This window comes from Marmota flaviventris, chromosome 11, assembly GCF_047511675.1.
Source record: "Marmota flaviventris isolate mMarFla1 chromosome 11, mMarFla1.hap1, whole genome shotgun sequence".
Lineage (NCBI taxonomy): Eukaryota > Metazoa > Chordata > Mammalia > Rodentia > Sciuridae > Marmota > Marmota flaviventris.
In genome coordinates this window covers 69,987,493-70,131,671 of record NC_092508.1, presented here as the reverse complement: position 1 = coordinate 70,131,671, position 144,179 = coordinate 69,987,493, and the positions used below count along the sequence as shown (strand labels likewise).

Sequence of the window (144,179 nt, the reverse complement as noted above, 5' to 3'; positions counted from 1 at the left end):
CCCCAACTTTCACAGTGAAAGTGAATTATAATGTTATTTATTACCTAAATACTCAAGGAAGGTCATTAGCAGTGTTGCTCAGCCTTGACTATCTACTGGAATCACCTGGAAAACTCTCAAAAATCCCAAACCTGATCCTGCATCCCCATTACCTTTTCCATATAAGGTATCCTCCAAAAACTCATATGATAACTGCACCAATGTTCAGCAGTAAAATTATTAGATGATTAATGGTGTAACCTAATTAGTGTGTATTAATACATTTTGACGAATTAATCATTTAAATGGACTACTGGGTGGTAACAGTAGCAGGTAGGGCATGGCTGGAGGAAGTAGGTGGGGTGGGGTATGCCCTTGGGGATTATATTTTATCCCTAGCTCTTTGCTCTCTTTCTGCTTTCTGACTGCCATGAGCTGAGCAGCTTTCCTTCACCATGCCCTTCCACCATGATGTTCTGCCTCACTCAGACCCAGAGCAATGGAGTTAACCAACCATGGACTGAACCTCTGAAACTGTGAACCCAAAATAAATTTTTCCTCCTGTAAGTTGATCTTGTCATGTATTTTTGCCACAGCAATGAACAGCTGACTGACTCAATTCCAAAACAATTGACTGACACAATTCCTAAACAATTAAATCAGTGTTTCTAAGAGTAGGAATCAAGCATTGGCTATTTTTAATGCTCCCCAGGAGATAACAATATATAGCCAAGGCTGAGGCCCACAGTACAAAATTTAACCCAGGTAAGTATAAAATTTAACTCAGGTAATTATACATTTCAGTTTAATGTGCTTATTTGACCTACACAGAATCAGAAATTATGGAAATCATTATTAACATTACTCCCTCTGGGGCAACCCATCTCTTTTGCCTCTTACCTTCTTCACGGGCTATCAGTTCTAGTGTTTGTCACATTGCAACCTGAATCCTCAGTTCCCTGCTTGGGAGTTCTGAGGTTACCCCAGGGGTTGTGAAACATCTCATGGCATCTTTTATCTTTATTTCAGCTTACTGCCAAAACACTTAGAATTCCTGAGAGAGCCCTGAGCTATCACCTTCCCCTGAGACACTAAAGTCAGCTAAGGTAGATAGATGTAAATGGACATGAATTTTCTGAGTTCTTTTACTTCCTAGGACATGGCAGCATCAAGGAATGACATGGGTTAGGAGTCAACAAGGGAGACCCTCCAGATCCTCCTCGATCTTCATCTCCTTGCCTCCCCCATTCTTTGATATGAACAATTAACCTTTCTCTACGTAACACATAGAAAATATATATCATATATATAGTGTCATTAAAATACAGTTTCAAAATGCTAGAATGAGTCCCTTGGCAAAAAGGCAAGCACCCACGCGAATCTTCCATCACCTACACTTTCTCCTTGGGTGCACATAGGTATCACAGTATAACATATTGCATACTTGAATTATCCTGTTAGAATTTTCCTTATGAACAATTTATAAGTATTCACCATTATTCTTCCCAACTGGCCTCCCAAATTCAAAGCCAGGAAAAAAAAAATGTTGTGGGTTATTTTTGACTTCAAATGACTACAGCTACACCTACACATATAGAAAGCAGACAAATGTTGCTTGTGTGCTGCAGTTGTGATGAGCATATTGATACAATGATTGTCAAACAAAATTTCTGCGTGCAATCTTAGACCACATCAAACAAAATTTCTGCGTGCAATTTTAGACCACAGACTCCCAAATGTGAACATATATAACTACCTTTGTTCCCACTGAGTTTTGACAAAGCAGGTAGTTAAAAACCATGCTTCACTCCTGTCTCTCTGTATATCTGACAATGGGAATCTTAGCAAAACAGTTTTGCTTTAAGAACAACTTTAGATTCCTCAGTCACTGAGCCCAGATTTGTAATTGAAACTGAGCAGCTCTCTATTTCTGTCTGGGTTTTCTTTTATCCTGTTAACAGGCTGAAGTTGCTGCAATTTGGGTCTCCTTGCTTTATCCCTTAATTCTAGACACTGCACATACCCTGAATCTTCAAGAAATAGAAGACCAAGTTAGTCCAGTTTCTGACAATGTGTCCATTGTGCCTGTGTGTTAAATGTCATTATTTCTGGGACCGCCTGTGCTTCCATGATTATGACTTGATAAAATTACAGCTCAGTTCAGATCTCAACATGGAAAGAAGTTTGCAGGGTTTGTTTACAAGTAAAGCTGCCATATGCTCCTCTAAGAAAAAATATGCTAATTACCAAGGAAGAAATGAGACTCAAAATCATGGAATTTTTTGTAGACCTACTAAGTAAAAAAGCAAGATGCTTTCTGTCCAATGGAATAAAAGTCGTCAATCTATGCCTTGTGTGTTTATGTCCAGCTGAGTCTTCACAGAAAAAGCTGAAGAGCAAGAAAAGCTCTTTCTAGTAGTGATATGTTAGGTAGATTGACATATTTCATGTTTTAAATACAAATCCTTATTTTGGGTCCTTGTTTAGATCATATAACAAGATATTAAATGTTTAAAGCTGCATCCAATAACAACCTGAACTGAGTAATTACAATCGTCCAAGTCAAAGTAGGTTTTTCTCCTGTATGCTGCTTGAACGTGCTGATCTTCTCTGAGGTCTCATCTTCATACTGGCACTTGTTGATGCAGGAAAAAGTTCAGTCAATCGTTTGTCTTCAAAATAACTGCTAGTGTTTGAACTCAATTCTTCGGGGCTTTTTCTTTCCTCCAGCTGGTTTGTGATTATAGATAAAGCTTTGTTTAAGAAAAGAAAAAAAAAGCAGAAGAAATCATACAGCTTTTTCACCCAACAACACATTGGCAGGAAATACTGGCACGATGAGCTATGCCTTAAAGCATAGTTTTCCTATCAAGACACCTTTTTTTCTCCCTGATGTATGCACTACCCAAAGCTCTCCTCTCTTCACACACAGGCAACCACATGGAACCTCCTCAAGATGAAAACTCCAGCAATATGTTGAATTAACCCATTCATACCTTGATGTCCCACAAGCTGGGGTGTGTGCTGGCAGTCTGTAACAAGGACCAGCCCTCTACAGCATTGTCAAGTAGAACAGGCAAGCAGGTTTGCCTCCATTTTGCTAACAGAACTCAAAGAAAAGGCTAGCCTTCAGCAAATGACCACTTAGTGAGGAAACATTTCCAGGGGTTCTCTGTGCTTTCTTGTGCCTGTTACCTAATATCATAAGCAGACACTTATGATATTATGTTAGCCACAAGGATTTCCAGAAGACAAAGAGTTCTTCCCACCTTCTTAGGTCTCATTATTTTATCCACAGAGGAGTCAGGAGAATGCATAACTTTGGAACCACTTAGACTCATGTTTAAATCATATTAGTTGTTCATGCAGCTAAGCCTCAGCTATCTTCAAAATGGAGGTGATCATTTTGTAACAGCAACATGATTATTTGGGGGCCATTTTCTCCCCCATTTATTCTCCTCTATCCAGAAAGAGGACATAGCACCCATCAAACTCTTTCTCTCCAAAAGACAGTGGGTTTTGAAAGGAACAAACATTGTTCTCACGCTGGCAAATCCAACATGAACACCATGTCTCCTGCACTGAAATGTTTTTGTTGGCTCAGTGACCCAGCAAGAAGTAAAGCACAGAAATAGATAACTGTGGCAAAGGGAGACTTGGTTTTATGTGGGAATAGAGTAGAAATGTAAGGGCTGTCATAAGATCACTCCATCAATGTCTTCTTAAATTAGGATGGAGAACCCACAGTTCTGGTCTACTTTAATTTTACAGGGTCTTTACTCTACCTGGATTATGAGATCACCAAACTTCAGGTACACATCTGTTTGCTGATCAGATAATAAAGCAAAAGTGATCTTAAACACGTCTGATTTACCATCCTTGATGATTCTCAATTCTGAATGGATTTTGTAATCAAAAATTATTCTCCATGAATCTCTCTATCCCAGTAGCTAATAGTGTGTCCCTATAATTGACTCTTTCATGGATAAACAATGTGATATAAATAAGTTCAGAGGAGGTCTGATACTCATTACAATGTAAATTGTATTTATATGTGCTTTTTTTTTACCACTGTATTCCCTGTGCATACCGCAGCACTTGGCACACAGTGAATGTACAATAAATATTTTTTAATAAACTGATTAATGGCTGGATGAACAAAACAGTCTCTATGTCTTAGTCCATTTGGGCTTCTATAACAAAATACCATATACAGAGTGATTTTATAAGCAATAGGTATTTCTTTCTTTCTTTCTTTTTTTTTTTTTTTTTTTTTTGGTACTGGGGATTTGAATTCAGGGGCATCCAACCACTGAGCCACATCCCCTGCTCTATTTTGTATTTTATTTAGAGACAGGGTCTCACTGAGTTGCTTATCACCTCACTTTTGTTGAGGCTGGCTTTGAACTAATGATCCTCCTGCTTCAGCCTCCCAAAATGTTGGGATTACACGAATGAGCCACAGCGCCTGGCGGCAATAGATATTTCTTTTCCCACAGTTCTATAAACCAGGAAGTCCAAGATCAAGACACCAACAAATCCAACATCTGGTGTGGCCCCATTCCTCATAGACAATGGTTTTTTACTGTGTCCTCACATGGAGAAAGATCAGGGAAGCTCTTTTGGGCCCCTTTATAAGGACAATAATCCCATTATGAGAGCAAAGCCCTTGTGACCTAATAACCAACCTGCTAGGGTCCCCTCATCTTAAAACTATCACAGTGGAGTTAGGTTGCAATATAAGAATTTTGTAAGAATACAAACCTTCAGATCATAGCATGGGTTTCTCTTTTAATCTTGGGTAGGGTGAATATTGGTAGCCTCGAGATCAGAGTCTAAGAAAAAAATGCTGAATATCTATAGGTTCAAATATCTTCTTTTCAGTTTAATATCCAAAATGATATAAAATTTCCTCTAAAGTATATATACCTACCCTATGACCAAAAAAAAATCCATTTCTAGATATTTACCTAAGAGAAAATAAAATAGGCGTCTACAAAAAGACATGTGGGAATGCTCATGACCATTTTTGTGCAGAAGTGTTCATAGTAATTTTATTTAAAATAACTAGAAAACAGAAATAAGCCAAATGTGCATCTGTAGATGAAGCGATAAACATCACGTGTCATATTCATACAAAAGAATATTACTCAGCAATAAAAGGGAGTGTACTTCTGGAACAGTGCACTATGCACTCTGGCTTCTTTGGCTTAACATAATGACTTGAGATCTATCCGAGGACTATACCGTTCATTTTCAACCATTCACATACATCATTGTGCACACCTCTTTCCAAATCCATGTTCAATGACATCACATGACGTCACATTGGTCATGTGAAATTGCAGGAATGTTTAGACCATGAAAATTGGCCAAAAAAAAAATCTTCATAAGCCAGGGCTTAATTTTTTTAAAGAATGAAAAACCCTAATATTTTATTTCCATTTTTTGTAAGTTAAAAAGAAAAAGATACAGAAGCCCTGAGAGCTTGCACTTGCTCATATTCTAATGTTTACTCATCTGAGCCATCACTGAAACTGCTGCATCTTTCCTGGAGTCCTGGGGGCACTCCTTAGGGGCCTTTTGCATAGTGGACTTCATAGTCTTCATGAATTCTCAAAGTGCCCGGTTTGAGACCACAGTGCTCCTAACAACAACTAAAGACTTAAAGGCACAGAAGCCTCTGACACTATTTCCTAGTTATGTGAGTCAGTCCCTTCACAAGCAGCTTTTGTGTTTTGCCTCTAGCAGTGGAAACTTCTTGCTAGTGGAGGAAATCACCTTCCCACCCCTCACTTCCCCCACTACTTTGCTTTGTCTGCTTTCACTTCAATATATTTTCTTTTTTTTCTTTTCCTTATTTCTAAGTTTTTTCAATGTGTGAAGTCAACCAAATCACATTATAAAGACCTGTAAAAATCATCAAAAATTACAAACAATGTTTTATAATTGTCAAAGTCTTGCTCAGTAACTTTATAAAAAGTTTATAACGCAAAAGAATTGGCTGAATCAAGTATGATTTTTATCAGAAACAGAGATTTGAACATTTTTCAAAATAGTAAAGTATGAATTAATAAAACTTCAAATTCCAATAATGATAAAATCTATAAAAATGGATTTTTATTATTCATTCTTTTATATATATATACATGACAGTAGAGTGTATTTTGACATGTTATATGTACATGGTGTATAACTTATCCTAGATAGAATCCCATTCTTGTGATTGTACATAGAAAAAGCAGTCATGAAATGCATTTGGAAAAGCAAGAGGCCCAGAATAGCTAAAGCAATTCTTAGCAAGGAAAGTGAAGTAGGAGGCATCGCAATGCCAGACTCAAATTATACTACCAAGCTATGGTAACAAAAACAACATGGTATTGGCACAAAAAGAGACATGAACACCAATGGAAAAAAAATAGAAAACACAGAGACAAACTCACATGCATATAGTTATTTCATAGTAGACAAAGGCACCATATACATATATTGGAGAAAAGATAGTCTCTTCAACAAATGATGCTGGGAAAACTGGAAATCCATATGTAGTAGGATGAAATTTAACCCCTAAATCTTAACCTGAACAAAACTTGACTCAAAGTAGATCAAGGACCTAGGCATTTGACCAGACACCCTGTGCCTACAAGAAGAAAAAATAGGTCCAAATCTCCATCATGTTGGCATAGGAACCAAACAAAACTCCTAAAACGCAAGAATTAAAATTAAGAATCAATAAACGGGATGAATTCAAACTAAAAAGCTTCTTCACAGCAAAAGAAACTATCAATAACTTGAAAAGAGAGCCTACAGGATGGGAGAAAATCTTTACCATCTACACTTCAGATAGAGCATTGATCTCCAGGATATACAAAGAACTCAAAAAACTTTGCACCAAAAAAACAAATATCCCAATCAATAATTGTGCAAAGAAACTGAACAAGCACTTCACAGAAGAAAAAAATGTGATCAGTTAACAAATACATGAAAAACATTCAACATCTCTAGCAATTAGAGAAATGCAAATTAAAACTATACTGAGATTCCATCTCACTCCAGTCAGAATGGCAGTTAACAAGAATACAAGAAACAATAAATGTTAGAAAGGAAAATGTTCACTCATACATTGCTGGTGGGACTGCAAATTGCTGCAAGCACTCTGGAAACAGTATGGAGATTCCTCAGAAAACTTGGAATGGAACCACCATTTGACCCAGTTATCCTACTCCTCGGTATATACCCAAAGGACTTAAAATCATCATACTGTAGTGACACAGTCACATCAATGTTTACAGCAGCTCAAGTCACTGAACTTCACAAAAGCTAAGCTATGGAAACAACTTAAGTGAAATGAGCCAGTCCCCAAAAACCAAAGGCTGAATGTTCTCTCTGAAATGTGGATGCTAACCCACAACAAAGGAGGATAGGGAGTGGAAAAATAGAAGTTCATTGGATTTGACAAAAGAGAGTGAAGGGAAGGGAGGGGGGATGAGAAGAGGAAAGATAGTAGAATGAATCAGACACGACTTTCCTGTGTTCATATATGAGTATACAACCAGTGAAACTCCACATCGTGTATAATCACTTTTGATATCTTTTCACCCGGGTTCCCAGATTCTTGCTTCCATAACCTCAACCTGGACCCAAACTCTAGTCCCTGAACTTGATACTTTACCCTTGATGTTAACTCCAACTGTTATCCTTGGACTTGACTCATACCGGGCATGCACCTGTGGAGAGAGCATTCTTTTTCTCTCGAATAATTCATCTTAGTCATATAATGAAGACACAGTACAACTTCCTGCACTATTGATCTAAATAATAAGAAAAACTTCCACTTGTGTAATCCCTGTGGCATTATTGCTATTAATGATTGGTAGTTAAGTATAAATTTACAACTTATATAATACTATATTATCTCCTTTAACCCTCATAGCAACCGCAAGAAATAAGTGTTATTATTATTCTCCCACAGGTGAGGAAAACTAGTCTGAAGAAAGGCTGGATCACAGAATCATTCAACTAGCAGGATGTGGAGCTGTCAGTGAGGCACTCACCCTGGTTCTATTTACTAGGCAGCTGATCTTGAAGAATGTATGACTGTTTCAACTTTGCAAAAAAATATGAAATGGCTTCAATGAAAGGTAACCTGTATGGTAGCTTCAACCTCATGACCTTGAAACATCGCCAAGGCTTCAAAACACCTAAATAATTAAGATCATCTGATGACAGATAATACATATTGCTGTGACAGTTCCAGAAATTTATTAAAGTGGACTTGGAGGAAGGGGGAGGTTGTTGTTTTAACTATTTTGCTATAAAATAATGTATATTTGTTACTTTTAAATAAATACAGAATTCTTCTACTTTAGTTCACTCTCCAAGTACCCTTCCAGAAAGTGTGTTTGCAATATATGTAACCAAGGGTGCAGAATCACTGGCCATACCTGCTGAAATACATCTGCTAGGTTTTCCCTTCCTTATTGCCAATATCCCTCTGGACAGCAACAACTCTGTACTATATTTCTAGGAGGAGAAAAAATCACATGGGCAAACAGAAGAGGCTGGACAAAATATCAGGTCAAAGCTAAGGGTTGGCTTCTGTTGAACTAGCCACAAACCATGTGCAGGCAACATTCAATGTTAAGATCCTCGCCATACTGAGAGTACAGAAATAGCCACATGGCTTCTCAATATAGGCAATGGGCAATATTCTCTATACAACAAGAAGTGGTCTGCACTGGCTGGGCTTCTGGGGCTCCATACTACCTGACAATATCTGCTATCTTAAAATGGCAACTCTCCTACTCTTCATAAGATTCCTCCAACCTATTTCAAAGTCCTTTTCCACACACTCCTCTTCCACTTTTACTAGCCTTCAGCTGTTCTTGTACATTGCCTAGTTTCCTATTTATGTTTTACTTATTGATTTGTAAATACCCTTTTATAAAGAAATTATTTGTCACATTTGTTGAAGTCATTTTTTCCTAGCATTTGCTTCTTAACTTTTTAAACTTCTGTTCTATACAGAAGTTTTACTTCATTACTAGTCATATGTATAACTCTTTTATGATTTCTAGATTTTGTGTCATGCTTAGAAAAGCATTCCCTCCTCTAAGATTTTTTTTAAATTGCCCATGTTTTTGTTGAGTGATTTTTACTATTTCATTTTTAAATCAAGTTTTGATTTGTCCAAATTTATTTCATCTATAGAGGAAGTTATTAATACAACTTTGTATTTATTAAATGGCTAGTCAGAACCTCAAAATATTTGCTAAATAGTAGGCATTTACTCCTCTGACTTGAAATGCTAAATATTAAATTTCTTATACACTTAGTCTACTTCTGGACTCTTGTTTCTATTTCATTGGTTTGTGTAGTTTCAAAAATTCTTAATCAAAATAACCTTTTAATTTATTTTTAATGTGGTTGTTCTCCATTATTACTCTTCTGATTCACAATTAGATTTTTCTGCACACTTACCCTGTGTATCATCTTGTATGATGTTTGACCTCAGGAATGCAGCAATATAGAATATGAGAGACTAATGTCTGCCAATATGGTTTCTGTAGAATAGTAGGACTGGCATTCAGAATTGAACCTGGCTGATTATACATTCACTACTTCCAGCATAGATATAACTGTTCCTTCAATTATTAGTAAGCAAGGCAACCATAAAGAAGTTAGGTCTTGGCTGAACTACATGTAGAGGAAAGTCTGAGTATATTGCTTCTGCCACTAGGATGCTGGTGGATAGCATATGTGGACATGAGAAGGAACAGTCAACGGAAACTACATTTGCCACTGAAGAAACACAGTATTAAGAGAAACTATATTTCTGTTCTTATTTCCAGGAAAAGAAACCAAAATTATGTCCTTGCTTCCTATAGCAAAGAATAAAGTAGATGAGCTACTTTATCCATAGGATACTATGGATTCAGAATAGTAAAAACTACGGATGTGAAGAAGTTGATTTGCATACTACAATGTAGATCTGGTGTACGTTCCCTAGGACTTGGAACTATGCTAGAAAGTTATTTCCTTTCTTTCTATGAATAGCATTTACAGTAATTGGAATAGGACAGTCTCACTAGCCAAAACTTTTTAAAAAATAAAGATATAAAATTTGATTTTTTGTATAGTCAGAAAATCCTTTTATGAAATTCATGTCAAAGTAATCCTTCAAATTTTAATCTAAAATAGAAGAAACAATTTCAGAGTAGGGGAATGGCATATCTGTGTAATGGAGTTCAGAAGACCTTCCCCAGGATACTGATTTCATGCAAAACTGAAACCTTCAGTAACTAGTGTTGTTATAAGCTACCAGACCTAGGGCACCTTTCCCTGCACTGAGCTAAGTTTTACTTAGGTTTTCTTATGACAGTGAAACAGAAGGTACTAACCAAATGATTCTATTATGCCTTTATTCCCTAATAAAGACAATGCTAAATAGCATTCCAATAACACCTCACAACATCTAGGCCTCTGTTGAAGATGGAATACAGACCATCTAGAATTCTCTCCCAGACTGCCTCTCATTTAAGGAATGGTTACCAAGGAAGAATTTGCTCTCAGGCTATATAGCCAAACTTTAAGGTGGCACGTAGGTAATTGCTTCAAATGGAGAAATATTCTATTCCCTTTTGTCACCTAAAGCAGAAATCAGGAGCTTGCAGAGGTCTGAAGTTATTTAAGCCAAGATGCATGGTGATATCTAATTTCAAATTTCTTAGTTTATTCAATACACTGAAAATCAAGTACTTCTCTATTCTGTCACAGAATCATTAGAGAGTAAACAAGCATAATTTCTTGATAATGAGCAACTTTTCATGATCCTTATGCAAGCATTCCATGATCCCTTCCCTTCCTGCCATATGTATAATTAATCTTTTGGGAAGAGACTCACAGATCCTTTCCTAGTACTTCACAGTTGTGGTCACAGTTTATTAACCCCCAAATATGTCAAGAGTCTTTAAAATATACATGCCCCATGATGTAGTAATTCCACTTTCAGCATTTAATCTAAAGTACAAAATAGTAATTCAAAGTAAAATAAATTTAAATATTTGTGTATTTAAATTTGAATATATGTATATATTTCATATGTATGATTTCATATCTATTTCTATATCAGAAATTTAATATTTTTTTAGTTGTAGTTGGACACAATACCTTTATTTTATTTATTCTTTTTTTTTTTTAATGTGGTGCTAACGATCAAACCCAGGGCTTCGCACATGCTAGGCGAGTGTTCTACCACTGAACCACAACCTCAGTCCCCTAGAGAAATTTTATAATAAAATTTAAAAGAGCAAAAATTTCTAATAAGTAATACTTATCCATGTGACAATTATACAACTCTTGAAAGATCATGTATTCCAAGAACAGGTAATGATATAGGGATATGTCCCAAAATGAATATATAGAGTATTTGTTAAAATATTTACAGAGTATTTTAAATTTATAAAATAGTAATATAAAATTCGAATTTCTCCAAGTCCCATCAGCTTATTTGTAAGGAAGGCACTATATCCAAGGGATCTCTGGACTTCTGAATCACAAATGTAGGATTCCTTCTGCTAAAGTTTGGATTCTCCAAGATGGCAAATGGGTAATCCAAGATAAAAAGTACAACAGGACAAAGATTGGGGTAGGTGTTTGTGCCATTTATTGATCAGCCTGGACCTCCTATTCCCTCCTAACAATCAGTCCCTGTGAGTGGAAAGGAAAAGGAAGAATAGGTCAAGGACAATCACTTTACAGAAAATGACCAGAAATTGTACATGTGACTTCTTCTCATGTCTCATTGGTGAAAATTTTGTCATGTGGTCACACCTAGCCACAATGGAATCTGGGAAATGTAGTTTTTAATTGAGTCATTGTGTGTCCCGGAAGAAAAGCAGAATCAATTTTGGGAACAAGTCGTTTGCAATAACCCATATATACAGATTTTTATAAATACAGAAAGGAAATACACAAATGTTCTTAGTGGCCATTTCTTAAGTTAGTACGGTTTTGGAAGACTTCTTCTCTTTATACCTTCTGAATTTAAACTTTCTTGCAATGGCTATTCCTTTGCAGTACAATAGTTGGAAACATATTAATTTAAAGGAAAGAAAACTAGAAATTTATATGCAGTTGTCTTTGGAAGATAAAACATTTTTTCTTTGACTTTCCCATGTTTTTTTGAATTTTTTTATAATTTATTTGAAATTTTAGAAAGTAGTTCACCAAATGTCTTAGTTCCTGCAGGGGCAGGTAGAAATATTGTTATGGCCTATATTTGGGATTCACACATGGTCACAATTACAGGGTACTTCTGTCATAGCCCTCTGTTTTCTTTGTTTTAAAATAGAAAGTAAGCCTGTTTATATGTGACTCTCAGGAAGATGATGAACAACAAAATTCTTCAACCTGCCCCCCAAAGCAACCATTTTAAGTAACTCATCTGTTCAATTCTAGAATGGAAGCTATATTCAACTGCTAACTAGTTCTCTTGAGAGTAACTCATAACACTCCCCATCTAAGTAACAGTTCCTCACCTCCCTGCTCAGCTACCTCTTGGAACATGGCTGTCCTTTCCTCCATCCTTACACTAGCCTATGTTATATTCAAGCAGGGTTTATCTCACTAAAGTGAGTCTACCTGCCTATCCAACCAGGCTTCAAGGAAATGCAAGGTGTTATCTTTGAGGGAAATGCAAGGTGTTATCTTTCCAAGGACACTTACATTTCAGTGGGATAGTTTAGAAGATCTTAAGAAATTAATTCTTAATGGTTAAAACATAAGGACTGAAAGAGTAAGAAACAAAAATATCTTGGAAGAAATAGGACTCTCCCAGTAACACTTAAAGCCTATCTTAAATATGACACGTCACTCATAAGGAAAGCTGTGTTTAGAAGATGTACAACAGGAAGGAATTAGTAGGCACCAATAGCCTGGAAATGTTACAGAACTGTAAAATGTTTTTCCTGTCTTTCACTCTTCCTGTCTGTCCATTCATCAATCTTTCTAACCTTGGAATACTCAGTACCTGAACATCACACTGAAGGTAAATATTGTAAAAGATGAGAAATAAAAACATTTATTATTTACTAGTATTGATAAGCATAAAAATTCCACTCTTACTTTTTCAAGGTACCAGTGATGTGGCTTAGTCTATACTGTGGCCTCTCACCTTGTGATTCCCACTAAATGACTCAATTGAAATGGGGTGTTCATTTATTTATTTAAGTACATTTTTCAAAGTACTGAATAAAAGATAGTGACATTCTGGGTGACTAGTGGCCACCTTCATGAAAAATGGTCCATGTTGACTCTTCTCACTGACCTCCAACATGATGGGAAACAAGGAAATGAGGAGAGAGATTGACAGAAAAAAAAAAAGTACAGGTTTATTTTACTCCTTATCTTACATTAAGATTCCAAAATGGCTTCTTTCTTTCTTATATACTCCAAATCTTTCCAAAGTATGTATAGTGCTTTACATTCAGTAATTTACTTTCTCATTCAATTGTTCTGATACTGCGGTTCTTTTAGATTTCACAATAGTCTAATTGCTTCATCATCTGTCCAGGCACGGTCCTTTGTTCCTTTAGTTTTCCTTCTTCCTCCCCTGAGAAACAGAGAGTGTGTTGCTTCCTGGCAGCTGTTCGGAATTTCTCACTGTGAAGATTGAAACAAAGAATTGGCTAGGTCTGATATATCTCTCAGTCAAATTACCATTGGATTTTATATTTATAACTACTGTTTCACTTATGATATAAAAGAGGAAACTTTGTTTCCCTTCTTCCAGTTTCCATTTTTCTAACCTACCACTATCACAAAACACAACAGACAATCAAGACATAGGCACATCATTTACTAATTTTAAAAAACAGAAAGAAGAGGAACAGGAGGAGGTGATACTTTTCTAAAATATCCAGTATCTCAGAGTTTTATAAAATAATCCAAAAATTATCACTGTCATTGTAGACATAGCTTTTTTTCTAATCCTCAATCTCATATAAAATCCCTAGATGCCTAGACCTTTTTGGCATTCTGAAGTAGTAATTATTGTAATGCTTGTCTCTATACCATTAAGCTCCCTTTAAAATGTTGGACTAAGTAACAAGGCTTAAAGTCATCATCATCTAGAAAATGCTTAAAGTCTATTTTTATTGGTGCATCAAAATTATACTTAATAGTTGGATTCATTATGCCATATTTACACCTGCACATAACATAATTTGATCAATCTCATTTCTAACATAAGTTGACATACCAGGTCACTGCCAATTTTTTACTAACTTGGAAACTTTTCCTTTTTCAAATGGGTCTTCTAGAAGAGAATGTCACATCTAAAATAACATATTTGATGATAAGTAAAGCCCACTTGCACTGCCTACCAAGGAGAATAGCCCCTACAAGCTACAAAATAGGAGAGAATTAAGTAAGGAACAAGGCAAGCTCCTGTCTAAAATAGAAGACATCGTTGCTATTTGTGCTATTATTGGGAGGAAGAGAATTCTAGATATAAATTTTACAAATATGCTAAATGATAATAAATTATTAATCAAGGATGAGAGGGTTTTTTTCCCCCTATGAATCAAGAATACAGAACATGTAGAGGAAATTCAGTTGCTACTGCCATCTGGAAGGCAAACTAAGGAGGTCAAAGACATCTAAGACCTAGAGAAATGTAGATGAGTTGATAGGATGAATAGCTGCTCCTTTTTCAAAAGCTGCTTTCTTAACAACTAGCAATGCTAGACTTTTTATTGGATGCTTTATTGATTATTGTTTATAGCAGCATATGATGAAAGGATATAAATGTGCAGACAGGTTTTGAACAGCGAATTGCAGGGGAAATGTCAAATTTTAAAAATAAATCTAAACAGAGAATAATAAATGAGATAAGTCATTTTGACATTCAAAATTAATTCCGCAGTATAAAAATCACATGAAATTCACATTTGCCTCCATGTAACAAATGCTGCCCAGATTTGCATAGCCCCAATATAATAAGATTAAGAACATTTTATCATTGTTTATTCTTTGTGATCAATTGTTTATCCCGTGTTAAACAAATATTGTGGGAAGAATAGATTGGAACAGGCTTCAAAACTATTCCTTGGATGCTCATCAACAGAAACACAGAGAGACAGCCGAGCTCAGAACTTGGACAGATAAAATCCAACAGGAAAACCAAAAGAAACTGACTAGAATTTTAAATCTTCAACAATGAATAGAGTCATGGGATTACTGGTATAAATGCAAACCTGATGCTGCAGAAAATAACTTTGAATTTTTGTTTCCAAAAAATAAATATATCAACTTGTCTTTCCAAGGAGATCCTTAATGATACATGTGCCAGGGTAATGTATGCATGTATATATATAATGTGTGTATTTTATATATAGTCTTTTTTGAAAAAAGCAGTAGGAAAAAAAAGCATGAAGAACATATAACATATGGCACTCTCCATCGCCTCAGCTGGTGTTTGCCATTTCCTGCTTGTAACTTTCTTAATTTTACATCTTCCCCTCAATTTCAATATACCAGACATTTAAATCAGATTTGCAAGTTGGCCTTCCCATTTCTTCACTTGCTGCCCCTGCTTCTATTAATCTTTCTGTTATCATAAGGTCTATTTAATTTAAAAAAGAACTAATAATTGCAATGCCTCTGCTGTCTTCATGAATAATAAATACTGGGCTCATTGTAATGTGGCTGTCAGGGTAAGATGCACAGATGCAAGAGGCAATAAAATAAAAAACAACTCTAATATTTTAATCAAATTTTATTGGACTGATAAATGTTATATTAGTGAGAGTAGAAATCAGTGAGTGCTATAGAAGCTGCCTATGAAACCAAAAATAAAACTTATTTTGATTTTCTTAAGCATTGCTCTCCAATTTGGGCCTCAGTTTTCTTAACTTCTAGACCTGACCAAAGATAGGCTACCTAATGAAGCAGTTCTCTTTAGGAAAGTCAGGAAAACAAAACTTCTTTAACACTCAGGCAAATGGGTTGAATATCTTCCTCACAACAACTCACTAGAATTCCAGAGCCTCAGTATCCTCTTCATGGCTAAAAAAAATCTTCCTCACCAACTCCATAAGTGAAAGCCACTCCAGAGATTCTAAAATAAATAGCTCCTTGTTCACAGTAACTGGGAAATGTCAGTAACTCAGGGTTATCCCCATTCCAAGCCTCTTAGTACAGTCCTAAGAATGCTGCAGTCCTAAATGTTCTTCAGCAACTAGCCCCTGCGCCTCCAGAAGTACTCCAAGAAGTATTCCTGATATATGCAGAGTAACTCAAGCAAAACAGTACTCTGGTAGCAATACCTAAGAGTAGACAATATCAGTTAAGGAATGGACATGTCCAGGTAGAGTTCAATGTTGACCTTTCAGATGTTAAGGTGTACATGAGGGATCCTGAGCTAATTTCCTAAAAGTATAAGTACATAAGCAGGAATCTGATCACATTTTCTCTGCACCACTAATATTGCTAACAGAGAGCAGGAACTTCACATTATCTTAAATTTCCTACCACATGATAGCAGACTCACTCCAGAATCCCAAGGTAACCTCCTCACAAGGTAATGATCAGAAACAGAGAAGTATGATCTATTCCTTTCCTTGCCTTCCAGCCAACAACCTAAAATGGAAAATCCCATTTTAATTTTCATTTCATAGCCATGAAAATTACTAGTCCCTATTGCTAATCCATATTTCCTCCCTATAATATAGCATAAACATACTTCATTGGTTTTAGAAATTAAAACTCTCTCTGATGATTATAAATACCAGTTTAAATTTTTTTAAAAAAATGTACTCATATAAAAGAGCAGTCATTACCTTATGTCAATGTAAAATTAATTTCTCTACAAAAAAAAAAAGTCAAAAAATTCAAAATTAAAACATCTCAGAATCTCACATTGATCAGAGTTCCAAAACTAGAGGTGTCAGAATGAAATTTTGTCAAGAGAATCTTTGAATCTGTGAGAAATCATGTCTAAATAATGCTAAATATAAGAATTTACATTAACAAATAAAATGGGCAAAAGGATAAAAATTACATAGTGAAGGAAGACCAAAACTTACCCTGTCTTCACACAAAATTTAACATTCCCATTTTTTGTCCTCATGCCTCACTCTAGCTAGAAAATTCAGGCCTAAGGCCTGAGGCAATTAGGTATCACCATCTGCAAATCACACAGAAAATGATTGAAAATGTAGTATCAAAAGACTGACAAGGAGGAAACTCTCATGATGAGAATTTACAGAATTCAAGAAAGGGGGAAAAAAAAAACAGTGAAGCCAGATGTCAAAATATGTATTTAGTGACTCATAAAATTTCATTGCCCTAAAATGAAAAAAAAGGAATACCACAGTTAGGCAACATTTTCAGCAGATGCCCCTAAAATACTTCTAACTTTAAAATAGTTCTTCAAATTTTCTTGAAGTACTTTATCTTCCTTTCATATTTCTCGTTTTATTAACATTTTCTTACCACTGTCCCACAGGATTAGGAGTGGATTCAAGAAGAGAAGAAATCAAGATACACTGAATGTCAAATTTACTTGTTCCCTGCTTAGCCTTACCTACTCACACGTGCTCCAGATATGTAATCGGATGGAATAAGCTGAGGGATAAAACCAGAGAAGGAAATGGATCCCTTTTCATCATATTTCTCTCCTCCCTCTTTGTGAAAGGCAATTTACGAGACACATTTCTTACATTTAATGTTTTAACATTGTTGTATAAACCTTAAAAAGAAAATAGCACTGTGTATTTCACACTGGAGAAGCTGAAGAAAACTTAAGCATAAGAAAATTCCCCCTTCCTCCAGCCCCGGCCAACCTCCCTGAAAGACTTATTATACTCCTGTAAAAGTGGAGACCAAGGCCAGATTAGTCCACAGATACTGCTGTTAAATTAAGTGCCTTTCAAGAGCCACAATCTCCACCACTACCTACTATATTCCACAGGTCACATCACACATTCTACCTTGCCTATTAGCCCCTGTGTGTATTTCAGATACTGGCCCCGCCAGTGAAGACCTATCTTCATATTGTCTCATATAAACTCAGCATTAGGGGAAGTCTTTAAGTACATCTTCTAGAACAATCATTCATCACATAATTCGATTCTCTAACACATTATACACATCAGAAATATCAAAAGAACTATTTCTTAATACATTAAGAAATAGATGCCTGAGTTTCATCCCTTACCTACTGAATTAAAATATCCTAGGAATGGGTGGGGGTCTAAACATCTCTTCAGGTAAACCTGATGAGCATGAGCATGGAGAAATACAAATTATTCATTATCATGTCTAATAAGGAAGAACTCACAACAGGTTCTTTTTTTTTTTTTTTTTTTTTCCTAACAACGTAAGGAAGTTCTTTCCTCAGGCAAATCTTAGTGCTCAGACTAGAGATAGAGAAGAGTTACCTGCCTCTCAGCCCTGGGGTAGTTTGACAGTATATCAAAGAGCCTTGTCAAAACTCAGAGGGTTTGTTATAGAAACTAGTCTTCACTTCTTCCTCTTCCCGCCATATGCTTCATTCCCTGCTGGCTTGATGCTGAGAAAATTTTCTATCTCTATGCCCATGTGAAAGCTAAAGCTACCCATTCAGGTGTTGCAGCTGTCATCAACAATATCCTGGTGATGGGACGAAATAGACTTTGCTTCTGAAACTATGAAAAGAAAGCCAGTGTGCAGAAATGACACATTATGAAATGATGAAGTACAACATCTGGCTCAGAAGTGAGTCATCCAGGTGCCATTAACAAGACAAACAGGAAGCTTCTTTATTAAACAGCAAAGTTAAATTTCCAGGCTATTTTGGACTTTCTCTCTACAGGCCTATAAATCAGTTCAGTAAAAATAATGGATTTGACTAGATATTTGACCAAATTAGCTGAAATGACTGGTCATTATAACAAAGCAGAAATACATCCACACATCGTCCATAGAAATTTAATCAACATGGATTTTAAAATACATCATTATTATACCGAGTCAACATTGTATGACACTTTACACCTTTCAAAGCATTCACTCACAAATAATCTCATTGAAATGTTAATGAATTCATGTATCAGGTAATAATAAACCCATATGATAGATGAAGAAACAGAGACTCCTGTCATGTGACTTATGCAAATTTACTCAATTAGAATCAGAGCCTGCACAGATTCCCAGGTTCTCCAAGTCTAAGGCCAAGACTCAAGTTCTAAGGATCTTCAATCTTTAGATTCTTAATTTACAAGAGGAAGCTGCGGGGGAAGGGCGAGGCTTCACCAAAATAAACGGTGATTCTGAAAAGCATGTGACTGAACAGGAAGAATGCAGGAAAGAAAGCAAATATGAGAAATATCTAGCCCTGGCTAACAAAGAGAGAAGCCTGTCAGTCTTCAAATTGAGTCTTAAGGTACATAAACATCTACAAATGATTCCTAGGCCCATCAGGAGCCAGCTGTCAAGGTCCCAAATTCAGGGCAGAGAACAGAAGAATGAGATTGTGCAGCACTTGCTGCAGCCACGGGAAGAGATGAGACACATTTCTCTGTTAGGTAGATACTTTGAGAAATACTGAGGCTTGGGAACACTGTGGGAAAGAACACATGGAGTGTAGCCACATGGGTTTTCTGTACCTCAGCAATTGTGATGCTTCCTGACAGTCAGTCACAATAGTGGATTGAACTAAAGTTCAAAACAGATACTTAACTCAGCAAAGAAATCACTTCAAAAACATAGTACACAATGTGTTGTTTGAGTCTGCCATATTTTGTTCAGTCATAGTAAATTGAGGGAGAATGTCCCTTAAATACTAAAAAGATTAAAAATCCCTGTAAGATTAAACCCCTGGATCATACAACTCTGCTATGGAATTGTTAGCAGACTGTAAATCTCTTTGGGGTTCAAACTACATAATTTCTTTTTAGTCATAGATTTTACTAGTTTTTAAAGTTGATTTTAAGGATGGGAGAACTTTCTCAAAATGTTACGTATCTCTATACTAATATTTTAATATGATACATACTAAATATTTTAAATATATATATATATATATATATATATATATATATATATATATACATACACACACACACACACACACACACTATACGTATACACACACTTTAGGAAAAGCCAACTTAGTTATATACATATGTATTCCAGTTTAAGGGAAAGATAATGTATTAAGATTCAAAATAATTAAATCAATAATTAGGAGTGATTATTTACCTTAGCAAATATTTATTAAGTACCTATCTTATACAGAAACTATATAAAATATAAGGATGCAAAGATGAGTACAGTTTGGTTACTGATTATCAGAAATGCTTATGACAGAGTTTTTCAGATCTGAGTTTTTCAGATTTTGGAATATTTGCATAGACTTTACTGGCTGAGCTTCCCCCCAATCTGAAAATCTGAAGTCCAAAAATTCCCCAAAATCTGAAACTTTCTGAGAGTTATATGGGTACTCAAAAATTTTCAGATTTTGGAAAATTTCAGATTTCAGATTTTCAGATGCTCAACCTATAACATAGGGCCCTTCTCTCAAGGGGTTTACTATGAGAGGAGAAGGAATTAAGGGGGGGGAAATGGTACTCTGGGCATGGTGGAGACACAAATCAGTTGTCAAAGTTTGAGTGATAAGCAACCTTATATACTTCCACTAGGAATCTGGACTTTATATTATAGGCAAGGAGAATGATTGAAAAGTTCTAAACAATTAATAATTATGAAAATCATATTTTATAAACAGCATTCTAGCAATAGAGAACAATATAGCTGAAAGGATGAACACCAAACATGAAAAAACCAAATGGAAGACTATAGATGAGAAAGTTCTGGAAACCACTTTCACAACAGTGTGAATATACTTAACACTATTGAACTCTACATGCAAAAAGTAATCAAGACAATAAAGAGAAAAAGAATGAAAGGCAAAAAATCAGAAAAATGTACTCACTTCTCTCTTACCCTCTTAGGATTAAATTTCAATGTGCTTTGTTGTAGCAACACCCACACTGAATGAGGAGAATAGGATCCCAAAGCAGGAGGTTGTCTTCTGGTCAGTCTGCAAATCTCTCAGAACCTCCACAGTGTCATGGAGCATCATCCAACATGGCACCTGAGTGTTAGAGAAGAAATAACCAATGAGGATCATGACCAAATAGGTCCAGGAAAGCATCCTGTTCCCTAAGAAGCATGGGACTAGAGTGGTCACAGAAAATAGTTCAGAGTATTAGCTCTCTCAATCTGAAAGGTTCATCAATAGTGTGGGTATGGTGACTTCCTCAGCAAACGACCACAAAGAAATTCATAAGCCAGGGACCACAGTCGGAACTCAGATTTGTCTCACTGCAACTATCAAGTTGAGGGTCAAGTCAGCAAAGAACAATGATCCACAAGAGTTCACAGGGCCAAGGACACTTCTGTAGCTCATTCAGCAAGAACCTAGAGTACAGTACAAAGCAGACATCCCTCTACAATTGCCAAAAGGATAACTAACCTCTCCTCTCAACTAGATGCCATCTTGAGAAGGAGAGGGAAAGGAATATATTGAGAAGAGGAAATGAGAGTCAAAGCCAGGTTTTGTAATGCCTAAATCTTGCAGTTTTAGCAGTCCTCTTTAAGAAAAAGGATGCAAAATAAACATAGAAATTGCTGTGAATTCTTCCAAGCCTTAAAAGGGGCCTAGGCAAGAGAGGGGCCCAGAAGCTTCTCATCAGTCCACTGACAGAAAGAGACCCTGAAAAATTGAATCATTACTGAAAAAAGACTGTTTTGAACAGTAGAAATGAAGCTATGTGGTATTGGCAAAGCCAGTGCATTCTGCCATCAGTGAGAATGAGGTCTCAAGAGTACACTGGAATCAGTTGTAGAAAATAAAGTGAAAATATGAGACTGAGTGTATAAATTTCTACCACCTGCTACATTTTCTACATTCAGGGATGTAAGAGTCACTTTGCAAGTTGCACAAAAAGGAATGAACTGCTGGGAGTCATATTTGAGTTCTGTTGCTATATGAATTTAACCCAATGCATGCCCATAACAATGAGAGAGGAAAACCACTTGAAAGTAACATATGTGAAGATGGTTAAGATCACCAGATATCCAGCTTCCTGTGAATATTTTTCATTTTTCCTGGAATTACTGTATATGTATACTGAGCTGAAAGCTACTCTATGGTAGTGGGTTCTCAGAAAGGACATGAGGTCCTCTCTTTTCCAACTACATAGCTGTGTGAAGCTGGATTTTTAAAAATATACACTTCAACCAAAACAACATTTCACAACAGATTGAATGCAGGAGCAGACATGCGAATCCAGCTGTCTTCTATTAAAGCCAGACATTAAAGAGATTTTCCAAAATAAATGTAAAACAATGCCACTCTCCTCACTAATTATTTTGTTTAAAAGTATATTTATATATGAATCTATAAGATATATAATTATATTGCTAAGCTAATCTAATAAGTTAAATATGTTTATATTTCTCTAATTTCTAATATGGCAAATATTAATAGAACCAACATAAATCACAGATTTTGGGAGATCCTCAACAATTGTTAAGAACATATCCTGCTACCAAAGTCTGAGACTGATGCTTACAAGAACTTAAATGTGTGTTATATAGCAAGCTTTATTCCAAAGGAATTGGTAACAAAATACTATCCTTTTACAGCATATGGGACACAGAAGAGATTAAGGAGCACATAAATAGCACAGATATCATATTAATAGTGGCTTTACACCTCAGCTTCAAGATAATTCTCTCAAAAATCTTCCTTGAGGGTTGGGATTGTGGCTCAGCGGTAGAACGCTAGCCTCGCATGGGCAGGGCCTGGGTTCGATCCTCAGCACCACATAAAAATAAAGGTATTGTGTTGTGTCCATCTACACCTAAAAATAAATAAATATATAATTTTTTAAACTTCCTTGATCACTTCATCCAAAGGGGGGGGGGGTCTGTTTCTCTTTCTTTCCCATTCCCTCCTTCCATGCTTTTTCCTCCTACTTCCTTCAGGCACTTTTTTAAAAAGCTTTAGGGCTGGGGATATATGTAGCTAGTACTAGAGCAGCACTTGCCTAGCACATGTGAGGCCCTGGGTTCAAGCCCCAGTAACAAACACACACACACACACACACACACACACACACACACTCACAGAGTCTTATTTCTTTTGTTTCTATATGTTTATTTTCTGTATTTGCTATCCCTTTGTTGCCAAAGACCAGAAAGTCTTGTTAAGTACTCTGTCCCTAGAACTTAGACAAAGACCTCACATATAGTAGAAGCTTAATTAATATCTGTTGATTAAATGAACTAAATAAGTATATTAAATACTTGCTTCCAGAGCTGTAAAATGAGCAAAACTGAGAAATCTAGAGAATCGGTTTTTTTTAAAATGCATTTGACCTTCTTTTCTGACCTACTAAACATTTCTTAAATATTAAAGGAGCCTCAGTTCTCACTGTGGTTTTTCTTGTGAAGTACCATGGTCTTGCCCACAGCCAAATCTACCTCGACCTGCACTGAGAGTATTTTCCATCAGTGGAAGGTGATGCCCAGCTCCAGACTTGAGGGAAACTCACTGGAGTGCATCAAAAATCTCACAGAATATAGGTTGCATGTTTGCCTCCAACCACACTTAACTGCTGCTTTTTGTCTAAATTTGTTCCAATAATAGTAGCTTAGCTCTGATTCAACCAGAATATCAGAAAGTTCCACTCCTAAATGTATACATACACACACAGGTGAGCACACATACATACATGCATTACATATACACACACATATATGTGACTGACCCTGACAATTATAAACAAATATTTGCATCAAAAGGATATATATGTGCTAGAGATAGACCTTTAAGTATTTTCACCAAAGCAAAGGATAATTTAATGCATTTACAAAGAACTTAGATTACATATGTGATCATCATTCCCTTGAGCAAGATGATCTGATCTTTGCTCATAAGATCAGGGACAATGCTTTTTAAGTCATTAAATTATATCTGGGACTATTTCCCCCTAGATCTGAACAATATAGCTATTGCAAAAGTGTCCCATGCTTAACATTACTTAATGCACGTCCCTAAGCCATACTGACTAGGAGTATGACCTTGCTTAAATTACTGAACCCTGGGCCAAGGTGTTGTTCTTTGTGAAGTATAGATAATAACAGTTATCCCAGTCACTTACTCTAAAAGGATGTTGTAAAGACAGATGAGATTAGTGACAGCAGAGCTCTTTGTTTGAAAGGTGCTATTTAAATCTCAAATGCTATTATTAGGGCTCTCTGCAATTTTTCAGCTAATGGATTATGCAACAGATGGTACCTAGAAGAGGTTTAATATTATTGATATCTCCTTTGGTTTTTTTCTTCTTCCCACCTCTCTTATTTATTATTTATTAAAATTTTATCTCCCATCTACATAACAACAAAAAACAGAAGGCTTCTGTGTTTGGGCTGAATTTGCCAAGATTACCTTATCCCAACAGTTTAAAATAAATTTTTCCCTCTATGCATTTGTAAATGCACAAGGTCTTAACTATTGGAATAACTGACACAGTTGAATTAAGCAGTTACAAGTGTGCTAGGATTTCATATAGGTGAGGAGATAGATTGTAAGTTAATTTAATTTAAAAACATTCTGTTTCAGAATTGGCAAGGGTGTGGAGAAAAGGGATCCCCTAAATACTGATGATGGGAATGTAAATTAGTACAGCCATCACAGAAAAAGCATGCAGGTTCTTCAAAATATTAAAAATAGAACTACCATATGATCCAACAATCCCATTTCTGGGTGTATACCCAAAGGAAATGAAGTCAATATATTAAAGAGACCTCAGTACTCCTGTGTTTATTACAAGCATTATTCACAATAGTCAAGATATGCAATCAACCAAAGTGTGCTTAGATCAAGAAAATGTGAAATATTTCACAATGAAATATTCACCAGTCACAAAAGAATGAAATCTTGTCATTTGTGATATTGATGAATCTGGAGGTCATTATGCTGAATAAAATAAGATACGTATAGAAAGACTAATACCCCAATTATCCCATTCCATGTTGAATCTAAAGTTGATCCCATGGAAGTAGAAAATAGATGGAGGTTACCAGAGGCTGGTATAGTTGGGAGAGGAGAAGGAGTAAATACTGATCAAAGGTTATATAATTACAGTTAGATACAAGGAAGAAGTTCAAGAACTACAATATACAGTATAATGTATACATTGTGCTCTTGAAAAATAGAGTGTTCTCACTGCAAAAATAACCATGTGAAGTAAACATTTGTTAATGAACTAGGTTTAAGTATTCCACAATGTATATGTTCTTCAAAATATCATGTTTTACATGATAAATACATATAATTTTATCTGTCAGTTAAAAATAAATAAATGTTCTTTTTGATGTTTGATGTTTATGCAGTAAAAATGGGACAAAATTGGGGCTGGGGATTGGGGCTCAGAGGTGGGACGCTTGCCTACAATGTGTGAGGCACTGGGTTTGATGCTCAGGACCAAAATATAAATAAATAAAGGTATGTGTCCATCTACAACTAAAAATTTTTTTAAATGGGACACAATTGTAAGTGCTACTCATACACAAATATTTATCTGGGATGTCCAACACAAACCCTAGAGACAAAACTAGAAAAATAGTAGTACCAGATATATATACCAGTCATTTATAGTCCATTGATAAAAGGAGATCAGGAAGGCCAAAAATGGGTGCACTGGCCAGCAGGAGACAGAAGAGTTTGGAGGTTTTAGATAGGGCAGGTGGAGATATTACTGCAGGGATAATTTTTTTTAAAAGGAAAGATCTGATTCACAGACCTAATATAATCTCAATCCCATACCCAGCATCCTTCACCATCAGCTTACTTTCTGCTTGCAATCACCTCTAGCCAAACCAATTCCATTCTGAGGGTGATTTACTCTTCCTTTTAGTGTATGTTATTTCTATAGTTAACCCACTGCAATGATACAGCTCAACAATAAAGAATACATGTAAGATTGGAGAGGAAAATGCCTCGGAAGACACTTTACTTGGCTCCAATTTGGTTTAACCCAGTCGTGTAGAAAAGGATGCTGCTTCTGAAGCAAGCATCCAATGAGCAGGCTGCTGCTGGGCAGAATATGAGGGAAAAGAACAGGTTGTGCCTGTTTATTGCTGCTTGGTGTTGTTCCCAAATAAATGGATGCTAATTGAGAGGGAGTGTGGCTTCATATTTTATGACACCCTGGGTATATGCTAGGAAGTCTCAGGAGAGGTGATTTAAATTAAAGCTAATGTTAAACTCTGCTTAATTAGCATTGCTGTAGAGGATTTCACTTTTCCCTGTTAAGGGAAGAATGTGCTATGTTACAGTTTTCCTGTTGTAAAATACTAAACTATATGATAGAGGTGAAGAAGCAATTTGGGAACTGAATGACTTGCTGGCAAGGGAGAACCAGACAGGATGGCATTTTACTAATTAAGATGAGTGGTGAACTAACCAGATGGGAGAAATATAGAGTGGAACAATGAAAAGAAATCTTCAGAATGACACCATTATTTTGGAAACTATTATAAATCAGCTGGGGTTGGGGACCTATAAGCAATTTCCATAAAAATGAGTTGGTGGCTCCTGAGCAAAAAGTATTAAAGATGTTGCATGCAAAAGCCACTGAACTCCATATAATTGATCTGTACCTGATGGAAGTATAAAAGTATAGCAAAGATGGGAGTAGACTCTACATTTACCAAATACTGCCAATCAGCACACCAAATACTTTAATATTGACTTCCCTTAATCTTAAAATCTGACAATGGCTTTTGCTTTGTTCCCATTTACACATTAACAGTGTAGCCTTTATGCATTATATCAAGTTTCTTCTTTGAATGCCAGGGCAAGAAGCGCCATGTTGGCTGCCAGGCACCCAATCTGTTGGTGACTGCATCTCCAGTGAACTTGGAAGCACAAGATTAATTGTTTATAGACTGGACACAAGACACTAATGTCTGGCCATTGCATAAAGTACAACCAGGCCAGAGGAGCTTCCACTGAAAAATGCAGCAACAAATTTAGCAGAGAAAGAAATTCAAACTTGTGATTATCCTACACATGGTTCGCTAAGTGAACTGAACTCCTCAGAGTCTCAGGAGAAAAACTCTGAGGTTGACCAATATTCAACTGCCTACATCTGCCATAGAGGACTACTGTCATCTCAGAATAAAGAGATGGTTATTCAGCTCCCTGATGCAAGTCAAAACACACTCACATCTCCTACTCACAAGGAGCCAGCATAAAATGGGTACTGAGCTGGGAGAACAGGTGTGTTTGTGCTTGGAGAAAGCAGCTAGGGATATGAAAATGACTTAGCAGCTGGTGAAAAAGAAGATTGAAGTTGTGCCAGGCAAAGGGTATTTTTTCTGTAATTATGCAAAAGCTTTAATTTCATTGATCATGTTGTTCTCTTCTTTCTCCATATAAACAATATAAGAGATATGTACCATCCCTTTGGAGAAGTTAAAATCATTGCCAGAGATGCTTATTAAAAGGATGAGGGTCAAGAAACACCCTTCAGTAGATGACCTTGCTGTTTTCTGAGGATCTGTGAACCATGGAAAGCTTAATTAGAAAAATAAATAAATAAAATATGTAATAAAATGAAATGTAGTCATAAGAGCTGGGGGAAAAAAGTCAATAGAAAGAGTAAACTCAGAAAACAAGACCCAGAAAATCTGAAGGAAAAAAAATATATGTGTGTGTGTGTATGCATATATGTATGCATATATATACACACACATATATATGCACTTTTATTCAATTATTGGAATTCATTCATTTGCTCATTTAATAAAAATTTATCTAGTATGTACTTTGTACCAGACACTAAGCTATATACTCTTAAAAGTTAAAAGTTCTGCCTTCTGCAATGGCTCATGATCTAGGGGTGAAAATAAATTTTTCACCCTAACTCAGTTGAGGTGTGGTTGGGGCAGCTGCTCAGAAAGAACTTCATCCTAACAGAGGAGGGTTAGTCTGTCCTTTCATTTGGGGGAAAAGTTTAATTTTCTATGTTGAGTCGTAGTAGAATTCTTCTGAAGATATGTAAAAAACTTGGTAGATGGTTTGCATTGAGGGGCAAGGACCTTGGTCACTCATGTATGACCAAGTGACCACAAAAGTCTGTGTCTCCCCATTGGATTGCTTTGGAATTTTGCAATAACATGTTTCCAAGATACACTCACCAAATAAAGTGAATAGCAGAAAATAATAAAATCAGAAAACACCCCAACATTCACACAAAATAGAACAACTACTTGAAATGTGCTAATGACTTCACTGTCTTTAGCCTCAGTTCTCTCCCATTCGGGGAAATGTGTGCCAAGCAACCAAGGAGCTGAGGCTACCTTGTGACTCCACAGCTTGTGGTTGTGAACCAACATTACACATCTCTCTACACTGTCAAAAACTGTATCGGCAGTCCTCAGAGCTGGAAACAGCAGTCACAGAATGAGGTTCCATGTCTCTCTGTTTGACTTATAAAATGTCAATCATTGTGTGGTCTCAAATACATTGACTTGCTCACTGTTTGGTAACATTGCAATGACAATGTGTTTTAAATATATGCTGGAAGGACAATTTAAACACTTGACAGCAGTGAGAGTCAAGACAGACCATATTTTCTTTTCTGAATCTAGTATGCAAGAGAATCTGCACATACTGCCAGAGTTTTATTGTCATTTACATAGTCTTTGAATGGAAAAGTGTTGGTTAAGCAGGCATTTTGTTGGTTGCTTTTACCTTGAGAGTCTGACATAGGGAATAGGTTACTAGCTGAATAGAACAAAGAAGGTCAGAGCCCTAAATATTTCCTATTTGTTTTGCTCATTCTCTGTGCGCTACTTTTTTCCTTTAACTCCACACAAACTACTCTCTTGGAACTGGTATCCTTAAAATGGTCCATGTAGCACTCTAAAATTGGTCACCCATTTCTATTAGGGAGCAGGATCCAAAGAGAACATAAAGATGGATGAGATATAAAAATACAGTATAATAGAATAATTTATTTAAATGTTAAATTATGCTTTCCTCTCAAATTATTTTCCCTTTTCAGCTCCTTTCCAGAAAAAAAAAAATCCAAATGCTTTAAACTCCTCTGCTCCAGGGTATTCCTTCCTGACTTTTTTTTTTTTTTTCAAAAAATTGTGAGACCCTTGAAAATATTGTGCTACAGGGATGATGAAGAAGAAATTAGCCTTGCAGTGAAAGAGGGCTCCCAGTAATCTGAAAACAGTGGGTATCTTGAGAACTTCACTTACCTCCCTGGGGTAGCTCCTCAGTTAAAAAGTCCATGGCCAAGATTATCATGGAAGCATCAGGGTTGGCTACTTCAAGGGGACCACACTGTCTTAGACAAAGGCACACCAGAAAGGACCATAATGGACCACACTGGCTCTGCCCTCATTTCCTGAGAAAGTTGAAATCTCTATAAGGAAAACAGTGAAGACAAAGTCAGAGAATCACCACCTCAGTGACTTGCAGAGAATAAAGTAATAAGACATTTGTTATTCACACAAGTTTATGATTCCAAATTTACAGTTTCAAATACAAAGCAGATTAACCATATTCATTAGCAGGTAACTCAAGAAGATATCTTTTTCTCCCAGAAAATATGTGGTTTCTCTTATTTCTTCTTTGGCTGTACTTTATAGGCCAAGTACCATAAATTTACAGTCAGAAGACCCAGAATATACTGAGTATTATTGGTTGTCAAGAACTAAAAAGATGGGATCCAACATGGCGGCCGGCAAGGAAGCAGCACTTTCAGTATCTCCACATTAACCGGATCAGAAACACCCATTAAAACAGCTACATTCTACCTACTGAGGAACTTCTAGCAAAATTCCGCTGAAAGGAGACCTGCCAGGAATTAGTAAGTTATATTAGAGGTGACAGTTGGCCCCAGACAAGTGAATCTTGGCCGGCCACGCGGGCGCAGAGGTCCAATCCCGCAGCCACCGCCCAACCGGCTCTGCAAGCGGCCCCCGGCGGCCCGGGGCAGCGAGAAGGGTCCCCCGCCTGGCCCAGCAGACGGGCCCCGCCATCCCGGCTCTCCTGGCGGCCCCGCTCGCTCTGTGATCGGCCACCCCGCCCGCCCGGCTCTTAGCCACGAGGCCGCTGCCTACCAGGTTCTACAAGCGGCCCCCGGCAGCCGGCGCGGCGAGAAGGGTCCCCGCCTGGCCTGGCAAACGGCCTGCGCCCTCCTGGCTCTGCTAACGGCCCCGCCCACCCGGCAAACGGCCCCCCGCCCTCCGGGCTCTGCTGGCGCCCCGCCGGCGGCCAGCACCGGCCCGGCTCTGCAGGCGGCCCCCAGCGGCCCCGCGCGGCAAGAAGGGTCCCCGCCCGGCAGACAGCCTGTGCCCTCCCAGCTCTGCTAACGGCCCCGCCCCCACTGCGAACGGCCCCGCCCACCCGGCAAACGGCTCCCCCCCACCCCAGACGACGTGAAGGGAATCTAACCAAGCCTTTATGAAATAGCGAACTGGGAACTAAAACCAGAGATTGTTTCAGACCAGAGACAAGCCAGTTCCACCCCCCCCTTCGGACACTCCAGCAAGGAGGCAGGGGCCCGCCATAGCAGAGAGGGGAAGTCACCAAAGTTTGGCCAAAGAGATTCCTTCCCAGCGGAATCTACTTTAGCAGGTGTGTGACTCCCACCAGCATCAGATACAAACAACCGGGAAACTTCAAAATCTCTCCGTGGGCGTGACCGTAAGGGCCAAAGGACTCTCGACCCCCAACTCCCAATACTGCCAGTGACGTGGGCGTGACTGTAGGGGCGGAGGGAAGCAGAGAAGACTCCCCACCCCCAACTCCCCCAACCGCCAACTGAGAGGGCGTGACGGTAGGGGCGGAGGGAAACAGAGGACACTCCAGACCCCCAACTCCTCCTACCGCCAGCGGAGTGGTCGTGATTGTAGGGGCTGAGGGAAGCAGAGGGGATCCTCGACCCCCAACTCCCATTACCACCAGTGGCGACACCAATGGTCTTAGCCGCCAGACTCCGAAGGTGTGCCCACCAAAGGGGTCCGGAAAAATTAAACTATTGACTCCCAGAACACAGCTCCACAGCACTGGGGCTTAGATGAATGACAGAGAGAGTGCTCAGTCGTTAGGGAAATAGAGCACCCAGAGGGGCTGAAAGTGTAACCAAATCCTTGGAGAACCGCCTCCGGTGCACAGGACCTGGCTGGCTGGCAGGAGGAAGGGGAGGAGGGGCCATAGAAGTGAAACGGCTCTGGACCAACAGGATTGAGAGACTCCCAGGAGCCGCCTTACAGGGATTGCTGTTGACACATTGAGGGCAAATCTCAGCCCGGAGGGCACAGCTTTGCCTACAGGAAGAGAAGAAAACGGATCTCTAAGACCTAATTTTATTCCTTATTTTATTTTATTTTTTCTCTCCCTTTTTCCCTCTTTCTCTCCCCTTCCAAGTTTTATTGTTCTTTCCATTCTCCTCTAGGCTATCTAACTCCCCCTCCTTCTTTCTTTTCAAGAGCACATTCCTTCCCCTTCCCCCCAACTTTCATCCCAAGCATTACATCCTCCATTTCGTGTAACTGTCTAAATGCAAACAGGTGAATGTTTCGAGGCCGTCTATAGTGCTCCTAAATACCTAGCTACTACCAACACCCTGATCCAATTGACGGTTAGCATCCCCCTTCAGTAGAGCAATCTTCTAAAGTAGCCAAGACATACTAACCCTTATAATTTCATAGCACCTAACCTAAAGTCCTAAGAACAAAAAACAAATCACTATATGCATACAAAATCTGGAAGCCCTTTATAAATTGAATGAATCAGCTCTAAAGTACAATAAAGCCCAACATCTATAGGCATAATCTCCCACCACAAAGGAGAGACAACAGATATAAACAAAGCCAAAACAAATGTATAAGAGAAAGCAGTTACAAAGCAGTCAAACAGAGCTGGAAAGTAACGTGAACAACATGAAAAAACCAGGGAAAAAAGGAGTACAGATAATGCAGGACAACTTAAATCTACAGGAGGACCTAGAAGCATCAGAAATATGGACAGGAAAAGAAATCAAGGCATACCTAACTCAGATGGAACGGAATTTTAGAGAAGACATGAGACAGCAAATCCAAGAATTGAAAGTATATTTCGAAAACCAACTAAACAAACAAATTCAAACTGCAAAGAACAAGCTTTACCAGGAGATAGAGATCTTAAAAAACAACCAAACAGTGATTTTAGAAATGCAAGAAACCATAAACCAGATTAAAAATGCTAACGAGAATATTACAAATAGACTAGATCAAGTAGAAGTCAGAACATCAGATAATGAAGACAAAGTTTATCAACTTGAAAAGAATATAGTCAATACTGAAAAGATGCTTAAATCTCATGAGCAATCTATCCAAGAGATATGGGATCTCATCAAAAAACCAAATTTGAGAGTCATTGGGATAGAAGAAGGCACAGAGATTCAAGCCAAAGGAATGGACAACCTATTGAATGAAATAATCCTAGAAAACTTCCCAGAGATGAAAGATGGAATGGATTGCCAAATCCTGGAAGCCTACAGGACCCCAAACATCCAAAACTGTAATAGGCCAACTCCAAGACATATAATTATGAAGATAGCCAACATACAGAACAAGGAGAGAATATTAAAAGCTATGAGGGAAAGGAGGCAGATTACATTCAGGGGTAAACCAATTAGGTTAACGGCTGATTTTTCATCACAGACTTTGAAAGCGAGAAGATCCTGGAACAATGTATTTCAAACGCTGAAAAATAATGGATTCCAACCAAGAATACTGTATCCAGCAAAATTAAGCTTCAGATTTGACAATGAAATTAAAATCTTTCACGATAAACAAAAGCTAAAAGATTTCGCAGCCAGAAAACCAGCACTGCAAAGCATTTTGGGCAAAATTCTACAAGAAGAGGAATGGAAAAACAGTGCCCAAAACCAACAGCGGGAGGTATCTCAGTAAAGGGGGAGGAAAACAACCAAAAAGTAAAAACTAGCCAAACTAAAATAAATAAATAAATAAACATGACTGGAAGTACAAATCATATTTCAATTGTAACCTTAAATGTTAATGGACTAAACTCACCAATCAAGAGACACAGGCTGGTAACCTGGATCAAAAAAACAAATCCAACAATATGCTGCCTTCAGGAGACTCATATGATAGGAAAAGACATACACAGGCTGAAGGTGAAAGGTTGGGAAAAATCATACCACTCACATGGCCCTCGGAAGCAAGCAGGAGTGGCCATACTCATATCGAATAAAATCAACTTCAAACCTAAGTTAATCAAAAGGGATAAAGAAGGACACTATATCCTGTTAAAAGGAACTATTCACCAACAAGACATAACAATTATCAATTTATATGCACCAAATAATGGTGCAGCAATGTTCATAAAACAAACTCTCCTCAAGTTCAAGAGTCAAATTGACCACAACACAATAATTATGGGTGACTTCAACACACCGCTCTCGCCATTAGACAGATCCTCCAGACAAAAGCTGAATAAAGAAACTATAGAACTCAATGACACAATCAATAACCTAGACTTAACCGACATATATAGAATATATCAACCATCATCAAGTGGATACACGTTCTTCTCAGCAGCACATGGATCTTACTCAAAGATAGATCATATATTATGCCATAGGGCAACTCTTAGTAAATATAAAGGAGTGGAGATAATACCATGCACCATATCTGATCATAATGGAATGAAACTGGAAATCAATGAAAAAAGAAGGAAGGAAAAATCCTGCATCACATGGAAAATAAACAATATGTTACTGAATGATCAATGGGTTACAGAAGACATAAAGGAGGAAATCAAAAAATTCTTAGAGATAAACGACAATTCAGACACAACATACCGGAATCTATGGGACACAATGAAAGCAGTTTTAAGAGGGAAATTCATTTCCTGGAGTTCATTCCTCAAAAAAAGAAAAAACCAACAAATAAATGAACTCACACTACATCTCAAAACCCTAGAAAAGGAAGAGCAAAACAACAGCAAATATAGCAGAAGACAAGAAATAATTAAAATCAGAGCGGAAATCAACGAAATTGAAACAAAAAAAACCATTGAAAAAATTGATAAAACTAAAAGTTGGTTCTTTGAAAAAATAAATAAGATCGACAGACCCTTAGCCATGCTAACGAAGAGAAGAAGAGAGAAAACTCAAATCACCAACATACGGGATGAAAAAGGCAATATCACAACAGACACTACAGAAATACAGAAGATAATTAGAAAGTATTTTGAAACCCTATATTCTAATAAAATAGAAGACAGTGAAGACATCGATAAATTTCTTAAGTCATATGAGCTGCCCAGATTGAGTCAGGAAGACACACACAATTTAAACAGACCAATAACAAAGGAAGAAATAGAAGAAGCCATCAAAAGACTACCAACCAAGAAAAGCCCTGGACCAGATGGGTATACAGCGGAGTTTTACAAAACCTTCAAAGAAGAATTAATACCAATACTTTTCAAGCTATTTCAAGAAATAGAAAAAGAAGGAGCTCTTCCAAATTCATTCTATGAGGCCAACATCACCCTGATCCCGAAACCAGACAAAGACACTTCAAAGAAAGAAAACTACAGACCAATATCTCTAATGAACATAGATGCAAAAATTCTCAATAAAATCCTGGTGAATCGAATACAAAAGCATATCAAAAAAATTGTGCACCATGATCAAGTAGGATTCATACCTGGGATGCAAGATTGGTTCAATATACGGAAATCAATAAATATTATTCACCACATCAATAGACTTAAAGATAAGAACCATATGATCGTCTCGATAGATGCAGAAAAAGCATTCGACAAAGTACAGCATCCTTTTATGTTCAAAACACTAGAAAAACTGGGGATAACAGGAACTTACCTCAATATTGTAAAAGCAATCTATGCTAAGCCTCAGGCTAGCATCATTCTAAATGGAGAAAAACTGAAGGCATTCCCGCTAAAATCTGGAACAAGACAGGGATGCCCTCTCTCACCACTTCTATTTAATTTAGTCCTTGAAATACTAGCCAGAGCAATTAGACAGACAAAAGAAATGAAAGGCATAAAAATAGGACAAGAAGAACTTAAAATATCACTATTTGCGGACGATATGATCCTATACTTAGAAGACCCAAAAGGGTCTACAAAGAAACTACTAGAACTAATAAATGAATTCAGCAAAGTGGCAGGATATAAAATCAACACGCATAAATCAAAGGCATTCCTGTATATCAGTAACAAAACTTCTGAAATGGAAATGAGGAAAACCACCCCATACACAATATCCTCAAAAAAAATAAAATACTTGGGAATCAACCTAACAAAAGAGGTGAAAGATTTATACAATGAAAACTACAGAACCCTAAAGAGAGAGATAGAAGAAGATCTTAGAAGATGGAAAAATGTACCCTGTTCATGGATAGGCAGAACCAACATCATCAAAATGGCGATATTACCCAAAGTTCTCTACAGGTTCAACGCAATGCCAATCAAAATCCCAACGGCATTTCTGGTAGAAATAGATAAAGCTATCATGAAATTCATATGGAAAAACAAAAGACCCAGAATAGCAAAAGCAATTCTAAGCAGGAAGTGTGAATCGGGAGGTATAGCGATACCAGATTTCAAACTGTAGTACAGAGCAACAGTAACAAAAACAGCATGGTACTGGTACCAAAACAGGCAGGTGGACCAATGGTACAGAACAGAGGACACAGAGACCAATACACAAAATTACAACTTTCTTATATTTGATAAAGGAGCTAAAAGCATGCAATGGAGAAAGGATAGCATCTTCAACAAATGGTGCTGGGAAAACTGGAAATCCGTATGCAACAAAATGAAGCTGAACCCCTTTCTCTTGCCATGCACAAAAGTTAATTCAAAATGGATCAAGGAGCTAGATATCAAACCAGAGACTCTGCACGTGATAGAAGAAAAAGTTGGCTCCGATCTACACATTGTGGGGTCGGGCTCCAAATTCCTTAATAGGACGCCCATAGCACAAAAGTTAATAACTAGAATCAACAAATGGGACTTACTCAAACTAAAAAGTTTTTTCTCAGCAAGAGAAACAATAAGAGAGGTAAATAGGGAACCTACATCCTGGGAACAAATCTTTACTCCTCACACTTCAGATAGAGCCCTAATATCCAGAATATACAAAGAACTCAAAAAATTAAACAACAAGATAACAAACAACCCTATCAACAAATGGGCCAAGGACCTGAACAGACACTTCTCAGAGGAGGACATACAATCTATCAATAAGTACATGAAAAAATGCTCACCATCTCTAGCAGTCAGAGAAATGCAAATCAAAACCACCCTAAGATACCATCTCACTCCAGTAAGATTGGCAGCCATTATGAAGTCAAGCAACAATAAGTGCTGGCGAGGATGTGGGGAAAAGGGTACACTTGTACATTGCTGGTGGAACTGCAAACTGGTGCGGCCAATATGGAAAGCAGTATGGAGATTCCTAGGAAAGCTGGGAATGGAACCACCATTTGACCCAGCTATCGCCCTTCTCGGTCTATTCCCTGAGGACCTTAAAAGAGCATACTATAGGGATACTGCCACATCAATGATCATGGCAGCACAATTCACAATAGCTAGACTTTGGAATCAACCCAGATGCCCTTCAATAGATGAATGGATTAAAAAACTGTGGCATTTATACACAATGGAGTATTACGCAGCACTAAAAAATGACAAAATCATGGATTTTGCAGGGAAATGGATGCCATTAGGGCAGATTATGCTAAGTGAAGCTAGCCAATCCTTAAAAAACAAATACCAAATGTCTTCTTTGATATAAAGAGAGCAACTAAGATCAGAACAGGGAAGAAGAGCATGAGGAAAAGATTAACATTAAACAGAGACGAGTGGGGGGAGAGAAAGGGAGAGAGAAGGGAAACTATGGAAATGGAAGGAGACCCTCATTGTTACACAAAATTACATATAAGAGTTTGTGAGGGGAAAGGGGAAAAAAAAAAAACAAGGGAGAGAATTAAACAACAGCAGATGGGGTAGAGAGGGAAGATGAGAGGGAAGGGGAGGGGGGATAGTAGGGGATAGGAAAGGTAGCAGAATACAACAGTCATTAATATGGTATTATGTAAAAATGTGGATGTGTAACCGATGTGATTCTGCAACTTTTATTTGGGGTAAAAAATAGGAGTTCATAACCCACTTGAATCAAATGTATGGAAGATGATATGTCATGAGCTTTGTAATGTTTTGAACAACCAATTAAAAAAAAAAGAACTAAAAAGACTATGATATTATACCTTGTTGATGAACTAGCAATTTAGCATGGTACATTTTCATGGACACTGGCTGATGATATGAGATTCTTGGGTCAAAGACAAGGGACTTTATAACTGATGGCACAGCAAGCAGCATGAATAGCATACTTTTTGTCAGTTCTCCCTTGTCCTCAAGTCCCACAGAGGCAATACAGATGGGCCCACAAAGATGCTGCATGTGCAATGGAGGAAAGGGACCCTGAACTTAGGGAACTGGAATATTTTATATTGGACAGAAAGTATGCTTGTCCTTTGTTCCAGAGAGAGTCACTATCTCTTCTGCCCCATTTTCTGTAAATACCTCTTTGATATTTGCAAATCAAAAAAGGAAGGTTTTAATTTCTGTCCCAAAACATGCAGAATTATGATAGAGACATAAAAATTATCTTTCAGCAGTGCTAAGTCTGCTGTAACACTTAAAAGGCTAAAAAAGCTTGACATCAACCCCTCAACAATTCCATAAAAGAGTTCAATTAGCTAAAGTGGGACTATAAGCAAAGAACTCCACTTTTCAGTGCTTCTCTTTCTGTGATTATAAAATGGGATGATATCTGCCCACTCATTGCTTATTTTGAGAAATAAAGGAAAAGAACAGTTTGACAAATGCTTTGAGTTTCATGATGGACACTCTAAAATAGGAGAATACCATATACAAACATACTGGGTTCTAATCACACATTTATTCTCTGATGCCTTTGGGGGAAGTGTGATAAACATACAGATATTTTATTCTGATAAAGTAGAAATACTGATTTTTTTAAATGCTGAATGAGAGTTTAAACCATTAGTTTCATCAAATTATAAATCTGACTAGATATGTTAAACACTCTTGTTTTTATTGAAGCTACTTTTTAGATTTCTTTAGAAATCAAATAGGTTTGCTGTTTTCTTATCATATAACTTCATGGCTAGAAAATAATACTGGTGTGGACCCTGAGTCCTGCTTATATCATCTTCCCCACACTCCTTGCCATCCCACACACATAGATGGCAGCCCCCCCATCCTTTCTGTCTTTACTTGCATTCAGGTAAAACTTTGGAGGCAACTTGTGCAGTTGTGTGAGTCTTGTTTCTATAAAGCTTAAAGTCTAGTTTGACTTTATGTCCAAGCTCACCAGGCAGCAGAGAGGAAGTCAAGGCTGAAAGAATGAAGAGAGCTCATAGCTCTCAGATAGAAGACCGAAATTAGCAATTTTGCTAAAAGATATCCCTAAATTTTTCTGAAACATAATTATCTCCATGTGCTCTATAAACTCCTACATGAGACTGCCTAGGTCTATGCCCCAGGTCAAGTTAATCAGAACATCTGAAAATAGAGACTAGAAATATACATTTTAACAAGCGTTATAAGAGATCCCGATAGCCACTAAGGATTGAGAACCTCTCCCTTAAAATTTAATCACCAATAGAATTTTAGTAATTATGTTCATCTTACAAATTGTAGAATACAAGACAAAAGCATGAGCCATTAATTGAAAGGCAGGGCAAAAGTATTTTTTAAATAAAATAGAATGATTTCCAAAGACCAAGTATAGATAATGATATATATATATATATAGATAGTCTTATTTCCTTTATTAAAAGATAAAAACTCTAGCTGGGCATGGTGGTGCTAGCTTGTATTCCTAGTGATTCAGGAGACTGAGTGAGACAGGAGGATCACAAGTTCAAAGCCAGCCTCAACAACTTGGTGAGGCCCTAAGCAACTTAGCGAGAACCTGTCTCAAAATAAAACTTATTTAAAAAACCTGGGGTTGTAGGTCAGTGGTTGAGCACCCCTGGGTTCAATCTGGTATGTATAAATAAATAAATAAATGGTAAAGAATCAAAAAGGATTAAATATCCAACAATAGGAAAATAGTTAACTAAAGTATGTAGTATAGTCACTCAAAGGAATATTTTGCAGTTGTTATAAGTAATATTTACAGAAACTATTGAAAATATAAAAGACACGTGAGAAAAACAAAAATGTAGAGCACAAAATTGCAGGTACATAATTGCAACTGAATATATTTTGTATTGGGGGAAAACTAATAAAGAAAATATTGGAGTTATAAGATTATAGGTGAATACCCTCCCCATCCCTCACCTTTTTTTCAAAAACATATTTAATGTTGTATTTCTCTACACTTTAAGCTAAAGAAATAGACTTTTACAGAGCTTGGGAGTCCTAGCTGCAGCCTCTGCCTGACAATCCACTAAGTAGATTAACAACACTATTTTGTAAGCATCATGAAACAAGAGAATATGTGAAGATAACGAATTCTGTTAACTTTGTTTCCTGATCGAGTATAGATTTCACATTAATATGTTAAGATCTTTTCATTTCTCATGGCCTCATATTCAGTCACTTTTCAAGATTTCTTAACACACTTCTCAGACCAAAGATCACCATCTTTCCTTTTCCTTCCCCTACTGTCCTCCAATACATGCATCTGCCATTCACTTTCCCCAGGGCTGCACTTTCACTCTTTGAAAACCCACAGGTCATCTGGCCAAACCTTAGAATTCACAATAAATTTTGCTCTGCAGTGCAAAAGTCTCTGGTTAACCTATCAAAATTGGACATAGATTTGTTGTAGTTGTTGCTCTACTTAGGGTTTCACATTAGAAAGAGAGAACTTTTTACTTCTACTTATAAGTTGCAACATCCAATAGAGAGACTCTTAAGATGAAAGTGTATTTCATCTTATTTCACCTTTATTTTATAAGCAGTACTGTGCCTTGTGTCCGGAGTGCCACGAACCGTTGTTCATGAGGTGTGCTACACAAAACACTGAGTTGTGGCCAACATTCAGCTGGAAATTTGCTTACTATATCTGTTCCTTTGTTGATGTAACACCTGGAAGGGATATAGATTCCCTTATTGGGAGAAAAAAGTCTACTATTAGTTTGTCTATTTTTAAAGTTCTTGATTATAAGATATTCCCCCCATCAAAAATGCCTGCTCAGAAAATGCATCAATATAACAGATGATCTGTGAATCTGTAATTGGTTCTTTTATGTGTGTGTGTGTGTGTGTGTGTGTGCATATGTGTGTGCATGCTTTTTTGACTATACTGGGAAGCAAAGGAACTGGACCAGACCCTGCCAAGACTTCTAGTAGTACTTAGTTTTTTCAGTGCAAATAGACTCCTGAACAGAGTATGGCTTGTATTTCCCCATTCAAGGGTCACATCTTCAACTTCAGTAACCCTCCTACCCAAGCACAATTCTGGGGAAGCCCGGCAATAATGTTATTGGTGTCTCTTGAAATGGCATATCTGCTTCAGGATGTTAAGTAAAAGATATAAGTTGACACTATGTAGCTACAAAAAGTCATTTTTTAATGAGCTTTAAACTTCAGAGCTAATGTATACCAGAACCTAACACAATACCTAGAACATTTGTGTATCTAATGAATCACAAACATTATTATTGTCATAATTATTGTTTCAGGTAAACTCTGAATAAAGAGCAAATCGATGAATCTCACTATGATGTATAATTACAATGCACCAATGAAAGAAAAGGATAGGTGAAAAAAAAGAAGTCGACAATTATGGTGACACAATTTTGCAGTCATTTATTTCAATACATCTGAAAGGAAAATGATTATGGGACTAAAGGAGCAAATTATAAAATAAACACATATTCTGCCACTGTGGAACAAGAGAAAAAATTTTCTCATCAACAGGGCCTTGCAGTGGAATGTGATGGATATCATTATTCAAAGTACATGTATGAAGACTCAAATTGGGTGTCAACATACTTTATATATAAACAGAGATATGAAAAATTGTGGTATATATGTGTAATAAGAATTGTAATGCCAAAAAAAGTACATATAGAAAGGCATGAATTGGCGTGAACATACTCTATATACAAAGATAGGAAAATTGCGCTCTATATGTGTAATAAGAATTGTAATGCATTCTGCTGTCATGTATTTAAAAAAAAATAAAATCAATAAAACAAAACAAAACAAAAAACAGGGCCCTGATCACTCCCAACACTTTCTAGCCAACTTTCATCTTTCTGAGTCCCTAAGTTATGGATGATCTTGCTTTTTCTCAGATTTTTTTCTTTTGGGCTCTAATTGGATGAAGTATCACCAGTAGCAATATTGAGACTGGGGCAAAGGACATGTAGCAGATTATCCAAGAAAAGGAAATGGGTAGATAGCACTTCCCCATCAACAGGTTGCTAAGATTACTAACATCTCTCGGGGAGGGGAAGGATCATACTTTCCAACACAAGTGATTCCCCACCACCACCATTCTTTCCTGCCTTTTGGGCATTTCTGCAGGGAAGAAAGTAAATGCGGGGTCTATAAAAATGCAAGTCACCCATACTCCCAGGGACACCAACTCTGGGTCCCTGGCAGCAATTTCTCTCTCTCTCTCTCTCTCTCTCTCTCTCTCTCTCTCTCTCTCTCTCTCTCTCTCTCTCATCTCTATCTATCTATCTCTTCTGTTTTTTAAATAAAATTTGCTTTCTACTCTTGCCTTGGCTTTTCTTGGGTATTTACTCTTCTAGGGTGGTGGGAGCAACAAAGATCCAATCCTGATTCCTGATTTTCAAGACTGGTAACAATGTCACCAAACCCTTCTTGAGATTCTGCTCTATTGACGGGACTTTGTTCAGCACTGGCTATAGAGAATTGGTCCTAATTTGTGTGTGTGTCAAGAACTGTGAGAAGATAGAGACCACCACTACAGCCACAGAGAGCTATGAAAGAAATAGATGAAGGCAAATGATTTTAATGAATAGGAAGAATCCCTCTAAGAGTGGATAATACTCAAGTGTTTTTTAGTGACAATGGATGATACCCAAGGAATTCCAGGTAGTCCAAAAGAAATAATAAAACATATTCTTCTCTTACTTATATGAACATTATTTACACAGAAAAGGACTTGTTATATATGACAGCAAGAAAATGCCCACAGGTGATCAATTGCAGTACTACAGGATACTGTAAGCACCACAGAGATCTGGAGATTGGAGCACTCTTCAGGCTGTTTGACAGGCAGCAGAGAAAAAAGTAGAGACTTTGAAGAAAACTTGGGTTTAATCCTGCTTCTTAACACATTAGCTGTGCAACTCTGGGTAATTTGATAAATTTCTCTGAGTGTTATCTACAAAATGGAAAACCAACCACAAAATTTCTCAGGTTGACATAAATTGATATAGGAAAAAAAAAAGAGGAAATAAGTCAAACATTAAAAGAGGTGGAGGTGGGGAGAGCCCCAAGTAATGCACTAAGCTTCAGACTAGTTACAAAACTGTATTTTCCACTTTTCTTACCCTTACCCAGATTAACCAATGCTCACACCATGCTCAGTATTGAAACCATGGCTTGTGACTATCACATGTCCACACAGCTGTCCCAGATTCCCACAAGACTGCTTCCATTACTGAATCCACCTTGGGAATCCTTTCAACATCTTTAATCACTGCTATTTCATAGAATTTCTCATATTTAGTACTTTCTCTAGTTCACATCCAGCCAAACTATAACTTTTGTTTTAATTATTCAATACTTAGTGTCCAGTTCATGGAACCACTGTCAAAAAGTTTTCCCTTGAGCCTGGCCTTAGTGATTAAAGCAGTTTGAATACACCAAATCACAGGGAAGAGGAAGCCCAGAATAAACCATTGAGAATGATCTGTTTTATTCAGTCCCATCAATAATTCAGAAATATAGAGTCTCAGGAATTCATGACAGTAACTATTGAGGATTAAGCCTAAACTAACCTCTAAGTCAAAGGGGTGAGAAGATTCCTCTTCTCACTCATCATTAAGGTTCATAGCTGACTCCCCTATAACAGGAGACAGATTTACAAGGGGAAAATATACAAATTTCTTTAATAAAAGATTTATTAACACAGGAGCCTTCTTAAATAAAGACCTGGGGAAGTCTGTGTCTTTTTATGGACAGTCATGCTGAAATATGTTAGAGAACAAAGAATCTAATCTAAAGGCAATCAACTGGAGGTGGGGGTACTCAGCAATGCTTGTATGTTCAGATTTTTCTTGGCCTTTTTGTCTGATATTCTTTCCCTTTAGGTATAAGGCAGGACACCTGTCCCATGAGTGTTTTCTGACCTAATTTCAGGGAAGATGGGTCAGAGAATCCTTTTATGATCAGCTCTTAGAGGAAGAAGGCAGGAGAAAGTTAGCATGATAGTTAATATTGCCTGGATTGGGAGATACCTAGAAATTTGGTAAAGAACATTTCCGGGTGTGTCTGTAAGGGTGTTTCCAGAGATATTTAGCATATGAGTCAGCAAACTGAGTGATGAAGACCCGCCCAGAATGTGGGCAGCAGCATCCAACAGTCTGGGAGCCTGGATTGAACAAAAGGTGAAAGAAGGGGAAGCTCACTCATTCACATTTGCTCAACCCTTCTCAAGCAGGTACATTTGTTTGTTGTTGCTACCCTTTGTCTTTCGACATCAGACTCTAGATTCTTCAACCTCTGAACATTGACTTGTACCGCAACTCTCAGGGAATGGGAGTGGTTCAGCTTTGGACTGGGCTGCATCATTAATTTTTCTTTTTCATTCTTTCTCATTTTCCTGAGGCTTTCAGTTTCTTCAAATAAACTTTACAGATTTCCCCGGCTCCACATATGGACAGCCATTATGGTTGAATTATATGATCAGTCTCTGATCATATAATGCAATCAAATAAATCCCCTCTTATGATCATATATACTTCTATTCTTCTAAGGAAGCCTGACTAATACAATCAGCAAGTGACCTTCCTACTCCCACTGTGATCTCAGTTTCCAAGGCACCAAATTTTGAGTTATCATGTTCTGAGCCCCCAAAGAGCCTACAATTCTATTCTAGTGCCACCCAGGTCTAACTTAAACAAAAGATAAAATACCATGCGTCTTATTGAACTCTCTTGGGCATCATTCAGACCTGGGACCAATCTGACCCTTCACCTAAACTTCCAGATATTACAAAGCCAGGATCTTTAGCCAAAAAGATTCCACAAGGATCTGGGAGTCAGACCAGCATTTGACATCTCAGCTGCACAGGGAAAGAAGAATGGGATTAGCCAAAGAATTAACAGAAAACAAATGAAGAGAGATGAGAAAAAGTGAGAGAGAGGAGACAAAGATGGCCAAAAAAGATTATGTAAGATACAGCTTTGCACACCTACCTAAAATATATTTCATATATGACTCATGCTATAGCAGACCCACCAGCCCTCATGAGATATATATGCAGATCATAGACTCTGGATCCTGACTTCAAACCCTGCATCTGCCCTTTGTCCAAATTTCTGAGCCTACTTTATCTTTTGAAAAGTGCCTAATTCACAGAATAGTTGTGAAAAAGAAATGAGACAGTCTAGCCCAGCCCAGAATAGGCACCCAATAAAAGTTAGCTTCTTGCTCTTTCCTTCATTGGGCTTTGCAAACTAGGTGTTAAGGTAATAAAAAGAATCTCCACATTTCCAAGATTAGCCTTTTGTGGAGCTGTTCCACTTCAAGGCAGTCTAATTAACACCCATTCTTCACCTTCACCCACGCATTCATCAGTTTCAACAACAGTTAATCACTAGCAGGAGGTCGCAGAGCAGAGCAGATCCAGGCCTTAATCCCAATTTATACTTCTGAGTATCTGTTTGCTATAGGAAATTTCAACAACATGACAACACAATACCTCATTTGTAGTTTTAAATATATATATGACCTTCATATTTATGCTCCCCCGCATCCTAGTTCCTAACACTAAAAAATATATATTTCTAATTAAATGTTTACTGTATTTTTCATATTCGTTTATATAGCATATCATACTTATGTGATAATAGAAATGCTTTTTGTATAATGTAAATGCTAATTTTTCTTTCATATCTTAAAAGAAATAAAATGCCAGAATTTTGCAATGCTGACTGTACATAACAATGAACAGAGGAAAATTTTTAAATGCTGATGCTTGAAGCAGCACATCATGGCAGAGGTATGTGGCGAGGCAAAGCCATTCACCACATGTCTAGGAAGCAAAGAAGAGAAAGTGACCAGAGTCCCACCATCCTCTCTGAGGGCATGCCCTCATTGACCTGAGAACCTCCTGTTAGGTTCCATCTCCTAAAGGTCCCACTACCTCCCAATAATGCCACCCTGGGGACAAAGCTTTTATACATGGGCCTTTGGGGATACTCAAGATCCAAACTAGAGTACCAAGTTTGAAAATTGGTACCTATCTAAACCATCGTATGCATACCTTCCTTTTTGAGCTCAGTGCAGTAGATACACAGGTGTCTGGAAGGCCAGTTTCTGTCTTTACACCATCCCATCTCCTTTCTCCTACCTCTGGTCAATATTGATAGGTTTTGTTATGTCCGAGTTATGCCAGTCCTCTCTCCTATCTGTTGAGGAAATGCCAAACTACACAAAAAGAGTTTTTCACTTTTTCCATTTTTCTAGAATATGAATCTCTGATCTCTATCAAGTTGCTACAGACAGCTTTATGCAGTGTAGGCTGCATTTATAAGCAGCCCACACAGTAGAAGCACCTAGAAGAAGAGCAAATTTCTGAGTCTCTATCAGATCTAATTCTGCCATCTTTTAAGATGTTATCTAGAGAAGGCAAAACTGCTTTTTTTTCCCCCCCATGCTTTAAAATTGCTTCAATAACAGTAGAAATGAAACCAAAGAAGAGTCTTTGGGAATTAAATTTATATATTAACTTCTGAATTGTTTACTATTAAGCAAGCTGTGAAAGCAGAGGCAGGGTCCTTCCTGCTGAGTCATGATGGTGAGTTGAATCAAAGAGTCAAGCAATTGCAAGGCCACAGACTACACAACTCAAGCAAGGGAGGAGCAAGAATCAAGCCCAGATGATACATCCATGATCAGAAACATGATCATTGAAATCAGGAGTAAAGCAGAAATAGCTTAGGACCATAGGCTGTTTGAGTCTGCAACCCACACCAAAATCAGAAAGACAGTAGATCAGAATGAGGCCATTATTTGAGAATCAGAACACAAAAGATTAGAGGTAGATGGATGCTAAGCAGAGCCCTTTGATTTAGGATTCCTCTGGAAAGAAAACTTAAATGGCCTTAAACAGATCATTTGGAAATCTTCTCTGTCCTAACCTGCAAAATAACTCTCATTTCCCCATTCTATCCATTTGCCTGCCTGTGAGAAACACCCTAAAAAATAATGAAAAATCTCTGAGACATATTCTATTCACCAAACTGGTCCAACAATATTAATCAAAGCAATACTTTGAGCAAACAAGTCCATATATCAAACTATCTTGTTCTACTTGTACACATAGCCAAAATCTAGACTTTGTTTTCAAATTGACTCAATAATAAAATTATTGATGTGTATAACAATATTAGCAGGATTTTCCTGTTGCTTCTGGTTGTCATCTGAAGGCCTAGAGCAGAGAACAGTATTAAGAACCCACATTGTCCATGAGTTTTCAAAGAGATCACCCACAAAAGCTCACCCAGAAATTCAACCCAAAAAATAAAAGGAGGCAAAGTGATGAATCCAACAAGACTATCATGGGGGTTGGGGTTGTTCAGAGAGAACACAGTGCATTTTCCCTATCTGTCTCAGGCTAGGTTTCAGGACAGTACTCAACACACACAGAACCCATCAGCCAGATGAAAGGGAGGGCTACAAGAACCTCTAATCAATATGTGCTGTCCACTGAAGTCAGTGGGGTATAGAGACTCTTACCTAGAAAAGTTAAAAGGCAAGAAGCTGCCTGGAGCTGAAAACAGAGCAAAGGTGGGGGGCGGGGGGGGGGGTGGTAATCACAGAAGTGACCCACAGTTTTGAGTGCAACCGAGCAAATTAACACAGGTTTTCTGGTAGTCCAAAAATGGATAGTAACCAGGTCCAGTTACCCTGTTTGGGCTTCCATAATAAAATACCTTTGGTAGGGTAATTTATAAATAATATAAATTTATTGCTTACAATTCCAGACACTGGGAAGTCCAAGATCAGGATGCCAGACAATTCCATCTCTGGCGATGGCCTATCCCTCATAGATGGCACTTTCTTACTGAGTCTTCACATGGCAGGACAGAAAGGGGAGAAGGGGTAAACAGGCTCCTAAAACAAGGGCATAAATCTCATGATCTCTTTGCTTCCCAAAGACCTCGCCTTTTCAGCCACTCCCCAACTCTCCAGTGCTGGATTTTAAAAGCAGGGCTTCATGCGTTCTAGGCAAATGCTCTACCACTAAATCCCACCCCCCCAGTCCCTAGGGCCTCACCTCTTAATAACATCACCCTGGAGGTTATATTTTAACAGAGAATTTTTAGAGGATACAAACATTGAGATCACAGCAACAGGTCTAAGTTCAGGTACCAAACCAAAGAGTCTGGATGGTGTATGCTGCAGAAGCTGGGACTGAAGAGCAATAGCAAGAAGCCAGAGAGATTCCATTTCTCATGCTAGGGACAGGATAAGCATTGACAAACAAATGGACATCTGCCCTACATGGAGGTCTCCAAAGTCAGATTACCATTCCAGCCCCTCAGTACTACATTTTCCATCCCAAACCTCTTCTCCTTCAGAACTACATCCCAAGCCTGGAAATTCTAGACATTAACATATGAAATAGGGGATTAAAAAGTAAAAGAATAAGTCAGGAAAAAAATGAAGATGGCCCACCATGTCCCTTTCTTTCCCTTTTCCACTGGCAGGGAGAACAAAATCTTGATTTAGATTGGACAAGCCTTTTTTAAACCTGAAATGAGACTGTGGATTAAAAATGGTGAAAGGAAAGGGCTGAGGTTGTAGCCAGTGATAGAGTGCTCACCAACACGTGTGAAGCACTGGGTTTGATTCTCAGCATAAACATAAACAATAAAAGTAAAATAAACAATAAAAGTATTATGTAAAACTACAACTTAAACAATATGTATTTTTTTTAAATGGGGAAGGAAGGGGTCATGGAAGTAGCAAAGATGGTGGAATGAGATGGACATCATTACCCTAAGTGCATGTATGAGGACACGAATGGTGTGACTCTACTTTGTGTACAACCAGAGACATGAAAAGGTATGCTCTATATGTGTAACATGAATTGAATTGTATTCTGCTATCATATATAGCAAATTAGAAAAAATGCCAAGGGGACAGAATTATTTGTATTTACCTAGGTGTCATCCAGGATAAAGGAAAAATTCAAAGAGCAAAGATGAAAGGCAGTGGTGAGAAAAGAAACTAAGCTGTTTTCTGCTCATACTATGACAAGTTTAGTTCATCTAATCTTATGGGTTGAATTGTGTCCCAACCAAATTCATGAGTTGAAGTCCTAACCCCTACTACCTCAGACTATGACTGTAAAGAAAGGGCTTTTAAAGAGATGATCAAGTTAAAATGAGTTCATTTGGGTGGCTATAATTCAGTCAGACTGGTGTCTTCATAAGAAGAGTAAATCTAGACACATGTAGAGGTAAAGGTGTGCCTGCACAAAGGCAACAAAAAGATGAACATTCATCTGTAAGCCAAGGAAAGAAGCCTGGATAAGTTCTTCCTTTACGGCCTTCTGTGGAAACCAACCTTCTGGCACCTAGACTTTGGATTTCCAGGCTCTAGAACTATGAGAAATAAATTCATGTTGTTTGAGCTACCTTGCCTGTGGTATTTTGTTACATCAGCATTACCAAACTAAAACATCTAATAAGCAGGTTAATTGGTGGGAGAGAAGAATTTGACCCCAGTTAAAATGTAACTGCTTCATGAAGGATAACTACTATACTTATTGACCATTAAACTTTAAGGTAATTGAAGATAGAAAATCCTTCCCAGAGATTGAGAAGTCTTTAACGGACATCTTAATCACCATTCCCTTTTGAAACTTAGAACACATGGTATCAAACCATTTTGATGAACTTCCAGATGACTACTCTCTTCTAACCACACAAATATGGCTAAAGCCTTGAATGCAGTACACGTATTTGAACATATATTGTTATGCTTTGGATGTGAGGTGTTCCCCAAAAGCTCATTGTGAAACAACGCAAGAAAATTTATAGGAGAAATGATTGGGTTATGAGACCCTTAACCCAATCAGTGAATTAATCCCCTGGGGATTAATTATTTATTAATTAGTTATTACTGGGTGGTAACTGAAGGTAGGTAGGGTGTGGCTGGAGAAGGTGGGTCATTGGGGGCATGCCTTGGGATATATATTTTGTATCTGGCCAGGGGAGTTGTTTTCTCTGCCTTCTGATCATCATATGAGCTGCTTATCTCCACTACACGTCTCTGCCATGATGTTCTACCTCATCTTGAGGCCCTGCACTTTAGAGTGGTATTTACTGCTTGCTCAGGCTCTGTGGACCAGTTCTGTCCTGGGAAACCAAACAAACTTTGCAATCTAATGGTCCACAACCATATCTTTTCCAGAGTGATTTAAATTCCAGTCTTGAGAAGAAAGGCTCTTTTCTCGCATTTGTTCCTTACTTGGATATCGACTCAGGGTTCGAGAATATTCTTTTGAGATATCTTTACCTTTTTTATACAACACCATCTGATATAGTTTATAATTATTTACATTAAACTTTCCCTATTCAAATAATAATATGGTTTTTGCCTCTTGATTGGACCCTACCTGATGTGGGTAATTATAAATGTTTATTAATTGTCAAAATGTATGGATTTCAGTGTGACATTTCCATGTGTGTATATATCATGCTTTGATCATGTCAAGAATAAACTCTTAATTCATTTATTTAAAAAACCAAAGTATGCAAAGAACTAGAAATATAGTTTGACAGAGTTACCTCCTTAAATGAGCCTATTATCTAATCACAATAAATGAAAAAAATCAGTAAACATTTAAATTCTGAAAAAATAGGCTGTCATTAAGTCTAACCAAAAGCAAAATAAAAATTTCAAACTAAAAATTCAAATCTAAGTATACAAAAGCCTTAAACAACTGTCAAGTTTAAATATTGCTGTGCCCAAATGAATACCTTCTGCATTTAGTTTGAAAAAATATCTGAGGAGAGTAGTTTCAATTTGCATTTCTCTAATTGCTAATGATGATGAAAATTTTTTATATGTTTGTTGATTGATTGTATATCATCTTCTGAGAAGTGTCTGTTCAGTTCCTTGGCCCATTTGTTGATTGGGTTATTTGTTTTTTTGGTGCTTAGCTTTTTGAGTTCTTTATATACCATAGAGATTAGTGCTCTATCTGATGTGTGAGTGTTAAAACTTTGCTCCCAAGATGTAGGCTCTCTATTACTACACTGATTGTTTTTTGTTTTGTTTTGGTTTGGTTTGGTTTGATTTGGTTTTATTTTTGTTTTTTTTTTCCTGAGAAGAAGTTTTTATTTTGAATACAACCATTTGTTGATTCTTGATTTTAACTCTTGCACAATAGTAGTCTTATTAAGGAAGTCGGGATCTAATCAGACATGATGGAGATTTGGGCCTACTTTTTCTTCTATTAGACACAGGGTCTCTGGTTTAATTCCTAGGTCCTTGATTCACTTTGAGCTGAGTTTTGTGCATGGTAAGAAATAGAGGTTTAATTTCATTTTATTGCATATGGATTTCTAGTTTTCCCAGCAATAGTTGTTGAAGAGGCTATCTTTTCTACAATGTATGTTCTTGGCACCTTTGTCTAATATAAGAGTACTGTAGTTATATGGGTTATTCTCTGTGTCCTCTATTCTGTACTATTGGCCTACAAGTCTATTTTGGTGTCAATACAATGCTGTTTTTGTTACTATTGCTCTGTAGTATAGTTTAAGGTCTGGTACAGTGAGACCACCTGCTTCACTCTTCCTATTAAGGATTGCTTTAGCTATTCTGGGTCTCTTATTTTTCCAGATGAATTTCATTAATTCTTTCTCTGTTTCTATGAAGAATGTCACATCAATGTTTAGCAGCACAATTCACAATAACTAAACTGTGGAACCAATCTAGATGCTCATGAGTTGTTGAATGGATAAAGAAAATGTGGTATATGTACACAATGGAATACCATTCGGCATTAAAAGAGAATAAAATCATGGCATTTGTAGGTAAATAAATGGAGTTGGAGAATATAATGCTAAATGAAGTTAGCTAATCCCCAATAAACAAATGCCAAATTTTTTCTCTGATATAAGGATGCTGATTCATAATGGGGTTGTTGGGAGGAGCATAGGAGGATTAGACAAACTCTAGATAGAGCAAAGGGGAAGGAGGGAAAGGGTGTGGGCATGGGGGTAGGAAAGATGGTGGAATGAGATGGACATCAAGTACATGTATAAAGGCACACATACAAAAAAATATCTGAGGAGAGAAGGAAAAAGGAGCATTTGCTTTCTGCAATAATATTAGCACAAAAATAAGCCATATAAAAGATGTTGGAAGTCTTATGTCTTCAGTCACAATACTTCGCACATTGTATGCAAAGTCCCACACATAAAACGTTAGGAATGAGAATCGTAATGCCAGTCTCACATGATTGTTGTAAATTTCAATACTTAGGACCAGTGCTTGCCATGTAGCAACTTCTCCATAAATACTGTTCATTAGGGTTCCTGTTGTATTCATGACTTCTTTTTCATTATATACAGTATTATGACAAGAAGATTGCAGCTGCCTGTAATAGAAAATGCAAGTGAACCAAACCTGTCCTGTCCACCCATAGATAGTAGGTGAAACTAGCTTTCTAAACTGTACATAGACAATGAAAGAAAAGTAGATAGAGGCAGTATGGAGATTATGTAGACAAACAAAAAAAATCATCTAAATAACTTAAATTCCTTCCATTTCATTTTCCTGCAGAACTTATATGAATTCACCATATGATTTCAAGTCAGTGAAGAAAAATATAGCAAGGAATAAACAACAACAACAACAATCCATTTATGTGGTTTCACCATGTGCTTAGGGTTTTAAATTCTTTACACATATTAATTCATTCAGTTCATAAAACTACCAAAGATTTAGGCAATTTAGTCAAGGGCGGACTCAGGATTTGAACCTTACACACACTATGGTTCCTGCACTTGTGTACCTAAGATTTCTGCAAGACTGTCTCTCAACAAAGAGGTAATTTTTAATCCCTCTGATATGCTACAGAAAGTGACACAGAACTCAGATCTATGGCTTCATTCCCCCTCACTGATCAACATATAGCAACTGATGAAAAAAGTATTAACGAGAGCTGGGGTTGTGGCTCAGTGGTAGAGTGCTTGCCTAGCATGTATGAGGCACTGAGTTTAATCCTCAGCATCACATAAAAATAAGATAAAGATACTGTAGCCATCAAAAATTTTAAAATAAATATTTTAAAAAGGTTAATGATTAAATAAATGACATTGAAAAGAGATGTTCCTAGAAAGGTTTTTTTTTTCCCATTTGAACAATATTTTAAAATCTGAAATTCAATGACAAGAGAGACAAAGCACCCAGGACTTTCACCAACAGAATAATTAAAAAAACATTCTCCAGTCACATCCCACTCAGCTTTTAAACCTTAACAATGTCTTTCAATTTTAAAGCCAGAGATAGCCAAATACTTTGGAACTAGGGTCTTTCATGCCACTGGAAATCTGTGAACACTATAGTCAACTGTTTGATATTGAGGAAATCAATTAATCTCAATTTCCATCTTTTCAAAGTAAAAGAATTCAACCCAGTTATCTACAGAATAGCATGCCCCATACAAAATTGCTCCTACACATCTAACACTATCTCAATTTTCCCCCCTTAACCAATAGCTTCTGGTTTTACTTGGAACCCATGTTTATTGAATCTCCCATTGTGGATCTGGCATCCTGTTAAATATGATCAAATTAAAAGGGAACTTAACTGGTGAACCAAGAAATAAATAACACACAAAGAACCTTGAAATCACTCTGCAAGCCTCAGCTAGTTAATCCTCTCAAGATCCCCATGGAGTCAAGCTAAACAATTTTCAAAGGTCAGATCTCATTGAGAGTCTGACTGATTTTATTAAAGTCATAGAAAAACCCTGAGTTCATGGATTACCCTTTCTGTCTCTTCCACTTTTCTCTTTTCCTAATTTCTGCCTCACTATCACTGTGCCCTAGAATTTACAGGAGGGCTAATGTATTTTTTTATCTCCCCATTTATGGAGAATTACAAGTATGAACTATTAATCCTGCTAATATTAGAAATTGTATCCATACTAAATCACTATGTTGTGTGTGCTCACTTAGAAAATTATTGATGACCTTAGAAATCTCACAGCAATTTCAATTTTATGAATTTATAAATCCAGAAGAAATATATTTAAGGTAACTCAGATTTTTTTTTCTATCTTTCATGAGTACTGAAACTCTGTAAAGGGAGTTCAGTAATTTCTATTTCACCCTTATATCTAAACGACTTTTCTAGGTTTCTCAGTTTAGAATGAAAATGCCTATGAGACATATTATTTTGGTTGGTGGTTCTCATTAATATTAGACAGAAGAAATCTCAGTACATAGATCAAAATAAAGGGGCTATTTGGCAATAATCTGAAGGTATTGCTATCTTGGCCACTAAAAGAGAAAAGCAGAATTTGTAATACCTGAAACAGACCATTCTATCGTGAGATGTCTCATTCCCTGATGAAATTCTGTCAACTTAGAGAATTTTTAAAAATATTTATTTTTTATTTTTAGGTGGACATAATATCTTTATTTTATTTTTATGTGGTGCTAAGAATCGAAACCAGTGCCTCATGCATGCTAGGCAAGCATGCTACCACTTGAGCCACATCCCCAGCCCCAACTTAGAGAATTTTTATGGAAATTTAGATAGTTCACTTTGTATCCTATAGAAAGTATCACGGATTTTTTTTATAAGACTTACTGAGCTATACATAATAGACTGGAAAGGAAAAGATTGAAGTATGAGTAAACCTGCAGAAACAAAATGTGCATTGTCGTCTTCCTTAACAAACAGGAAGAAATCTGCTCCAAGGCTGTCATGTTTTCCAAAATTGACACTTGATCAGAAGCAGCAAGTCCAATCTGCTCCTCCAGTTTTCAATGAGCACCTCTTCGGCATCCCACTCCTTCTCCCTTATCATCCCCTTGCTGTCTCCAGTTCTATAGTGGTATATCCTCAGTTAATTAATTTCTTGTCAGACTGGAAGCATCTAAAACTGTGCATAAGAAGTAATCAAAATAGTAAAGAAAATATTTGAACTTCCTATCAACTCCCCTAAAATTCTATGCTATCAGTGAATGAGACCCTGCACTCAAATGCATAATAATAGTAAACATCCCAGATGCACTGTAGTAAAGTTGTAAAGAGCGCGAATCTTGCTGGGCACAGTAGCCACGCCTATAATCCCAGTTGCTCTGGAGGCTGAGACAGGAGGATCGCAAGTTCAAAGCCAGCCTCAGCAAAAGCAAGGCTTTCAGCAACTCAGTGAGACCCATCTCTAAATAAAATACAAAATATGGCTGGGGATGTAGCTCAGTGGTCGAGTGTCCCAGAGTTCAATCCCAAGTACCCTCACCAGAAAAAAAAGAACATGAATCTTGGAAACAGATGCCAGAGCATTTTATATCCATAAAAGAGCTCTACCATTAATATGGTACTTATAAACATTAAATGAAGTAATACATGTAAAATACTTAGAATTGTGCCAGGAGAGAACTGTTTCTCTGCCCACACAGCACCGTTTACTCTGTTAATCAATGAGCAGAGTAACATGTTGTTTGACTGTGTCTTTTCCTTAAGCTTGTGAGCTCTTCAAGGAAAGCGAAGTATTTTAATAACTCCTATACCTTACACATAATAGGCAATAAAGTTGTACTAAACAAATAATAGAACCTGTGCTATACAGGCATTAGTCATTGCTACCTCATCTGAGACTTTGTCTTTCAAAGTTCCCAAACAATGATCATTCATCATATTTGTCCTACACTTCAGGAAGAGGAAACTCATTACTTCCCAAGGTGATATATCTCATCTTCTAGATGAGATAGAATTTGGTGCATTCTATAATGAATCAAAATTTGTCTTCCTTATTGTTCCTGCTTGCTGGTTTGAGGCTTACCTTGAAGCTATAAAGAATGCAATTGATATCTGAATACAGTTATTTCATTCCAATTGATCTAAGCTAAATAGTCTCTATTCCTGGAGAGACATCATACAACATGGATGAGTATTTACTAATAACTGACTTGTCTATGGTTTCTTTTTAATGTTTTTTTAGTTGTCAATGACCTTTATTTTATTTATATGTGGTGCTGAGAATCCAACCCAGTGCCTCACACATTCTAAGTGAGTGCTCTACCACTGAGCCACAACCCCAGCCCTTTGTCTATGGTTTTAAATAATGGTATCCAGAAAAGATGGATCAGAAAACAAGAGTAGTGCTTCCCTCATTCTAGAGGGAATTCTAAGGTACTGTTGGTTTGAAGATTTCTTTTTTTAGCATACCCATATTACTGCCTCAAGCAAAATGCAAGTTAATTTTATATGACTGCTACTAAATTGAATCTCATCAACCTATTCTGGGCTCTCAAATTATTTTCTGGTTTTTGTTTGTTTGTGGGATAGTAGTAGGGAGGGGAGAAGAAGTAACTAGACAACTTTATAATTATCTCCATTAAATTCCATGTTTGCATCAGCCAATTATTTGAGTTTGTCAAAATATTTTTGGAAAATAAATAAATAAAAATATTTTTGGATTTTGATTCCACCAACCTTTGTTTCACCGTATATCACTTTTTCCTTTTGATCACCAAAAACACATAGTTGTCATATAATGAGGAGGACAGAGTGCTGGGGAATCCAGTATTCAACTGTGATTCTATTCTCAAAAGTAAAAGACTTAAGGTACTTCTTAATTGTTCAGTCTATCTGTGTATCTCATAGATTTTGATTTACTTTTTAAGAATAGATGCTGAGGACCTTAAAATGGTGTGTATTATCAAGAATATAAATAATCATCTGCAATGTTTAAAAGCAAGTTGAGGGGCTGGAGTTGTGGCTCAGCGGTAGGGCACTCGCCTCACATGTGTGAGGCCCCTGGGTTTGATCTTCAGCACCACATAAAAAAATAAATAAATAAAATAAAGATATTGTGTTCAACTACAATTTTAAAAAAAGAAGAAGAAATGTGTTTCTTTAAAAAAAAAAAAAAAACGCAAATTGAGATTTTTAGAAAAAAAAATTTACTTATAAAGATATGGAAACAAGAAAAAAGCCATATATTCAGGCTTTAAAAATCAGAATGAATTCATTAAGAATATAGAAAAGGGTGTAAAATAAATTTTTAATTCTTGATCCTTTTGCTTATTCAGTTCCTGTGTATCTCTGCATGGGCAGTTCCAGCCCGGAGAACTGTTTCTACGCTGACACAGCACCTTTTACTCTGTTCATGAATGAGCAGAGTAAAATGTTGTTTGGCTGTATCTTTTCCTTAAGATTTTGAGCTCTTCAAGGAAAGCAAAGTATTTTAATAACTCCTGCACCCTACACTTAATAGGTAATGAAGTTTTATTAAACAAATAATAGAACAAGAATACCAGCTGCATTTGCCTACAAATATAAGACTAATCATTATGTTAGGCTACCTGAGGAATAGAGATTCCCCTACTGTGCCTTCCTCTTTTCTTCCATTAAGTGGGGACACCTTTAATTCTATAACTAAGAGACAAAATGCGAGTATCCCCACTAAGGAAGCAATACTGTGGCATAAATTTGCATTAAATCACTAATTAGTAATATCAGCTACTCTTCCCAGGGCACAGTTTATACAGGCTGGGAAGTAGTAGAAAAAAGAGTATCCATCATTTCTGCTGATCCCAACCCTCAATTTAGAATGGATCTTACATCTTAGGGTCAGCCCTACTGTGGTCATGGGCCAATAAAAAGCAGCCTACCAGCAAATAGAGCCCAGAAAATTTTGCAGCTTCCACTTATATTATGCGTGAATCATGGATGCATCCTGTGGGTGTGCATTTTGCTCATCTGAACCAAGTTTCTCAAACACATACCCCATATAGCCTAGCAGCCTAACTAACTCACATCATGGCCAGAGGCATAGACACCATTGCACCCATGTCAGCAATTAAGAGACAGGGCTTCCTTGCCCCTCCAGTCTGCTATGGAGGATTCTTCTTAGGAGGCCTTCCACCTGAGAACCTTCTTGCCTCTTAGCGGTGCTATCCTCATTCTTTTATTAGCAACCCCCTTGGCCATTCATCACTGCCGGAATGGGAACCTGACTTTTTGCCTTCCAGTCTCCAACTTGGGCTTGGCACCCTTTATCCCCATCTTGCCCTGGTCACTTTACCATTCCTGGCTTGGCACCACTGCTACTTCCTCTCCTCTAGGAATTTCTGCATTTCTGTCAGCTCTGGCCACATGGTTTGTGACTCTGAGAGGAAATAAAAAGTAGAGTAGAGAGCAGGGAGTCAGAAGGGGAACCCATAGTAATAACAAAGATAAACATTTCCAACTGCCTTACATTCTTTGCTTAGAGGCGGAACTGGTCAGTGACATAGGTTTTATATTTTATGCACTCTGACAGAATTCCTTCAAAAAGCATCTCTAACTTTAGCTTCTTTGTCATGGCCTCAGGAGGCTGAGGCCAACATCCCCAGGAACAGCTAGTCTGTCTTATGGGAGCTTGGGTATCCGCCAAGTCCAATTGCCAAGGCAAATAGCAGAGGGAGGGGGCTCAGGATGAACAGATCAAAGAAAGGGGTATTTCCCAGTTAAGACAGGAATACTGCTTTTTTTAAAAAAAAAAAAATGGTGCTTTTAAAATCTTGCTCGTTCAAAAACGTAAACTCTTGAGAAGTAAATTTTCCTCTCATCAGTGGCCATCTCACTTTTTTTGTTTTGTTTTGCAATATTTACAGCAATAGCTGGTTTTATTTTTTATTATACCTGAGAACATTTAACATTTAGTATTTCATCAGTAAGATAGCTATAAAGCATGAAGTGCTAAAGGATATTATACTTAATTAAACATTCGATGAGTAAATGAAACATTTTATATCACATTACTCAGCATTTTAGATACTTTCAAAATCATTCTTCCAAAATAATCCCATCATAATTAACAATATCTCAGATTTAGTTAACATGTTGTCAAAGAGAGGACAGTGTTTTAAAATAGAAAAGAAACTAGACTAAGAATCAGAAGTTGTAAATTCTAGTCCTTTTACTAACTGGAACTGTGGATGAGGCCTCCTCAGACTTCTTATCTGGACCAGGCAGGAGTTGAACTGGAAACTACTCAATTGCTTGTCTTTTTCCAGTTCAATAACTTGATGAGCTGAGAATGTCATACAGTAAAAAACAAAATTGTATTTCCATTCAAAAGACTCCAATTTTAACCTGAGTGTTGCCTCTAACTTTCTTTGTGACATTGAGCATTTACCCTCTTTTGTTTCCTCATCTGTCATGAAAAGGAAAAGGAATAGATGTGTCTATGGACATTTCCAGTTCTAAAATTTTATAACAGAAAAATGATTGTGGGGCATATGTCACCTTCCATTTGCATATAAAACCTGTTGCTCTGCTCCAAGTAGCCTGAGAAAATATACGCTTTGGTAAAGCAATTTAGTGTGCTAGAACATGCACTCTCCTACATGAAGAGTGAACCTGAGTTCTCAAAGCAGAAAAGCTGCCTGCAGAGCCTTCTTTGCTTCTCTCTTCTTCTGAGTACTTGAGCTCAGGCTGTGGAATCCAGTAGAAGCCTTATTTTATTAGGCTTATTCAATATATGAAACAAAAACAACTATATTTAAATTTGGTCTTTACTTTTTGCTTATAAACATAGTGTTCAAAAAGTAACTTCTTAAAGGCTAAAAAAGGCAATTATCAAATAAACTTACAATTTCTTACCTGAAAATGTGCTTTATCAAAAATATTTTTTTGTTTACAATTTCTAGCTTTTTGTTAAAATATCTTAACTATTCAGGTAAAGGGTCTTTGCTTCAAAAGGAAGTCAGAGTTACAGTCACGAGTGGCTTACAGAATATTTTCTGGTAGTTTTGCTTCATTTCAATATCTTGCCACGATTGGCTGTTGATAGCTACAAATAAGGAAGTCTTCAAGTCAGGGGATTTCTCAGTGGAAGTTCCCAGTTCAACAACGGGAGAGCTCAGAACAGTTTAAGTTGCACCGGTAAATCCTGTGCAAACAGCTTCCAGAATGTGTAACTGCCTACATCTTTAAAGAGAAATACGCTGTGATGGAAGATTTGTAACCTGGAGAAGAGGTAACCAAGTTTTATTAGTTTCTATCAATTCTCAACCTTGCAAGGTGGCCTGAATGTCTTCTTATGTATTGCAAATTTATTCTACTCCTGTACTTGCTGAGAAATGATTATGACTCAAAATGCCTTTGTATTCATTGTCACAGTTGGAAATTTAGCCTTTAAAAAGCCAAAACCAAAGAAAAACTTAAAATACTGCCATCTTTTTGTTTTCTAACTTCAAGATGGAATTTATTATGCCTCTAATTGAAATGAGTTTTTAAAATTTACATCTGGAATAAAAGCCTTCTTCAATGAGGGTTTTTTTTAAAACATAATGGAAGACTAAAAGTTGTTGGGCTTTATATAGCTTGCTCGTTTGAAAAGTAAATTAATATTGGATGTATTTATACTTTCTTTGGGTTATTATTTTAAAAAATTGACTCCAGCCTGATCCAACATATCTATTCAAATATCAACTCATTTAGCACTTTTCTATTTTGTAAGAATCACAAGATAATGAATATTTCACTATACTAAAGTATTAACCTTATATACAACCTACAATGCCTATTTTAGAATATTCAAACTTCTATAATTACAATAATCTAGTCTTATTCTGGCCTTTTTATTTTTATAATAAAAATGAATGTTAAAGATTGTGTTATTGAGTGCCTGCTGGAAGAAAATAGTCATAAGTTATAATAGCTCTTAAGTGACAGTCAGAGAGCACTTAAATATATATTCATATCACTTCTATTTCAATGAATTTCTATTACAACTGCCCTGCCTTCTTATAATATTAAAATACTATTTAAGGGACGTCTTACCCAAGTATAAGATGATGGAGAAAAAGGAAAGTTACTTTACCAGGTCACAGAATAGTCACATCATTGCTAGCAGCTGTCTCCCTTTACTCTCCTCTCACTTGTCCACCCCATCTCCTCACCCCTCCAGGGTGCACTTCCATATGTGCACAGGTAGACACACTGTCTACCTCTGGGATGACATGGAGTTGTATGCCCATCCCTACCTGTCTGAGATTCCTGCCTAACAATAATTGGGGCCATAGAGCAATGTCCAGTTATTTCTCTTAAATACTTATGCTCATGAAAGAGATGGCAAACTGGATGATTCAAAGTGAATCTGTTAAATTCCCCTGAAACAAAGTTCTGGTTGGAATTTTATTAAACTTGTCCACTAACTTGAGGAAAATGATCATTCTTATAGTAGAGGACCCTCCTGTCTGTGAATATTCTGTCTTTCCATGTGTTAAGGCCTCAGCAAACATTAGGGTTCCTTGTTTATTGTAAAACATATTCCAATATATTTTGTTTCGTCTTCTTGTGTGGGTAGTGGGAGTGTTATCTTGAAAAGGATATTCGTTTCACTCTATTTCCTAACTAATTACTGCTAACATCTTGATTTCACAATTTAATCTTTCATCCACCATGTTATTGCTCTTATTTTTTCTAAATTAAGTCATTCACATGTGATGTTAAAATAGATTAGAAATACATAAATACATCTCCTCCCCTTTTTTCTCCTCACCATATTGGCCAGAATTTCTGGAAGGGTGCTTAATAACAGAGAAGAGAGCTGTCAACCTTGTCTAGTTCCTGATCTCAGTGGGAATTTCCCTTCGTGGTTAACATTAAGAATGACGTTGGCTGTTGGTTTGAAATAAACACATTTGTCATACAAAACAAATAACTATCGAATATCCTAGTTTATTAGGGGTGTATTTTAAAAAGAAAATGATATTTTATGCTAAAGTATATTTGCTGTCTTTCTGGAATCATTATACAACTGTATATTTTTTCTACTTCAAACTAAATAGTGTTCTGCTGTGACACAAAACAGTAATTGCATTTTTAAAAATTCTATGTTACCCAAAATCGTATTATTAGATTGCTTATGTAATAAAGGTAGATTTATAGCTACAAGCTGTATTTTATTATTGCTTTGATTAAAATAATAAATTAAACAAAACCAAACCTACACATTTCCTCTTTTTCTCTTCAATCCACATGCTTAGACGCCTCTCCTCTATTATTTTGGCTTCACAATTCAGTTCACAACTCAAAGCTAACAGAAAAGAATGAAAACAATGTGGCATAAGCCAAGGAACCCTATCCAAGCAGAGCAACCAGATACATTAAAAAAACAGCTGTTCCTCTGCTTTGTGACAACAGTTTTCTTTTCTTCTTATTATTACAGTGTTAGTTGCAGACCACAATTCAGTTATCACTAATAATGGTATGCAAAATGTATGTCAAATTGATTAATCTTATATTAAGAAAACATGTACTTAAAAAAGAAATGTTTATATTTCACTGAGAATTTTTGCATTTATATTCATGTTAAGTTAATCTATATATTTACTTTCTGGAACCTGTCATTGATGGGCTTCTGTGTTAATATTAGGCTAATTTTGTAAATTAAAATGATAAAACTGCCAAAATGTTTTTTAAAAATTTAATGAAAGTTATCTGTTTCTTGAAATATTTAAAGGACAAATCCATAACACCGCTTAGCCTTGACCCCATTTTGGAGGGGAATTTCCAGTGTCTTCTATTTTTATTGATCTGTTCAAGTTTTATGCTACTTTTCACACAGTTTAATTGTTCATTTTTACTTTGAAATTTTTCTATCAAATTTTTGAAATGTATTGGCATACGTGGTATTGTCTTGTACTTTTTTTTATCATCTCCATAACTATACCTTTGTTATTGCTCATTTTGTCCTTTCATGGAGATTCCCCTCCCACCCCACGCCCCACAATTTGACATGTCACAAAGTAAATCTCTTGGGTGTATCACTCTTATAGTTGGCTGATGTTTAAAGAATTCATTTTTAAAAATTTTTATTAATATTTTTAATACCTTTTCAGACTAATTTACTTTTTACACTTCTCAGTTGGTGGGTTGAATATTTATTTTATTTACTTTTAATGCTTTGTATTTAAGGCTAGGAAATGTTTAGGACCATTTTAATTAAATCTTATAACTTTTGATACGTCATTCTTACATTATCATTTTACAGTTTTGGTTTTAAGGGGCTTGGGAGGTTACTGTTAGTTTGCTTTGTTTTTGTTTGTTTATTTGTTCATTTTAGGTGCTCAGGTTTGAACCCAAGGCCTTGCACAGGCTAAGCATGCTTTGTACCACTCAACTACACCCCAACCTCTTTTTGATATTTTTAATTGAAGTTTTATTTTCTCTTTGACCAAAAAGTTATTTAGGGGGCTGGGATGTAACTCAGTGGTAACGCCCTTGATAGTATGCATGAGGGCCTGTCTGATCCCTAGTACCACCAAAAAAAAAAAGAATTTAGGACAATGAAGGCTGGGTTTTGTTTTTGTTTTTTATTAATAGCTTTTACTTTTCCAAATAGCTTTAGATTTAGAGAAAAGTTAATACTCATGAGAGTTTCCATATATCACCATAATTTCTCCCACAACTCATAGCATCCCTTATTATTAATATCTACACCAGTATAGCATATTTGTTATAATTAATCCAAAACTTTTAGTTTTGTTGATTGTTTTTGCTTTTCATTATTTTGTTTATCTCTGCTCTATTCTTTAACAGTTCCTTTTCCTACTAACTTTATTTGGTATGCTCTTCTTTTTCTTGTTCCTTGAGGTATAAAGTTAGGTTATTGAGGTCAGATCTTTCTTCTTTTTAATGTAAACATTTAATGTTATCAGTTTCTCTCTGAGCACTACTTTCACTAAATCCCATAAGTTTTAGTATGTTGCAATTTTGTTTTCATTCATCCTAACCAAATGTAATTTCCACTGTAACTCCTTCTTTGATCCATTTTTAAAGAATGTGTTGTTTGCTGGGGATGGCACACGCGGGTAAGGCAGGAGGATCTTGAGTTCAAAGCCAGCCTCAGCAACATAGCAAGGTGCTAAGCAACTTGGGTGAGACCCTGTCTCTAAATAAAATACAAAAAAGGACTGAGGATGTTGCTCAGTGGTTGAGTGCCCCTGAGTTCAATCCCAGGTACAAAAAAAGAATAGGTTCCTTAATTTTCACAAATTTATAAATTTTCCAGTTTTCCTTGAGTTATTGATTCAAGCTTCATTCCATTTTGATTGAGGAAAATACTTTGTATGATTTCAACCTTTTTAAATATATTAAAAATTGTGACTTAAACTTTGTTTTCTCCTGGAGAATATTCATGTCCACTTGACATTGGTTTGCACTCTGCTTTAAGTTTGATGGAGTGCTGTGTTTATGTCTATCATGTCTACTTGGGTTACAGTATTGCTCAAGTTGTTTCTTCTTCTTCTTCTTCTTTTTTTTTTCTATCCATTGTTAAATGTGGCATAATGAAATTTCCAATGATTATTCTAGTACTGTCCATTTCTCCTTCAATTCTGTCAGTGTCTGATTACATATTTTAAGGAACTGTAGTTTGGTGGGTAGTATAATTGTTATATTTCCCTGACAAATGACCCCTTTGTGTGTGTGTGTGTGTGTGTGTGTGTGTGTGTATTTTTTTCTTATTTGTGTCCTGAAACAGTGTTTGACTTAAAGTCTAATTTTAGGATAGTCATCCATCTCTCTTTTGGTAAATATTTGCATGTAAAAACTTCTTTTTCATCTTTTACTTTCATCACTTTGTGTCTTTGATTCTAAAGCAAGTCTCTTCTAAATAGCATATATAGTTTGATCATTTAATTATGGTGTATTATTCATTTTGACAAGCTCTACCTTTTGATTGAAGAAGTAAATCTATCTATACTTACAGTAATTACTAATAAGGAAGGACTTCCTTTTGCCATTTTGATGTTTGATTTCAGTACCACTTTTCTTTCTTCCTTTTTTATTTCATACAAAGTAAAGTTATTGAGGCTTCATGATAGACTAATAGTAATGACATTTAACGAAACAAATCCAATGAATATAATTATCTACAAACATTAAACTTTTCACAAAACATGTCATAACCATAAGGTTATGGCTTATAATCATTCACAATAATTCGACTGCCTTTGCATTTGACAATAATATCCTCATACAAGTGAATTTGTTCACGATTAGCAAAATTACAAAATGAATCAAGGTCACTTAATCAAGAGTCACAAGAACAACAACAAAAAAAAAAATCTAGCATTGCAGGACTAAGCAAGAGGTTGCAGCTGGCCAGATATGATAATATTTGTCTAATTTTATTTAAGAATTTGGTACAACAAATAAAATAAGTATCTCCTTTTGAGTCACTAGAAATAAAAACAACATTGGTAATAGTAACATAACTCACAATTCTGTAAGAATCTTCCTATAGTGCCATGTTTCGAGCTGCATGTCTGTCCTTGCTGCTGCTTGGTGAGCATGAACACTTATAGGTGTTCACCTTCTCCATGAGAAGCTCCTTCATACTAACTGAAAAATCCTTGCAAATCTGGTGACCCAGTCACCATCTCCATAACTAGCAAAAGCTTCTGCATGCTCTTATACCATTTTTCTATTCCTCACTTCCTCCATTACCACCTTCTTTTGCATTTAATTCTTTGCAGTGTACAGTTGTATTTCCTTTTCATTCTTTTCTTGTGTATTTTCAAAAGATATTTGCTTTGGTACTTGGTCACCACAGGGATTAAGATTAATGGAATAAACTTATGACAATCTAAACTGAATTGATACCAGCTTGGTTTTAGTAACATTCAAAACTCTATCCTAGTTTAAATTCCTCCCTTATGTGTAGACACAAATTATGTATTATATGCCCATTCCTTTGGATTTATAATTATTATTTAGACATTTGTTTTTTTAAGTCTTGTAGGAAATAAAAAGAATAGCAAAAAAAATACAATCATGCTGACATTTATATTACCTATGTAGTTACCTTTATTAATGTTCTTTATTTCTTAATACAGTTTCAAACTATTTCCTAGTGCTCCCCCCACTTTTTTTAGCTTTAAGGACCCTCTTTGTCATTCTCTAAGGTAAGTCTATTAACAACAAACTCCCTCTGCTTTTGTTCAATGTCAACATTTTTAAATTTCTCCTTCATTTTTTGAAGGTTAATTTTTATTGATCCAAAATTCTTGGTTGACACTTTTTCCTCCAGCACTTTAAATATGTCATCCCACTTTCTTCTAGTTTCCATATTTTCAAAGACAATTTGACTGTTAATCTTATTGAGGACCCACTGTGCACAAATGTGTCACTTTTATCTTGCTAATTTATTAATTCTTTGTCTTTGGCTCTTGACAGATCATAGCATTTCTCAATGTGGATCTCTTTGAGTGGATCCTATTTGGAGTTTTTTGAGCTCCTTAAATGTGCAGATTCAGTTTTTTTAACTAATTGGAAGTTTTTTATCCATTTCTTTAAATATTTTTTCCTGTTCCTTCTTACTTCTTCAAAAATTCCGTAATGCCTATGTTGGAAAACTTGATGGTATCCCACAAGTCTACTGGGTTATGTTCACTTTTCTTATCTCTTTTTTTTCTACTTCTCCAATGGGATAATTTCATTTGTCACTTCTTCACATTCTCTGCTTCTTTTTTCTGTCTGATCAAATTCTGCTATTGGACCTCTCTAATGAATTTTTTGTTTGTTATTCTCCTCTCCAGATCCAGAATTTCTATTCTGTTCTTTTTTATAATTCCTACCTCTAATATTCTCATTTTATTCATAAATCATGTTCCTGATTTCCTTTAGTTCTTTGTCCATGGGTTTTCTTTAGTTCTTTGAACATTCTTACAATAATTGATTGAAAGTCTTTTTCTAGTAAGTTCACTATCTGAGCTTTCTCCATGTGAACTTTGAAAGACATTTTAATTGATTAATCATGATTACCCATTAAATTTTAAAAATCAATTGTATACAAAACAACCTGTAAGTTATAGAAATTACTGATATTATCCAATGTAGTTTGAGTTCCTCCTATAAGTCAAACCCTATTCATATATTATTTCATTGTCCAAATACAACTTTTGAGGCAAAGTATTATTATTCTCTGTACTTGACAGATGACGGCAGTGAGGTACAGGGTTAGTAAAGTCATATGGTTAGTGAATGACAATCCAACATACAAATGAGGCAATTTCTACAGAAACCTTACTCATAAGGCATGTTTTAGCCTCTCTCATCTTAAGTTTGCTCTTGTGAAGGCAACAACCACCCAGGCCGCAGCTTAGTGGCTGTAAGTTTCTTTAAGATCAGTGGTAATATTCATCCTAACTTCAGAAACATCCAAATGTGTATCTTGGAATTTTAAGTGTAATGCATATCATAAAGGAGATGCAACACAGTGAAATAGGATCCCATTGCTGAACCCACAGTCCCAAACTACAAGGGAAATCAAGAGAAACCTTACATAGAACTAGATTTTCAGCAGAGGTCTCAACAAACCGGGCAAAATGTGAGGAAAACATCTTAAAGACTGAGGAAATCACATTTACAAACATATGAAAAGGACAAAAGAGGGAACATTCAAGGTTTCAAAAGAGGTTCAAAATCACTAGGAGGAAGAGGCAAAATATGAATCTAGAGATTTGGGAATAAGGCTCATTTCAGGCTCAGAATTTGGATATCATACAAAGGTAATAGGAAAAATTTTTAAACGACACAGGGACATAATAACATTAAAAATACAAGAAAAGGATTCTGGGGGTATTGTTCAGTGGTGGAGCATTTATCTAACATGTGCCACACCTTGGGTTCCATCCCCAGCCTGGCCACAAGAAAAACAGATAAGATACAATGTGAGAACAGTTAGGAGGCCAGTACAAAAATTGGGAATTGATGGAAACTTGAACAAGGGGTGGCAATGGAGATAGATCAGTAACAGAGACAAATTGTGACAACAGAGATCTAAGTATGCATGCAAGAAATATTGCAGAGTACTCTCACATGATTTACCTGATTGGGTGACTGATTAAATGTTGAGAATTAAGAATTTTATATCTTTGTTATATAGGCAATGTTTTCCTTTTTAAATTTCTTTTAATGGTAAAAAAAAACATACAATTTTAATACTACTTGTAGTTATTTACCTTTACATTTAAAAATCCTAAAATAATACTTCTTCAGTTATCATAGTTAGGATGAAGTTCTTTCATTTCCTTACCTCCAGATATAGAGAATATGAAAGAGTAAATAGTAGAATACTTTTACATTTTGATACTTCCCTCTCACCCACTTGAGTTTCGTTGTTATAATCGGAAAGTTCATACCATATTATTATTATCAAATTATTTATTAAATAATATTTTATCTTATATCTTAATACTTGTATATTGTAATGCCAATGTGTAGCTTGTTCATCTTTCTATCCCTAAATCTTAGCAAATAGCAAGCATTCAAAAAATATTTGCTGAATAAATGAAGGAACTGATGTAACATTTAATATTGAATTTTTATCAGGATAGACCAAGATGTTTAGCCTCTTTTCATTGAGTCCTTTTCTTTTCTAATGAAATTATTACATTGGATCAAAGTATTATTTCACATCTCTTCTGACATATCTTTGGTTGCTATATCTTCTGTTCCACTTATCCTGACATCTTCTTCAGAAATAAGTTGGAACGTGATCTTGCCATTATTTCATTTAGTGGTTAGCATCTGTTTCCTTTTCATTCCCTTTCTGGGAGAATTTTTCAAGCTTTTACTCTAATCTTTGATTAAATATTATGCAGTATTAATTTGCATCCTATGTCTAAGTAATATTCAAATTTTGCTCTTCCATGTTCTGTGTCCTTAAAACCTGACTTATCCAACTTTGTTTTTATTTTTCCCAACATCTAGTTCCCTCCTTACTTTAGTCTAATACCTTATCTTATATTTCATCTCTTTTTTCATGGAAAACACAAAACAGCTTCTTTTTATTTATCTCTGCTTCTAGTAAATCATTTTCCAAAGTGTTCACTTTCTTTGCATTTTGAGGACTCTCCTTTATGCAGCATAATCTTTTTGTTTGTTTGTTTTTTGGTACCGAGAATTGAACCCAGGGGCACTTAACCACTGAGCCACATCCCCAGCTGTTGGGAGTTGCCCGGCTCCAAAGACTAACTTCCCCATCCCCCAAGAAGAGCTTTCCAATGGTGAGCCCTGCTGGCTCACCTAATCCTTACCCACCAATCAGACTAGCCCTGCTGGCTCACCTGATCCTTACCCACCAATCAGACTAGCCCCGCTGCTCACCTGATCCTTACCCACCAATAAAAAAGCACCCCATGCCAACTGTCAAACCACCCCCGGTGGTTTATTTTCTATTTATTTTCTATAAACATGCAGAGCTGTTCCTCAATAAAGGAGCATTTGCAACCACGATGAGCCTTGTTCAGCCCTTTTGTGTATTTTATTCTGAGACAGGGTCTCCCTGAGTTGCCTAAACTCTCCCAAAGTTGCTGAGCCTGGCTTTGAACTTGTGATCCTCCTGTCTCAGCCTCCCGAGCTACTGTGATTACAGGTGTGCACCACCACATCCAGCTCCAAAATATTTTTTTAAATATTTTTGTTGTTGTTGATGGACCTTTATTTTAATCATTTATTTATATGCAGTGCTGAGAATCGAACCCAGTGCCTCACACATGTGAAGCAGGCACTCTACAACTGAGCCAGAACCCTAGCCCCCCAAAATATTTTTAATAAGCTTACAGTTTCCCATTTTCATCCCAACCACTCCAACATTGATGCCACATCTCTGCTTACTAACAAGAGTTATATATATTAATGAGTGATGAAAAACTGAAATAAAATTATGTCACTCTTTTAAGGAATTATTCCTTGAATAAATGTCTGAACTCCCCAGTCTTCATTAAACACATTGTATGTCAACTCTAAATAAATAAATAAATAAATAAATAACACCATTTTCAGAAAAGGAAAATAGATGACACCATTTCAACCCCAAATTCACCCATCTAAAATAATTCTACCAGCATTCATGCATATTTCATATATGCACTCTCTTCTCTTTGTGACAACATCATGGGATAGAAAAAGCAAAAACATATATATTTAAGAAATGCGTACAGAATTTTTTTCCTTATTAAAAGCTTTAGCACCCTTATATTTCAAAATGCCTATGCATTCAGCCTTAGCTTCCGAGTGGATTATTAAATTCTATAATTTCAATCAGAAATCTTCAAAACCCTTCCTCAAATTTATTCAGACTTAGTACTGAATAGTCTAGACTTCATCAAAATTAAAATTTTCTGTTGCAAAACATATTGTCTAGAGACTGGAAAAATAAGTCACATAACTGATAAAGGAGTGTTATCCGAAATACACAAAGAATACCTAAAATTCAGCATGAAGAATGCATATTCCATGTTCATATAAATATGTCAAAATAGACCCTAATGTCATATGTTACTAAAAAGAACAAATAAAAAAAAATCATGATTTTATTATAAGAAAAAAGTATTCAGCAAGCTCTAGATACAACTATGATTTAATACTGTTTATCTTTAATTCATTCAGTAAGCAATTGTCAAATGCTAGCTATATGTCAGACACCAACTAGGTGCTAAGGAAACAAGGACAAATAAAACCAATGTCTTGACAAAGAAGGAGGAGGGGGGAGGAGGAGGAGGAGGACAGAAGAGGAAGGAGAAGGAGAAGCCGAGGAAGGGAGGGAGGGAGGAAGGGAGGGAGGGAGGAAGGGAGGGGAAGAAACCACCAAATTTAAAAATGAACCAAAGACTTTATAGGTACTTGCCCAAAGAAGATATACAGATGACAAATAAGCAAAAGAAAAGATGCTGTCCACCTCATATGTCATCAGGAATTTGCAAATAAGAAAAACAATTAGATATCATCGAATACTTGTTAGAATGACCAAAATATACAACAGTGACAACACCAAATGCAGGCAAAGATTAGGAGTAACAAGGACTCTCATCATTTGCTGATGGGGGATGTAAAATGGTGCAACTACCTTAGAAGATAGTTTGGCAGATTCTTACAAAACTAAACATATCTTTACCAGAGCATCTAGCAATCATACTCCTTTTCATTTACGTAAAGGATTTGAAAATGTATTTCTCAGGAAAGTCAGCACATCATTGTTTATAGTAGCTTTATAGCATCACTCTGGTGAAGGATGTTGATTAAGGGTAGGCCTATATGTGTGAGGTCAGAGAGCATATGGAAAATTTCTGCACCTTCCTCTCAGTTTTTGTGTTAACCTAAAACTGCTCTAGAAAAAGCCAGGTGTTTTTTCTTTTATTTTTAATTTAAAGCAATGGTGTATTGTCATGTTTAACTCAATTGTACACTACAAGAAACTTCAATTGGTCCAAATGGTATATACATGAGAAATTTCTGTTTATTAAAAAACAAAACAAAACAAAAAAATGTTTGTTTGTTTATTGGTACTGAGAATTGAACCCAGGGGTGCTTAACCACTGAGTCATATCCCCAACCCTTTTAAAATAGTTTATTTAGAAACAGGGTCTGGCTGAGTTGCTGAGTGCCTCCATAAATTGCCAAGACTGGCTTTGAACTCGCACTTTCTGCCTCAGCATCTTGGGGCGCTGGGATTAACAGGCATGCACTACCACGCCCAGCAAAACAAACAACAACAAAAAAACAACAACAAAACCCTGTTGTTAACTATAGTTTGGCTTTGACTTTCAAAAATGAGCCCAATATTCAAGCTAACCAGAATATGCAGCAATTAGGCAGATTTTTAAATCCTTGAACTTATTGGCCTAAGAAAACAAGTATAAATGAGGTAGCCATGACCTGATCCTCTTCCTCCAAGTAGGAAACTTATCTCCCGGTATCTGCCTATAATTTCTATCTTTAAGCATAGCTAGGAAATGGTACAATGAGGACATTTTAATTCATGAGAAATATTCTATTAAAGTTCTACTTCCATTCACCAACCATTCAACCTTAGCAAGTGCATTTATTGAAAAGTATTACTAATTGGGCAAAAAACACATTGATGCATGTTTCTCAAACAAATAGATAGCGTTTCTCAAACTGCTGCCTTTAACTCCCTGAATCGCATTCACGTGACGATCTATTGAAAATGCAAGTTCCTTGGCTTCACCAGGCTTCCTCTGAACCATAATCTCTAGGGGTTCATCGGTGGATCTACACGTTAAGCTTCTCGGGTGATTCTTGTGTATTCTCATATACAGGGTATTAGACCTGGTTACTTATTTTAACCAAAATTTTAGCAAGCCCCTAAGGAGACCTTGAAGCTTGACATTGGGCTCCCTTCCATGGCTGCTGCGTTTCCTGTAGGGGAGACCCAGCGGAGCCGCGGTAGGCGGGGCCGGGCGGGGCCGAGTGGCGGGGAGGGGCCGGAGGGGGGGGGCTGGCCGGGCCGGGCAAGGGTAGAGGGGGTGCCGCGTTAAAGGCTCCGCGCGCAGGCGCTGCCCTCTGAACTGGAACGGAAAACAACTTCCGGTTGCGGTCACTAGATCAGGTACCTGCGACCTGTAGCGTGAGAGAGCGTGGCGGAAAACCCTGAACTGTGAGTAAAAAGTTCGTGAGCGAGTTGGTATGTCCGGATCCGTCGAGCAAGCCCACGGAGAACTTTGTGTGAGCTAGAGGGGGGCGCTGACAGTTTGGGCGCAGCAATGAGAAAAGCTGGAGTTGCGGAGGCAACCAATTCGCGAGAATGGGGAGGGATTTTGTGCGAGAGAAACCACGCCAGTTGGCTTTCCGGAGCCGACCCGAGGGACTTTCCGGGCCCACGACGTCGGCGCAGCAACGCCCACGCGGCCAAGGCTGCTGGGGAGAAACATGGCCCCGCTCTTTGGACCGGGAGGTGGGGACTGCAGGGTATGCATTCGGGGTGAGCAGTGACCCTATCCAGAGGTTCTCCCCCACCTATCGGGAGAGGGACTGCCTCCCAGAAGCAAGTACGAGGGTGGTCACCCTTTTGAAAGCGTCTTAATAGGTTCCTTCTGTTGTTTTTCCCAAGGTAGTTGCACAATTTTGCACTCTACCTTCCTGTGGGGTGTCATCATAGTCTTGTCAATGAGAAGTTGGGTAACCTGCCAGAGGGTCACAGAGAGATTGGTTGGCTGACGCGGAAAGAGCAGAAGCAATCCCCGTCCTCAGTGGGACCCTGACGTTAGGTGAAGTCCTCGCAAGGGTGAAATCTGACTAGTAAGGAGCTACAAAAGCAAAAGGCTGCACTCGTCAAGAAGTAGGAGGGGGGATGATACTCAATTGTGCTCTTGATGTTATATCAAGACCTTATATCAAGCAAAAGTAAAGCAGCCTTTCTGTCATTTAGCTCATGGGAGAAAGCTTTTGACAAGGTGTAAGGGAGAAATGGTGTAAAGGAAGTGAAGTGATGTGAAATAGAAGAAAAAGAAAGTGATCTGCCTTCTTACCGGGGTTGGAATACACGTTTTAAAAGGAAAGGTAGCAGAGATGCAAGAGCTGTATTCTGTTGAAGAATTGTTTTGTTCCCCACTTTGAAAGGAGTGGTGAACCCTCAAATGATACAGCCGTGAACAGAAAGTCAAACCCTTTTAAGCGCTTTTCCCAACCTTGTGTAATCCAAAGCCTTCCACATCTCATTTGTGCATTTGTTATTTCACTTTCTTATGAAAATGAGATTTTCTATGCATATAATTATATAATCTGCTGTTTCAGAGAAAAAATGTGTAGCAGAAGTCTTGCAATATGTAGCTGTGTTTATTGTAATATCACAGTGCTATTCCTTTGTCTAGATGTACCATAATGTAGTTAACCATCGCTTAATAGGCCCTATCCATGTATTTTGCCCATTTTTCGCAATTATTTTTCTGTTTCTCATTAAGATACAGATATATTAACCCTTTGTGAAATATGTGGTGAATATTTTAAAGACCTATCAATCTTTTGGTTTAAAATTCCCAGTTTTTTTTTTTAATCTCTTATAAGAAAGTCTCACTCAAATCTTCTATATTGTGTGTTAATTCCTTTTTAAGCTTTACTCTTTTGAAATCTAAAAATTATTTTTGTACGTTGTATAATGTAGGGATTTAATTTTTTCTATGTTTTCATGAATGGATAATCATTTTTCCTGAAATAATCTGTTGAAAATCAGTTCTTTACCAACTGACTAGAATATCTCCTTAATATAGTAAATTCCCATGTGTCAATGTCTTTTTTAAAAAGATTCATCTGTTGCCTTGATCTGTTTGTTACTACCTGTACAAATACCTGTCTGCTTTGATTATGACATTTTTTTTAGTAATTCATAGGGCAAGTCCCTCTTCATTTTTCTTTTCCAAAATTGTCTTGAATATTATTGCATTCACATTCCACTAAAATAATCTTTAGGGGATTTTAGCCATTATGTTTATATATCTGGCCAACTTTCTAAATTTGTTAATTTTGATACATGCTCTTAAATTTTTAAGAAAACAATCATTTAAATATAGTAATCTTATCTCTTCCTTTGTATTTCTTTCCTTTAAAGAATTGCTACCCTCTCTAGAACAGTGATAAATAATAAAAATTCTGGTTGTCCTTACCTTGTTTCTTAGTTTAGTGATTTTATTCTATCACCATTAAGTATGAGATATACTATTAATTTCTAATAACTATTTATCAAGGAATTTTCCTTTAATATTTCTGGTTTATTAGAATTTTTACAGAGAACAGATTTTGGATTATGGCCAAAATCATTTTTTGGCAGGCATGGGAGTCTGCATTGGCTAGCACTTTGAGAACAGTTTTAAATAATAGTTGTTGGGTGCTCATTTGATGTATAAATTTTTTATTGCATTAAGACAATGTCTTTATTACTCCTTAAATAAATATTTTTAATCACAAATGAAAGTTGAATTTCTTAAAATGGCTTTTTGGCATCTATCATAACCTGTGTTTTTCTTATTTACCCTCTTAGTTTGCTAAAATAATTTAGCATATTTTCAGTTTTGAACCAGTTTACACCTGGTCATAGTAAAATATTTAAACATATACTGAATCCTTTTGGTAATTTTTAATTTAAAATCAGTTATTAAGTTTCTTTTTCTGTGTTACCTGTGCCATATTTTAATAATTAAGGCAATGCTGGCTTCCTAAAAAGAACTTGGAAAATTTCCTTACTGTGCTCTAAAGGAGTTTTAAGTAGCACAAGAACTCTCCTCTTTTAAGATCTAAAAGTATTCATTCATGAAACCACCAGCATCTGGGAATATGTTGTTCTTAAGATATCAACAGCATTCAGCAAAGTGGTCCAGAACTTAAACAAAAAACTCCTTAGAGTAAATCCAAGTAAATGGAAAGGTCAGACACCAATACTGTCAAGAGAAAAGAGCTGTTTTACTGCTCTTGGTCAAAACCACACACACAACTTTTTTTTTTTTTTAATTGTCAAGAAAAAATGCTATAGGTAGACTGAGACTGATAAGTAAGATGTATTACTATTCTTTTTCTCCTCTTCTCCAGTTACACAATAAAAGAAAGAGTACTGCTTCTACATGGGCAAGTTCTTTCATACCATGAAAGAAATCAGGAGTGAAACAATTGGGATGCAATTAGTTTCACTTTGTTGTCACTAGCTTCCTGATTTTGCCAGGAAATTTCTTGCTTTAAAAGTAATAGCCATGGGGCTGGGGCTGTAGCTCAATGGTGGAGCACTTGCCTCACAAATGTGAAGCACTGGGTTTGGTCCTCAGCACCTCATAAATAAATAAAGATCTTGCGTCCATCTACAACTTAAAAAAAAAAAAAGTAATAGCCATGCTTACATTCTACTCTAGCCAAATCCCACAGATGATTTCAAAATAAGCAGAAAAGAAAATACATAAGCTTAACCTGCTTTATTTCTTTGATATGAAGTGTGAATGGTTTAGGATGTGTATGGTGTGTGTACACAGAGCAGGAGACTTCTAAAGAATACAAGCCAACCATCTAATAAAAGCCCACCTCTTTGCTCAATGAGTAGCTCGTTTTTAATACATAATTAATATTGTTAAGTAATATTTGGTAGAATTATTAACTTTTTTAAAATGATGATTCCATATACTTTTTGGTCACTTTCAAGAATATGAACTTAGGCAAGTAGTATAATTTAGCAATATGTATCTGAAGTATGAAAGCTACTTTACAACACTCAGGTTATTCTCAGTAGGATGCAGGCAGTATGTGAATGCTTATATATTTATTTTACTTTATGATCTATTAATGTAACAAGTAATAGCCAAGCTGACATGACGGGTGAGGGGAGGGGCTTGCCCTGTAACATAGAAAGATTGTGTGTTTTTAAAATCATATCCGTTATCCAAAGGTAGATGATAGCCTTTGATACAAAACTTCTTTATTCTTATACAGTACATGATCTTATTGGCCATTTTGCCTTTTTTGTTTTCCTACACTTTATAAACATATGTTATTATGTAATTTAACTCATTTGTGTTCAATTATGCTAAGTCAAGTTTTAGTTTCTATTTCTTATAGGGTTTATGCTGTGGCTGCCATTTCTCCCCTGCTGTCTCCTCTGCTTGCTGCCATGATTTTGAATCATGAGTAAATATAGAGAGGAGACTATTACTTAGGTAATGAAAATCTCTTTTCAACCAGATCATGAATTATCTTTAAGAAGGTAGGTGGTCAGTTAGCATGCAAAGTTTTTTGAACCAGATGCTGTATTTGACAGCTGTTCAGGCAATTTATGCAATCCATGGAACTGAAAATAAGTTGAATCCCTAATCTATAAATTCTTTTAATTGTGGTAGGATACACACAGAATTTACCAACCATAACCATTTTTAAGTATATAGTTCAGTAGTGTTGACTGTCACATTGTTTTTGCAAACAAGAAAAAATATTTTTAAAGGATTGTTTTTAAAGGAAAAGAATTTGGGGTGATAAATAATGGTAATTGTCTCATGGGAAAATATCCTGGACAGTAACTTGAGTTTTCTTACTTTTACCTTCAGATATAAACTCTACATAATGGTACTTATCAGCAATAAGTAATTAAAGTAAACAGTTTGATTATGACTAATCTGCAATAGCTTTTACTTAACCACCAATATTTTCTTCTTTATAAGTGAGAACAGTCTACTGAAAATTGTTAACAGTGAAAACAAAGTCTGACTTTTTAGTCATTAAGGAATTACTTTCAGTTCAGTGGACTAAGAAAACTAACATGAGTTCCGTTTTTAATGGTTACTTAGTAAGTTGAAGATATGAGTTCTTAAAATATTTCCAGTAGGATGATAGGAAAATTTTTCTATTGAGAAACAGAACAAACATAATTAGGTAATTATATTGTGGAGTGTTACTTAGATCCTTTCAAGCAAAAGGATATATTTTTAAATTATGTGAAGAAAATTTATTGGAACCAGACAGCAATCAACTGTTATTGTGGGATATTTAAAATGATTTTAGTGTCCATAAATTTATTCCATAGCATTTACTGTAATATAATTTCATGAGCACATATATTTGGTATCCCTAAATTAGAAATGCCTTTCCTTTGATATTGATGTTTCTCAACTTTTAAAAATCATTATTTCTTCCTGACAAAAATCTCTTATGAGTCAGAAGAGTCTGCTTCTTTTTCCCACATAGTTCTGTTCCTCCATTCTATCCGAATACAAATTTTCTCTAGTTTTTTCATTCACCAATAAAAAACAGAGCTCTGATTTAGATGATTTATGAAAACAGATTAATATTCACCATTTTAAGTTGCATGTCCTTTCTTTTCAATCTCACGGCCCCTGTTCATAGGGGAAGATTCCCCTTAAAGATCACTCATGTGGCTGGCCACGTAGTAAGAATTTTTTAAAATTGAAATTTTTTTAAAAAGGACTGGGGATGTAGCTCATTGGTTAAAAACTCCTGGGTTCAATCCTGACTACACACACACACACACACACAAAAAAAAAAAAAAAAAAGAAAAGAAAAATCACTCATGTGCCTGAGCACAACTAACTAAGCAGTGCCACATTTATGTTAACATAAGAAGGACAGAACATCACATGCCCAGTTTCCTTCTGGTGTTTTACTATTTAGTTGTGCACTTCTACCAGTAACATTTGATAAACATCTTAAGAGAAAGAAGTATAGTCATGCCCATATGAAATTTTGGTTAGTGATGGACCACTTGTGCTACTTTGGTTATACCATTCAACCTAGATGGTATGCCATCTAGGTTTGTGGAAGTGCAATCTATAATATTTATACAATGACAAAATCACCTCATGACACATTTCTCAGAATGCCATCCCCATGGTTTGGCAACCCATGCCTATACAATGGAAACAAGGAAGTGAAGCAAAGTTAAGACTCATGGGTGAGGTCTTTGATGCTGAAATCATTTATCTCTTGGAAGATAGAATAGAAAGTTTCACCCCAAGTTCTAACATTCAGAAAAATAGAAAACCTTGACTGGGTATATAGTATACAGTTCAGTAGTGTTGCATTTGATCAGTGGAATTGTCTTATCTTGTTTATCCTGATAAATTTAGCCAACCAGCTTATGAAAAAATATAAAACACAGGCTGGACATAGTGGCTCATGCCTGTAATCCCAGCATTTTAGGAGGCTGAGGCCAGCCTCAGTAACTTAGTGAGGCCCTGTCTCAAAATAAGAAATAAAAAGGGTCAGGGTGTGACTCAGGGGTTATGTTTGACCCTTGGGTTCAATCCTTGGTACCAACCCTCCCACACACACACACACAAAAAAAAAATTGTGACACTGCCAGATCTATGATAATTAAGTATTTTATTATAGCAGCTGCCTAATTGGAATATCGTTTAGTGCAGTGGGCTATGGGTCTATTCATAACCAAAGTGTATAGCCTGGAAAGTAGAAATAGAAAGGTAAACTGTTGTTTGAGGAATCATGGTATATAACTCTCTTAAAGTGGGAAATGATAATAAATACATGTTAGAGGTGACATTCTCTTCCATTTTCTTTCTTCAAGTAAGAAAAACACACTTATATTTTCAAGGGTCTTTAAAGGTCTGTCTTACCATCCAATGTAGAGGATGTATTATATATGTATATGTACTATGTTATTGACTGATTCTCTGCTTTTTGCTCCTGATGATTTTGGCAAGTGAGAAGGCAAACATATAGTTAAGAAAAAATGTGTCTCATTCATTCATCTCTTCCTTTGCTAACGTGCCAACTTTTCTGGTACAGAATGTGACTTTTTCTTATTATTCATACCCCAAGAGGTTGGGAAAGGCTGATGCCTTTTCTGAGACAAGAGTGGAGAGGGTAGCAGTTATTCAAGTTGATTTCCTTTCCCCATCCTGAAACTACTTTAGATTTGAGTTGACCTCTCACCACAAGTGTGAACCCTAGCAGAACATTGACCCAGAAGTAGAATAGGCTTAGCAGTGGGGAAAACCCAGGAGAGGGGCCTTTCCCACCTCCCAAATCACCCACAGGATCTCTCAGCCCACAGAAAAAAAAATAGACTTTCTTAAAGAATTACAAATCATACTGGGGTAGAGATGGTAGAAACCTTTCTTTAAAGCCTGTGGTTTTCTTCAAACTTGGGCTCCCAATACATATAACTGATCAAAGTTCAGCTGTTCTGGTTGAAATGCACTGTTAGAGGTGGAACATTGTTTGGCTCCTATACCACCAGATTTGGTAGAGCTCCTGAAGCAATGCTTATCCTTGATTTTTACTTTCCTTATCTAGGATTGGTTGACTGTCATTTGGCAGAATAATACTGACTCAGAAGGAACAGAACTTAAGACACTGTGTTTATGAAATAAGGAGAGAAGTTCTTTTTAAAAAGTAGGAAAGATTGGGAGAGTTAAGAGTACCAGATCAGATGATTTAGTATCCACATAACAGGAGTACTGAAAAGAGATGCAAAAATAAGGAAGTACTTGTGTGTGTGTGTGTGTGTGTGTGTGTGTGTTTTTCAAGAAAATTCCCAAGATATGAAGGATGAGTTTTCATATTGAAAGGGCCCATCAAACACCCATTGCAATGGATGTAAATTTCAGAATATACTGGACAAAGACAGGAAGTGGATAGGAGCCCACTAGTTTCTAAAGGGGGAAAGATAGGTGAAGTGCAATATCTGGAATCAAAATAGGTCTGGGCTTCACCAAAAACAAACAAATGGAAGCTAGAAGACAGCATAGCAAAGCCTTCAAAATTCTGAGGAAAAATTACTTCCAACCTAGAACTCTTTCTCTGGTCACATTGTCAGGTCTGAAGGTAAAGATATTTTCAGTTAATGCAAAGTTTCAAATTTTTTTACTTCCCTAACACTCTTAGGAAGCTGCTGAAGATTTGGGCCATCAAATGAAAATGTAATATGAGAAGAATTAGGATATTAAAAATGAGGGATTTGATTAGAGGGAGAGATGGGCAAAGGAAATTCCCAAATACAAAATGAAAGTAAGTCCCAAGATTAGAGGGCTTTCCATCAGACTTAGAGAGCAACCAATCTAGATTTAACAGAAAATTCAAGGAGAGATTCATCAAAGAAGACGAAACTAATAGAATATCAGAAGTGTCTTAATATACTGAGAAGTTATATTACTGATAATTGGAAGTAAAGCAAATAAAAAATGTGGTAGGGGCAGTTTTCAGGAAAGGAAAAGCAGCCATAGACTTAAGCAATGCATAGTAATAAGCAAGTACAGTAAAAGCTGGATGTTAATCTAATTAAAATAGGATAAACAGCTATTAGGAGAATGAGGAGAGTGGAAGGAGCGGGTGTTTAGAGACAACTGAATTCTTATTTTGCATGGTAAAAAGACAAGTAAAACTGAAAAATCAGTAGTGGAAATGCTACGTATTATTTAGGGATACACAGATAAATTCCAAAAAGAATCAGCCAAAAGAAGTTTTTGCTAAGGTGCAGCAGGAAATGGGGAAGGAAAAACAGGACTATTGTTTTTGTTAAGTCTTATAGAGCTATTTGTCTCATTAAGATACAGCTATTTAGCCAAGTGCAGTGCACGCCTATAATCCCAGCACCTCTGAAGTCTGAGGCAGAAGGATCGAGAGTTGCTGAGGCCCTGAGCAACTCAGTGAGACCCTGTCTCTAAATAAAATACAAAGTAGGGCTGGGGATGTGGCTCAGTGGTTGAGTGTCCTGGGTCCAATCCCCAGTATTAAATATATATAAACAGCTATTTATAGGTTTGATAAAAATAAAAACTAAATTAGGTCCTATGAGCATATATGGTTATAGGATCGGTGTAATTCTACATTATGTACAATCAGAAGAATGAGAAGTTTTATTCTGTTTGTGTAAGATGTGTCAGAGTACATTCTACTGTCATGTATAACTACTTAGAACAAATTAAAAAAAAAACTAGGGCAAGATCTAATAAAGATTGTGATTTCACATCAGAGGGATCTGGATTTATCTGGTTCTTGCATTTTCTAATTTTGGGACCTTAGTTAACTTATTTACCCTTTGAAGTGCTGTTTCCTCATCTGTAAAAGAAAAACCACTTATGCTGCTGTAGAGGGAAGATTAAATATGAGGGGGCTTATGTAAAGCACCTGGCAATTAGGCATCACTTTCTACCATTCCTCTCCTGTTTCTCATGAGGAAGTAGGGAACCATTCTCTACATTTTTAGGATACTTGCTATTGAAACAGAAGATTTAAATTGTTCTGGTCAGTGGCTTTGTGCCTCTTTGGATTGAGGGCATGCCATTGGGATCTATGTCTTCTCTCAGTTCTGTATTAGTTTGAGAATTTAAATGGAATTGGGATGATTAATTATTGATAAGGAAAACATCATTGCTGCTTGGTAGGAGAAGGGCTATGGTCACACTCAAATTCTTCCACTAGACTATCATTATTAGTAAAAAAAAAAAAATTATATACACTGATGACTATGGGAATTTCATGGAAACAAAATTAATAAAGTGCTGTTGTCCTGGGCCCTCTGCCAAAGTACCGAAAAGAGAGAAGGTCTACCTTAGCAACTGCTGTTTTTATTTCCATATTCTATCCTAGTCTTCTGGAATAATTAAAAAACCAAACCACTATAAAAAAAAAAAAAAGCCATTTTATGAAAGCCTATTTTTCTTTATTGGTACATGTTTGTATAGTATTACAGAACTTTCCCAACTATGACTGCACCCTCCCCAACCTTTGGCAATGATTTTAAATGTCTTGGATGTCCCCACACACACAATTTTTATCCAAAAAAGTCTGAGACAGGGTTTGCTGATCTATTTTTTAAATATAGTTGTGTAACCCAGGTGATTCCAATGTATTGACCAGTTGGGAACCAATATCCTGTAGCACGATTCTACCCCCTAAATTCTAAACTGGAGTTGATGAACTAGAGTCCACAGAAAAAGTAAATGACTTGTTCATTTTCACCCATAGCATGTCTAAACTGGACATGTATTCTGCATGCACCTGATTTTACTTTTGGTTGGCTAGGCTTTTTAAATTAGACTCTAATCTGTAAGTTGTATCAGAGAAATCAATGCACAAAATGTAGTCTAGCTAAAAATTAAGTTTTGAGTATTTATTTTATAACATGTTTTTAGATTTTTTTTCCAGAGACAAAGGGAATAAAACAGCATATCAATCGTTTTAATCAACTCTTGTGTCCCCACAGGATGACATAGCAAATGGTTGAATTTACTAGATTTGAGTCTTCGTGTTTAAGAAAAACTGGCATGGCCCTACAAAGAGTGGAAAGTTGGGTATTTCTGGCACAGGTGAATATTTAAAAGGTTGCTTGTTAGGCTACCAGGGATTCTGGGTTCCTTATTTCAGGAATATTTAAGACAATGAGAGAGTAGATTGCACAGTATTAAAATATTAGATCTAGTTTTAAAATAACCTTTAAAGTCACATCCTAAACATCTTGGGAATGACTAGAAGTAGAGATCTTGAAATCTCTGCAACCTTATTTATTGTCCATTGGAGTTTTCACAATTACTTCTAATAAAACAAGTTGTGACTTGCAAACATTTGTCCAACAGCCTCTAGGTGTCCTCAGGGAAATTAAAAGAAGAGATATGAAGAGCTGTGCCAGTGGTCAAGAGCAAAGAGTACATACAGCTTTATAATTATGAGGCTTTTGCTTGTTCCTCTTTATCAGTGGTAATATTCTTGACTGCCCAGTAATTTAAAATTGTGCTTTAAAGAGAAAATAGGCCTTTTGCAAAAAGAACCTCTGTCTACTGATATGTCACTCTCTTTTTATAGATGAACTCTCTCAGATTCTGTTCATGATATTGTTTTTGATACAGTAAATGACTCAGGAACACTGGAGAGGCAGCTAATTTGCTAACTTATAAGACTTTAACTACTGTTTCAAAAACAGCCTTGTCTTTTATTAATCTCTTGCAGCCTGTGACAGCTCTTATTTTGTGTGTGTGTGTGTGTGTGTGTGTGTGTGTGTGTGTGTGTTTTGGGGGAGTTTTCTAAGATTACTGAAAAAAATTTTTTTTTTTTTTTTTTTTTTTTTTTTACTTTTCTGGTCAAGACTAGAAGATAAATACAAACACTTCTACTCTTGAGAACTCACTAGTTAACACGACTTTATTGTCATAAGGTTGGTAGTGTAGAAGAGAAATTCCACAAACACCTTGACAAGACTTATTTTTCCTTATTTCCTTATTTAGCAGTGTATAAAGGTTAACAGACCAGAGCATTAGATAACATTCCGACCTATTTGATTAATTAGGGGAAAGACTGTGACTATTTGTCTCTTTCACAGTGTTTTAGTCAGCTTTTTCGCTGCTGTGACAAGAAGACTTGACCAGCACAACTGTAGAGGAAAAGTTTATCTAGGGGCTTATGGTTTCAAGAGTCTCAATCTATAGACAGCAGGCTCCATTCCTCAGGGCTCAAGGTGAGGCAAAACATTATGGCAGAAGAGTGTGGCGGAGGGAACCGGCTCATATGATGATCAGAAAGCAGAGAGAGAGAGAGATCTCCCCTTTGCAGATACAAAATATATATCCCATAGCCATGTCCCCAATGAACCACTTCCTTCAGCTACACCCCACTTGCCTCCAGCTACCATTCAGTTAATCCCATCAGGGATTAATTAACTGATTTCGTTAAGGCTATAACCCAATCATTTCTCCTCCAACCCTTCTTGTGTTGTCTCACACGTGAGCATTGGGGGGACACCTCACATTCAAAGCATAACACCCCGGGAGAAAAGCAGTGCTACTATGTGTTCAGCAGTGAATCAGCCAGGATACAGACCTTCTCTTTTAGAACACCACTTTTCATGGGTTTCTAAAAGAAAGACCTTGTTGGGGATTTGTTTTGTTTTGTTTTATTTTATATATCAATTCAAACTATAAGATGTCCAGAGCTCATCAGGCAGCTCCATAAAATTCAAGAACCCAGTTTCATCATCCCTGAAATGTTGCCCTCACCAGGGTAATACAGGTGACTTACCACTACAAAATTCCATCCAGCTGAGAAATTAAAAAGGTGAAAGGGAGAGCTTGTTTTGGAAGTTACATTCATTTGCCAGTTTCAGAATATAGCCACATGACCATACCAGCTAAAAATAATCAGTATTTGTACGTAAAGAGCAGAAGGGAGGACTGGGGATGTAGCTCAGCGGTAGAGCACTGACCGCATGAGCAAGACCCTGGGTTCAATCTCTAGCACTGCCAAATTAAAAAAAATAATAATAATTAAAAAAGAAAAAAGCCAAGGAGAATGAATATTGTGGAACAAATACCATATTCTTCATACCTGATTCATTTAAACTCTGCAGACTATGAGATGACTGATATGAAAACTAATGCTCAGTGAAGTTAAATAAATGGCTAGAAAATTACAGATCTAGGATCTGAATTTAAAGCCTTCACTTTTTTCATTCTACCTACAAAAGTATAGCTCCTTTTGTGGGCTTATATCCATCTCACAATGCAGAATGCTTTCAGTCCATATCCAGGAACTCACAGTTCTTAACAGGCCAGCTTTGCTCAAAAGTCCAAGTCCAAAGTCTTCTGCAAGACTGCAGGAAAGCACTTAGCTATGAGCCCCTGCAAAAATCAAAAGCAGTTATATACACCCAATATAAAATGGCACAGAGTAAATAGTCCCATTCTAAAAGGAAAGAATAGTCATAGAAGGAATGGGACCAAAATAAGATAGAAACCTAGCAAGGCAAACATTATGTTCTGTGGATCTACATTTGACATCTGGAGCATGTGGTAATGAGATGTGGGACCCAAAGGGCCCTACGGCCTTCTTGGTTGACAGCCACGTGGCCTCTTTCTTGGGCTGGCTCTGCTTGCTGCCTGCCACTTTCCTTGGCAATTGTTCCTGGCATCTCCAACTTCTTGGGATCTCCATTGCAGCTTCAGTTTCACTTTCACAGCTTCACATGTCACCCTCCCAAAGGCTGCCCACATGGATTCTGGCCCTGCTATATACATTGTCTGTCCTTACAGGCCTTCCTTTGAAATCTCAGTAGAAACCGCCATGACTCCCTAACCCCAGCATTTTTTCATTCCTGCTCAACCAGCACAATGTGGATGACACCAAGATCTGCTACCAGTAGGAGCAGAAACCAGGACCATTTGGACGACAGCTGCAGTGACCTTTGAGTGCCTGAGAAGCTGAGCACTAAATCCTAGGGAAACAACTTCTTACATAGCCCTGTGGGAATAGGGTACCCCTGTGCTATCTTCAGAGTCTTTCAAACAAGTTTACACTTTTTTATACCCCTGAACCTTCAGTGAGTGGAGTCTTGGTAAGATTCCTGAGGTGCCTTCAAGTCATCTTTTTCATTGTTTCTGTGCAAAGTATGTGGTTTTTCTTTAATGGCACTAATCTCTTCAACAGTTGCACTTTTCTGGCCTCAGTTTCAAATGTGCTCCTTTTCACGCCAAACTGCAAGTTTTTCAACTCTTTCTACTCTGCTTTTTGTTCCCATTCTTAAAGGAAGTGGCTTGTTGCTAGGGGTTTTCTTGGTTCTTGTCCCTGAGCAGGCACTCCCTTTAGCTGGAAAGCTGGAATGGGAATCCGATGCCCTCTGCTCTGCTTTCTTGCTCAAACCACCTGGTCTTTGGGTGGGAAAAGAAGTAACTTGCTAGAGGGGAAAAGATGAGTGGGTAAATGAGTATCCAAGCTTCAGGAGAATTGCAGAGGGTGGGCCAGGGGGCTGGAGTGGGAGGTGCATTTAGCTAACCCAGCTACCTTCTGGAATGTCAAGAGTGTTTTAATCTTTTCCCATGTAGTAAAAAAGGAAACCAAACCAAACCAAGAAATGAAGTAAAACACTAAGTAGAGTATTTCCAAGAGATTTCTCTAGCTTCAGCTTCCTGGGGTTGGGGAAAGAGACTAGCCATGAGATTTGGATTTGAGCATGTATATTATCAATAAAAATAACTTTGCCCTGGAGCCAGGCAGATTTTGCAGAAAACATACCAAAATGTAATTGAAATGTAATTGCTTTCATTTTGAAATTAATTCTACACTAACAAATGTTTTTTAAAAATAAATGAACAAGTGGCTTTAAAGATCAGGGTGTTAATATTTGAAATTTGGCCAATTTAATTAGCTAGGTCCCAGAGTCTCCTTTTTTACTGGTCAGTATCATTGATCTAACACCTTTGTTTTTCAATTGTGAAATAGAAATTAAATTTATCATTTATTTATTTGTATGAACTGAAACTTTATTTCCTCAGTATACATTCTTATTTCAGGAAATAGTATGCATCCATGTGGAATTTACTCAGCAGCTCCTCTTAGTGACATTTGTGTGATCTAATTCAAGGACCTGAAGTGAAGATTCCACATGATTTGCTTGCATATGATGCGGCTATATTTAATGCAGCATTTACATTTTTAAAAAGAATGCACCTTCTTGATGGAACAGACATGCATTTTTAACTCACAGACTGAAGGAAGAACTGTATAACAAGGAAATTCCTTAAAAATCAAGTCCAAACATCTTTTTTTTTGTACTGGAGAGAAAGAAACTTGGGTCACAGAAGATTTAGTGAACCTTAACTAAGGGTCAGTTAGTAATAGAATAAAGTATGAAATTAGATGGAGTCCCAATCTTTAATTCATCACAGATTTTAAAACCCAGGTATGGTTTATAGATCTTTTGCCATGACATATATAGCTTTTTAAGATGATAGATAATCTAGCCACTTCAAACCTCTAATTTTTATATTAACATATTTTGGTATATTTCAGTCCCTGTTACTACCTGTAGTTCAGTTTTCTTTCCCGCCTTGCATACTTATTTTTAACCTCTTATATTTTTTGTAAATTACCTTAAATACCTTTTTTTTTAATGAGAAAGTAAATAAAATACTCAAAGTGACACTTTGTATTACTGGTAATTGCTTATGTTTCCATCGAGTCTTTGGCTAAGCAGAATTTCTAGCCATGTTAATTATCTTAACAAGATTTTGTCTTTTTCATTTATCAGAGGTAGCTGTGGGAACCATCTTCCCAGTGGAATGACTAAAGAATTATTATTCCTTCACTTCTTCAGAAAGTCATGACAAAGTGATACCTATAACTTGAAATTATTATTTTTTCATTAAGCCTGGTAGACAAGTTAGATGCACATTTAGTATCTTAAAATGAAAGACTTTGCTATGATTGAAATGTTACTTGTAGCTAGTCTTTAAAACAGCATTGTAGGGGTTGAGGTTGTAGTTCAATGGTAGACCATGTACTTTGCATATGCAGGAGCCTGGGTTCAACCTCTAGCATAAAAAACAAAGAGAAAAAAGTTTTTGATTTATGGTCAGTTAGGTTTTGACAAGAGTGCCAAGACCTTTCAGAGGAGAAAAAAAATAACCCTTTCAACAAAGGGTTCCAGATCACCTGGATAGCCTCATTGAAAGGAATGAATCTGGACCCTAACTCATTCATATGAAAAATTAATTCAATGTGGAACTAAGACCTAAGATAAATACTAAGATTATAAAACTCTTAAAGGAAACTTATGTGAAAGTCTGCATGACCTTGGGTTAAGCAACAGTTCCTTAGAAATGGCAGCAAAAGAGTATAAGCAACCAAAGAAAAATATAGGTAAATTGGACTTCCTCAAAATTTAAAATGTATGTTAAAGAATAGTATCAAAAACGTTAAAAGAGCTTTGTCCAACAGTGAAGAACTCCCCATGAGAACACGCCTCTCTTTACAAACGAACTCCTTTTTTTTCTGCTCTAGAAGAAAAAGAGAGGAAATACCTGGTGCCAAGCCCCAATTCCTGCCTCAGATCTGAAATGCCCAGGATGCTATAAAATCATCAGTCTTTAGCGAAGCACAAATGGTAGTTTTGTGTGTTGGTTGCTCCACTCTCTTCTGCCAACCTACAGAGGAGAAACAGGGCTTGCAGAAGGATGTTTCTTCAGCAGGATGCAGCTCTAAAAGCACCCTGAATCAAGATGGGAAACCATCCCATGAACACATTTGAATATTTAAAAGAAATGAAAGAGGACTGGAGGTATAGGTCAATGGAGGATCACTTGCCTAACATGTGAGGCCCTGAATTTGAATTATTTGATCCTCAGCACCACAAAAAAAAAAAAAAAAAGAAAGAAAGAAAAGGATAGAAAAAAAGTGAAAATAATACATCTATAAAATGGGAGAAAATACTTGTAAGTTATATCAAATAAGAACCTAGTTTCTAGAAGATATAAAGAACTCTTACTCCTTAACAATAAAAAGACAACTTGGTTTAAAAAGTGGGTACAGGATTTGAATAGTCATTTCTCAAAGATACATAAATGACCAACTAGCACATAGAAAGATGCTTGACATCATTAGTCATTAGGGAAATGTAAATCAAAACCACAATTTGGTACCACTTCACTCACACCCACTAGGACAGCTATGATTTTTTAAATGGACTATAAGAAATGTTGGCGAGGATGTGGAGAAATTGGAACTGTTGTGCATCACTAGTGGATATGTAAAATGGTATAGCTACTATGGAAACAGTTTGGCAGTCCCTCAAAAAGTTAAACATAGAATTACCATCTGACCCAGTAGTTCTACTCCTAGGCATATATCTGAGAGAATTGAAAACATATGTTCACACAAAAATGTGTACACAAATGTTCATAGTAACTTTATTTATAATAGCCAAAAAGAAAAAGCAACTCAAATGTCCATCAACTGAGGAATGGATAAACAAAATGTTGTATATCCATACAATGGAATATTATTCAGCCACATAAAGGAATGAATACTGTTACATGCTACGATATGAATGAACCTCAGAAATAATATCTTATGTGAAAGAAGCCATACATAAAGGCCATGTAGTATATGATTCTATTTATATGAAATGTCAAAAACAGGCAAATCCATAGAGACAAAAACAGATTAGTAGTTGCTAGGAGATGGGAGGAGAGGAGGAGAATTGGTACAAATTTTAATAGGTTCAGAGTTTCTTTTGGGGGTGATGAAAATTCTGAAATTAGATAATGGTGATAGTTGTACAACATAGTAAATATATTAAAAAGTACTGAAGTGCTTGCTTGAAAATAGTGGGTTTTATTTTATCTGAATTATATCTCAAATGAAAATACTAAAATTTTTTAAAATATGTGTGCCCACATATGAAATGAAAAATGTTGTGACAGATTAGAGACTTGAATATAAAATATTTCCCAAAGGGCAAAATAATTTGCTACCCTCCATAACCAGTAGAGTACTTTGTCTATTCTGTGGCTTTTAGATGGTTAAGACAAAAGTCCTGTGTTGTGATTTTTAAGGCTGGACAGGAAGAATCAGTCAGTAGATAACTCTCTACGCAGAGCCAAGGAATGTGATTAGAGATATTATGCAAACTGAAATGATAAAACCAAATTACCTCCTTTGAGCAAATTACCTGTGTTCAGAAACAGCAGGGAAGTTGGAAAACTAATAGGTAATGGGGGTAGGACAAAAGAGATGTGATTTTTATTTTTTAATGTACAATTCAACAGCAGCTCTCCCTAGATTTTGTGCTAAAATAAGAGCATTTTCACACATTTTAATTGCTCTGTGATAACAACAGTGTGAACTCCATCCACAAACATTTATTATCTATTTAATTTTGCTCTAATTTCAGTGTAGCCAGAATTCACCTTGTAAGTGGGCGTAACTGTCCATTTAGTGAAAAGAAATCCCTTCCTGCATTGCTTATCCTGTTGTACATTTCTATAGTAAAATATTAATTTTAAAAATGTCCCTTTTATCTCTACATATTTACATATTACATTTGTAGATTATTATTCTCAAAGTAGCATTTTTATGAACTAGAACTTCACTTTATAAACTGCAACATTAGTAAATAATATTTAAAACTTAAAAAGATTTTATATTTCTGGTCAGGATTTTAGATGAAACTTTCATTTTTTATAAACCTTTATAACATTTGGTTTATGTTAAACTAGGAAAGACTTGTCTTTTAAGATACATTTCTATAATGATATTTGTGTAACTTAATAACTATCTAAATTATCCCAATTATTTTCCAGACTTGCCATTTATTCCATCCTTTATAGTGATGCTACAGGACAAGAGGGAATGGATAAAAACATTGGCGAACAGCTCAATAAAGCATATGAAGCCTTCCGACAGGCATGCATGGATAGAGATTCTGCATTAAAGGAACTGCAGCAAAAGGTGTGTGGTTCTGATTTTGAAAGTTGTTTGGTTCTGGTTTTGAGAAAGTTGTTAATCCAAGTAAATGAAATTTGAAAGTCTTTTGCACCTGAAAAAATATTATATTTTTAGAAACTGGAAAACTATAATTACTGAAACATAGGGATATATTAATTGATGACATTAATTTGAGATTTTTTGTTGCCTTTTTAAAAAATTATTGTGGGGGCTGGGGTTGTGGCTCAGCAGTAGAGCACTTGCCTATCACATGTGAGACCCTGGGTTCAATCCTAAGCACCACATAAAAATAAATAAAATAAAGATATTGTGTCTAACTACAACTAAAAAATAAATATTTTAAAAAAATAAAAAATAAACATCAAAAAAAGTTATTGTGACCTGTGATATGAGTTGATTTGATGGGTTTGTATTAAGATGATTGTGTTTAGGAAAGAGAAAAAATGGTTTCCATATATAATTTTTAAATATCAGTGCTTATTTTTGTATATGAGTAAATAAATGTAAAAACAGCTAGTTTTGTTTTTTGATTTTTTCTTTTACCTTGTTATTTGGATGACAGGAAGATTGAAAATCTTAAAATATCCTGGAACTTAATTTGTTAGTCATTTATAAAAAAAATCTTTCATTCTTTATGACAGTTAAAATAGACTATTTCAGTGAAATCTTTCCTGTTTTATTAAAAGTTTCAAGCTTTAAATTATTGCTGTACATATAGCATTTCTGTTTAGTACTTTCAGCATCAAAATAAAGTAATTTGGAAGACAAAAATTATTTAAGCTAGTAGTTCCTAAGCACATGTATGTCACTGATCTATCATGAGGTTTTCACCAATCAGTAGCAAAATGAGAAAAATAAGAATAATGTAATGAACTTTTTGTAATGCTAAATGTATTCCACTTAAAATTCTGTCCTCTAATCTGACATTATGTTCCATGTTTCTGTCTTATTAAAGATCAGAATTGTATTAACATACACTTATGAAATGATAATGGGAGGATTGTTTCCTTGTTTAGTGTCTTTACTTAGTTGTATTTCAGAGGTCCCCAGTTCCATTCACACATTTTGTAATTCAGTAGAAGAACTCACAGTACACAGCGTCTAGTCATACTCATAGCTTAAGATCTACTACAGTGACATGGTAAAGATATATCTCCAGATCATTCATGGAAAAAGACATCAGGAGGAGTCTAAAGGAAGTCATGTCAGTCTTTCTATGTACTTTCCCTCCAGCTTTACAGATTCTTTTATGTTTGTAAAGCATAAGAAACTCCATTTGAGATTCAGAGTTCAGAGGTTTTGTTTTTTAATTGAGAGCTAGTCACATAGATACCCTGTATCAGCCAAAATCCAAAATTCAAAAGAAAAGTATGTGTTCACCACAAATTTCATTGTACGTTGAACTAGGCTGGCACAATAGTCACAGTCTTATCACTTAGGAAATGTTTTCAAAATTCAAGTTCTCAATGCCATTCAAGGGTCAGCCTTACAAAATACAACTTTTTGAAGATAACATCCTGAAGCTGAGCATGATAGTAATCCCAGCCACTCAGGAAGCTGAGACAGGAAGATTACAAGTTTGAGGCCAATCTAGGCAATTTAGCAAGACCCTCTCTCAAAATAAAAAGGGTGCAAGAAGTAGTTTAGTGGAAGAGCACTTGCAAAGTCCTGTGTTCTGCAAAAATCCCCAGTTCTTCAAAAAGAGGGTAGAGGACAACCTCAGGCCTACCATGTTAAACTGTGCATGCACTGGCTGTTGAAAGTAGGGACTCTTACATTGGTTCACTCATTTAAAAAAAAAAGAAGAAGATGGGGCTGGGGTTGTGGCTCAGTGGTAGAGCGCTTGCCTAGCATGTGTGAGGCACTGGGTTCAATTCTCAGCATCACATATAAATAAATGAAATGAAATAAAATAAAGGTTCCTCAACATCTAAAAAAATATTTTTAAAAAAATAAATAAATATAGAATTGCCGCAGTCTGGCTGGGCACAAAATCACGAGCCACTCACAGCCTTGTAGATTCAAACAGCAACTCTCTATTCCCGAACTCACACCGGCACTCTACACACATTCTGGGTGAAATCCACATTCTGGGCCAAATCCCAAATACTCTCTCAATCCCCCGAGAACTCAAGGAGCAGGCGCGCCTGAGGCAGCAGGATACGCCCTATTCCTAAACGGGGGAACTAAACCCCGATCTGCCCTAAACCCGGATCCGCCCTGGTCCTTGAGCAAGGTCACCTTACATGCAATGTCACTGCAAATGACCTGGGTCATGCCATGCGTCATTCTTACTTAGCAATGGCCCTCAGCATAGAATAAGAAGAAAGAATGATTTTTACTAGCCTATAACATTTTGAAGTCTAAGAAATACACTAATTCTTACTTGTTTCATAAATACAGCATAGAACTACACAGTTCCCTTTCTCCTTTCTAGTTGATAATATACTGGTAAATGCTTATATTATATGTCCTTGCATTCCTCAGAAACCATCATTTTTCTTTGTGATCCTCCTCTTGGTTACTAAAGAATACACATTATATTAATAAGTGGACTTATGGACTATCAGTTCTTTTTTATGTATAGGTAATTTTCAGTTGTTGATGGACTTTATTTTATTCATTTATTTATATGCGGTGCTAAGAATCAGACACATTGCCTAACACATGATAGGCAAGCACTCATTCTACCACTGAGTCATAACCCCAGCCCACTATTGGTCTTCATTAGAGGTGGATAGTAGAAAGAGAGGGATGATATGATGAGTCTTCTGAAAATTATTGCAATTAAGTTTAGAATTTGGATTTCTGATTCTTTCCACAAGTATAAGGAATATTCACTTTTAAAAAAAATAAGCAAATAACAACAACAACAACAAAAAAACAACCTTTATTGTTTTGTTTTACAATTGGGTTAAGAAGCAATTCTACATGTGTCCTAGAAAAGTTTTAGAAATGTAGGATTAGGAAAATAGAACATTGAGATATTGTTAGGTTAAGGAAGAAAAAGAAATTTGTCTTTTAACTCCTATTTTTCTTGTACTGGCCAATGTGGTAAGCAGCTAGTAATTTAATCCCTTATCATACCATGAAAGAAGATCTACACATTAAGCATATATCCCAAATAAAGAAAAAGGGAAAAAATTTTAAATTGATGTTTGTCATGTACTCAATAGTGAATGAAGGAAAAAAGTATGCTGTCTGTTCTTTTATAGTAAAGTCAAGGTAGTAGTCTTAGGTATAGTCCCAAAAAAAGAGAGAAAGGAAGGAGGGAGGGAAGAATGAAGGGAGCAATTATTGAGTGCCTACTATGTAGTGGGACTTTGATGGAGTTTTGAAAATACTAAGACAGGGCTGGGGATGTGGCTCAACGGTAGCGCGCTCGCCTGGCATGCGTCCAGCCTGGGTTCGATCCTCAGCACCACATACAAACAAAGATGTTGTGTCTGCCGAAAACTAAAAAAAATAAATAAATATTAAAAATTCTCTCTCTCTCTCCCCCTCTAAAAAAAAAAAAAAGAAAAGAAAATACGAAAACAAACATTGATGCCCTTAAGGAACTTTTAAAAGTTCAAATAAGTGATGAATAAAATAAATATTTTATTATATAATAAAGGATAAAAAGATGATCAGTAGTAATTACTGAAGTGAAAGTATAACAGTAAAGATCAGTGCAGGGTAATATATGAGCATAGAGAAGAGGCACCTAATTCATCTTTGTAGATCAGGTCATAAGCTCCATGTGAGTTAATATTTGGACTAAGATTAAGTTTAGTAAACTAAGGTAGAAGGGTCCTACAAGTTGGAGGAGCAATATGTGTGGTGCTTTGCATGTACCACAGGTGGTACTCTCGCTTCAAAATGAATGATGGACGTTGCAAGCAAAAAAGCTACAAGGATAGATTATGGCCTGATCATAAGGAGCATAGCTAACTAGTTTATACTGTATCCTATTCAATGAAAAATTACTTAAAGATTAATATGTTCCTTAGAAAAGTCTTTATTAGTGAGATAGAGATAGGTAGGATACAGAACAATGTTGAATTTAGCTCAACATTAACATATTTTATTCTAAGCATTGTTCCAGGAGTAAGGAATATAAAACTACGTGGCAACCTCAGTTGCACTTTAAGCACTCTAATAATTGTATTTATACAAAATTAAATCTTAATATACAATTACATATAAAATATACATTGATATGTATTAAGTATATGTATTACATATTATACTTTGGTTTGAAAAAGAAAAAAATGAAAGACAATCATTTTCAATCCATCAAAATAAGAACCTAAACTAATTAAGCATTTTAGGGATGAATTGGAGAAGAGATATAAAATTTCTTTAGGCGATACATTGGAAAGTAGGTGGCACCTGAATGTAGGCCATTTCTGAGAGTGAAGGCATAGACTCTGGAATGATACCTAGGAATCTAAAATCAATGACCAGATTAAAAGTGGTGCTGATGACTGAAATCAAGAGTACAGAAGAAGGTGTAGATTTGGGGATGGGGAAATAAGACTGTATATAATTAGGTTTTAGTTAATAAATTTCATTACCTGTGGGTCATACAGATGAAAATGGATGGTTTAAACATGGATCTGGAAGCCTAGAAAGACTTTTGAGTTGGAGATAATAGTTGCAGTAATAAATAAATGGGTTTTTTTGTAGCTTTAAATGTGAATAACATTTCCCATTTAGAGTATATAGGTTGAAGGTGTATTTGAAGGACAGAAATGGAGGAGGATAAAAGGAAGGAAAGAAGGCAAACCAGTTGGCTTTCTGAATCTAGAGATTCAGAACATTAAGCAGTTGAGAGACATAGGAAGAAAGCCTAGAGAACATCAGTATTTTTAGAAATAGACATTTAGAAGGGGGAACCATTAAGGAGATTAACAAAAACCACTAAAAGGAAGGAAACAAATTAACAAAGAGTGATACCATAGAAGCCATTGGAAAAGAATTTCAAGAAGAATGTGGTAGTTCGCAGTAACAGATAGCTAAGAGATCTAGTTAGATGATGCCTGATAAGCATGCGTTTCATTTGGCTGAATTGAGATTATTGACATTTATGAAGACAGTTAAGTGGAGCATGGAAGGCAGATTGCAGTAGGCTGAGAAGAATTAGGAAATGAAGGACTAAATGCACTATAAACTATATAGTCAAAAGGCTTGACTGTGAAGAAAAGAAATAAGTTGACATAGGATTTTTGGTTTTTTTCTTTCTTGTAAGTTGAGTGAAATGATGTTGGAGAATAATACAGTAGACAGAAGAGAAAGTTTGAAAGTAGAAGAGGAGAAAAAATAATTGATGCCTTCCTACAGTCAATTCCCTACACAACAGCCAGAGTGATTTTTTTTTTTTCCTTCACTACTGGCAATTGAACCCAGGGGTGCTGTATCACTGAGCTACATCACCATCCCTTTTTGTATTTTGAGACAAGTGTCTCTCTAAGTTGCCCAGGCTGGGCTCAAACTTGAGATCTTCCTACCTCAGCCTCTCAAGTAGCTGGGATTACAGATGCAAGCCACCACACACGGCCAGAGTGATTCTTAGAAAAGACTGTTTGAATGTTATCAGTCTCCTACTCAAACTTTTGCATTTTTTCTATGAAATAAAATTCAAAATCCCTTCTATGGGTAACCAGGGAAGAGTAAAATTTGACCCTTGACCAACACTTTGTCTTTTTCTCTATGCTTTTCACAGTTTTCCACACATTAATTTCTTGCTATTATTCAGATACATTCCTGCTTCAGGGCCTTTATGTTTGCTATACCATTTTTCTGGAGTGGTTTGGATATCCTTTGGATATTTCCTTGGTTTCCCCATTATTGCTTTCATGTTGCTCCTCAGATGCTACCTCTTCAAAGAAGCTTTTCCTAATCATCTTTTAAATGCAAGAGCAGCCTCTGTTACTCTCTGTCTTCTAACCCTGCTTGCTTATTTTCCTTCAGAGCATATATTACTTTGACATTATATCTATTTAAATCTGTTTGTCTCCTGAATAAGAAAGTAAACTCCTATAAGGCCTGAGTCCATGTCTCATTCACTGTTATGTTCCCAGTACCTAGCATGTAGGTGCTCAAATATTGGTAGGACAGAAGAGAGGATCAGTAAGAGGAAGAAAAGGAGGTAGTCAGTTGACCTCTAGAAATTCAGAAAAGAGAAGAAGCAATGATATTGAAAGCAAATCATTTGAAATTATGGAATCTGAGAAGAAAAAGAATAAAGGAAAGTAAAAAATAAAAGCCTATGGAACTTTTGAGGCACCATCAAGAAATTGACCATGAGCAGAAAGCAAACACCTTTTTCTCTCAGGACTGGAAGGAACAAGATTAAAAAGTAATCACAAATGAATGTAAGTTTGTAGAGGTAGTGGCAGAAAATTAGAGGGATTTTCTATGAAGTATAAGATGAGGTCATCTACCATCAAAATGGCATTTTTCCTTGACCTTGCCTCAACATCTCAGCATAGCATGGTGTAGTTGGGAGAAAATGGTTCAGTTCCTAGTTCTCTTCCTGAGAAAAGAAGAAGCATAGCAGAACTTTTTGCATGTTCTAGTTTGTCTGTGGGCTGCCTAAAGGACTATTTTCTGCCTTCCCTGAACTCAAGAGCCATAAATGGTAGCATAGTTTGGATCTCAGGCTGGACATCAGTTTTCAAGAAAACTGAAGAAGTAATTCAGGCCTGCAAACACATGGGGGTAAACAATTATAGGAGAATAAAGGATTACCATAGAATATATAAGATCTCAAGACAAAGCTGGGGTAGGATTTGGGGAAAATTTAATGCATTTATAAGAAGCCACAGACAATCAGAAGTTAAAAAGAAGGTCCAGATAGGACCATGCTAGAAAGGGCCTGAGAAGACCTTAAACCTTCATTCTGAGCTGACCTCAAGGGACAGGGGCCTGCTAGTTAATGAAGGCCTTTCACATCAGATTGCAAAGACTATGCTAGAAGAGTTAGCTCTTTTTCTAAATGCTCAGTTTTCCAAAGAAAGATAACAAGAAATACAACAAAACAGGAACAGCCATTCACAGATTCAGAGTAAATTTCCAGAGTACCTCAAGAAAAACATATTAGACTTACTGAACAAAGACCTCAAAACAACTGTATGAAATATACTTAAAAATTTAAAGGAATGCATAAACAAAGAACTAAAGGAAAGCAACGATAAAAAATGAGAACATCAACAATGAGATAAAAACTAATTTAATAAAAACTAAAATTCTGGAGCTGAAAATTACAGTAACTGAATTGAAAGTTTCACTAAATGGGTTCAGTAGCAGATTCAAACAGGTAAAATAAAGAAGCAATGAAATTGAAAGCAAATCATATGAAATTATGGAATCTGAGAAGAAAAAGACTAAAGAAAAGTAAAAAATAAAGAAAAGCCTATGGAACTTTTGAGGCACCATCAAGTGTACCAATATACACATTTTAGGAGTCTTGGAAGGAGAAAAAGGAGAGAGAGGATCACAGAAGTTATTTGAAGAAATAATGACTGAAAACCTCCTAAATTGAGCAATAATGTGGATATAAAAGTCCTGACAAAGCCCAAAGACACTACAAGAATAAAACACCTCAGACTAATATCCCCTATTAATATTTGCCATGATTTGAATATATTTGTCCATTCTAAAACTCATTGTTAAAATTTATTCTATAGGGCTGGGGCTATCGCTCGGTGGTAAAGCGCTTGCCTCGCATATGTGAGGCACTGGGTTTGATCCTCAGCACCACATAAAAATAAATAAAGAGACTATGTATTCATCCACAACAAATATATATATTTATATAATTATTTTATAATGTAACTGTTATGATTTGGATCTAATAAGTCCACCAAAGACTCATGTGTTGGAAGTTTTAATTCCCTGTGCAGCAATATTCAGACGCAGGGCTTTGGGAAGCAGTTGGGTCATAAGTACTCTTACCTCATCAGTGGATTAATCATTTGATGGAAGGAAAGGAAGGTAAGTCAGTTGACCTCTGGAGATTCAGAAAAGAGAGTCATGACTGAGTGTACTATTGGGTGGTGGTGGGAAATGTAGAAAGTAGGATCTAGGTGAAAGGAGTGGGTCCTTGAGGGCATGTCTTTGGGGACTGTATCTTCTCCCCAGCTCCTTCTGTTCTCTGCTTCCCAGCATCATGAGATGAGCAGCTTTTTTCTACCACACTCTTCCACCATGATATATTGCCTTATCATAGACCTTAAACAGTGGAGCCAACTGACCATGAACTGAAACCTCTACAAGTATGAGCCAAAATAAATCTTTCCTCTTTTAACATGTTCTTCTCAGATATTTTGTTACAGTGACAAAAAGATAGCACAATAACAGTATTAAGAGCCAAAACCTTTAAGAGGTGACTAATGACCTTGAAAGGGTGAGATTGATCCCTCTTAATCCTCTCTTTGCCCTTCTACTATATGCTGATGCAGCAAGAAGACCCTCACCAGGTGCTGACATATTAATTGTGGATTTCTCAGCCTCCAGAACTGTGAGGAAATAAATTTCTATTCTTTTTAAATTATCTGATCTCAGACATTCTGTTGTAACAGACAAAGCTAAGATACTACAAGAATAAAACACCTCAGACTAATATCCCCTATTAATATTTACCATAATTTGAATATTTGTCTACTCTAAAACTCATTGTTAAAATTTATTTTATAATGTAACTGTTATGTAATAGAATGTTTAAGACCAGATAATTTACAAAGCAAACTGAGATAATATTTGTTATGGTTTAAATATGTGGTATCTCCCAAAAGCTCATCTGTGAGACAATGCAGGAAAGTGCAGAGGTGAAATGATTGGTTTATGAGAGCCTAAATCTAATTAGTGCGTTGATCCATGGATAAAGGTAACTCAGCACTAACTGTAGGCAGGTAGGGTATGTATGGAGGAAGTAGGTCACTGGGAGCGTGCTTTTGAGGTATATTTTTTATCCCTGGTGAACAGAACTCTTTTTTTTTTCCTTTCTGCTTCCTTGTTGCCTGGCCCTGAGCTGCTTTCCTCCTCCACCAGATCCTTCCGCCTTGATGTTCTGCCTCACCTTGGGCCCACAGCAATGGAGTTATCCATATATAAATTGAACTTCTGAAACCATGAGCCCCAAATAAACTTTTCCTCCATGATGTTCTTTTCAGGCTTCTTGATCACAGCAGTCAAGAAGCCTATTAAAATAATATTGATGCAAAAATCCTCAACAAATTACTAGAATGCCAAATTCATAGCATATTGAAATGATTAGCCACCAAGACCATGTAGGATTGATTCCTACAATGCTAAGATGATTGGACATCCAAAATTAGTCAGTGCACTATGCCACATTAACAGAATTAAAGAAAAAAAATGACATCGTCATCTCAATTGGTTAAGAGAGCATTTGATAAAATTTAACACTCTTATGATTAAAAACATAAAGTAGGAATAGAAGAAAATGACTTCCACATAATAAAAGCTATATATGAAAAACTCTAACATCATATTTCAGTATGAAAGACTAAAAAGCTTTCATCTAAGATTGGGAATGAGATAAGGATATGTATTTGCATTACTTCTTATTCAGCCTAGTACTGGAATTCCTAGCCAGAGCATAAATAAATTTGTTTACATAATTACCTGTTGAAAATCTTAAAGAGTCAACATACACACACATGCACACACATACACATGCACACACACACAGAGATATACACATTAAAAATAAATAAACCTATTGTAATAAATTCAGAAAAGTTGCAGGATACAAAATCAATATGGAAAAATTTAGTACATTAGCAATAAACAGTCAGAAAAGAAAAAATTACATTTATAATAGCATTAGAAAAAATAAAAGCTTAAGAATAACCTTAACCAAATAGGTGGCAGACTTGTATACTGAAAACTATGTAACATTGTTTAAAGAAGATGCCAGTCTATAAAAAGAAATCCCGTGTTGTTGGAGTAGATTACTGCCTTTCTTCATTTTACAAGAATTTACTCAAAACAGTTAAAAGAACTAAATGTAAGAGCTAAAACAATAAAATTCTTAGAATAAATCATAGGGAGAAACTCTCAGGATACTGGATTGGCATTGATTTTTTGGATATGGTACCAAAAGCAGAGACAACTAAAGAATAAAGTAGATTAATGAGATACCACCTTACCCATTGGTATGACTGTTATGCAGAAACAGAACAAAGGTGTTGGCAAGGAGGTAGAACAATAGGAATCCCTGTGCATTGCTAGTGGGAATGTAAAATGGTATAGCCACTGTGGAAAATGGAGAGGCAATTCTTTAGAAAATTGCCATACAGTCCCCCAGTTTCATTCTTGAGTAGATGACCCAAAAAAAGTGTAAACAGAAGATTTGGGATATATCTCAGTAGGCACAAGACCCTGGGTTCCATCAATGGGCGGGGAAGTGAAAGTATGGACTTATACAAATATTTATACACCCATGTTCATTGCAACGCAATAGGCAAAAAGTAGAAGCTACTTAGCTGCTTATCAGTGAGTGGATGGATAAACAAAACATGGTATGTACATCAACAGAATAATATTCTGTTTTAAAATGGAAGGAAATACTTACATATGCTACAATATGAAACCTTAAAGATACTACGCCAAGTGATATAAGCCAATAACAAAAGGACAAATATTCCAATATTCCACTTACGTGAGGTATATAGAGTAGTCTGATTCATAAAGATAGAGTAAAAGGGTGGTTGCCAGGGGCTGAGGGGGAGAGAGGAATGAAGAATTCATGTTTAATTGGCACCGAATTTCAATTAGGAAAGATTAAAAAAAAAAAAGTTCTGGAGATAGATGGTGATGATGGTCCCACAACAATACAGCTGTATTCACTGTCATAGAAGTGTATAATTAAAAATGGTAAAAATGCTAAATTTTATGTTATGTCACAGTTTTTTAAAAAATTATTATAAAAATAGACTAAATCATTGGTCTGGTTCATATTACTAGCTGTGTTTTATTGCTTTTCATCTGTCATCTATCTATTACAAACTCACCAACTTTTAAGTCTCCTCTTTGAGTTAGTACACTATATCCATTCAAGAGCATTCTGTCAAGCAAAGGCACCCAAAATGATATGAGAGGTAAAAATAAATAAGGCCGATAAGTGATTGTTATGATATTGTTGGCTTTAATTTCATGTTGGCTTTAATGATACTTATTCCAAAAAGTAGATAATTTAAGATGTATAGAATATGAAGTAATATTGCTCTCTTACTCCCCAAGATTAATCATTCTTAGCAATTTGGTATATATCTTTTTGAGTCATAATTTTTCAAAAATAGATCAAGGGCTGGGAGTGTAATTCAATAGTAGAGCATTTGTCTAGCATACGTGAGGAACTGGCTTTGATTTGTGATTCCCAGCACTGGGGGTTAGGAAATAAAAAGCTCATAGTCTAATACTGTTTATTCTGTTAGTTTTTGTTTTTGTTTATTATTGTTTCTATGTTGCCTAAGCTAGTCTCAAACTCCTGGCTCAAGCGATTGGCCCGCCTCAACCTCCTGAATAGTTGGGATTATGGGCGTACATCACCACATCCAGTTGCTTTTTCTGTTTCTTGCAGTGTGTAAGCATTCATTTTTACCTACACTAAGAGGTCTCTGTCTATCCCAAAGTAAAATAATATTGCAATCTAAGTAGGCCCTGACTTAGACAGCTTTTAATATGTTTACAGAATAAAAGATTATTATATAGGGTATGGAGTATAGGATGGTAGAGTTGGCTTGACCTTGGAATTAACTTTCGTACAGAATAAGTTGCTGTTTCAAAGGGTCCAATAAATACAATGCTGAAATAATAGAAAAATTAACTTCTTTCTCATGTAACAGTTCAAAAATGAGTAGAACAGGGCTAATAAAACAACTCTACTATCTTTAAAATATGGTTTTCCTCTCTGAAATTATAGTAGCTGCTCTATTGTTACCACTTCCCTTCCAGTGAGAAAGGTGAGAGAAGAAGCTAAAAGCAGCTTTCTGATGTCCAGTTTTTGTACAGATCACTTCCATTCACATCCTATTAGTCAGAATTTAGTCACATGATCACACCTAGTTAAAAAAAAGCTTTAAAACATGTTGTAAAGGAATGCATAAAGGCACAAAATACCTTTATTGTGGGTACCACATTTAAAAAATTTATTTTCACTTTCTCTTGAGATGTAAATGGCCTCATTATTGTTTACCATCCTTCATTTTTTTCTTTATTTGTTCCAACAAAATATGTGCTGTGTAAAGTGTTGGTGGTGATAAAGCATTTTATTGTTTTTAAATTTATTTATCAGTGCATTATGGTTATACATATTAGTGGGGTTCATTTTGACATATTTTATAAATGTATATAACATAGTTTTCTTCATATCAATTCCCAGCACTTCATCTTTCCCTCCCTTCTTCCATCCCCCTGAATCATTTCCTCTACTCTCTTGATCTTTCTTCTCTATATTTTTAATTGATGCATTATATTTATATGTAAAATAGGAATAAATTATGCAATGTTTGTATATGCACATAGCATAATTTGGTTAACTTCATTCTCCAATTCTCCTTTCTCCCTTGGTCCCCTGCTTCTACTTTACTGATGTTGTTTTTACAAGATCCTCCCCTCCCTTTTTTTTTTTTTATTCTTTTCTATTCTCTATTGAAGGTTCTGGTAGTAGATAAAGGTGCTTTCTCATTAAAGTCTTTTTTCTTTTACACTACATTGTTAGTACTTAGCTGAATTCACTTTTTATCCATCAGAATTTAAATAATTGTATGTTTTTCCCATATTTTTATTTCCAGAAATTTGGGTTGTCAGTATAGTATATATATCCAAGAGTATTTGTTATTAAAAAATATTTACATTATGACATTTATTCCAAAATGTATTGAGCACCTACTATATTTAAAGGGTGTGAACACTGTGTCCTGATAGAAGGGCAAACAAGACTGAACCCCATGCAAATAGTTCTTTTTAAAATCCTAATCTCATTCATCAGAGAGGAGCCTTCATGACCTTATCACCTCTTCAAAGGCCCCACCTCTTAATATCATCACAATGGGAATTAGGTTTCAACATGAATTTTGCAGGGTACACAAATTCAAACCATGGCATTCTGCCCCTGACTCCCAAAATTCATGTCTTTCTCAAAAAAAAAAAAAAAATACATGGTATATTTGTATATGGTGTATATTCATTCTGTCCCAAAAGTCTTAACTCATTCCAGTATAAATTTTAAAATCTAGGTCTAAAGTCTCATCTAAATAGCATCTAAATCAGTTATTGGTGCAACAAGGTACAATTTCTCCTGCAGCATATTCCTTTCTAGCTATAAGCTTGTGAATTAAACAAGGGATGTAATTCCAAAATACAGTGGTAGAACAAGCATAGCACAGACATTCCCATTCTAAAAGGAAATAGCAGGAAAGCAGAAAGGGACAACAGGTTCTGACCAAATCTAAAACCCAGAAGGGCTAATATTGAATCTCGAGGCTTGAGAATAATCTCAAGTCCATGTCCTGTCTTCTGCATACACTGAAGTGGGTCTGGGCGGCCCTCAAGGCTCTGGGCACCTATACCCACAGGCTTTGCTGGATACAGCTCTCCCAGTTTGGAGTCTCATACCTTTGGTTCTCCCAGGGTGGAGTTGCACACTTGTAGCCTTAACAGTTTGGAGTCTTCATGGCAGCTCTGCCCCCATAACTCCAGTAGACATTGTCCTTTCAGGAGCTCTCAGAAGTGGCCCAAACCTCACAGCTCTTTTAAACATTGACCTAGTGGTAACTCTATGTACTTGGCTCATTATTAAAGGAAGGGAACAAACATTTGCAAAAAGCTAAATGTGTAACAGATATTTTATATGTCATCTCCTTTAATCCTTCAGATAAATATTATTTTCGTTTCAAAGATAAAAAAGTCAAAGGTTCAAAGAGGCAAATAAATCAAGACCAAAACAGAATCATAGAATGAAAATAGTTGGACATTGTTTATTACTTGGCATGCTGAGAAATTGATGGTGGTATTATCATATAATAGTAAATAATCAAATCTGATATCTGTCAAATTACAGATCTCTATATAATAGTCTTGATCTGAAGGGCAGGGGTGTGCAGGACTTATAACCTATTAGGCAGAGAATGGTTGAAGAAGGAGATGTGTAAGACAGGCTATATGATCTCATACTTTTTAAAAAACTTAAAATTGAAATTGATGATTAGCTTACCAATGTTTGACTAGAATGCATCTAAATTATTATTTTATCTAAAGTAAGATTATTAGTTTCTTTCTTTATCGGGAATAATTTATTATCTTCCTTATGAATTGTGGAGCTCCCTATTGAGAGCATTTATAGCCAAGCAGATCCTTCAACGAACCTTTCATTCTCTTTGTTAATCTTGGAGCAGTTCGAAAGGTTTTTAAATTGAGACTATTTTTTAATCCATTCATCATTTATTAAATTCTTTAGTAAATCACTAGAGGAAAGCCATGGTATTTTTCAGACTATTGGAATTAGTTCTTAAGAATAAGAATAAATAATATTTGATCTATTTAGGGTATTACAGATGACTGAAAGACACTTGAACTTTTTTCCCTATTTAGGAAATGAGCACTTTATAATATATGAAAAATGAGAACATTCAATGTCAGAATCAGGAAAAAATTCAATTTATAGAACTCTATTTTAATATTTATGAAACTCATGAAAACTTGAACAGCTGTATGTCCAAAATTACAGGAAATATGTTGCCTTAGTTTTGAAGAGGAAGGATTAAAATTTTGCCTTGGTAAAAGGGCAATTCTTAAGATAAACTTTTTGCTTTATTTGTGATAGTCTAGAGTGTAAATGGACAACCATTTTTAATAAATTTAAGGTGTATACCTCATTTGATCACAATTCTTTGAAATTTTGCTTTCAAACACTAAGAATGAGTATAATGTATCTTATGACACAAGTACCTGAGTACCTGTTTAGCTCTGTAGATGCTGGTAGACCACTTGTTTTGCTAGTCTTTGGAATTAGAAGGAGTGTCAAGTACACAGAAGCCAGAGTCATCTTGGCCAGATGGTGTTTGATACAGATGGATGGTTAGTTGTCATGCAGATCTCCTAGTTGGTAACTTGTTGCTGCCATCTGACTCAAAGAATCATTCACACACACTGGCTGTCAAAAGCATCTTCTCTTCTGTCTGTTTTAGCTGTCATGTCTGTGCTCTGTACAGAAGTGTTGACAAGACATTGCTGTTGTACATTTTCAATGTGGTTGTTAGTGATTTTTCTGTTTTGTGGGGTCTTTGATAGTACTGGAATGCGCTTGCTTTGTAATTGTATTGTTTTTTAAAAATACTGTGACCATGCAACAATTATTTGACTTTTAAGGATTTTTTAGGTTATGTGTTTATTCAGATTTGTTCAGTAAACAAAATAATTTAATAAAAATAAGATAAAACTCGTTTCACTTAGTTTCCAAACCTAGCAAATAAACTGAATTCTATTGTCCCCCCCAATTTAATATAATAGTTATTTCCAGACTCTTCGTAGCCTATCTGTGGTCAAAATCTTTATATGCTTTTCTGAATATATATTTTCTCTCCTCAAAGTACTTCCTAACAATATAAGCTTTCTTCCCTGCACCCACATAAAAGCCTTCAAACATTGTCTTTTACATCCACACTCTTCAAACTTAAATTCTCTTTGTCTTACTCACCTACTGACCTTGTTTCCATTTTTCCTTTTTCCTCATTGGAATATAGGCAAAGCCATTTCTCCCTCCATTCCTTCAGTTCATATCTGAAGGCATATCTTTTTTCTCTTCTATTTTATTAACAATTTAATTAAGTGTATTCAATTAATATTTTGCTAAGCATCTCAATATATGCCAGGCATTCTGTGATCTTCTGGAGACATCAGGAAGAAATTTATACTGTGCCCATGAAGAATTTATAGAATCTAGAGGGAAATCAGACACAGACTATAACTTCTATAAGGAAGTATATGAAAAGTACAGTGGAGGATATAGATCATTGCTATTCTCTTTCCCCTGCTAGCAACTTTCAGATGGATTTTTTTAATTATTGCAGAATTTATTTGAGCTTTATAATATGTAATCAAGGGACTTAAGAAATAGTTCAAGTCTTCAACTTGAAATTACTGTTGATCTATTATTTTTTCCAGGATATACTAAATACATTTTCAGGATTATTCACTTATTGTAATTTTACATGCAGATGTCATAAAGTATGTTTTTAAGTCAGAGTATGATGAAAATTTACTGGCAGAAGCTTTCTGAGTAGATTACAAGAGAAACTGTATGATCATTTGGGTTCTTCATTAAAGTGGAGAAGTAGGTAAGAATGACTGAGACTTAAATAACTTAGACATTTGTTATGGGCTGTTTTTTGTGTAGGTAACTTAATCTCTGCACAATAGAAGGCTTATCCAAATATAGTTAAAAACAGGTAATGGATGTTTATGAAGAACTTTTTTGAGTTCTTTGGAGAAAGTTCAAAATGCATGGAGGCACAAAAGATTAACGTGTATGCTGATTACTCTGTTAAAGTCTAGATAATTTTAAGGTATTAAGAATTTGATGTAGATGTTTGAATCCTTTCAGCCAATTTACCCTAGCTGTGTTTCTAGCAACTTGAATATGAATTTATTTAAGAATAAGATGCCTTATCCTGAGTAGATTTGGCCCTAGGTGAGACTTGAGCACCTAAGGATCTATTCTGAGACTGTCAGTCATTGAACATGTGGTCCATGTATACTTAGAAGACTCATTCTTTTGTTCATGATGATAAAATATATTTGAATTCTTTATCTCATTTTTCCCCCAGTAAGCATGTGTTTTACGTGCTTTGCAAAGTTCTATGGGGAATGTCAACTTAATATAAGACTTCACTCAGATTACTCTGTCAGTTATTCATTTTTGAAGTATAATCCTTATAAAAGTTCACCTTCTATTTTGGTAAATGTGGTTATTTTGTTTTAATTTCTTGAATTAATCTGTATTTGAGAATCTAGGAACAGCCATATAATTTATACTTCAGATTTATTGGTCTCTGAAAACAATAGAATTTCATGGGGCTGGGTTTGTGGCTCAGTGGTAGAATGCTTACCTAGCATGCACAAGTAACTGGGTTCGATCCTCAGCACCACATAAATGTAAAATAAAGATATTGTGTCCACCTAAAACTAAAAAATAAATATTAAAAAAAATAAAATAATAGAGCTTCACTAGTTGTGAATTTTGATTGAGTCATTTTAAAATCAAGTATTTAGTATAGGAGGAGATGTGGGGATAGGAAGGATAGTAGAATGAACAGACATTATTACTTTATGAATATATGTGACTACATGATCAATATGATTCTGCAACATGTACACTCAGAAAAATGAGGAATTATATTCCATCTATGTATATCAAAGTGCATAAATGCATTCTACTGTCATGTATAACTAATTAAAACAAGTTAAAATTTTAAAAAAACACAAATATTTAGTATATACTGAAGGACGCTTTAATCATGTTTTGCTAATGTATTTTTACAACTACTAATTTGGTAATTGTAATGCAACATTTTCAAATTTTCTTGAAGGTTTACAACATATGTTTTCTTAATATACACTTGTGTCTTTTTTATTGCTTAATTTTCATAGCTATTGCAATAAAATAGTGAAATGGATAGATTAAAAGATAAGGGAGGGGCTGGGGTTGTGGCTCAGTGGTTGAGTGCTTGCCTGGCACGTATAAGGCACTGAGTTTGATCCTCAGCACCACATAAAAATAAATAAAAATAAAACAAAGGTATTGTGTATATCAACAACCAAATAAATGTTAAAAAAAAGATAAGGGAAATTATGGTACTTAAAATATACAGTAATCATTAGCCATATTGTTGAATTACTACAACTTAGAAAAGAAGTTTCTGACCAGTATACTTATATAGCACTTCTTTTGTGTTTTTATATTCTAAAAACAAATTCAGAAATATTTATTTGAAAGACCTGACATTTTAATCTTTGTAAGTTAGTGTGTATTTTTAAAGAATCACTTTAATATAACATCTGTCTTATCATCCATGCTTTTTAAAGGATTAAATTCAAATTACTATTAGAGTTTTTATTGTAACTGAAATACCAAAAGACTGTAACGTCAAATCTTGACTGAAATCTCTTCAAATAAGATGATTTTTAAAAATTTTATGTGTTTTAAGTATCTTAAATCACTGATGTTTGTAACAATTACAAATACATTCCTGGAGCCAATTGTAATTAAATTTTCTTAGTACCTGAGAAATGCAATATGGGCAACTCCTAGTAGACAGTAAATGTATGTTCATGTCTGTCAGTAAGTATCAGGCTAACTGGTTTTCATGTCAGCAGACTGAGAACTATGAGCAGAGAATACGTGAGCAACAGGAACAGCTGTCACTTCAACAAACTATTATTGACAAGCTAAAATCACAGTTACTTCTTGTGAATTCCAGTCGAGGTATGTTTGTAGTTTTTTAACCTCTTAGAGAAAAGAAAGGTGAAAGTTGAATTTTACTTTTCCATTGTCTCTCAGTAGTTGTGATATAATAAGTGTAGCACAGCTATACATTATGATTATTTAAATGAACACTTGCAGAATTTGAGGAAATGGATTCTCACATTATACTGTATGATAAGACTAGGTTGATAAAACTTCTGTGAAGATATTCTGCCAGTAATAGCAGAAGTGTTTTTAAATATCTATGCCTTTTGAACTAAAATTTAGTTCAAAGATCCTAAGGATATCTCATAAGAAAATAATCGACAGGTGATAAAACTTGTGGGTAACTTTTATTTTTTATTCTTTATGACATGCCCACATTTTCTAATTTGCCTGCAATAAGCGTGGAGTAGTTATATAAATAATTGTCTTAAACAATAAAATATGATAAATTACAACAATATGACAAATTATATAAAATATGATAAATTTTCTTAAACAAGAAAATATGATCTTTGTTGGTAAGAGAATAATACAGAAAGCATATTTCTAGCTTTCTGAATTCTAACATGTTTTACTGCTGACCTTGGAAAAGTAAGGGTTTTTTGTATTTAGTAGGAAAGAAAAAAACTAAATGGGCAACTTATCAAGGTAACTGTTATCTAAATAATTTTCAAAACTTAAAGCTTAAAATCTATTCTTTTAAAAATTTGGGGGGGGTATTTTTACTTTTTCAAGTGATATCAAAAATAAGAGTTTTCTACTGATGTTCAAAAGGTTTTTATCTTGCAGATAACAGTTATGACTATGTTCCCCTGCTTGAAGATGGTGAAACAAGAAAGAATAATTTGACCTTTGATCAGCCACTTGATAAAGTGAAATCTGGAATACCAAGAGAAAAGCAGTCAAAGGTGAGAAATGAGAAATTAGGTTCCACAGACTTCCCAAATTATTTAGTCAGTATATTATTAGGGTTTGGGTGGGCAGGATGTAGGTAAAAAGTAGACAAGATTCTTTTCAACCCTAACATTGCTTCTATAAAAAACAGCCTTTAAATGCTGATATACAATATATCTTCCTCATTTTATTTTCCTGAGGTGATCCACCATTGGAATTTCAACAGAAGTTCAATATATACAAACATATGACAGACATGTTCCTAAATAGAAGAACTATTTTCAAGTAGATTAAAGGCTTACATTTCATATTTTCTAATATTTTATTTTTCTTTTCACAGGCATTTAACAAAGTTCTAAAAGTTTAAAATAAGGTAGATAGTAAGATACAGATGATACTAGGTTTGAAAATTACTTTCTACTTTTTCTTTAATTTCAGTGCTCAGTTTAAGAAACAAAACAAAACACTTCACCTAACAAGCATAAGCATAAGTTTTTGTCATTGAAGCAATACAGAAATACTTATATCTGCATGAACATATATGCAAAGATTATCTTGCTACATACAGTTGGTTAGAAACAAGCTAAACATCCATTAAGAGCAGAAAAGTGTATCTTTTTTTTTTTAAGTACTTTTGCAATTTTATTATAGTTTATGCATCTCACACAAACACAGAAATCTATCAGGCTGGCATGCAAATATAGTACACAAGAATTAAAGAGATATAGATTATTTTTCCTCTTCTTTTCCTTTCTAACATGTCTGGGTTTTTTTTTTTTTTAATTTTTTTATTGTTGGTTGTTCAAAACATTACAAAGAAAATTAAAATAAACTTATGTTTATATCTTTCCTTCTAAATAAAGCAAGAGGTTTTATTTATTTGTCAGGGCTTTTCAGTTACTGATTCCACAACTAAGACTATCTTAGTTATTATTTAACATCAAATCTGAGAAATCCAATTTTGACATCATTTTCAATAAATAAAAATTTTAGAATGAGAAATTCTCTATAGTATCTTTCACTTCTTTATTCTGTTTATTAGAAGTGAGTTACTAAATGCTCCAGGGTGAGAAGAGTATTAAGGTTTTATAAATATATTTTAAAAGCATTATAGGCATTATAGATTGTCAGTTACATAGAAGAGGGTGCCAAAGATTAAGTGGGAAGGTAGGGGAGAGGGCTGCTATTTAACTCACCATCTGATAAACGTTAATGAGAGGTAAAGGCATTTGGCAGAATTTTGTAGTAAATTCAGGAACTGAGATTTAAGTGGTAAAGTGCATGCTAGACCGTGGATTCATCCCCAGCAAGAAAAAAATACACATAAAGTGAATTCAGCTTTCTGAATTCTGTCATGAAGGCTGGAGATGTAGCTCACTAGCAGAGCACCTGCCTATCATGTGTGAGACCCTGAGTTCAGTCCCCAATATTACCAAAAAATAAAAATAAATAAAATTCTATCATTTGGGACTGGGGTTGTAGCTCAGTGGTAGAGCGCTTGCCTTGCATGCATGGGGCCCTGGGTTTGATCCTTAGCACCATTTAAAAAAATAAATAAAAGATATTGTATCTATCTACAGCTAAAAAAATATTTTTAAAAAAATTCTATCATTAAAAAAAAATTCTATCATTCATTTGAAAGGAAACAAGTATCATAGCCTATCATCTTAAGAACAATTTTTAAAATTCCATTATGAATATAAACTTTCCAAAGGAGAATAGCTGAGCAGTGCTAAAAGAACCAAGAAACTGTTTCATGTTGTTACTGATTCTAAAAAGGGGTGGGAATGTAACTCAGTGGTAAAGTATCCCTGGGTTCAATCAAAGCAAAAAACAAAACAAAAATTGAAAATATTTGCAGATAAGAAATAAAGTGCATACACTTATTCTTCTTTGGGGGAGCAGATAGCAGGGATTGAACTCAGGGGCATTCGACCACTGAGCCACATCCCCAGCCCTATTTTGTATTTTATTCTGAGACAGAGTCTCACTGAATGGCTTTTGCTAAGCCTGGCTTTGAACTCGCAATCTGCCTCAGCCTCTCGAGTTGCTAGGATTACAGGCATGTAATTCTCTGCACCCAGCTCACACTTCTTCTTGACAAGCATTATTTATGTTTTGTTTGCAGGACACTATTGTCAAAAATAGTAACCTGTTTACATGATAGCAGTTAATTATTTTAATAAATTTGTTCTTTAAATATAGATTATTATTTTTAGTTTATTTTTTAATATACTACATCATTTTTATGATCTCAGAAATTAGATTTTTATGTTTGCTCCTGGTAGGTATTTCAGTTGATGAACTAAATACTATCTTAGGTGTCCAAGGGTTTGACAGAAATCTTTTGCACTCATCTTTCTATCTGATTTTTTTTAGGAAATTATACAGAATTCTACAGTGTTTTGATGCAAGAAAATATTTAGGGAGCAATAATAAGAACACAAAAGAATTTGGTGATATTGGTAAACTGTTTTTCTTCATTCAGAAATTCTGAATTCTGGTTATATACCTGACACTACCAACCACTGGAGAACAAAGAAATGCTGTCCCCATCTCTTCCATAAAGTCTTTTTTTTTTTTTTTACTATTATCTTTATTTTTTAGTTGTAGATGGACAATACCTTTATTTGTTTATCTTTATGTGGTGCTGAGGCTCGAACCCAGTGACTCACACATGCTTGGTGAGAACTCTACCACTGAGCCACAGTCCCAGCCCCAAAGTCTTGATTTCATAAGCAAAACTGACATTACTGAATGTTATAAAAGTATTCCAGATTCTAGAATCCAAAACATGAAGTAAACATAGTATTATTCAAATGTTTAACTATTTAAAGAGATTATGTGTTCTAGTTCCAAATAGCTGATTTTGTGCTTCATTTCTGATTATAAATGCATATATGTGTGTGTATAAGAAATGTGTGTGTGTGTATATATATATATATATATATATATATATATATATTTCTTATTTATTCTTTATATATGTATTTGGTTTTTCATCTGAGTTTCTCAAAAGCTTAAAAATAGAATGAATACATGGGCTAGGGTTGTGGCTCAGTGGTAGAGCACTAGCCTAGCATGTGTGAAGCACTGGGTTCAATTCTCAGCACTGCATATAAAATAAAGAAAATAAAGGTCCATCAACAACTAAAAAATATGTTAAGAAAATAGGATGAGTACAGTTTTTACTAAAAGATGCTAGTTAAATAAATGGTTTGCAAATTCTGATATAGCTACATTGTGATTAGATCAGTGAATTAGGTAGCTTTGAGAAACAGAATTTTGTAGGTTTAGTTAACAAAAAAATGAGGTCGTTAGGGAGCTGTTCAATATTAACATTAAGGAAATCTGATGTGCTGTACCTGGCAATTGCAAGTAAATATAGACACTCTGACATGTTTGAGAAAGCTCATGTCTAAAAATTCACTTGTCAGTCACTTGGAGAAGAAGTATTTATTGAACTTCCATTGTCCCAGCCTTGCTAGTCATTAGCAGCAATATTAAAAGAAAAAAAAAAAAAGAGTAACAACATGCAAATTGAAGATTTAGAGACCCAAAGTAATTAGGAAGCATTATAAAACAATATGATAGGAAATTTAGCCTTATATAATTTAATGCTATAACTTAATTCTATCATGTAATTAAGGCTAATGAAAATAAAATTCTAGGGGCTGGGGTGGTGGCTCAGTGGTAGAGTGCTCGCCTAGCATGCATGAGGCACTGGGTTCGATCCTTGGCACCACATAAAAACAAACTAATGTATCCACCTAAAGCTAAAGATACATAAATAAATAAATATTAAAAAAAAAATGAAAAGAAAATTCTAATTTTATGGCACTGATAAAACATATGGAGGACATTAATTTAAAAATTAAAATTCCTAGTGAACTTAAGCAGTGGCTCAAAATTGAGTTCATGTAGGGAAAATAACTCTTATCCCAATGAATTGACAGTAGGCTTCAGTAGAGACTTGAATCTTAGTTTAGGGAAAAGAAGAAAAGTTCTCCTTTAACTAACTTGGTTAGTGTGCAAGGATATATACATAAGCTCAAATTTTCTATAAGATTTTTATGGAAAAGGGATAATCTCTAGATAAGAACCAGAATTATTCCAGATCACTTTGGATAACATTGTATAAACCAAGCTCAGTGGTAGAATGCTTGCCTAGCATATGTGAGGCACTCAGCACCACATATAAATAAATAAATAAGTAGATGTCCATCAACAACTAATAACATTTAAAAAAAAAAAAAAGTTAAAACTGAAGGTTTTTAATAAGTTTCATTTACACATACATAACCATTTTTAAGCAACATAATCATGGATTCCTAGGCATTTACCTAGTATGTTCCTCCAGTTACATATGCTGATTTTATTAAGCAATGTGACCTTGAATACTTTTCTGCTTCCTAGCCTTTTGTGTTTTATAAAATTCTAGTTTCACAGATTTGAGTCTCAGATGGTATCCTCATCCTTGTGTTGCTCATATTTCATATCCTCTGGACTCCTGGGACAACTCCCACTTAGGGATATCCATCTGAGTTTTGGGCCCCCATTGCTTCTCTTGGCACAACTCAACACTAGACATTTTTTTCTGTTGCAAGACTCTTAAACTATTTGTTTAAGTTGGTGCATATTGTCCAGATACCAGGTTTTATATACATTGTAAAAGCTTTAAAATAGAATATAGTATACAAGTATATGATAAATATGTTTTTCGAATTTGAACAAAAGTTTAAAATTAGGCCTTATACAGGATATCTAACAACCAAGTGATTTCCATAAGAAAGTTAAATCTGATTTATATCATCTTAACACATAGTATTGTATGTACCTTTTCTAAAGGAGGAACTTGAAATAATTTGACAGCTTAGGTTCATTACTCAACTTTTTTTTTAAGTCCCTACATTTCTTTAATGCTCAATTTTTTCCTTTTCATTATGTATTAGACAGAAATAGCTATCTCATACATTATCCTAAACTGGGGTTTATAGAGAACTAAAGAAAAATGTGTTTTTGTAAGTTGTACCTCAGGATCCTTGGCTTCTCAGTCAAAGCAAATGTCCCATTTTCCCTAGTTTTGTTTCTAGAAACTGGATCAAATTTACCCTTTTTATATATAACACTTATATGTGTATATTATTCATCTCTTTGGAGACTAGTGTTATTTTTTGTTTTTTTTTTTTTAGACTCTCTGGTAGAAGAGAAAAATTATCTTCATCCAGTTGCTCACTTACTAATGATCAGAGGTTAGGTTGTTTTGCTTTTTTTTTTTTCTTTTCTTTTTTGGCAGTGCTGGAGATTGAACCCAAGATCTTGCCTAGCTAGGCAAGTGTTTTACCACTGACTTGGGTAAAGTCTGTAAAGTTTTTGCTAAAGTGACATACTAAAGGTGAAAAAAAAATATTGATACCAAAGCATTTTAATATTTACATTGCAATTTCTCTTGGAGAAATTTTTGTTTTTATATTGTATTATTCATTCATTTTAACCCTTTCCTTCTATAGGTCTCTGTTTTTTAATACAGTACATAATTTTAGGATTTTTGCTTTATTATAATACTGGAAGTAATTCTGGGGAAGAGAAGAAAATGAGAAGTATCAAGTCACTTTTTTAATTCTTTTCCCTACCTTATAAGCAAATTTAAATGTGTCTGATGTGACTGGTTATTTTCCCCTTATTTCCTCCTGTTAAACCCTTTCTCACAATTCCCTTCTTTTTTCTTCTTCTTCTTCTTTTTTTTTTAACTTTTTCAAAGTCCACAAAAAAAAGTTGGTATATTCTATCCAGCTCTGATTTCTCTCCAAGGGATGAAAAGCTGTTCTCTCAAACTCAGTAGGTAAGGAATGCTTCCCCAACCTGTTTTCTCTTGTTGTGTCATAATGTGTCATCCTAAAAGTTCTCAAAATTGGTTGTGAATATATTTATTTTTCCAGTGCTGTGAAATGCTTCTGCATGTAGTCTGTTGTGATTTTTTGTTGATATTGAATTACACAACAAAAATGCAGCCTCACATAAATGATGTTTTTGGAAAGGGGAAGCTTTTTTAGCAATTATGGATATTTTCCTTTGATACTACACCAAAACTTGATAAGAAGTAGTTTCTTTTTTTCTTTTTTATTTTTTGTAGTTGTTGATGGACAGCATGCCTTTATTTTATTTGTTTCTTTTTTATGTGGTGCTAAGTATCAAACCCACTGCCTCACACGTGGCAGGCAAGTACTCTGCCACTGAGCTACAGCCTCAGCCACAGTAGTAGTTTCTTAAACGTTAACTGCAGCCTGATATCTAAAACCATGTCGATGAATGCTACATTAAAAACCATTGATCTTCCTTATACTTTGAATTTCTTTTACAACATTATAAACTGGTCATTTGGGACATACTGGTTTAGTGAGTTGTACAGATTATAGATCTCCCAAATGTTGACTTAGTTCATTGTATAATATTTAAAAATCACATGTAACATCATCAATGATCTCATCCGAAAAGTCTTCAAGTATTGGGCAGCTGTCAAGCCTACTGTGACAGGTACAAGTTTTCCAAAATTTTAATTTTCACTTGAAAGCTCAAATTTTATCATTGGCAGCAAATCTTGTCACTTGTTTTCCTTAAAGTGACAGGCTAACTTCATTTTCTTTTCGGAAAATGTCTGAATAACCATAGTCTGCATGTCAGTCATTCTTTCAAGTGAAAATGGCATTCTATTAAAAAAGTGACTAGTTCAGCTTGCAACTCAAAGAGTTGCACAAGTTCTCTTCCCCAAGACAACCATTACTTCAGTATGCAGCAGCATTTTTTTGTGCATCCTTCCTATTTCCTCACACCAAATATTTAAAAGTTTTGCTAACTTGAGATCAAAAATTCAATAGAAGTAATTTTTACTGCATTATTAAGAACAGTCTTAGGTGAAACCAGCCTTTTCTGATTTTTTATTCTTTTTTACTGAGTTTGTGGCATTAAAGAACACAGTGAATACAGTTGGGTACCATGGCCTTGGTAGCACTCTGGCATCAACAGTTTTATACACCATTGCTTTTGCCATGTAAATGAATTGTAAACACCAATTTAGTAAAAACAAATGCAAATTGCATTTTAATAGTATTAAGAAAGTAGTTAACCTCATTTCACCCTACTTAAAAACTAGTAAGTTATCGGTTATTCTTTTCTGGATCCTGAATGAAAACAGACTGGATCAGAGAAAAAGGACTTTATTAGTTACAGCACAACAAGCAAAAGAACATCATATTTGCATTGCTCACACCTTGGGATAACACATATGGACCCAGAGAGATGCATGCAGATGCAGTAGGTTACAATGTAGTAGAGGAACCCTTTATGTTATAGCTAGCACAAAACAAGCTTATTCTTTGTCCAAGGGTGATATTATCTCATCTTTCAAGTTTGCTCTCTGCAAGCACAACCCTGAGAAATGTACAGGTAAAGATTAGTCATAACCTTATATTATTAATATGTGAAGCAAAAATGTGCAGAGACAATAAACCCATCTCAGATATCCTTTTCCCATCATGGATCCCTTGAAATAATCTTGAGACCCCCAGGGATCATGGACTATATTTTGAGAACCACTGGTTTAACTATAATTTCCTCTTAGAAAAATCATGTTGCCTTTTTCTCAGTAATATATTACTTACATCCTACTGAAAAAAAAATGTGCTAAAAATACCGTAGCATCTTCTCAGGACCTTTATGTATGCAGAAGATTGTAATGCTCACTTATCAGTCCTTTTCACATTTATTGGATAATTTGTTGTTTTATACATTTATACTTTAAATTATGATACTTTAACTTAGTAACTTATTGTATCTATTATATTAAATCCAGAACAAACTCTGAATTTTGACTCTAATCTGTTAAAAGACAATGTGGAGGCTGGATATAGAGCTTAGTGGTAGAGCATCTGCTTAGTATGCATAAAGCCCTGGGTTTGACTCTCAGCATCACCTACCAAAAAAAAAAAAAAAAAAAACAAGAGGAAACAGGTATCCACCTGGTACATTGCCTAATATGTTTTACAAAACTATAGACCTGTGAAATGCTGCATTCTGTGCTCTCTGGTAATGTTTTAAAGCATAAGAATTATATGTAGAATCTGAAATCAGCAGTAAGAGAGCCACTTGTCTTTATTTAATCACAGGATCTCTAAGCTAACACTTTTACCAGTGTTGTATTTTAATGTCCTCTTACTGGATTTGTAATCCCTACAAAGACATTACTAGAATTTGAGAGTAGGAGAAAAGAAGACTCATCTAATTTTTCAGTTGTACCTAATGTGTTTCACTTTCTGAACTTTCTTCCTTGCTTAAACCTAATTGTTGGGCTGGCAGTATAGTTCAGTTGATAAGAGTGCTCGCTTTGCATGCGTAAAGCCCTGGGTTCAATCCCCAGCACCACAAAAAACAAACAAACAAACAAAAAAACCACCTAATTGTTACGTTATGAAAGTTGACTTTCTCCCTGGAAGATTTTTTCTTTGACAGTTAGTCATCCTTCTATATTCTAGAATCATAATAAAACTGTTGTAAAATAGTTTCCACCTATTCCATGTCATTAACCTGTGATTTTTTTTTTCTTCTCTGATCAGTCCCTTTTGGAAACACCATAAATCTGAGATGGGTATCTGTTTTCTTTCTTCTGCTGTGTTTATCGATAGCAGTATGATTTTTGCCTTCCAACTCAGTTTCATCTAAGTAATTCCATATCTGATATATTTGTCCACTGTTCCTTCTACCCCTAATTGCTCTTCACTATTTAGCATTAAGGACAACACATTTCCCTCTGCATTACATCCTAATAATACCAGAGGGGCCACTGACTTGTCTGTATCCCTTATTAAGAGCATCTGGACAATATTACTGCTGCTGGATGGACAAGAGGCCATAGGAGATGATCTCCTTGTTTTCCTTCTTATTGCTGCTAATTGAATATTTTCTCCTCCATCCTCTTTATCTGTGCTACAGCCTGAGAATCCTCATTCCTGCCCCTGGTTCTTGTTTCTTATATTGCTATAAGGATAAAATGACATCTTTTATATAAAAATTAATCTAAAACTCCTTTCTACTGTTTAATAAATGTCCATTCCTTTTGAAATGAAGATAAAGTTGGTGAGACCCTCAGTTTTGTTTTGAATTTTACTTTTCCAAGAACCTAATCTGTTTTTTGGGATTTCTCGTGCCCTGCATTATTGTTTTTGTTGTTTCGTTTTGTTTCTGTTTTCGTTTTAATGCAAGGAAAAATGGCCTGACATTAAAAGTAGAAACTGGAAGTGTAAACCAGATTTGAGGAACAGGTGGTAATGTGGTTATATGTGTCTTAAAACTTGGTGTTCCTCAGCCAGGCATGTAGCTTAGTGGTAAAACACATGCCTAGGATGTACAAGGCCCTGGTTCAATCCTTATTCATTCTCTCTCTCTCTCTCTCTCTCTCTCTCTCTCTCTCTCTCTCTGTCACACACACACACACGCTTCTACAACAGACACCAGAAGAAGTGAACATGATGTATTGGATAGATTTAAACTTTAGAATGGCTAATAAGAGAGAGATTGGGCCTGTTTAGTAGAGTTGATATGAGAATAGATCATATAACTAAAGAAAGGTAGAAGAGGGAAAGAGCAGTGTACCCAGTTCTGAACCTTACAGTCTTTTCAGAGACTTTTAGAGACTTGTTCCTTATAACCTAGGAACAAGAGGGACCAATGAAAATATCAAAACGTAAGAAATATCGTATAATTCTGGGAACCAAAAATAGTTTCAAGGAGGAGCTGGTTGGTCATATAAAATACTTAAAAATTAAATTCCAAATTATGCAGAATGAGAGCTTTAAAAAAAAAACATTAGATTTTTATGGTGAAATCTCAGAAGAATGGAAGAATAAAAAACAATTTAATAGTTAAACTTCCATTATAACATTTATAAATCAAACAACATGCAAGAAATCAACCACCTGAAGACTTTGGAAACCAAACTTGACATATTTTGGAGGAGAATAAAAAATGTGAATCAAGTAATTGGCTAAAAATGAATTTCCAGTTTTCCAGAGTTTTGTCCTGATAGTGGCCATAGTTGCAGTGGAGGCATAGCAGTAGCTTAAATTCCAGCAGAAAGCCCACTGTAATTCTTGCTAGAAGAACCAGGAAGGAGAATGAAACCAGAATAACCATGGTTACTAAAAAGTGAAGGAACCCTAGAGAAAGAGAACCCTAAATTATTTTTAAACTCATTCCAAATCTCTGGCTCTCCCAAAGCTAACAGGACTAACTGAAAGCAGTTTGTAGTTAAGGTTAACCGTCTGGTCTGAGCTGCTGCTCTCCATGAAAGTGAGTTTGGAGTCAGCTAACCAATTTTTTTATTGTAAAAACAAACATGCCAACACTTTCAGCACCATGTAACATAATAATTACAATGTTTAAGATATGGTCCAAAATTACTCAATATATGAAGAGCCCAGAAAATGTGACCCATTTACAAGAGAACAAATACCAATCCTGAGATGATTCTGAAATTCAAAGTATCAGGAAAGAACTTTATCAGCTACTACTTTTAAGTTCAGTTCTTTATTAGCAAATAGTTGAGTAAGAGTAGAATTAACAGTAAGATACCCCGTTTTTGTGCTTTTTTGTGTGTGACAGACCAGTCTTAGAATCCTAGAGCTAGTTTGACTTGGTAGGATATGTAAATGTTACCATTCTTTGTTTCCCTCTTTATGCTGGATAACTAACTGTAACATTTAGTTTCTCTAGCAGCCAAGGCCAAGGATTATGGCTGAGTAATTAAACACAGGCAAAAAGGCACAACTTCCAGTCACAACTACTCTATATGCTAGAATTCAGACAAATTATTTGATCTCTCCAAAGCAAGCTAAGTTTGTAAGCAAACTTTAAAATCATCATTAAGTACTTAATATGTGAGGTTATGTGGATTAAGTTAAAAAATGCATGCAGATTAATTAATAGCTATTTTCAAGAAGATATTTTCTGTTCATCATGGTAATAGTAACAACTTTAAATTTGTACTTAACTCTGGAAAGCACTATGGAGATTCCTCAAAAAACTAAGAATGGAACCATCATATGACCCAGGTGTCCCATTCCTTGCTATTTATCCAAAAGAACTAAAATCATCATACTGGAGTGATATAGTTGCTTCAGTGTTCATAGAAGCACAATTCACAAGAGCCAAATTATGAAGTCAGCCCAGATGCCCAGCAATAGATGAATAGATTAAGAAAATGTAGTGTATATACACAATGGAGTTTTACTTATTCATAAACAAGAATGAAATAATGGCATTTGCCAGTTAATGGATGGAATATCATGCTAAGTGAAATAAGCCAGATTCAGAAAATCAAGGGTTGATGTTCTCTCATGTGGAAGCTAAAGCAAAATAAGGGAAAGCAGGTGTTGGGATGCACTTTCATAAATATATAGGGAAGATGAGTAGAAGATTAAGAATGAGAGGGAAGGTAGAAGAATAGGAAAAAGGGAAAATATGAAATGATTGTAACAAAATCATGTTATATACATGTATAACTTTGCCAAAGGGGATTTCACCATTATGCATATGTAGGAAGTACCAGTCAGAAAAAAATAAATGAGTGAAAGGAAGATTAGTAGAATAGAGGAAAGAATAGGGGCAGAGTAGAGGGGTGGAAAATTAGGGGTAATGGAGGTTGAAATTAAATTCCTTGAGTGTATGATTTTGTCAGAACAAACCCAAATATTATGCATAACCGTAATGCTCTAATTTTTTTTAAAAAATCTTTTTGGTTAAAGAAAAAGATTTTCCCAAATCAGTTCTGTTTAAGCATAGTGTTTAGGGAAACAAAGGAGTATGAGAAGCCTTGCTTAAGTTGGTCTTGACTTATGCAATTTCTACTGAAAGGTATCCCCACAATTAATATCTACCTCTTACGAAAATAAATTCAAAAAGAAATATATAGACGGTACTTAATATAAAGTAAAAGACTTAAAAAACATAATTTCAAGAGTAATAATCTTATTTCAAATTAATGTCAGAATTGAAATTATAATAATTGAGATAGTACTGATAAAAGATTTTACCTTTCTTAAAAAGCATGTTGTATCATAGAATTGGTAGAGATGGGGGGCGATACATTAAATCAGAACTCTGTAAAAAAAAAAAAAAACTTGGAAGTAATTAGGGTGTTTAATTTTATTTTTATATTGTTTATTTTTTTGCCACTTCCTTCAGAACTCTGGGATGAATCCCATTTTGCCCTGGAGTTGTTCCCACACTGGCAGTGGGTTTGCCTAGCACACTGTGTCATGCAGAACAGATTTTGTTCCATGCAGAAGAGGATTTTGTTCCTCTTGCTTTGCTAGGTTTTCAGGAATGTTAAGGAGGGTGTGAGAACCAAAGATTTTGTATGTCCATGAATTCCTATAGATTAAATACAGTTTCTTTGTATTTTTAATCTTTTGTCTTCAAACTTATTTTACTATGCTTTTATACTTATTCTTATTAAATTTCCTTTCATGATGTTTTTCTAGTTCTGTTTTACACCTGAATCTTTTCCTTTTCTCGTTCTCCTTAATTTAGCCAAATCCAATGTTTGACTTCATCATCCATTTTTACCTCAGTGTATATGTATGTATAACTGGTAAGGAAATTTTCAACCTCAGTCTGTCCTTTAACATTTCATTCTTAAGTTTCAAAAATCTAGATGATAAGTGAGTCCTTACTTCCAGTGTATTTTTTCACTATTTATTTTAACTTTTCTGTAGTAAATTATATCAAACTAGTTATTTATATCATAGGTGTTCACAGTTTATATTTCCTTTACCAATCCATCCTTTATTACCTTGGTGTATTTCTTGGTTTACATTATTCAAAGTAAGAGCATAATTCACTTTTCTGTTTTAAGAGCATAATTCTGTTGAGCATCATTCAGAAACTAAACAAAAATTGACTATGCTTAGTTGCCTGGACCACCAAAAGGTAAATATTTCTTTGCATTTAAGGCTCCCAACTAAAGTTAAGAGGGAGTCTTTGATATGAGCTCTGGAATAAAGTGATAGGCATTGCTATAGATCAAATACGTGCCATCAAGAACTTCACTTCTTTATTTAAAATTAGCCTTTTAGGGAAGGGAAAGTAGCTCAGTGACACAGTGCTTGCCTACCAGGCACAAAGCCTTGGGTTCAGTCCCCAGCAATGTAAAAATAAATAACTGTAGTCTTTTCAAGGTAAAGTTCTTTATATATGAGAAAATGTGCATTATGTTAAAGAGTTTAGTCAAATCGTTTTTTAAAAGTTCCATAAGTCTGTATAATTTTACTTTCATTTTTAGTAGCAGCTATAACAAAGATAACTGTAAGGGAAAATATAAATTCCTTTTTTGAGAAGTTGATATATACCAAATCCTGGAAGGTAACCCAAAACATTTTTTTCCTTCTAGTGTCAGGGATAAAATCCAAGGCTTTGCACATTGCTAGGCAAGTGGTCTTCCTCTGAGCCACATCCCTAGCTCATTTTCCATTGTCTTTTCATTAAGAATAAACCTGTAGTTGTATGCAGTGGCACACACCTATAATCCTAACAACTTGGAAGGCTGATGCAGGGAGATTGCAAGTTTTTGAGGCAAGGCTGGGCAACTTAGTGAGATCCTGTCTCAAAATAAAATTTTAAAAAGGGGAGAGGGCAGGGGAACTGAGGATATAGCTTAGTGGTAAAGCACCTCTGGATTCAATCCCCAGTACCAAGTAAATAAATAAACAAACTTGAGCCTGTATGGTTACACACAACTATAATCACAGATACTCAGAAGGCTGAGGCAACAGGATCAAAAGTTTAAGGCCAGCCTGAGCAACTTAGTGAGATCCTGTCTCAAAATAAAAACAATAACTCAGGGCCTGGGGTTGTGGCTCAGCAGTAGAACACTTGCCTAGCATGTACAAGGTCCTAGATTCAATCCTCAGTACCACTAAAAGTAAATAAATAAATAAATAAATAAGGATATTTTTTAAAAACATAACTCGGTAGTAGAGAGCTTGTGTAGTATGCATGAGGCCTTGGATTTGATGCCCAGCACAGCAAAATAATAAGTAAGTAAATCTGGTTTTAGACTAGCAAAATATTAGCTACTCATTGTTCTCCTTTTTAAATATTATTTCATGTTAAACAACATATATTTTTATAATACCTAAAGTTGAAGTTTAAATTGATTTACACTAAGTCAAAATTCTCTCAATTCACATAAGAGGAAATTTAAGGAAACATTTCACAACATCCTCCAACTGTTTCAGATGGGTTTATCTTAATGGATTTAGTTGAATGACTTTTCCAGTGCCATACTGGAAGTGTATTTGACATGTAAAACTCATTTCAGCATTCATTCTACAAGTTTCACATTTCCAAACTGGTAGTTGGAACAGCTTATGATGTTAAGTTTTTTAAGTTTTAGTATCTTAAAATAAATTTATTTGTTGAATGATGTAGTGCTTAAAATCTAAAATAATACTCAAAAATTCTCTTGCATTCTTATTTGAAGTTAAAATAATAACCTCATCTTCCTGAAGTACAGGATCCACTCAGATAATATTTGAGAATAGAAAAAAAAATTTAAATATCTTTTTCTATTGATTACTTACACTGAGGTGCTCACCAAACAGAGGAATCTTCATTAAGTAAGGTAATAGCATCAAAAAGAAAGTCTGAATTTCTAAGAAAAGTATTCAAGTCACCATTGACTTTTATGAGTCCTAAATCCTTTGAAAAATAATTTTTTGTAGTGATAGATGGACAGCATGCCTTTATTTTATTTGTTTATTTTTATGTGGTGCTAAGGATTGAACTCAGTGCCTCACATGTGTAAGACAAGAACTCTGCCACTGAGCTACAGCCCCAGCCCTGAAAAATAAATTATTGTCTTCAGAAAGTTGTGTAAGACTGCTACAGTGGAAAATAACATCAATATGCTGTACCCATGCTAAATAAACCCTACTTCAAAACATCTGTCAGGAAACTGCTCGCCTTTTTTGGGGGGTTGGTTTTGGTTTTGTTTTTTTCCCAATTAGCATGTTAAGGAGTCCCTTTTTGAAATTTTTTTATTGGATGCCACTCTGATTTTTCATTTGACATACATGAGCAGATTAATTTAATATGAATGATAGAAGGTGTAGATATTGCTTAGTATAACCAGTAATGCTTTTCTTAAGTAACAGAACAAAAATAATAGTAAATAGAGCTATGTTCTTTACCTTCGTGGCTCAGGAGGCCAAGGTAGGAGGATTGAAAGGTCAAAGCCAGACTCAGAGCCTTGCCTTAAGTAACTCAGTGAGACCCTGTCTCTAAATAAAATACAAAAACAGATTGGAGATGTAACTCAGTGGTTAAGTGCCCCAGGATTCACTCCTCAGTACCAAAAAGGAAAAAAAAAAAGAAAAAAACTAAATTTAGATACTTCATAGAAATCCCTAAGTGAGTCTTCCCTTTACCAACTGCCTGAACACCCAGGGCATCTTTTTACAACAAATTCACACACACTAGTTATCAAATCCAAACATCACAGAAGTAAATTGGCACCAGTTAATTTACTAAGCCAAACAAAAGTTTATTATTCTTTTCCAGCCTTTTCTTTCACCTATCTTCATCTCCACTAGATTTTAATGATTCTTTAACCTTTCAGAAGCATTCATTCCTAGTTTCTGTCAAAATCAGAAGTGGAAACTAGGATATCATCTTTACCACTTTCTGTAATACATCTTCAGTTTTAGGCTAAAATTACAAAGTAATTCTTTTTGGTTCTTTCTAGGTCCTAATAAAATAACATATTAAGAAATTTTAATAGTAATTTTTCAAAGGAAGCCATTTCATTTAATATAAACACTTCATTATTATTTAACATATTAATTGCCAAATAATTTTATTCTCTTTATATCTGCTCTGACTTTTTGATGTGGTTTTAATAATATAATCTATTTAAAAGTTGTTTTTTCATAGTGTCCTAAGTGATTGGCTAGCTTTAAAATGTTACCTCTCTTCCTGTCCATACTAAAGTCTGTTAAGTGTTGTAATTGTACTTAATGCCAAAGAATAACCTTGTCTGCCACTTTTAAAAACAAACTGTGATTGTGAAAATGTCTTCTGACTACTTTTTAAAAAGCTCAGTAAAACAGTTTTAGTTCAGAAGGCGTGGCCTAAATGTTTGCTAGACAGAGTATGCAGCAAGAAAATGATCTTTTTTTTTTTTACCTCAGTACCATGATATAATATATAAAATCAAATTGTTTAAATTGCCAACATTTTATTTTACTAATTCTACGCTACTGCAAAATAATACTTTACATATGGTGTAGGGTATTCATTTAGGAAAAAGCTAGGAAATGAGAGCAGTATATACTGGAGAACATGTTAATTTTAAGAAAAACAAACTGAAATCAAGTTTTTGTCATCTTAGAGGACAAGACTCCTAAGATATTCAAAGCAATCTTTTGAAAAGCAAAATTAAAAGGGGAGATACTCAGGTGATAAAACAATTAAGTAAAAAATGTCATTTTACTAATAGTGACAGTGACCTTAATTGAAGAAGATCAAAAGTCACCAAAGATATGTCCTCTGGTTTGGATTTGAATTTGAATTATATAGTTTGGGCTGAATTATGATTATATAATAGCCATCTTCAAATATCAGAATTTGTTAGTTTGTAGCTTCAGAAAATACACAAAGATTTCTACATATATTTAAAGACTTTTTAAAAATCTGAACCATAGAATATAAAGTATTACAACATGTTCTTTAGTGTTGACTTTTTCCAAGATCAAAACAATTGTAATACCAGTGTAAGCCACAGGGTGGGAGTGAAAGGCAAGAACTTGTATTGAAGCAGCTTAAATATATAATTACATGATCTTTATAAACCTTAAAAATGCTAAAGTAGCTGTAGCTTGGTTTTATTTTTTCTTCCTCTTATTACAGCTGCATTCCTTAGCAAAGAACCTACAGAAACAAAGACATTAATACATACATATAGGCCATTATTAGTATTATCAAAAGGAGTTAACACAAAGGTTTCACTCAATTTCTAGTCATATGAGGTGCTTGGTATCGCAGTAGCAATTTTTATCAATAATTGAATTTGTGAAATTCCTTGAATTGCCAGTACTGAAGATAATAATTGAAGAATTACTATCAAATTACCAAAATGCTTCATGCTTTAAACTTTTTATTTTTATTTTCCTTTCTCCTTTATCTCATTTAAAGAAAAAATTCTATTGGACATCATAAGCTATTATATATTTTGTGTATATATGTACACTCCCTCAATTTGTTTTTCAATGGAGAAGATAAATAAATGTTCCTTTGTGTTTTCTGTTAACCAAATCTTGTTTGAGTTTGGAAGCAATTTAAAGTATGATCGTTTTTTTGTGTCTTTAAGGTGAGAAGACAAGAGGTTTCTTCTCCTAGAAAAGAAACTTCACCAAGGAGTCTTGGCATTCCTTCATTCCATGAAAGGTAGTTCTGCATCCTTTTTTGCCAGCTCTTAAAAATTACAAATTTTGAAATATGCAGTACTTTATATTTATATATATATATTTTTTATTTTTTTTTTTAATTTTAGCAGTTGTAAGAAAACAACTCTCTTTTAGAACTGGAAGAAACCAACCAAGGCTCCTACATGTTAAAATGACCTAAATAAGTCATACAGTTAATAGCAGAGCTAGAAGTAAAAGTTGAATTTTCTGAAGTTCTACTATTTCAATAGACCGTGTATTGTGGTCACATTATTTTATATGGATGAATCCTATTGTGAACCTTATCAAAGTGAGGACTATTTCATAATTCTATTTATGATGTTTACATAGAAAAAAAGTCTGTACATTGAAGTTAATGAGTGAATAAGCCAGCATTAATGTGATGTGTGAATAAGTAGATATTCTGTTCCACACTACATTTATGAATTAGAACTTTTAATTTAGCACTTATTTTATGCCTGGTTCTCCAAACATTAGAGTTGCTTTTGGGGACATTTTCTACAAATTTAAAATAACTTTTAACATTTCTTTAATTTAGTGGTACATAAAATAGTGGTATGTAAATTTTATTATGATAAAAAATATTTGGAGTTAGTTTACATTTTAAAATATTGATTTGTTTTTAGGGGTAGTATAGAGAAGACTTTCTGGGATCTCAAAGAAGAATTCCATAGAATATGCATTCTAGCAAAAGCACAAAAAGACCACTTAAGCAAACTTAACATACCAGACATTGCAACTGGTAAGGTTTGATTTAACTTTCAGTCATTTTGATTATGTTGGTTGAATTCGTTTTGAATGTGAAATATTTGTGGATGGCTTCTTAAGTGCTAAGGATCTCCATCTTACCCCACACCCACTTATACTTGAATTTTGTGCTGTATTAAGTTCTGTAATGTATTATTTGCTGTAATTATTGGCTTTTTTTTCCTCTCTATCTTCATTATACATGATATATATAGACTGAATTGAATGACCCAATTACTAGTCAGCTTGATTAGAAATCCCATCTTAAAAAAATACAAAATAAGTATAAAATATGCCTCTCAAAGATTTGGTTGCTATTTAGAGGTCATATTGCACTTTAACTCATATGTTAGTAAGCAGCCTTGAAGAAACACTTCCACATATGAGCTAAGTAAAATGATAGCATCAGGTTTGTTTTTAACTTCTACCTAAAATTACATTGAACTCTATGGATAGTTTCTGATAATTTGGTTCAAGAATGAAAATGTAGTATGCACATTTCCTAAGAGCCATTTCTATTGGAGGCACAAAAAATAAACTTAGTATTAAATACAACTTAAGAGGAATATCTATTTTACATATGTGTTGCTGTGTGTTATTTAAAAGTTCTGCCCTTCCCTAAAGTCCTAGACCGGTTTAGTTAAGTATTAATAGCAAAATACCAGAGATTGAGCTAACAAGCACTTCTGTAAACAAAAGGAAAGTAAACTGATCATTTGTAATGATAAATTCTCTTTTACCCTTGTGAGTTATTCTGCAGATAATTCCCAAGTGATGTGATTTACAGTTTTCACTCTGAACGATACTGCAGCAATACTGACTAGCACCCCTTTAATTAAAGATCACATTTCATTTCTTATAGCTCTAACATCTAAGCTGTTTAAAAATCATATTACAGTCAAATTTTGCTTTCTGCAACTACTACATTTTGTTTTCAGAAAAACTATACAGTGTAGTGAGGAAGAAACAAAACAATCTCTATAAATAGGCATAATTTGTTTCTTCCCCTTCCTTACCCCTAACATCCCCCAAAAGAACTCAATTTCTTCATCTTAATTTTTGACATTTTCATGAGAAATTGATCTTTGGACAGATTAAAGATATTGTGTCTGAAGTAAATATTTTTATTTAAAATATGCTAGCTACATGGAGATGTAGTACCTAGAATTCATAAATATGCTTTGTAAACATCAACATCTTATCAAAACATTGCAATGGTGATATATTCTTTGCTACACAGAGAACATACCCCATTATCAATGGCTTAATACTTTGACCATTTTTAAATTGCACAGGTCTAAATCTGAGTATGTATCTGTCAACTAGAGCACTGGGTGTTTAACTTCAATTTCTTTCCTACTAAAACTGCTTCCTAGCATTATTCTTATGCTTTATATAACTATGTCACAAATAATAAATACAACATTATTCTTGAAATATTTTAGATATTTTATGCTAGAAAATTCACTGACATTTTGTTTGGTCCAAATAGAAACCAAAACATCAAATATTTTGCCCTAACAGTAGTAGATCAAATGGGAAGAAAGAAATAGGAATTAAAGATACCTATTTAGAGTTTTCAAGTATGTATTCTACTTTGAATGAAAATATAGAGGAAGTATCTCAAAAATGATTTGTATAATAAATCTGGAAAACAGTATATTTAACAATATTATCCCTATGATATTTTTTGTTAAAATTTGATTTTTACTTTAAAAGAACTGAATATTTATTTGTTTTAAAATGAGTTAATAGAATTGTACATTTCCTGTTTATTACTTTATTTTATCTATTCACCCACATATGGCAATAGTCTTGAGAAAAGATAAAGATAGAAATGTATGTTTAGCAAATATGTCTTAAGAAAAATTGCTGTTTGATCCAAAGGGAGGATCCTATTTCATTGGCAATTAGGAAAGAAGAATATATAGGATTAGGGATTACAATCAGGTAAATTTTTTTGTCAGTATTAATGGTAATTAGACTAAGAAGTAATCTAATGAGTAGCTGTACTCAGAATTTGGAAATTTTTTGCATCTTACTTGCTTTTCCTTCCCTGAAACAAACAAAATAGAAAAACTATTTGCTCACCTCAACATGGTTCTCTGTATGGTGTCAGGATAACAAGTATTTTCATGCAGCTCATTTGACTTTTAAGTTTTCTAAGCTCAGATTTCTAGTAGCCTTAGGAATCCTGGGTTTAAATCTCCTTTCAATAGATATTTACTCTCATCACATGAGCAGATTAACTCAAATTATTTTAATGTGGCTGAAGTTGTATACCAGCTAGCTGTGCTAAAAGAAAATACCAGCTTTATTACAGCTGTTTGATTTCTCCATGTTTTCTTTGCAAGGGGGATAGGTCAACTGCTAGGAAAGTAATTCCAAGCACATTTCTGTCAATTTGAGGACTCCTCTCTATATATAGAAACCAACATGTTCAATTTAGCATAATGGTTCCGAGTGAGTACAGACTCAACTTAAGACTGCTTGGGTTCCAGTGCCAGATATACCACTCACTACCTGTGTAGCCTTGGAATTAACCTTTCCATCTCCCAGTTTGTTCACACATGAATTGGGGATAATAATAGTGCCTACCTTGAGATTATTCTGAGTACTAAATGAATTAAGACACATATAACAATTATAACAGTACATGGCACATGAAAGGGCAATTAATGTTAATAGTTGTTGCCATTAGCAGCAACAGCAGATTCTAAAGCATTCACCCTGATCTTGTGAAGATCATTTAATAAGTCTTTCCTCCTTCTCAGGTATTACAGAATTTGATTATTGTTTCCTAGAATTTCTTGCCACCCTCAAGTCTACTGACAGGAAAAATGACTACTTGAGAGTTAATGGACTGTTCAAGAACCTTGGAGTCAGAGAAATCCAGCTAAGCAATTGAGCTTGTTTTCAATTATAGTACTCTTAATCACAGAGTATATAGTAAAGTAGGTTATTATTCTAGACTCTGTGAAGAAAAGAATACAGATTCATTCAGAATTCATTTATTGAGGGCATACTGTGTGCCAGGCACAGGGCAGGATATTGGACAGGAAAGTGAGAAACAGAACATAATTTAGGACCTCAGAAAATCTACTATAATGGGAGAAAGAGAGGCATTCATAGAAATATAACACACAGTGTTCAGTCCTCAGGGCACCTCAGAGTCATGGGAGAACCATCCAGAGAAACTAATGTCTAGGCTAAGATATGAAGAGCAAATTAAGAGTTGGGCAAAGAGAATGGGAAAAGACAGGACAAATCAGGCAATTTGCACAGCATGTGACGTCCAGAGACAAGAGTATGATTATTTTGGAAAACTGCACAAAGTTCATTACATGTGGAGTATGAAGTAAAGTGGGTATGGTGAAAGGTAAGGATGGAAAAGGTGACCAAGGGGCCAGTTTTGAACAGTTATAAATGCTTTTCTAAGGACTAAGGGTTTGGGGAGTTTTATTAGGAAGATAAAATGACCAGATTTGAACTTTAGAAAAATTATTTTTAGAAAGAGGATAGAAGGGAAAGTTGCAATATAGAGAAAATATTGAATATGAGACGACTTTAGAAGCATGGAAGCATCTCAAAGGTTGTAATAATCTAGTAAGAGGTGATGGTGTGGACGAAAGAGAAGTAGTAGGTATATGACTGGATGACTAAAGAAGTTGGTTGCACATCATATCCAAAGACAAGATATCCTGTGTCAGAATGTGCTTTAGCAAAGGATAGAGAGGTGTCATGAAACTACAAAGGAACTGACATTTGTTAGCTGGCTACAAACATGGATAGAAACCATGCAAGGTGCTCAGTGCACCCTATTCACTTAAACCCACATCACTGTGACTGTACTCAGTGATGTACAACTTCACTGGTAACAATCTTTTAATGATGCTAATTTTTTAAATTTTTACTATTTATCTACTGAATAAGAATACTTACATTGCCAAACTCACTGCCCTCTTAAAATGACATTGTGGAGCATATGTTAACTTTTTCTAGTATCTGAGTTTCATTAACATGGGAAATGCTTTGATCTTTTTTTTTCTTTTTGTATTGCGAAATATAACTCTTTTTGATCTTATGTTATTAGTAGTGGTTTCTGAGATCTTACATCTGCATTTTTGTTTTTCTTGCCTCCCATGCTTCCAGCTCTTATTGATTTCTTTTCTGCTTTAACAGCTCATACCCCCTTTTAATTTGCTGTTTCAAACCAGCTATGAGCTAAAGAAACATCAAGCTCATTTGAATAAATCTAAAGTGAGAATAGAACTTTATTTATCTATGGACTTGAAGCTCGGACTCCTCATAAGTTCTTTCTTTCTAGCTTTTGACTATGTCCTATATAGCTGAATTTGTTGAATAACTAGGGTTTTATTTAGAACTACGTCAGCCCTGGTACCTACGTGATATCCACAACCCCTTTCCCCTTTTTTATATGAGAAAATCATACATTGACATGCGGTTTTCTTTACATGCATCCCCAAATTGCATCTTTTTGCCTCCATCCTCTTCCTTCTTCCCAGCCTCCATCACTGCTCCCTCATATTATTGAGAGCAGGATTATTCAGAGTAGACAAAGGCTAAACTGATTAATGAGATACTTAGTTACACAGTGATATTGGGGGGAATAAATCATCTAATTCATGTAGTAAATAATAAATGACTTAATTTACATATATATACCTAGTAAGGATTTTCCCTTTTAACAACTTAGTTGTCTAAGCAAGCTCACAGTTGCGGTTTCCGATATTGACAAAATGTTTAAATGTGTGCACTATAAGCAAATGTTTTTTTTAAGTGTGGAGCAGTGTAACTGTGAACAAAAATGCAAAGCTCACAGCAGAAGACCTAGGAAAAGACAAAGTAGTTAAACTGTTACTAATAAGCTTGTTCTGCTTCACCTGCTGCAGGCTGATAATATTCCTATACAATATGGTAGCAATGTAAAAACCCCAGTTGTTTTCAGTTGCCATAATAACCAAAAGAAAAAATAATACTTATAAGTTCAAAGCTGATTGAACAAATTTTTAAGAATGATTTGAATGTAAATGTTTCCTTTTTATGTTCTTTTTTTCCCCCCAGAAACACAGTGCTCTGTGCCTATACAGTGTACGGATAAAACAGATAAACAAGAAGCGCTGTTTAAGCCTCAGGCTAAAGATGATATAAATAGAGGTGCACCATGCATCACATCTGTCACACCAAGAGGACTGGGCCAGGATGAGGAAGACACCTCTTTTGAATCACTTTCTAAATTCAATGTCAAGTTTCCACCTACGGACAGTGACTCTACTTTTTTGCATAGCACTCCAGAGAGACCCAACATCTTTGGTCCTAGCACATCCGAGGCAATGTGCCAGGACAAATTTAATATGGAGCTCAGAGACAACACAGGAAACTTTCTTAAGACAGAAGAAACTCTGTTTGAAATTCAGGGAATTGACCCCATAGCTTCAGCTATACAAAACCTTAAAACAACTGACATAACAAAACCCTCAAATCTTGTGAACACTTGTATCAGGAGAACTCTGGATAGAGCTCCATGCTTTCCTCCTGGAGACCAAAATGCGTTATATGTAAAAACATTCCCACTTCAGGACCCAACAGATGCACCTTTTTCCTCACTGGATTCCCCAGGAAAAGCTATCCGAGGACCACAGCAGGTAACTGTTTTGCATTAACATATTTTATTATGTGTGAACACACATTTTGCCACACGTGCACAGATATGCCTCTCTTTTAGATTATCGGACATCCTTTTGAAATTAATAATTAGCCAAAGTTAAAAAGCTTTTAGTAAAACATGCAAGTCCTGTGATAAAGGACACGAAATTTTAAAAGATGAATATGCTAAAGCTCTATCATAAAATTTATGACAGATTTTAAAATGCATGTAAGCCTTATCCATATCTAGCATGGTACCAGTTTCTTAGTCTCTTATTCAAAGCTTGTGTACTTGTTCTTACAGAATTAATCATTAAATTTCATAATGTGAAATAAATGGTGTTTATCTATTTAAAAGTTTGTATATATCATACTGAATCTTCATAGGAACACAGTTATCTATACGTAAATTATTGCATAATATATTCCTATTTATCAAAATAAACTGTCATTTAATACTTCTATTATATTCTCAGTTTTACAGTACATAGATCTGTAAGGTTTAATGTTTGTTTTGGTTGCTAATCTGGCACTAATATCGCCACCTAATACATTTTTTAAATAGTGTCTGCATATGTATGGTTTTAGTCAAATATTTAATGTTTCCAACAAGCTTGAAGACTACTTATAGCCTACTAGTCCACTTTTACTCTCCCTTGTAAGTTCAGATTCTACCACAGAATGATTCTATTTGTTTAAAAAAAAAAAAAGTTATAATGCCTGAGGGCAAATTAAAAATACATAATTGTTAAAGTAAACAGAAGCTTATAAAAATACAGATTGACATAAATATCTATATAACTTGCAAACATTTGTTTGATGGTCTCTGCTTTGAGATATTTAATTTTTTTAAACACTTGATTAAATATCCTTTGGCTTTAAGTACTCCTATAGGTTATAGACTTTTTCATCAACATGCAAAGAAGGCAGTAGTCAAGCAGTAGTGTATTTTAGTAACGGAAAAACTAGGCATTGCTGACAAGCCTTAATTTTAAACTCACTTATGTTCTACATTGTACCTTATTTCACATCAGTCTCAGTTATAGTTGTTACTAAATGAAACAAATTAAACAATTTCATTTATTGCAAGTAGAATTCCTGCAGAGCTGTGAACTATATCAGTTCTAATGCTTGTTACTTTTTTCTCCTTTATCTCTCTTGCCTGTTCTTTGACTAGTTAGTCTGTGCATGCATGTTTCAGTAGATGGCACCCTGTATTGTATATTTACTTTCTATACTGCAGCAAGGGAAACAGCTGGTATGTGATTACAACTTGATGGAAAAGTATTCAACTTAAAAAATGCAGGAGAATTGGTGTTGAGCTATCACAAGACATGGGGCATAAGGTTAGACAATTGATATTTTAGCAGAAAAAGCAAAAAAATTAGTATGATTTGAAGGCCATGTTACAGTTTCGGATTGAAAGAATATTTCTTAAAATGGGTTTTAAAAACATTTTAGTATTTTATTAGTATTAATAAAGTTCAGGGCTGGGGTTGTAGCTCAGTGGTAGAGCACTTGCCTCGTGTGTGTGTGTGTGTGTGTGTGTGTGTCACTAGGTTTGATTCTCAGCACCGCATATAAATAAAAAAATAAAGGTCCATCAAAATTTTTTTAAAAATAAAGTTCATATGATGAATACAAAATTCTTGAGTTGTGGGGCTGGAATTGTGGCTCAGTGGTAGAGCACTTGTCTAGCATGTGTGAGGCACTGGGTTCAGTTCTCAGCACCACATACAAATAAATAATTAAAAAATTTCATCAATAACTGATAAAAATATTTTTTAAAAATTCTTGAGTTCATAGTAATAGCAGTGATTTTGGTTACATATTACAAGTTTTTACTTTATATCAATCAGTACTACTAAACACCTATTTTATACATGCAGTTATCATAGCAAAGATTTAAAAAGAAAAGGATCAGCTTATTTTTGTTCTATGTGATATTTCTAACTTTTGTTGAGTCAATGATTGGGCTCCTAACTAAACTCTATGAAGAGACTAAATCTGAACTATTAGATAGTTCCTACTATAGATCCTACTGGAGAAGGATTTTTGAAGATAAATTGGCAGTGGAAGATTGGCTTATCAAATTTGGAAACTAAATTACTTCTAGGTTAAATTTTTTAATCTTCTGTCTGTAGCCATATCAATTTTTCATTAAACCTTTTTTGTTTAAAATGCAGATAGGAAAATTTGTTTCTTAATTAGCTCAACTAAATTTTTGTTCATATACTCATGACAATTTTGTTCATAGAAAATATTTTTCTAAAAAAAATTATTTTGCCCCAAATTTTACATAATCTCTATTTTAAATATTACTATATTTCTTATGAAAAGAATTGAGTCCATGTTATTATAAGCCCTTTATACTGAATCTTGCTGCATAGACAGATTTTATGTATTTACACAGAGTGTATATCTGTCCAGTAAGATGTTTATAAGAAAACAGGCCATGCTTTTTTTCAGTTAGTAATATACTATTTATGTAAATGATTGTTTAACTGAAATGAAGGAAGTTAAGGGAATGAAAACTGTCAGATGCTAGACTATGTTGTGTTCCTTTACAAACACATTAGTAATAGGAGCATAAAGGATTCTTTTTAAATTGGCTTCATGGGATGATTCTCCTCAAAATACCAGAATTTAGCTATGTCCAGGTAATTTATGTATGTCAAGGTAAGAAAGATTTTTTTAAATAATCTATACAGTTAAAGATAGTAAGAAATTTTACAGTTAAAGATAGTAAGAAATTTTTCCGTCAACACCTGAAGGCACCTACTATTAAGCTAAATGCTATATCTCCTCTTTCTAGAAGTTTTTTTTTTTTTTTTTTAAGATAAATGCAGTTTTTGAAAGGCATTTATTTGCTGGTAGTTGTAATAGAGGTTGTTCTATAAATTATATTTTTTCCATAATTCTTTAACTGGACAAATGTTGACAAGTTTCACTTTATTCAGAAAGAATAAAACCAAACTATTAACTAACAGAAGCAAAATAAGAAGAAAGAGTGTATCTGATGGTAGATTTTGTTGAATATTAATTCAAATATTTAAGTTTTTCCCAAAATACTGAACCCATAGAATCTGCTTAGTAGTTAAAAAGAAAAATTTTCTTTTTAAAAATCAAAATGCTGTTTCTCATATATGTATGTATATATGTATGTATATATATGTATGTACATATATGTATGTATGTATGTATGTATTAAGTATTTGCTTATCAAAGTAGGGAAATTTACATTGCTTTGGATTAAGCAATGTAATCACATGTGCAGTGTGCCATGTGTTAATAAAAGCCCTATTACTCAAGATTTCTGTTATAAAATACAATAGAATTTAATTAAAATGTCCTATTAAATATTGACTTATTCCTAAACTACTGCTGTTGACATAATTGAGTATTAAAAATTGCTGGTGCTACAGTTGCAGTGTTTTTAAATAAGTAAAGATAAAATTTGGAAGTGTGTTCCCAGTTCTGGTTTTTTTTGTTTGTTTGTTTTGTTTTTCATGGTACTGGGGATGGAGCCCACTCTATCATAGAGCTACACCCCCAGCCCAAGTGATTTTTAATCAGAGTTTGGTTATGTCCTTTATGAAAAAGAATTGAGTCATGTCCTCGTGCTTAACTCCATGGAAAGGTAATTTGCTTTCATATTAGGGAATTTTGTATATAATCTCATACATAATCATTCGAATACTTAAATTTGAAATTCAATGCAAGTTGATTTTGAGTACAAGTAACAGAAGATGTTTTTGTTTGTTTCCTGCAGCCCCTTTGGAAGCCCTTTCCTAATCAAGACATTGACTTAATGGTACTAAGTGGCTCAGACTCAGAACTGCATATACCCCGAGTATGTGAATTCTGTCAAGCAGTTTTCCCACCATCCATTACATCCAGGGGGGATTTCCTCCGGCATCTTAATTCACACTTTAATGGGGAGACTTAAGGCACACTTAAAAACAGATATGTCAAGTTGTGTGATGATTTGGGGTTATTAATACTACAAATACTTGATTGTAAATTAAATTCAGAATCATTTATAGAAATATCTAATATCACAGCTATTTGAATTTTTTTCTAAATTTATTTTGTAACTTTTATTATCTTTTAAAAGATCATCTTGTAAAAAAACCAATTCATTGTATTCATGTTTACAGTATTATTACCACAATTCAAAGTGATGTGGCTAACAGAGTTGTAAAATCATAGTTTATGTTGTATCAAATATCTAAGCTTATTGCTTGGATTTCTAGTGAGAGCTATTGAGTTTGAAAATGTTGTAAATCTTAGGGGATTTTGTTTTGTTTTCATTTAAAATATTACATTATTTATACTACAAGTAATTTCTTTTAAGTAAATCTGTAAGAGGATAGCAGACAAAATAAAAATCTAATACTAAATCCAAGAAATTCGATGCCCAGTGATAATTATTTAAACACTTTAGATTATTTCTAATAACGTGGTTTTTAATTTTTGCTCTGTGTATACCTATATGATGAAATGAATTAAATATTAAAAGAGTTACTTATGTTATGATCATTAAAGTGTTCTTTGTTCCTGAGGTAAATAAATAAGTCATATTTGTGGGAAGTTTATAAAAATCCTGTTTTCTCTTTATTAGCCTGATAGAAGGGCGATGACCGGATACAATGGCATGTATTACAATGGTACATCACTTTGAATTTTAAAATCATTTTTCAAACTGAACTTTCTAAAGAAACATTTGCTTTTAATGGGAGCAAATATAAAAGCCTGTGAGGACTATCCATATTTATTAACTTAGATTAATTTAGATTAGAAATGTTAACATTCTTGTTGAGAAAATTGTTATTCATTGTTAGCAGCCTGATTGATGGCCACTGGAAGACATTTGAAAGAGCGATACCAAATTCAGAATTCTGCAAAATTGTTTAAAATAAGGCTTCCTTTCCTTTTTCTTCCCTATGATTCTTGCATTGGGGATTTATCTTTTCCCCTGGTTTTTAAAAATATATGAGGCATAGCTTCCATTTTATGAAGCAAACATTGATTTGCAGCTCTCAAATAGAAATTTAAGCCTTCGTGAAGCAAATGTTTTAAACTGGAGGGTTGGAATGGGGGGATTTGAGCAGGCCCCTGTGCTACTGTGAAGAGCCTTAACTTGTGGAAGAATGAGAGTGGTGCCTCGACTTCTCGGGGTGTCAAGCACATCACATTGACATCTTCCTCACCAAGGTGACATGGCGATTATTAGGTATTCACTGTGAAGGGTTCTGAGGCATGTACATCTCTTTCCTTGCCACTGGGACTGAATGGAAATGCCTAGACAATTATCCAAGCCTCTTCCCTTCCCCCTTCCTCCCGCCCACCCAGCCTCCCCTCTCACTCCTCCCACACACACAAAAAAAATTAAAACTCAAAACTTCCCAGTGTGTACCAGCCAGAATATACCACTGAACCTATCTCAGGAAAAGGGGATCCTTTTTACCTCCTTTCTAGAAAGGATGACTCCCCCTCACATAGTTGAAATCTACTAGCTTACCGATAACCAAAAATTAAAATAAAAACTGGCCCAGAACTGAGATTCAAAGTCACTAACCCCTCTTCTCCTGTCCATCCTTTCCCCCACATCCACTACTTTTAGTAAGAGCCAGGGACTGTGTTTTCTTTGGGGTTCCAGCAGTACCCTAAGCTCCAACTTATGAGGCAGAGGCCCTTTTGGGCCCAAGAAGAGGAGTCTCCTGTCCCGCTCTGCAGAGGTGGCACTGGTCTCAGCTCAAGAGGTGGAGTGGGTACCGACCAGGTTTCTCCCTCTGTCTCTTATTATTGAGTCGTGCAGGGGCTGCCTCTTGGCATCTGCTAAGCGTGGCCGGGTAAGAACAGCTCCCAGGTAAAAAAGCTGCACACGCAAAACGCTGAGTCTGAAAAAACCACCCCCGCCGAGGCGAGGCAGTTGTGAGCGGGATGCCTGAGAAGTGGGAGGTGAATGTCCTCGGGAGGGCCCCCCCCCCCCCCCCCCCGTGCAGCTTTCCCCGGAGGCTGAGGCTTCTGCCAGCGGGGACATCTGCTTTCTTACACTCCAGCCTGGCTCACCCCGCCCCCTCAGCCCCGGGTTGCGTGGTTATTTTACCAACACGGGAGGTGGGGGGAACTCAAGGAGGTAGAAAAGGGGTGGCTGGAAGCTTAGAAGATTTTCTTCCCACTCCCCCCAAGTCCCCTCCTTTCTTCTTCACATCTTTTAACCTTCAAGGTAAAGACTTCATAAATATGAAACAATAAGCGAGTCCGCTGGCTCTCAGGCCCGCCTTGGGCTCTCCGGGGCTGTCGGGTGCCAGGCCTTGCCCTTTTCTCCACCCTCTCGGAGTCGGGCCGGGTTCGGCTGGTTCGGCTGGGTTCGGGGGCCGGCCGGGTGCGCTCAGCCTGTGGCGCCTTCTCTCCCGGGCTGCTGCCTCGACAGCTGCTTGTAGCTACAGTAATTAGACTGTCAGTGCTTGTTAGAGGAGAGAGGGGGAAACACGCTTCTGACAGCAGATTCCGAGACTCCCCAGTTTGTTAATTTCTAAGAGATCTTTAAAGCATTAATTGAGGTCTCCCCAACTCTTCCCTCCCGTCCCTCTCCCCAGCTCCTCCCTTCCCAAAAATATCTTTAGGACAAAATTCTCCTCCGCGTGGAAGCAGTATTTCCCGCAAAACTGCCAGCCCGCGTCCGACTCACGCACATACACCCTAGTTTACGTATACATATATAGGCACACGCGTACACTCGGAAGGTTAAGTCCGTGGAGGACTCGTCCAAATAGGCACCGGGATTGCATTTAAAATAATAGTAATAAATAAATAAATCAACTACGAAGGAAAGGGGGGGAGGGAAGCAGAAGTCGGGAAGAAAAGAGAAAAGCAGCAGGCTGATTACGAGGTGTCAAAACTGCCAGGAGCAAGAAGGTGATAGCAATCAGGGGTGAGAAGAGTGCGGCATTCGTGCGGGGCAACTAATTATCCGTCTCATTTGAGAAGAGCAGCATTTGAGGCAGCAGCGTTCGCCTGCTGAACGGTGACAGATTGGCGCGGAGGAGAGGGGAGGTGTTAAAACAATGGAGCCGGGCGCGCGAGCGCTGCTGCATGCTAATCAGCCCTCCCTCCGCCTGCCTGCCGCACTCCCTCCTTCCTCCCGGCCTCCCTCCTCCGCGCCCCCTCCTCCCGCCTGCGGCGCTCCCTCCTTTCCAGCGGGCCCGCCGCCGCCGCCACCCGCTTCCTGCTCCCTCGCTTTCCCGCGCGTCCTTCCCGCCGCTGGCGAGTGGAACTTGGCCATCACCACCGCGTGCCTCGCGGGCCGGGAGCCCCAGAACGGCCCCCTGCGGCACCCTCCGCTGGCCCTGCTGAGTGCAGCCAGGCAGTGCACCCTAGGGTCCAGACTGCGCCAAGCGCCCACTCCCCGAGAGCTTCTCGGGCCTGTTGACAGGGGCTCGCGTCCTGGGTTCCACGCCTTAGAGAAATGGCCAAGGAGCCCGCGTTCTTGCGCCTACTCATTTTCTGCTCAGGGGATCGAACGCGTTGGGCAGTGAGTGGGCACCCAAGCGAATTCAGGAAGGCCGCAGGACAGCCAGTGGTGGGAAGAAGTCGGAGCCAGAAAGACCCCTGGACCGACTACACAACCTGGCCCTGCCCTAGTGGGGCCGCCACCCAAAAGGTCTCTTGCAGCTCCTCGCCCTCCTGGAGTTGCCAGGCCCCTCTGGCCTGCTGCGAATCTGCGTGATCATCCCCCAGCAAAATCTCCCTGTTGCCCCCATCTTCCCCACCAGAACCAGAAGCACCCCGTTCAATAAGCACAGAAAGGGTCTTAGCATTTGTTGTGTTTCCAAAAGCCTGACCTCTTGACCCCAAGACTAGATTAAGGGGCCCTCTGGACCTTCAGAGATACATCTATGACTGTCGCTGTTGAGAGAAAAGCCTTTAGAGAAGCGGGCCAACCTACCCCTTGCCGCATACACTGTGGGGCGATTGGGACGAGACATTTCAGACAGCACCATTCCCTGTCGGGCAGAGAAAACTGGTCACAACGGAAGCACCATGGCTGTCCCTTGACAAAGAATCCACCAAAATCTGAGTCCACGCTGAAAAAGATTTTACAAACCTGTTGAGGCAGGCCAGCCCAGGACCTCGGTTTTCATACAACTTCCTCTACATTTTTTACCATAAAGGCTGATAGTTGAACTTAAAATACATTTTTATTTCTACCATTACAATATTTTTACTATTACAAACTTAGATATTTAAAAACATTGATGCTCTTAGGACTTGAGTGGGTTACAGAAGGGTTTCAAATTTTCGACCAAATTAGAGTGCAGTTTCTTCTAATGTGCTCAGTGCTATTTAGCAAACCAGGTGCAGAAATTTACATCATAAAACCTCCTTCCCTCTAACCATAGATGGAAAATGAAAGTGGCTGAAATATAATGTATGTAGAAAATTTTATTTTCTGCTGACTGTTACCTTTGCATAATTTTACACACATAATTGCTCATTTTTTAAAATCAAATGTGAAGGTTTGATAAGACTCAGTCATACATACACAAAAGTTTCATTTATAGTATTCTCTCTGCCCCTCTACTGGTAATATTTCAAAATAAAAGTATACAAATATAAAATTAAAATGATGAGTGCATTTCAGCATTTTTATATTGACATCATTGGTCCTATTCATATGAAAAACTACACAAGTGCACAGAGAGAATCCTGTGCTTGAGTATTAGCTGGCACTTGGAAAATTCCCTAGTGTCTGAATCTGTTAAAATAGCAACCTAACAGCAGGAAAAATTAACTTTATGTGTATTAATATAAATTTGAGATTCAGGTGCCCCATGAACATCAAAATTAAGCAATTTATTAACTATTCATCAATCTTTTCTTCATTAACCAGTTCTACTGAAGCAATGTATCTGAAACTGTGAACCTAAGGAGTTCAAATAAATTTACTTCAACTCAATCTTGTGTTGTATATTTATAATATCTAATAAAATACTTCAACTTCCCACAACTTGGTTTTTATGGGCTCAGTGTAATTTCTTCTCTGTCTGTAGACCTCACAAATTTGCCTGGCTGTTTTAATGGTATATTTACAGATAAGTTTTTATTTGCACATAAGGACAAAAAGGTGAAGTGAAATTTGGTCCCAATGGAAACCTGTTAGGTTCCCTGAACATATGGCTCATTGGGCTGTTACTTCCTTTTTGAGATCATTTTCCAAGATTTTTTAATATATACATCAATTTGACACCAGTTATAAAGAAAATATATTGGCTTGGAAGATGCCTCCACCTGGGGCATATCTCTTAATAACAAACCATGTAAGTCAGATGTACCTCTGAATTTACAGGTTTCTAATCTCAGAGAATAGAGCTTAATTTGAAACCACTCAGAACTGACAGTTGATATACAATCATTGAAATTAGGTAGTTCTTTGGATTCTTAATACACCACAATGATTTGATTAATGCAGTTTAGGGGTGACTGCCTAAAACTCTTTCAGAAGGCTGTGCATTTGGAGTCCACAGAACTACAATGATTTCTCTCAGTAGATACAAATGATGTAAGTCTTATTTGTTGAAAGTGTGTGGTGCCAGCTTAAGACTTAAGGGGAAAATCACAGTACTGAAAAAGATGTAAATGTTCAATTGGTAAAAAAGAAAGGGGAGGGGGCTACTGTGCTAAAACATGTTCCTATTCCATTATGCTTAATTTGCTATTCAAAACAAGTTTTTCCTAATAAGCTCTATTGTTTCTTTCTGTTTTGTAAAATTTAATATGTGTGAGACAAAAACCAGATTCAGAATGTGAATGAAGTCTGTTTAGCGAAAGATTGTTGGAGCTTACAGTTCAAGAAGAGCCTCAAATCAAAAGGAACATCACCTCATATCGCTGATCAAGTATAAAGAAGCAAGTTTCTGAGATCATTTCTAGAATCAGCTACTACTGTATTGCCAACTTCCTCCAGCATCAGAGCTCCTCATGGATGAATTACTACACTTAGTGTGCAAGTGCTAGAATATTTTAAATAATGATGCTTTGTACATTAGCTTTCATTTTATTGCAGTCTTCTCTCTGAGGCCAAAATCCTCAAATAGGACTGAAGTAAATTCTTAAACATGTTACCACCTGTCCTTTGTACAGAGATGTTCATCACATCTCTCCAGAGAATCTGCATCTGATCAAAAAATGCCTCCATTTTTAACCAAGGTTTGAAGGTTCCCTTGAAATCTAGGATGTCTGGATAACTTGAAATGTGCCCATGTGCCCTTTGCTATTTAGGACTCTACCACGAATATATTCAAAAATTGTCTTGCTGATATTCTTTGGAACAAGAGTATAAAAGATGGGTTACCACTTATTAATTCAAAAAATAGTTTTTTTATAAAACAAACAAACAAAAAAACCCCAAAGTCTCCAAGATGCCTTAATTCAATTTTCTTTTTGTGAGGACAAAATAAAAACTAAAGAAAAAGAGAAGGAATGAGTCTCTCAAACCTACTTAAATGGTTGGAATTCAACTCAGACTCCCATGACCCTCAATCTATTGTTTCTTCTATGATCCTTCACCTCCACAAATGTCAACTTTCCCCCTGACTTTGTACTTGGCTTTGTCAGAAACTTAAATCAAATCCAAAGTTTATTAATACAAAGAAACCATTATACTAAACCACAGAGTAAATAGGGAGCCTGACCTTACCTGACAATTCAGTGGGCTTTACTATTCAGCGATTGACAGTTTATCACCACCCTTACAAGGGTCCTGGGACATTTCTTTTGGGAGGAAGAACCACCTTAATCATTG

The 144,179-nt window shown here is 35.7% G+C and overlaps 1 protein-coding gene across 5 annotated transcripts; it reads left to right on the top strand.

Annotated features, from left to right (window-relative positions):
- The first annotated feature begins 59,437 nt into the window (after window positions 1–59,437).
- Window positions 59,438–137,896, top strand: Tank (TRAF family member associated NFKB activator). 5 transcript variants are annotated; one of them, XM_071619130.1, is made up of 9 exons: window positions 71,891–72,008; window positions 82,059–82,161; window positions 89,920–90,067; window positions 108,452–108,560; window positions 109,320–109,453; window positions 126,859–126,935; window positions 127,582–127,697; window positions 132,788–133,368; window positions 137,142–137,896. In XM_071619130.1, the coding sequence occupies exons 3-9, from the start codon at window positions 89,969–89,971 to the stop codon at window positions 137,316–137,318; spliced, it is 1,293 nt and encodes a 430-aa protein (XP_071475231.1). In that variant the 5' UTR covers window positions 71,891–72,008; window positions 82,059–82,161; window positions 89,920–89,968; the 3' UTR covers window positions 137,319–137,896. The 5 variants fall into 5 exon arrangements, with proteins under 5 accessions (XP_071475230.1, XP_071475231.1, XP_071475229.1 ...); XM_071619129.1 differs by lacking the exons at window positions 71,891–72,008; window positions 82,059–82,161 and adding an exon at window positions 59,438–59,573; XM_071619128.1 differs by lacking the exon at window positions 82,059–82,161.
- The last annotated feature ends 6,283 nt before the right edge of the window (window positions 137,897–144,179 follow it).

Coding starts and splice junctions, on each gene's coding strand:
- Tank (XM_071619129.1), top strand. CDS start 89,969: ATGGATAAAAACATTGGCGAACAGCTCAATAAAGCATATGAAGCCTTC. Junction 90,068..108,451: donor TAAAGGAACTGCAGCAAAAG/GTGTGTGGTTCT, acceptor TCATGTCAGCAG/ACTGAGAACTATGAGCAGAG. Junction 133,369..137,141: donor CTATCCGAGGACCACAGCAG/GTAACTGTTTTG, acceptor TGTTTCCTGCAG/CCCCTTTGGAAGCCCTTTCC.